Source organism: Phyllostomus hastatus, unplaced genomic scaffold (genome assembly GCF_019186645.2).
Source record: "Phyllostomus hastatus isolate PE091 unplaced genomic scaffold, TTU_PhHast_1.1 phas_contig_196, whole genome shotgun sequence".
In the NCBI taxonomy this organism is placed as follows: Eukaryota; Metazoa; Chordata; class Mammalia; order Chiroptera; family Phyllostomidae; genus Phyllostomus; species Phyllostomus hastatus.
Genome location: NW_025333709.1, coordinates 39,039,768 through 39,183,946, shown reverse-complemented (window position 1 = coordinate 39,183,946; position 144,179 = coordinate 39,039,768). Strand labels below are relative to the sequence as shown.

The window sequence follows — 144,179 nt, the reverse complement described above, 5'->3', positions numbered from 1 at the left end:
AAGCAGTCTCCTTACTGTCTGGTTTTCCAGTGAGTGCAAAAATTTTTGATGTCCTGCTTTCAAAATTGATTCGGTAACCTAGCCCACTTGCTCTGTTTCTCCACCGATCCTCGAGTTTCCCCCCTCTTCACAGAAGCCGAGAAAAACGCTGCCTAGAGTAAAGCTGCCATCTTCCGTCCACAAATTCTATTTTATAATAAACTATGTGTGTTACTACACAATATTTTAGGAGATTTATTGAGTTGGTACTATGTATTTCTTCCTGGGTATGAAAAAATTGAATTAAAATCAGTTGGGTTAACTAAAAATTAGGAATGGTGAATACTTACCATATACAATACATTATGATAATTATTTACATATATTTTCTTACTCAAATTCATAAAAATTCCATAAGACATATTTTCATCACATGGCATATCAGAAAATTTTAGTTCAGAGAGGTTTACTAATTTGCTCAAAATGACATAGCTAGCAACTGGCAGAGAGTCAATTTGAACACAGGTGTTTTTTCATTTTAATTTCAAAATCAATACCTTTTGCCACTCAATGACATAAAAATATGGCTTATGTTAAATTGAAATCAAATTATATTTTAACTCTCATTATGCTTTTATACATAATTACTATAATCATATATAGTCAAATATATTAAAATGTAGTTATGTTTAGCATTTATAATCAGCATATGTTAATGAGCATTTTTATAGACCTTAATTGAATGGAGTTTTGGTACGTTTTAGCTGAAAACAAACAAAAAATATTCTTTATGAACAGAAAGTGGAAAATGATACTAAACATTGAATTTCCTCTCTTTTTAAATATAAACAATATTAAAGTTTTGGAGTTCAGAATGAATTCTGCATTAAAATTTGAAAGTCATATATATTTCCAGTGCAACCGTCTGTAACTATTTTCTCTAGACTTCCTAGTCCATGTGGCTGCCATTCTACTATATGCTACAGTATCAAGGTGGATCTGTAAACTAAGTGCTACATGTGCATTTGTTACATTTGTTTAATGTTGATTTGATTTACAAGTCTGCTTTTACAGTTGTAGTTTTTTAGACAGTTCTTAAAAAGTTTACTTTTGTATAGAACCCTTTCAATGCATTATTTATGTGATTAACACATTCCCTTCCAAAGAGGTGTTGCAAAAAACCTAGAAAGAGGTTTTACTTTATGGGTAAAATCAATTGCTGGACACTCATACACTTTACAATTGCACTTTTTCTTTCACTTATTGCCTAAACTTTATTTATCGTATTAACATAGATTTATCGACATGGAATACAGTAAAGGTGTTTCTTTTACTTGATTCAGATATTTTAAAAACATGTCAAATGTAGGATTTAAAAACTACAGTCCAAAGGTAATTGGTCTCAGAGTCCAATCTGCTTCCAGGTAATTAAATGGGAAGAACCCGAGGGCATGGATCACCAGGTTTCCTGCTTAAGGAGTGGCAGCGGAATGGTTCAAGAGACAGGCTGAGTGTCCAGCCTCACTTTCAATGCTTGTGTTCATGCATGAGCAACTTATTTATCGATATTTTTTAAAAGTCACTTACAGCCTCTGCCTCTGGGGCATTCATATGTAAAAAAGAAATATAGTTATTATCTACTTTTCCAAAAAACTACTGTGGAGAGTATAATTAGTTTACACAAAGATTTAGAAGCTTCAAATGAAGCATAGGACAGCAAATATTTTGGCTTCTACATAAATTTTTTATATAGCTTTAACATAACAGGTGCAAAATATTTTGTTAAAGTATTTACTATCTAATAACATAAATGAGTAACACTTGTGAGGAAGAGTTCTCATTTAGGCCTTTTCTTCTCTTTCTTCCTTCCTTTGCACTATTTTCTTCACCATTCACACTCTCCCCTCACCAGCAGCCCCTTTTGCTCTATTTCCCAAAGAGCTTCCTGTTGGGAACCACCCAGCCTGGTATCAGAAGCTGTAACCCCCACCAAGGTTAAGGCTGAGGGAACGACCTTGGACCGTAAGATAGCAAGGAGACAAAAGCTTATCTCCCTGGCAAGAGCCCGCTTCTGCTCCTTTTATTTCACCCTGCCTGGCCCCCAGTGCTTGGTTGGTTAGCCAATGATGGGTAAGATTCCCCAAGGGGGGGATGACCTAAGATAGGCACCATCACGTGGGAGGCCCCCAAGGAAGGACTTTGGGACCTACAGCAAAAGGGGGTAATGGACCCCCACCCCTCGGCTTTGACAAAACCTGAATCCTCATCGTCTGTGAGAAAATCTCCTAATCTCTTGGCTGCCTTACTTCCCTTGCTCCACCTAAGCCTGAAACAATGATGGAGCATGGTATAGCCCTGTGCTGGAAAAGGTGGGTTCCCTGGGTGATCAGGCCTAAGAAAGAATATGTAAAATCCTGTGAAATCTGCTGTGTTTAGAATGCTCTCAATTAACTGATAAGGGTCCAAGGAAGAAGTAAGTTTGTTCCTTAAAGTTTTTTTACAGCTCTTTAGCTATCTGACCCTGACTCAAATAGGCCCTCAGACTTCCTTGTTATCTGTTGTTTGATCCTTACTTCCTGGCATAGATTAATGAGCTGTACCTGAATTCTTCTGTAAACTAACCCAATAAAAGCCTGCTTGGGTGGGACAATGAGGCACTCTCCCCTAGGGAGGGTGGCCGAGGCGTTCTGCACTAGAGAGGGTGGCCATTCCGTCCCTATTTCCCCACAGGACTCGGTTGTCCATGTGTATTTTTTTCTCGTGTTTCCACGAGCCAGCCGCAGTGCTCTGTGGTCACTGAAGGCTGGTGGTCGTGTCAACTTCTAAAGCTGTCCACACTGTCACATAGCTACCTTTACCATCAGAGTTCAAGGCCAGAATCTCCTTCATAACCTATATGCTTCTATTTTGTCTTCCCCTAGCCATTTACCAAATGCATGATAGTTTTAATAGTTTCACATGCCATTAGAAGAAATCTAAATTCCTATCCAAAGGACACAAGTAATATGTGATCTTCTACTTCCTTTTTCCCCCTTATTTTTCTTCCTAAACTTATCTATTATTTGTGGCCTTGGTGACTTTTTTTGCTATTGCCACTGCCTTCGATTTTCTCTGCTCTTTAAAGGCTGATGTCTTAAGGTCTCAGACCTTTGTGATCTCATCAGAGAACACTGCTCACTCAGATACCCCTTCCCATGACATCTATTTGTTTCTAGGTGCTTATCAGGAATAGATTATATACTGTTCCTGTTTTGCCTTCTTTGTCTACAACATCAACCTTGTAAGACAAATGTCCAGTGTCATCTCAGTACCTACAACAGCATCTTGGTAAATGAAGGTAGTCCTTAAATATAGAGTTGAATAAATTCATTAATGTGCACATTTATTTGCCACAATGTGTGTAGTTATCTTATTTTTTCATTATAGGTTGTTTCTTACTACAACTTTGATTATTACTATCAAACTTGCCCCCAACACACCAAAATACCAATTATAACTGTTATAAAAAGGATGCTACAAATCTACAATTAAAAAGACAAATGAACTAATTTAAAAATGGGCAAATTTTTGAACAGATATTTTCTCTAAAGAAGTTATACAAATGATCAATAAGCACATGAAAGGATGTTTAACTCAATTATTCATTAGAAGAATGAAAATTAGAACTCTAATGAAACATAATTTCACTCATACTAAAATGACTATAATAAAAAAGACATAATAACAAATGTTGGCAAGGATGTTGAGAAATCAGAACCTCCATAAATTGTTTTTAGCAAACTTAAATGTTGTAGCCACTATCAAAAATGATTTTTCCTCACAATATTAAATATAAACTTACCATATGACTCAGATATTCTTCTCTTAGTTATATATCAAAGACAAATAAAAACATATTTATATACAAAAATTTGTACATGAATATTCAGAGCAGTATTATTCATAGCAGCCAAAAATAAAACAAATAAAATTGCCATGAAATGATGAATCAATAAATTAAAATTGGCATATACATGCAATAGAATATTATTTATCAATAAAAAATGACGTGCTGATGCAGAAGTGAATTTTGAAACCATTATGCTAAATAAAGGAGCCAGTCACACACACAAAACATATTGTATAAGTCCACTTATTTGATATATCCACAATATATGATTTATAAAGCAAAGCAGATTAGTGGTATCGAGGGGCAATGGAGGAAATGGGTAGTAATTGTTAAAGCATATGGAGTTTCTTTTTGTGGTGATAAAAGTTTTCTAATAGTTTTCTACATTAACCCCATTGACAAGGGTTAATTTCCAAAATTTATAAATAACTCATATAACTCAATACCAAACAAACAATCCAATTAAAAAATGGACAGTAGAACTGAACAGACACTTCTCCCAAAAAGACATACAAATGACCAATAGATATATGAAAAGATGCTAACTGCACTAGCTATTAGGGAAATGTAAATCAAAATTACAATGAGATACCACCTCACACCTATTAGAATGGCTATTATCAATAAGCCAGGAAATAACAAGTGTTGGAGAGAATGTGAAGAAAAATGAACCCTCATTCACTGCTGGTGGGAATGTAAACTGGTACAGTCACTATGGAAAACACATAGTGGTCCCTTAAAAAATTAAGAACAGAGTTACCATATGACCCAGTAATCCAACTTCTGGATATCAACCTGAAAACCTAGAAAACATTTATTTGCAAAGATGTATGTACCCTTATGTTGTTTGCAGCATTATTCACTGTGGCCAAGACATGGAGACAACCATAGTGTCTTTCAACAGCTTATTAGATAAAGCAGATGTAGTACATGTATATAATTGAATATAAGATGAGATACTGCCATTCAAAACAACATGGTTACATCTTGAGAATATCATTTGAAGCTAAATAAGTCAGATGCAAAAAGTTAGGCACCATATGACTTCACTTTTATGTGGGATATAAAACCAAAAGTATCAACTGAACAAACAAGAAAAGCAAACAAAAACTCATAGACACAGGCAACAGTGTGGTTGTTACCAGAAGGAAGTAGCAGGGGGTAGTGAAATATAAAGGGAATCAACTATATGGTGATGGAAGATTTGATGTGGGTGGTGGGCACACAATACAATATACAGATGATGTATCATAGAAGTGTATACTTGAATCCTATATAATCTATTTAACTAACATTGCCACAATACATTACATTTAATTTAAAATTAGATAGTAATGATGTTTGCACAACTCTGTATATATTATTAAAACACTAAATTTTAGTTTAAAAGTGCAAATGTTATGGTATTGAATTATATATCAATAACACTATAAAATTAGCTTGAAAGATTAAAAAAAACTAGAAATGTGAATTGTATGAGATCCATTTTGTTGTTTCCTTTTGGCATGGCGAAGACAATCCCATAATTTAAGCAAAACAAAAATATAAACCAACTGACAAAATAAATTAAAATTCTCCCTAAATGACATAGGGAGAAAAAGATTCAGTAGAGAAACATTTACAAAGTTTGAGAACATTCCATTTACATAGTAAGATTTCGGTATTATCATTGCTAAGCAGAAACCAAGGTCTATGCTATTCCCTTTTTTATTTTATAAATTTGCTGCATGGTAGCTTCAAAAGCCTGGTACAACATCCTTTTTTTTATCTACATAAACTTTTTCTCTCTCCCCTTGAATATTTCCTGACTCATTGTTCCTTCTGGGCCAATCAAAATCAAAATGAAACCACACAAAACAATCCAAATTAATACCAAAATAATCAAAAACCAGTTCTAATTCTATCAAGAATCTTCCTGAAAATTATTTTTTCCTGTCTTAGGGAATTAAGTTAAATTTTTACTATTCAACCCAGTAGTGTTTGAACATGTGAAGAGCTCACCATTAAAGACAATTTCTTGTTCTATGCAATCATAATGATAAGCATTAAGTTATATAATTATGCTGTGTGTTTGAGTTGTGTAATATTCTAAATCATCTACTTGTATTATGTTAATTAATCTTCAAAACAAATAAATGAATTAGGTGCTATTATAATTTCTATTTTAAAAATTGAGCAGCAAGCAAAAAGAAGATAAATGATTTTCCAAGGCCATATAATTAACAAATGACAAGGGTGTGAACTCATGGCCTCCAGCTCATAGTTGTATAGCACTTTCTGCCACTTGCATGCAATCAATAATTTTCCATATAATAAATATAACATTTATTCAGTGAAGGTCACACACAGACATGACATTAGGCAGGGCATATGCCCTCCATTGTTCCATCTAGGCCTGAAAGTCTTACCTTTGTTGGAAAAATGCATCTTTTGTTTTACTGACTTCAGTGCCTTTACAAAATTAGAGAAGCTAATATGAGGCACTAAGTTTGAAGAAATTATTTAAAACTATCATGACTTTTTGTAAGTTATTCTCTACATATACTGAGCCAGACTCTTGCTACAAGGTTACCACAAGTAGGTCAGCATGAACCTAAAAGAGCATGGATTAGACCATGTTTAAAGATAAGGACAGAAGTGTTTCGCCATGTATAACTCTGGATAACTACAATAAATGATGGTGAGAAATGAAAACTCGGTTGTATCTCTTACGTTTTTCTGAGGAAGTGTTTGCAATTGGAAAAAGTATATTATTGTGCTTGACTGATACTTTTAAGTATGTTATTCAGTTTCTGTTTTTTGAAGGGCACTAATCAGGATGTGATTTGTATGTTTAAAAATAGTATTATTGTATCAGCACTGATAATTGTAGCTTCTTCATTCTGAGTGCCTTCGCTTTAAGGTATGTAGCAGAGAAAAAGTTTCTCTTTTGCCCTTTTCATAAAAATATACTTTTCCAGGTCAAAAATCTGAAAATATTTAAAAACTAGTCTATGTTTTTATGTGAACAACTTATAAAATTTTATATGGGGTATACAGTAACCTTTGTAGAGACCACTTGTTTTAGTGTTTGTTTTTTTCTTAGCGTGGATTAACACCCAGGGTACAGAATGTATATAAATTAACTTATAATTTATATTCTAGAATTGGGAGGACCATAGAAATCATATTGTCTGATAAACTAAAGCACAAATTTAAATTCTAGTCAACTACTTTTGAGTATATACTAAGTTGTATTTAGCATATTAAATCACAAAATGCATAGTTCCACTTGTCAAGTAAAAATTTAATGATTAATGTTATAAAATTAAAGTGAGCAAAAATAAACCGCTGTAAAAAGAAATGTTTTCTAGAAAGTTGATAACATATATGGAAGATTTACCTATAGAAATACAAAGCACAAACAAATCTAGTACTTTTTAAGATGAATATTTCAAGTATGAGATAGTTTATTTTCTAATGACTAAATTTTCTCATTTATTATACTACCTATAAAATTAAACTTGTTTTTTAATGGATTTGACCTTATGATATTTAATAATAAGTTAGACATCTTTATAGACATTCCCAAAATATTATTATAAATCAGGTTGGTTTATGATAGAAATCAGAATTAAAAGTAAAACAAAGTAGATGATATAATCTAGAGATATTTGAGTCATTTAATGGAATTCTGTTTGGTAGATTAATCACTTAACTGTAAAAAAATTGTCCTTTTTCAGAGAAATCCATTCTAAAGGCAGTAAGACTTACTGACATTCACTTTCTTATTCTCTTTCTGATCCTTGCAGAATATGCCCCATTATTTTACAGCATTTAATTCCTTGTAAATAACAAAGGGGAGTGATTTTTTTCCCTGAAACATTAACATGTTACTGTAAGAATACTTTCACTTTGGAATTTCTTGTGCATTGTTCTTTTGCTATCACTTTGTGATAGGTTCCTATCTGCTAAACCAACTCCTGGATTGGAAGAGCAACGTAAGGAATCTGTTGGGAGACACCTTGTCTCAATGTCAGTGCACTGCCCAACATTAGTTTGATAAGGAAAGTGTCTCATCCTTTTTCACTGTGATAAACTTCAGAGTGTCAGTGACATATATCAAAATTTCCCATTAGAGAAACTAAAGAAAGGAAAAGCTACAGCTTAGAAATTAAGATTTTTATCTCACAAATTGTTGAAAATGCTTGCATGTCTTTAAAATATTTAAATTATTTGTCTCGCCTTTAAAATGAAATATTTTTAGGTCTTTTGTAGTGTAATTAATAGTCAGAGTGTTACATAAAAATAAAAAAAATTCACTTGAATAAGTTTATAGATTTCCCAATTATGAATTTAGTTTGACCAAAGATGTTCATTTCATTTGAATTCCTTCGGAATGAACTCTAAGCATATACAGCTCTCTAACAAGAAGGTCTGCAATAAATGCTTTCATTTTGGAAAAGGTTAAGTAGAATTAATAAATGAATTTATAAAATTAATTTTAAAACCTGAGAAATTAGCAGAAGAATCAACAATCACAACAAGAAGGATGTAGGGTGGGAGGTGGGGGAGAGTGGTGGTGGGAAACCGAGACAACTGTATTTGAACAATAAATAAATGATTTAAAAATAAAATTTTTGTGATTATGTTTTGAAATATGTGTAATGGTTGGCTGAGGACAACTCTTTTTCTTTCACAGTGGCCCAGCAGTATCAAAAGTTGAACACTTCTGATTACATATTATACAACTAGTGATAGTATTTACAGACAGTAACCTGGAAAATACTGTCTAAACATCTGATCAAAATTTACATTACCAATATGGGACAAATGATATCGTATGTGTCTTGATTTGTTGCACTAAAGAAAGATTGCTTAAGAAGTATTATTGTTCAAAAGGCATGGCCCATCTACGTAATAAGGACCCACCAGACACACCCAGATTGATGGATATTAAACAAATATTCTATGGTCCTAAATATATCAAAGATGTGAGAGACAGAAATGACCAGTGAATCATCCAGAGTAAAGTAGACAAAAGAAATATGAAAGGTACATGCAGTGTATAATCTTGGACCAGAAGAATTCTAAGAGAAAAATTTCGGGCAAAGTTGGAGAATTCTAGTATAGTTGTACATTGGAAAATAATATTGCATTGTCAAATTTTCTGATTTTGATAGTTTTATTATAATTATATAAATATTTTATATTGGGGACTATTCTTTGATGTATTTAGTAGAAAGGTGTCATGAAATTTGAGTTATTCTCAAGTGGTTCTGAATATAATGGTAAAAATAGACACCTTACGTATATATGAGGGTGGGAGAGACAAAGAGACTGAGAATGATTCACATACAGTAAAACACTTCCAATAGGCAAATCTTGATGCCAGTATTTAGAAGTTCTTTGTATTTATTTATTTTTAATACTTTTATTGTATTTTTCCATTACTGTTTATCCACCTTACACTCCCAGCCTCCCCCGACAATCACCACACTGCTGTCCATGTCCATGATTCCTTTTCCCTTTTTGCTTGATCCCTGTACCCGCTAACCTGCCACCCTGAGCTATATGCCTGCTAGTATTATGCTTGCATATGTGCAATTTTTCTCTAAGTTTCAACTTATTTCAAAAGTTTAAAAAAGTTAAAATTTTTAAATATTATTTCCATTTTTAGTTTCTAAGTATCATAAATTTGAGACTCAATTAATGCAGCATAAAAATGAAAGAAGAAAACAGAATGTATGAATTCAAAAACAAAACTTTAACAACTGCAAAAGAGGAACAATACTTTAAGTAACAATTGGTAGCATAATTTTAAGATTAAGGCTATTCTATTGGTTGTTTATTACTGAAAATTTTCACTAATTTAGTTGTATATCAAGACCCTTCAAGTTAGTGAAGAGTACTTAAAGCAATTATAATAATGTTTTGTGTGGCAGCACAAATGAAATTCAATGAGATAGAAGGATGTGTCTCTCAGGATTTCCCAACTGTTTTTTCCATTATTTATTTATTTATTCAGACAGAGCGGAAGGTAGGTAGAGAGGGAGAGAAACATCAATGTGTGGTTGCCTCTCGCATGCCCTCTACTGGGGACCTAGCCTGCAACCCAGGCATGTGCCTAAACTGGGAATCAAATGGACAATCCTTTTGTTTGCAAGCTGGCACTCAATCCCCTGAGGCACACTAGCCTGGGCCCAAACCTTTTTTTTCAGTGTACATTTTGTGTTTAGAAAATTTCATGACACTAATTTTGCTAGAATGTCATGAATGAGAGTTGTGCCTGTTTCCGCCCAAATTAGCTTCAATGTTCAGTCTACACATCCCAATACTAGTTCTCTGGAACAGTCATTGGAAGGGAGCAGCCTCCACACACATGCTAGTGAGACAAGTTAATTGCAAATTTTGAGATTATAGGGGGGAAAAGAATTATAAAAACTGTTATAACTAAATAAACTTTTCTAAAAATTTCAAATTATCCTTGATGAATAATGCAAAAATTTATTTGATTTATTTCTTTAACAGACTCTCAAAGTAACTACGAATCCAACACACCTGTGTTTTAAATGTGTACTAGTAATTGCTTGGGATTGAAAACTGTTACCATATTTTCACTAATGACATTAATTCCTCCAGCATAGCTGCATACATTTTTCAATTAATCATTTTATCAATACTTTTAAGTGGATATGCCCTTCAGGTTTGTAAACAATAATATATCTACTTAGTAAAATAAAAGTGCATTGATGCAAATGCTTTTATATAATGAATACAATATAAAATTAATGTCAAATAGTTGAATTGAAAATTGATTGAAATGTTAGCAAAGATCAGCTACAAAATTAATATTTTATATTTCACTAAAATATTATACATAAATTTTGTACCATATATGATTAAAATCATGCATCTATATCTGGATAAAATTGGTTTTATTTTTCCTAAACTTTAACAATGTTGATAAATATGACAGCTTATTTATCTACCATCTATTAGAAAAGTCAAATTACAAAAATCAATTTTTTCTATCTTTGTTTATGCTTGACAAAGTAAGGATAATCTATCAAAGGAAATAATTCATAGCAAGTCATTGTGGTAGTTTTAAATCTATTTAATAAACAACATTTGGATCCTCTATAGACTATGATTTTATCCTTTCTAAGTGAAAGTATCAAACAGCTCTTAAAATATATATTTTCCTAAAATATTCTCTATATCATGGCTTACACTAGAAATAAAAAATAAACCAATCAATGAATATAAAATACTGAAACTCAAGCAAAATGAAAAGGACAAAAATAATTATCAGTTTTAGTAAAAATAATATCACATGCCAATCTCTCTTTTAATATATTTGTATTTGTCTTCATTATTCAGAAATTAGTGTTCACTGAGCTAAAATTGCCAAAACAAAGTAATAAACTGTGAGAGAAAATTGACAATCATCATGCTAATTAAATAAATTAAATTGGATACCTTGATGTGTTCTTCTTATTCATATTAAATAGTATCTGAATTATTTAACCGATTGTCAGCATTAGTCAATTCATTGAGGGAAACTTAATTTTGACAACCTATCCCAAACTAACCCATATGTGATGTTGACATACGCCATTTCATTCCCTGAAAACACCCTGTTCTATTTCCTGATCCAATGTTAGATACAGAACCAGATCAGTGTGTATTGGAGCACTGAAAAGTAAAGCTCACAATACTTTTGTCTTTTGATTGATGGGTAGTGCCTAACACCAGCTGTCTCTTTAGTGTGACCTGCCATCTAGCCTGTCAAATGGCTCAATCAAGACATCACTGCTATGTGCTGTTCACTAAGAAAAATGCCTCTAGTCACAAGATGTGTAATTCCCTCTGATGAGTTTCAGAAAGCTGTTTCCATGACATATTTTCTTCTTCTCTTATTCATCTTAAATAATAGCAGATTCCCATCAGGCTCGTTTTAATAGTCGTTAGGTACTTTTCACAATTTTCTTTTGCTTGTGTGTTAGTAGACCCATTTTATGACCTCATAGATGGCATTAAATTATCAAAGGGCCCTATTTCTTATAGAACCTCAATTATTTGGTAGGTATATTTAGTTTTAATACTCAGGTCTAAAAGAGCTGCAAACAAACAAACAATGAAACAAATAAAAAACCCACTTTGGTTTCTTAGTAACTAAAAGTCCTGAGACAACTCTGTAAACATAAAAATGTGAAAGTCTCAAAATGAGAATAGTGATACACTTCCAACTTACTGAGGTAGTTAAGATGACCATCCAAAAGACACTATACCATGTATATAATTTACTTTTTCAGGAATTTCATGAACAGGAATGAGCTTCCTCTGCTTGGACTTTTTCACTCCATCACTTTAGACAGTCCATTGCAGGGGTGAGAAATGCTATACTGATGTCAGATGCCAAGCATTACGAAGTAGGGAAGAGATCTATATTAGCTTCTTTCTTACTTATTGGGATAGAGACATAGAGAGCCAAGAGAACATTATATTCGTGTGATGAACTGAACATCTTGAATTAAATTACTAAATTAAATGAAGAGATACAGTTCAAGAGAAATTTCTCTAACACCTTTACAGTGAAAACTGATTCAGACCTGATAACTATGGTTATGAAATTTCCTTTTGCTTATGGAAATTGTTTTTAAAAAAGTAACAGAATATACTTTCTTTTACTTTCAATATAAGGACCAATGTATATTTTGGCCCACATAACCAGAGATTTGGATTCTGTAGTTGTGGCACTCATCTATGTGTTTGTTTTTTTCCCTATTCCAGGTGCATAAAAATTTGTACTTTTTACCCTTTTAAAGTTATGTGATACCATCACTGTTTCTCCTCAACCAGATGTAACAACAGTAAAACGCTGGGCTGTGGCACTTAATCCAAAGTGCTCTGTGCTATCACACAGTGAGTTGGACAGAGGCTTCCCCTGAAATGATGACCATATTAGATTTTTAAGGAAAATAAAATAATCTTTCTTCTCTTAAGCTACTGTGATTTTGGCTTTGTGTATACTATAGAATAACTTTGCAGCCTGGAGGTAAGGTGTACTTAAAGTCAGCATTTTAAGGTGTACAAAAAATCTCCTTGGTTATACATTATGCATATGGTCAACAGATCACATTTTAAGAAATGCTACTGATTTAGACCACTCCTTTGCTACTTGCAAATTTTTTCCACTGTGACACCTGGTCATAGCAGAAATGTGATAACTTGACATTCGATAGTCACTGCTCTTAATTGGATTCCGCTGGAAACGTATTAAAGAAATTTTACTGGAAACATAAGATCAGATTTCTTCATTCATTTAAATCAGAAAAATTCAAAGTGTTCAGTATTTGTTTCAGTTTTTCACATTAATACTAATGTTTCTTAACATTTTAAGACCATATTTTATTTTAAATAAACACTATTTTTTAGTTTTACAACAAAATTGAGAGGGAGGTACAGATACTTCCTATATATCACCTGTTCCCACATAGGAAGAGCCTCCTCCATGATCAAAAATCACTTACCAGAATGGGAACTCTTTTCTCAACGCTAAACCTACATTGACACAATGTAATCAACCAAACTCCTCAGTTTACAGTAGGCCCCCTTTTTGTTTTATACAGTCCATGGGTTTGGGTAAATATATGAGCATAATGACATACCCATCATTATAATATCAAAAAAGAATTTCAGTCTTAAAAATCCTGTGTTCTGCCTAAATTTCTTTCCCTCTCAAGCTATCCCTAGCAGCAAATGATCCTTTTACTATTTTCATAGGTTTGCCTCTTTCAGCTGTTGCATAGATGGAATCACACCATACTTAGCCTTTTTGGATTGCCTTCTTTCATTGAGTCATATGCATTAAAGTTTCCTCTATGTCTTTTCATGTTTTGATAGCTCATCACATTTTTTTTTAGTGCTGAGTAATATTCTGTTGTCTTGATTCACCACAATTTATTTATCCATTCACCTACAGAAAAACATCTTGGTTGCCTTATAGTTAGGGCATAGATGAAAAGAGCTGCTATAAACATCAAGGTTCAGGGTTCTGTGTGGACATACGTTTTCTCTCCTTTGGTAAAGTAACAGGGAATGTGATTGCTGGATTAGATAGTAAGAGTATATTTAGTTCTGTAAGAAACTGTCAAACTATGGCTTAAATACTTTGCATTTCCACTAGTAATGAATAAGAGTTCCTATTGCTCTACATCCTGGTCAGCATTTAATGTTGCTAAGTGTTCCATATTTATGCCATTCTAATAGGTGGGTAGTGATAGCTTGTTGTTGTTTTAATTTGCATTTCTCTGATAATATATGATGTGGAGTATTTTTTCATATGCTTATTTGTCTTTTACCTGTCTTCTTTGGTGAGGTGTCTGTTAAGGTCTCTGGCCCATTTTTAATTGGGTCGTTTTCTTATAGTTGACTTTTAAGAGTTCTTTGTATATTTTGCATAACAGTCCTCTCTCAACTGTGTCTTTTGAAAATATTTTCTCCTGGTCTGTGGCTTGTCTTTTCATTCTCTTGTTATTGCCTTTTGCAGAGCAGAAGCTTTGAATTTTAATGAAGTCCAACCTATCAGTCATTTCTTTCATGGGTTCTGTCTTTGATGTCGTATCTAAAAAGCATTCTAGTCTCTTAACTTTTGAATGTTCCCTGTCAATATAAATAGAACAGAAGTTAAAATACATGCCCTCCTAGTCATTAATTTAGACATTGACTTTGTTCATTCAGTCACCATTCGGCATGCTTCTGAAAGCACTGTGCGATAAGCCCTGTTATCATATTTGTGGAAAGAATAGGGAACAGAGATATTTACATGCCAAAGGTTTGCTTGGTTTAGGCTTCAGATTCAGAAATGAATTAAAGCTCTCTTTCAGATTTGTTCTAAAACACCTTACCTGTTAAGCCATCATGGTCTAGGACAATAAGATACTTCTGCCCTTTATTTGATACTTGAAACCAAAGATTAACTACATGCCTGGCATAAAGTGTCTCTTCCCTTCTTAGTGATTCTCATTTTTTTTTCTCATTGAATGGCATGTTAGTGGCCTGTAGGAGAAAAATCTAATTTCCTAAAAGTCATCTGTATTTCTAATAGCAAATTTGCCCTTCTACAATTAAAAAAAAATAAATAAGACTAGATTTTTATCATTATTCTGGAAAAATAATACTTTTAAGGGCTTTTGAGAAAATTACCAAAGGTAGCCTGGAATTTAATAATTATCTCTATTGAGCTGTAGGATTGTAAACTCCAATAAGCCAGATATGATTGCTTTTTGAAAAAAAATGTATAAAACAATTCTACATGTTTCAGCATTTTTAACCTCATGTCATTTGCTCTTTAACTACTAGGAAAAGTTCACCAGAGGAAAATTATATTAAAGTCAGATAAAACATACAAAAATAAAATTCACCAGGAAGAAAGGATACCTTTGATAAACAGTTTGTCTACTATGCCATCTGGCTCTCTTAGTTTCTATCTTTTGGTCACATTAAATCACTGTAAAGTCATGTATCTGAATCATACTTTTAGTATCCATTGAAAGGGGATAATTAAACTCCTTTGTAGGAAATAGCTGTTATTTTAATAAGTAATCAGTACACACAATTTCTCAGGTTCTTTTTTTCTGTACCTCACTGCCATGAAGACAAAAATAACTTCATGAGGTGCTCTCCTGCTCTCCCAGAGTGACTGACTACTTCAGTAATCATCGCAGAGGCAGCTATGAGCCGAGCCTACCTGCAGTCATCCCTGGGCTCTACAAAATGCCCCTTCATTCAATGCCCCAAGAACATCCAATTTTGTAATTCAAAAATGAAAGCTTATTGTTTACCAAGAAGCATGCAGGGAGGTAAGGAGATCCATTCCTTCATTCAACAAATGCATGTTGAATCTCCTTCAGGTACTAGGATGTGAGAGTAAACTAAACAGACTTTATGCTCTCATTGAGAATATAGAATTTGGGGGAGAATAAACATTAACAATAAATAAACAAATAAACAAATAAATATATAAGCAAATAAATAACAAAACATGGTAATAGCTGTGGAAAATGAAGGCAAAGTAAGAAAAATCACAAAGGGTTATGATACTTGATAGGGCTATCAAGGAAGGGCCTCTTGCTATTTGATCAGAGAGATGGAGGAAGTGACAGGCAAGTCATCTGAGGTATAGGATACTGATGCTGCAATGGGCTGGTGTTGTGAGTGTATTTGGTGTATTTACAGAATTGTAATGAGTATAGTGTGGCTAGAGCAGAATAAACTACTATAGGGTACTGGTAAGAAATGGGATCACAATGCTAATCAGGGCATTTGTTACTTCTAAGGGCCTAATGACTATCTTAAATTTTATTCAGAATAAGAGGAAAGATGTTCAAAATTTAAACATAGTTTGAGGATACAAAACAGAACAAAAATAAAGTTCTGTATAGAAAGGTGCAATTTTTTTTCATGAGATTAATCATTTTTAAAATTACATTTTATTGTTTATGCTATTACAGTTGTCCCAGTTTTTCCCCTTTATTTCTTTTCTGGATTTTATTCCATAAAGCCATTACAGATCCCCTCAAATGTTAAAAAATCCCATGCTCTTTTTAGCTCATACTTCCCACCAGAACTGTGGTCATAAAAATCATTTTGTTCTTCCAAGTTAACTTTTAATTGTTTCCCTAAACCTTCTTCCTCCTCCCAAGCAACTCATAACAACATTCACTGCTCAAAACAAAATTGGACAATAAAACAATCTGTTAAAATAGGTGTTTTTCTAGGAGAGGGTAATATTTTGTGGTCAAAATATAAGATTCCTTCTATAGTCCTCTCCTCCTCTCTGCCTTATTTTCTTAGGAAACTTTTCCTAACTTTTTAGTAATTTGATTGTCCTATGGGGCTTACATATGTCTATTTTTCACCATTAAGAACTTTGGAAAAGTAAATGAAATTGAATAAGTATATAAATGGTAGCAGTTCTTAGCTCAACACTTTAGTTTTGTGACTGACAAAAATATTAAATGGTTAAAGTTTTAATTAAGCTTTAGTGATTCCATTGATCTTCATCTATATCTGGCAGAACTGACCTGTGAATGCATTCTACTGTTTCTATGCCTTCTTTTCTAGATCAATATTACATAATGGAATTAAATAGATGTATATTTCTGTGTATCTTTTAAAATATCATCACCTGTCAAAATACTGGTTAAATGATAAAATGCTAGAATAACTTTCTCTGAAATTTTGAGAGACAGAGTTTCATGAATAAATAGCAGCGAGTGTATTTACCTTGTGTGCAAAAGAAGTAACAGAAGCACTTTGTGTCAATCAATATGAAAATGTAATTTAATCCAATGAGACAAAAATCAATGTTCTTTTCTCAGAGTTTCAAAGTAGTTAAATATCACCTGTTCTGCTTAATTAGTTTTTGATATTTGTACAAACTCACCTTTAAACTTCATAACAATACAACTCTTGTTTGAGCTTCAGATTTCTTTTCCCTGTCCCAGTTGTGTTCTCTTTCAGCTGGCTAGAGATAGGAAGAGAAAAAAAAAAAACTTTTACTGAACAGAAACCATGTTGTTTTAAAAGTGGTGCATAGTATTTTCAGGCTTTAATTATTAGAACAGCCTTCTGTTGCCCTGCTCTAAAGGATGCTTTGTCTACCAACCACAAGTTTACTGTAAACCCACCATGAATTTTATTATATTGCTTCTGGCGTTCATAAATACAAAAAGGAAACAGGAGCTTTTGCAATTTGTAACTGACATATTTGAATAATTTAAGAATGAAAAATTTAATTTGAACCATATATATGAATATAATGAATTGATGTTTAACAAGAAGACAAGTTGAATGGACATATCAAAAAGTGCAGACGTATCACATGACTTGGTACTTCCAAGGAAAAATCAACTCAAGTTTAGGAAGAATGAATACTAAGGCTCATAATTTTGTGAAAGCTAGTTTCTGTATCTCAGGAGATAAATACATGTGTGGATATGGAGAGGTACAACCCAGACTGCCCTTCAAGGATAACAGTATTGCCTGGCTGCTGACAGGCTTCAGCTATTAGAACTTCTGGGATAGTCTCAGCTGCAGAGAGCACCCGTGCTCAAGGTCATTCCCTTACTGGGTGATGGAAGTGGGAGAGCACAGGGGGGTTGGGTGTAGTATAGGGGCTTCCTCATCTCTGAACCCTTTCAACTCCAGAGCTCCTGAGGGGTTGGGCCTGCCCTATATTGCACCGCACCCTTTTTCCCCCCACAGGCGTTGGTAGCAAGGGTGTGTTCTTAATAGACATCCCAACACTAAAGTCTGATTCACATTTGTCTTCTCTCGGAATATGGTCTATGTCAGCACTTTTGCCCAGTTTACAAAAACAAACATATTTGTTAAGAAAATGAGGTTTTGTGTTAGTCTGATTTTGTTCAAGAAATAGTTTGTCCTCTTGACCATAATGGATCCTTGACCCATTTGTTGATCTGTGTTTCCTCTCCCATAAAGTGGGGACAAGAGGACACCAAAAATATCAATGTTTTGTGGAGACGATTACATTGAATAATATGCATACAGCTTTTATATACCTGGCTCATAATAAACCCTTGATACATATTAGTTATCTTTTTAATAAAAAAGGGAGAGAGTGAAATATAAGCCATATTAATTTTATTCCTACATACTTCCTACAGTTTGCGACATGTGAAAACCATGTCAATAAATTATTGAATAGTACTGCTAGCACTATTCTAAAAAAGAGGGAAAAAGTGATTAATAAGATTTCTGTCGAACAGAAATAGAATTATAAATAAGGTCTTTTTTTCATAATGAAAACTATGTGTGTTGGGGAGGGGAATTCATCTTATCCTACATACTGATTTAAGTCACTCTTTGTTACTATTGTCCCTTCTAAATTATCAAGTGACTAATCCAAAATTCCAATGTTGGGAAAGAAATCATTAGATGCAACAGAAACCAGCAAGGGTGCTCTGCCAGTCACCTCCCCCCCCTACATTTGACCCAAATGTCCGCTCTCTGAATTTTTTTGCCTTGTACTGTGCCTTAGAGGCTACATCGTAAGGACAGCATGATGAGGATTTCCTGACCAGGGGGCTTCCTGGGAGACCAAGCAGTGAGCAGTACCTATAGAATGTTGGAAGCACAGAGAGGGAAGTGAGATTCCTTTAAATATTTTTGGTTTCCTCCTGCTTCTGCCCAGCATCTCCAGCAACACCTTTGTCACTCCTAGACTGCAGCCTTGACTCCAGTGTTGAAGTTCTCATGGATCTCCAGGGAACCTGACTCTTCCCTGTGCCCCTTCAGCCCTAGGGGAGTTTTGGGCTTTCTGCTGTGGCCAATTACTGATTACCTCACAATCTCTTGCTTATTTTCTTAAGCTGCCCTTTGCCTGTGAAAATGGTAGCTTTATAGGAATCCATGTGTTTATTACTTAGCATGAATTCTAGTTTCTCCTGGGACTCAAACCAACAATGTACTGTCCTTTGTTTATATGTATACATGTATTTTCTGCTTTTTTAATGGCTTTACTGTAAGCAGTAATAATTAGGCTAATACTAGTTTTTCCTTCCGTTCTTTGAACCTACAATGACACTTTGTATACCACTCAGTAAATAATTATATATTAACAGATACACTCTTTCCTATTACATTTTTGTGTATATCCTTTTATATAGGAAGAATACAGGAGTGGGCAAAAATGATGGTGGTAATGATATTACCACCATCATTACCCAAAAGATAAATCATAAGTGAGCATACAAAATAATAACTATAATATTATGAAGACCAATAATACATATTAATAATGCAATAATAAATAAATAAATAAATAAATAATGCAAGATTAAACTGTGTTTGTGTACTTACAACTGGAAACCTACTTTTGTCCACCCCTATATTATTTGTTATTTTATGGGCATTTAGCTCTCTGCTATATGTCTATGGTGTTTGGTTCTCTCAAACTGATGCTCCTCTCTAAGGAAACAAATTTAGGTACCACTTAGGTTAAAAAAACTTTATATAGCAACAAAACTATTTCCAAATGTAATAATTGAATATGCCACCAACTCAAAAATAAATATAACATAAATTACACCAACTTTCATAAAGCTCTTGAGTCACCGTAGTTTTAATTTTCTTGATATGAACAGAATCAAGAAGTTATAACTATTTTTTTCTTAAAGAAATCTAATCTGCTTTGCATATTCAAATCTTAGATACACTGTAAAATTGGCTCTCTACATTTGCAAGGTGATGATAGAGTGATTGATTACCTGTTCATCATTATCTTGGAAAACTTTTGTTAACATTATAACTTAGTAACAATTCAAGAGAAAAATCACTATGGTGCCTCATGCTGGAAAAACACAGACACTAAATATTAAAAAAACAATAGAAGATTATTTCCAAATGAAGGCTGTTTAATAAACACAGTCCAGATTAGTTACATACTTTACCCTATTGTTCCTGTTATTTTATGTCCTTTAATATCATCTTTTGTAAATGACAGTCTAAACCTCTTCTGGATTAGTACACTTTCTAGCACATTGAGTGAACTGTATCAACTGTAATTATTATATCATCATTCAATCTTCTTCAATCTGTTTTTTTTAATTGGGGCTAGTTTTAAAAATTATATTTTCTTGTTTATGCTATTACAGTTGTCCCAATTTTCCTCCTTTGTCCCCCTGTATCCAGCCTGCTCCCCACTCTAACAGTCAATCTACATACTGTTGTCCATGCTCATGGGTCATGGTTCTTTGACTAATATATGTTCGTTTACTAATCCCTTCACCTTCTTTCAACCAATCCCCATGTCCCACCTCCCCTCTAACAGCTGTCAGTCTCTTAGATGTTTCTATGCCTCTGATTCTATTTTTGCTTATTAGATTCCACTTAAAAATGAGGTCATATGGCATTTTTCTTTCACTGGTAGACTTACTTTACTTTGCATAATAGTTTCCAGTTCCATCTATGCTGTCACAGAAGGTAAGAATTCTGTGTAGTATTCCATTATGTAAATGTACCACAGCTTTTTAATACACTCATATACTGATGGGCACTTAAGTTGTTTCCAAATCTTGGCTATTGTAAATAACACTGCTATGAATATAGAAGTGCATATATTCTTTTGAATTGGTGTTTTGGGATACATTCCCAGAAGTGGAATCACTGGATCAAGAGGCAGTTCCATTTTTAGCTTTTTGAAGAACATTCTGTTTTCCACTATGGCTGTACCAGTCTGCATTCCCACCAACTGTACACTAAAGTTCCCTTTTTTCCACATCCTCACCAGAACTTGTTATCTGTTGATTTATTAATGATAGCCATTTTGGCAAGTGTGAGGTTATATCTCCTTCTGGTTTTAATTTGCATCCCTCTGACGGTTGGTGGAGTTGAACATTTTTTCGTATGTCTATTGGCTATCTGTATGTTCTTCTTGGAGAAGTGTCTATTCAGGTCCTTTGCCCATTTTTAGATTGGATTATTTGTCTTCCTGGTATTGATTCATATAAGTTCTTTATATATATTTTAGTGATTAAACCCTTGACTGATGGATTTTTGGGAAATATGTTCTCTTATACAGTGGGTTCCCTTTTCATTTTTATGATGGTTTCTTTAGCTATGCAGGAACATTTTAATTTGATATAATCATTTTTCTTTATTTATTATTTTCTTTTCTTTCCTTGTCCTAGGAACTATATTAGCAAAGCTACTACTAAATGAGATATCCAAAATTTTACTGCTTATCTTTTCCTCTAGGATTTTTAGGGACTCAAGATTTATATTTGCCATTTTGAGTTTATTCTGGTGTATGTTGTGAATTGGTTTTCTAGTTTCATCTTTTTTCATATACCAGTTCAATTCTTCCAACACTATGTTTTGATGACTGTCTTTACTCCTGTGTATGCTCTTGTCTCCTTTGTGAATATTGAATATTAATTGACCAAAAAGATGTGGGTTTATATCTGGGCTCTTTATTCTGTTTCATTGATCAATAATTTTGTTCTTATGCCAGTACCAGACTGTTTTGGTTACAGTGGCCTTGTAGTATAGTTTGACATCAGGTATTGTGATACTTTGAACTTTCTTTTTCTTTTTCAAGATTGCTAAGATTATTCAGAATAATTTTTGGTTCCATATACATTTTTCATTATTTATTCCAGATCTATGAAATATGCCATTGGTACTTTAATAAAAATACCGATGCATTAAATCTATAGATTGCTTTGTATAGTATGGACAGTTTAATGATTTTAATTCTTTCAATCCATGAAAATGGTACCCTTCCACTTATTTATGTCTTCTTCAATTTCTTTTTTCAGAGTCCTATAGTTTTTTTAGTATAGTTCTTATACTTCCTTAGTTAAATGTATTCCTAGGTTTCTTCTTTTTTATTATAATTGTCACTTTAGAGAATACATATTTCAATAACAAAGTAGTATGTCACAAATTCATAATACTTTAAAAACAATGCCAAATTCTTTTGGCAAATAATCAATACTCATAAAAGTAATCAATTATATTTAATTAGGTACTCATACACTTAGAATGCATACCATTGTAAACTTTACTAAAACATAAAAATAATTGTATTGAATTATGAAGTAGTTTGGAAAATCTGATCATATTTCATCTGATTCATACAGAACTACAAATTTCATGTTGTGTAAACTTCTGCCTAGTGGAATAACTAACTTGGAATTATGGCATTTCTAATATAGTTAATTCCTTACTAATTTTCTATCAAATAGTAAAAATTTATTTAAAAAATCTCATATTAATGTGTACTTTCTGGGTAATTTACCTGTATAATTTCATAAAATCTATGAAAAATCTCATGGGGGTATCTGTACCTGATTGCAGTTCTTTATAAGAGATCCAGCTCTTTATAAGAGCTTTTTGGTTTCGTGAAGAACAGAGACAACAGTTTGAGTTTTTCTTTAGTTGAGGTCAGAAGAGGACATCTTTACCTTGGTGGAGCCAGAAATCAGAGCAGTTAGCTGAGGTTGAGTGCTGACAGAAAATCTTGGGATACCAGAGGCCAGAGAAGGGATGAAAGGCAAAAATAGAAGCATTTGAAGCCAGCAATTAATCCCTCCAGAAGCCCAGTTTGCTTTCTGAGATCATATCAGGGTCTCTTTGGGGATTCTTTTTGGTTTGAATCAGAACCAAACTAAGAAGCCAAATCAGAAATTATTTTGGCTGTGGTGGCTTTGTAATATGTCAGTTTGGCTGTGGGGATCTAATTGCCCAAATTTCCTCTCTCTGAATGTTCTAATTTGAGATGGGCCATAGACCGGTTTGTGTGCAAAGTCTGGAGGGCTGAGAGGAAGCAGCAGCCAAGATGCAGTTCACACACGTTGTTGCTTATCTGCCACCTCTTCTCACAGTTCTCAGTGGAGGATAACAATGGAACTTGATGTTATTGGGTCTTTATTTTATCCACATGCTGATGAGAACATTGAATAATTTAAACATTGATATGTGTAATTATTATTCTGACCTGGTTTTCCAAAATATAAGGATAAGACTATAAGTTTTGACATCTTTTTTATAAGCTCAAAATTTGTCTCCAAGTATGGATAAGTTATGAACATCAACCTTGATGAGACTTCTTAAATGGTGTAGAGGCACAAAAAATAAGCTCGTCTTTCAACAGTAACTTTCTATGATGTGTGTCAAATATTTCACATCAAGGCAATATTGAGAATATAATAGATATTCCCTTCAAAAACTATAAGCACTCCTTTAACTTTTAAACTGAGAAACCTATGGCACTTACTTCATCATCTGAAAATAAAAGTTATTACAAAATATACAGTAAATGTTCTAGTTTGAGAAAATGATAGGTGATGAATCATGGTGTATATGACTCAGATAGTATTATGAATTTAAGAAGTAGCATAATTTTAAAATTTATTTTACAGATCATTTAAGATATAAATAATAAAAAGTTTCTGCTACATTATTCTTATCTTTTCATATTCTTTTTATTTAAATGTGTTCCAGTGAAAACCATAATTACCTTTCCTCTCATGCCTACCCAAACATTGTATAAATCATTTTTACCTAGTAAATATTAGTGAAGATCTATTTGGTGGCAATTTCAGAGTTAAAAAAAAAAGATAATCTTTGCATGCAACATAAAATAACTGCAAGAAAATATGTTACTGCATACATTTTTATTGGAATGAAAATAGAAAATTATTAACACTAATGAAGTAGATGATTTAAAGATTAATATTCAGGGACTAAGAAACAGAATGAGAAGTTGAGTTGGCTTTGTAGTATGACAGTTTGGCTTTGCTGATTTATAGTTCTCAGACCTCCTCTTTTTGAATGTTGCAGTTGAAGATGAGCCACAGAACAGACTCTTGTGCAAGATCTGGAGAGCTGAGAGGAAGGAGCAGCCATCACGTAGCTCATACACACTGTCACTTGTCTGCCAGCTCATCTCCTTAGCATGAGGCTACAGCAAGACTGTAACTGTCCCATGGTTCCCTGGATCCTTCTCAGCTTTGTCGACTTTCAGCCCGGTGTTGAACTCTATGGGAAAGGGCAACAGATTCTTCAGGACATCCATACCATCAATATCAATGGCAGAAGAAGCTGACATGGGTTTTAGTCCATCTTTCTGGGGTCCTGCTTATCTTTGTTTTCTACCACTTTGTATACATCTTCTCTTCACCACCTGCGATTTAACTAGAATAACTTAACGAAGAGACCTTAAGTTACCTGCCCTGCAGACTTCAGGCTCTAGCATCAGACATGGGCCAACACCTCACAGAGAATACCTGAGCAGGTACCACAGTTGTGCAAGGTCAAATTCCTATAATAAATTCCTCTAAATAAGCTTTCCAAATGTTTACCCATTTTAAAGATTGAGTGATAAAACATTTGATACCTGTGAATAATTTACTGGAAAATATTCAATAACAATTAAATAGATTATATTACTTGATAATGGATTAGATTTATAGATGCATACATTATTAATCCTACTATAAGTGTGATGTCGCATGTAAAAATTCCTGGAAATAGGTTTTCTTTTTATTTGCTTCCATTTGCAATGTTTATCTAAGAATCCAATTTTCTCATGAAATGTGCAATTTATTTTTGCATTAGGTGAAGATAAACTCTAGCATTATATTTCCTTGATTATAAAGGGTCTTTAAAGCCCTTTGAATTACAGGTACACATGTCCTTCACTGACAGCTTTGAGTATATAATTAGTGGACTAAGCCAAAGCAAAAAAATAACATAATATTTGCTGTAAAGGAATATATATTGGATATATTAGGCTGAATTACTATCATATATAGAAATAACTTTGATTTAGTTTTATTTTTATTTCCTCTTTGAATATTAAATATGTAATTTAAGCTGTTGTTAAAGATACATGTAAGAAACCTAAAGAGATTCAGGTACCTCTTTTTGACCTGTTTTAAAGAATGTAGTTTACTTATAATCAGTGGATGGAGGTACATGAGTGAATTTGAAAATCTGTCAAACTAGCAGGAAAACTTTAGAGAATAACATAGTAATAGAAATAAGTTTCATGAGCCAAAAAGAATCACTTATGTATTTATTCTAGTTGAAACTTCAGGCTTTAAATGATAATTAAAGAATGTAGGAAAAATATTCTTGTTAGCTTGTGATAGTGGTAATTACTGAGAGAAGCAAAATCATTTTGCCTATATTCAATATTTGTATTAGAATTATGGACTAGCAATGTAATTATATTATATGATCAAAATAATAACTGGGACTAAGTTCAATAATATTAGTATAAATACATAATGTATTTCCAAATGTCTATCTTTGGTATGGGCCAACTTAACTTCTTTTAGTACATTCAGCTTCTACCTCTGCTCATTTATCTGGCCCTCAGACAAGTTGCTGTGCCACTCATCCATTTTCAAAAAATATAACAAATATTCTAATACTGGTCCCTTTCATTCATTAATTATTTCAACTCTCTTGTTTTCTTGCTGTGACTGAGCCCACAGAGCCAATCTTCCTGTGATGACTAAAGCAATATCAAGGTTCTCGAAACACACATTAGTAACCATGCTTTTTGTTAATAAACACTTGTTCTTATAATTGTCTGTGAGCAAAAGACTTTACATCTTGTGAAAGGATTTTCAGATGCTCAACACGTCCTTAAGGTCTCTGAAATCCTGAGTCACAGAGGAACTCTAAGCATAAAGCCACCACCGCCTACTGGAATTTGGTGGAAAGAATGTGCACACAACTGGTAATTAAAAAAAATCAATTAAAAATCAATGACAGTAATGTGATTATTGTGAAGAAAGCATTTTCATATACAATATAAACTTAAAAATATATTTTAAAATGCAATACACAAAGATAAGATCCTACTAAATGTTCTAGTCCTTAGAGAAGCAACCTATTTTAGATAACTTGTTCATCTTTGATTTTGCTCAGTTTCATTGCCTAAAAATTATAAGGAGTTCCAACACAATGCCAATGCTTGCTCTAATATCATATTATTCTATTTTGTTTTATTTTTTCCCACTAGATGACAATTTTTTCAGAGTAGGGCAGCTCAGAACATTCCCTCCAAGAACTTAGAATAAACTGTACTATTAGTGCTTAAACACTTTTATTATTTCCAGAACTTTGTTATGTTCTGGACTCTAACTCATTTCTGTCCCACTTTTATGTCTAGTGAGTGACAAAATTGCTCTGAGCTAATGTATATAACCTTAATACTTATTAAAATTTAATTATTATTGAATAAAAAGCAAAGGTCAATAATATTTAAAATGACAGAAAGATTTTGGCAGATTTGTTTTAGGATGTGCATGTAAGAATGAGAGTTACATTTTCATATGGATGTAAGAGTTGCTTCAGTGAATCATGACGATCACCTCTTTAGTCCTCATATGCTGTTTAAGATTAATTATAATAAATATTCACTACCATAGCAAAAATCTTATCCAGAGATTCACCCAAACCCATGTCTGCATTTACTGAATTGCTATTTATTTTTTAAAGGTTTTTATGTCTTCCTAAATAAAGTCTTTGAGAACACAGATATGAACCTCCAGGTGATTCCTATTTCTGTCTTAAGAGACAGGATATAATTGCCTTTCATGTTTCCCTTCTATCACCTCTTATTTTAGCATTTAATCTTTCAGTCATTAAAATAACTGCTTAAAGATGGCATTTATTATTGGAAAGATATAGATATGCTAAGTGGAGTGTGACAAATGAATTCTATAATTTGAAAACCTCATAGCTATCAGGTAGTAAGCAATGACTCTTGTCAGTTTTATTGACTATTAAAGAGACATTTTATGGCACATGCTGCTGCAGATACTCTGTTTCCAAGGGGAAGCTTGATATGCTAAATTCCACATTGGGTCTTTCATTCTAGAGCCAAGGCTTAAATCAATGAATAAAATAAAAATTTTTGTCTCCCTGGCAAGAACACATTTTCCATTGCTAAATTATATGCATCAGTAACAAATATGGGTATTTTAGAGATGCTAACCTTGTTGGATTTTTTAAATTGGAGAACATAAACATAAAGATGTGTTGAAGTTCATTTTTATTACTCAGCATTCTATAACCAATAATGCACTATATCTCTTAAAAGCAGTTATCATATTGCAATACAGTTCTTTGCATAGAGTTACGTGAACCTCCATAGCAAGTCTTAATAAATTTGATAATTTGAAGGTATGTGTTGTTACAAAGAGGTCTTGGAGTTGGGAATTTAAAAGACTTTGTTATTTACTAATTTGGTGTTCATTCCTCTCAAAATCTCAAGTTCCTACAAGTAAGTTGTGAGGTTGAAGCAAAAACTGAATAAAATATTGCATATATTTTGCATAGTGGCTGACACACATCAGCATTCAACAAATGGATAATACTCTCTGCAAGTGCTTATATGTCCAGAACTCCCAACCATGCTTGCAAATGTGTGACCAAAGAAACAAGTACTCATTTTTAGTTCAAATCCCCTCTTTTTATACTCTTTCCATGAAATGTGCTTGCTCACATTTTTAAATTGCAAGATGGGTAGTTTAAATGCAATAAACTCTAAAATTATTTTTAAAGTAAATATTTGATTCTTTTATGGAAGGTGACACCAGCATTAGTGAAAAATTCAATTATGTATCTCCTCACTCAAAATTGTAAAGACAAACTCTCTAGTTTTCTCTTCTTCAATTAAAGTATGAGACTTAATTTCAAAGTATCATCCTGTATTGCAATTCAGGTGAATTGCTGCTCTAATTACATGACATTATTTTAAAGACACAAGTTGCCAATATTTTAAAAATTATATTTGCAGTTTAGGGTAAAAATTATAGTTACTACAATAAAATCAAGATGAATGTGGTTTCATGTAGTTATATTGAAATGACAATGTACCAATAGCAACAATGCACATTAAATTTGTACAGCTTTTCCATAATTGTTTATTGGTAAAACAGTCATTGCATTAGAGGCTCTTGCCATATGGAACACAAACAAGTTTTATTGGCTGTAATTTTAAATAAAGTATTTCCTTTCTTCCTCCATTACATTTATTCATTAAACAAGATTTCTTTCTTGATTTTGTATGAAAATTCATAGCCTCGTGAAATTTGACTACCATTCAGTTAAAAATAGACTATTGCCAATAAATATGAATATAGTCTGAATTCCAGTATTCTGCCTTGTTAAATAATACTGCTAAAATCTTATATGCAGGTCAGTTTCTCTGTGTTCTCTGAGTGAGACTGTAAAGCAGACAAATGCAGAGCTCCTCTGACTGAAGCAGATGGCTGGGCTATCTAGAGTTCTGCTCAGTTGAGCCTGGCTTCACTCCCACAGGTGACATAGAGCCGCCATAGAGAAAGTCATGTGAGAAAGAATCTGCACACTCTTAGACAGAGGAAGGTATACAGGGAAATAATATAAGAGAGTGCAAATTATCTCATGGTGCACCTACATTATGAGTAATAAAATACAGGATGAGCAATGTTTGTTACTATAGCTAGTCATGGAAAATAAACTGGGAAGGACTATTCAACAAAAGAAATTTCATGTCAGCATCTTACACTGTCTTCTGAAATTCTGGATGAATCCATCTTTAGTATAATTTTTAAATGGTTTATCGTCACAGCAAAGTTTGATGGTTTGTTCCTTGTGTATCTAATTCTCATACCAACTACTTTTTATTTCATGACCATTGATTTTATTTTATTTTACCTTTCATTGCTTATTCTTATTGTAATAGTACCCACTTATAACCATTCCATCACTTATACATATCTATAATCATTATATCAAATATATATCTAGCTAGTAAGAAAAATCTGTTTTAATTATTATTCTGTCTAAAAACTCATTTCATTTTGATTACAAAATTTTTAATTTCAGAACTATTTATCTAAGAATATTTTGTTTTCATAGCAATATATAGATATAATATATTATATACATACATTATATATTTTATATATATACTTCACATAATATATAATATATATACTTTACATTATATATTATAACATGAAAGTGGTTGATCTAATTACAGTGATGTCAGTCCATGAAAAGTCTACATTTCATTTACTGTATTAAACTGACTCTAAGAAACTTTTTAAAGTAACATTTTGATATAAGGATGTATTTAAAATTTACAATGTCCCAGTTTTGGGGGATTTGGGGATCCATAATAGTAGTTTAAAGAATAATGGTGTAAAATCTTAGGTAAAATAAAATGACTTTTTAAATTTTTCTCTTAACTTTCAGAATGCTTTGAAATTTTATTCCTACTTTCTACATACTGTTTATTTTTCCCTCATGTATTTATAATATTATCATTACTATAAATATATCTGACAATGTTTCTTTGAGTGTGTGTATGTATGTGTTTCATGTATGTGTATATACCGATGGATTCTCTTTGTTTTGAATCCTTTTAACAATATCAATTAGACATTTTAAAATGTTTTACACATATTTTCTAAATTACTTTCAAAAGGTCACAATCTTCTCAATTCTTTATATAATTTTGATCCTAGTATTTTAAAATATCTGTCGATTATTTTTCTCTGCAGAAATTCCAGAGAAAGGAAAAGATAAGCTTCTGTTCAGATTGTTATTCTGACCAGAGCTTTCAACAAGAGAGAAAATATGTAAACTTTGCTGATTTATTTCCTTTTTTTTCCAACTCAGAGTGAAGGGTTATAATTGTCACTGTGTAATTGAATAAAACATACCTACCGTCTAATTAGAAGGTCTCACAAACAGAATCGCAGAACAAGGTATGGACTGACAGGCTGCTATTCTAGGATGGTGAGTGTCAACTGCACCCTTTTGGCGGTGCCTACTTACGTAAAAGTCTTGTCCGGGTCTTTTTTGAGCACGCCATGGCAGCTGTCTGTTACTACTTTTGTCGCCCAGTGCCCACGTTCTTCTCACAGTGCTATCATACAGAGATTAAGGCAAAAATGTAATCACTCCTTCCCATTATGCCAGGAGGTAATGAAAAGAAAAAACAACAGCGGCCCATGAAAACAAATTCCCATGTTCTTTCTGAGTAAGTTATGTAAATAAAGGCTCTAGAAACATTCTCCATTTGTGTTCCTATAAATTTGAAAGTGGCATAGTAAAAAAAATAAATAGTGCAGTTATGTGACAATTAAGAAAAAAACTAAGATATGCTTCTTTTTAGATGGAAAGTCACTTATTTAGAATGGATTTTCACATCACTTTGCTGATTCTGTTTTTGGTAATGTTATTGTTGATGCAGGAGTGTTGTTCCTTTATAAATCACAAATTTACAATGTTATATTAAAATTACTTCAAGATACAGTATTTCTAAATGAAGAAAAAGAGAAAAAAATAACTGAATTTCAAACTATAACAGATCCCGCAGGGACTAACTAGTAACTCCAGCTGCTGATTCATTCTGAAATAAATAAAGTGCATTTTATGGAATATCATTTTGATGTTTATAAACACACAAATAAATTCCACTTGTTTCTACCATTCCAAACTCCTTATACATTTCTAATCAGGCAAGAAGTACGTTGGGATCTTGTCTTTCTAGTTTTGTTGGGTGAGTTTTGATTTTCACGTGGCATTAGCGCCTCCTTGGCAGACGTGGTGTCCAGTGTGCCTGCGGAGATCACAGGGAGGTAACAGGCCTGAAGTCCGCTATTATGGTCCTAATCCATACTGTAAAAATCCATAAATGCCAAAATTAAAAACACCAGGTCAATTGAATAGGATTTAGTAAGTATTTACCATGCATATAAGAACATAACTTGAAGGAAGAGTTCTCTAGCCAGCCAGAGAATGGGGCTCACAGGTAAATTATTACAGGACAGTTTATACAGTGAAAATACAGATGTTGTTTATCCTTTACAGTGATGGCAATAGCATCAGACTGTTTCTAGGGATAAGGGACTGTTTAATAAAAAGTGGTTACCTCATGTCAGTTTGGAGAAACAGTTTGTTGTGTTGATGATTCTGAGTATTCATAAAAATAATCAATGTTTTACTCGTGTTTACAGAATAAGGTTATGTGGATGGAAGGGTTTGTCCGCTCAGAGAATTTTCAAGTCTTATTTTCATTTTGTATGTAATTTTTAAAAAGATCTTATTTATTTATTTTGGATAGAAAGGGAGGAAGGGAGAAAGAGAGGGAAAAAAATATCAGTGTGTGGTTGCCTCTCATGTGCCCCTTACTGGGAGCCTTGCCAGCAACTCAAGCATGCGCCCTGATTGGGAATCAAACCAGTGACCCTTTGGTTCATAGGCAGGCGGTCAATCTGCCACTGAGTCACACCAGCCAGGGCCCATTTTATGTATAATTTTAACAAGACACTGATGCTTGTCTCACTTTTCTGATTTACGTTTTGGCTTTCTTTGATAATAGAGCCTTGCCCTGAACCCAGGCCTTGATGGTTTGGAGGTCTGCTTGGCTCATGCTGTCTTCCTCCCCATGCCTCATGCCCTATGGTTGGACTCCTTTAATTTGAGGTTGAAGCTTTATCTCAGTTATTTTTTTATTACCATGATTTATTACACTGCCACCTATCTTACTGCGAGCCATAATGTCCGTTATTGTCTACCACATAAAACCTATTGGGTGTAAATAAAACATACACATGGAAAATCAATCAAAGATACAAACTCGAAAGGTGACAAAATAGAATTAAGATTTTGTACAGTTGAAAGGCCAGCCCAAGTGTTGCTTTGGTTCCTAAAACCTCAAAACTGTTTCTGAATTTTTCTTCTTATTTTCTTGTCTAAATGAGAAGTCTCTAACCACTACTTGACTAACCACTAAGTTAAGCAGTGGCTAGACCTCTTATTTATTATGTTTATATTAGAGAATATTAATCCAAGAGTCCCTATTCACAACTCTCTCAGAGATTGTCCAATATGCAGAGGTTATTTTATTTATTTTTTGTATTTTTACATAGCTCATCTGGAATACAGTACAATTATTTTGGTAAATCTGCTGCATATATCAACTTCAGCATGCTACATAACTTTTTCAACAAATAATAGAAACAGCTTGTGGATAAAATCTATTTTCCAAATTTACAAATGTATCATATATATATATTTATTTATTTATTTTATTTGGTCTTACATCTATTTACAGAAAAAATAATGGATATAAGATGTAATGATTTTGGAACTTTATGTTAATAGTTGAAAAATGGTAGGCAATCTTTCATCCACCCATTTATGCTTGCTTATACATTTATTTAGGGTCTATTATTTGCTAGACCCAAATAATCAAGGCTAAAAAATTCATAGCCCCGGTATTTCATTTTTAAAACTAGGGCTCTGATCACAGAACATCTGCTACTGTATTTGTAGCCATAATTGTTTCTGATCTTTTGGACAAAGGTCTTGTCCAAATCTCTTGTGATTAGTTTTGGTCAGAAATAAATGTTCATCTTTTGGCACCTACATTCTTATAATTATGGCCCAAAGTTGTTTTACAGTTTCTTAACATATTTATAACTTCTATGCATACATATAAATATTATGTGACCTAGAAAATATTAAAAATAGAAAAGTATGTCTTTTTCATTCTCAAGAACATCATTATTAACAGTTTTTGGTTTTGTCTATTGAGCATGAGTAATTAATGGAAATGTTTATTATAAGTACATTTTTGCTGTTAATAATTTAAAATGAGAAAAAAAACTTTTTATTTAAAGATTCACATTAATTTGTCAGGGATTTTCAACTGTGTCTATCCAAGTAACACTAGAATACTGATAATTATAACACAAAAAATATAGTCATGAACCCCATAATGATATTTAGGTCAATCACAGACCAGATGTGCAATAGCAGTCCCATAACATTATAATGGAGCGGAAAACTCATATTTCCTAGTGACATTATAGCCATTGTAATACAATGCAACTCATGCGTTTTTGGTGATGTTGGTATAAACAAACTTATTTTGTTAACAATCATATAAAATACTGTATACTATATTTTATTGTACCTTTTCTATGTCTAGCTATGCTTAGAAACACAAATACTTACCATTCTCTGACAATTATCTACAGTATTCAGTACAGAAACATTCTGTACATGTTTGTAGCCTAGGAACAATAGGCTATACCATATAGCCTAGGTGTGTAGTAGGGATACCGTCTATGTTTGTGTAAGTATATTCTGTGATGTTCACACAAGGGTAAAACCACATATTGATACATTTCTCAGAATATATTCCAGTCATTAGGTGATACATGCCTCTGTGTGTGTATACTTTAATAGAAAAAGATTATTAGATATGATCAGGTAGTAACTAATTAATTTTTTATGGACCCTCCTCAACAGGTATTTTTATGAATTGTCCTTTTTTATTTTTTATTTTTTTTGCCATTTTTAAAATTGTTGTTCAAGTACAGTGTTCTGCCTTTTACTCCCATCCCAGCCCACCCTCCAGCCCTCCCCACCTCCCTCCCATTTTCCAACCCCCTCCCCCCCATTTTTGTCCATGTGTCCTATACTTGTTCCTGCAAACCCTTCCCTATTTCTCCTGAAATTCCCTTCTCTCTCCCTTCTGGTCACTGTCAGACTGTTCTCTCCTTTTTAAAATAAATTTGGGTACTAGTTATTGTATATTTTAAAGCAATTTTCTAGCAATACCTTATCAATAAAGGTTTCATGAAAATATTTTAAATCAAAATGCTCTAGATCAGTCTATTAAATGAAAGATATTAGTCAAAATATGTCTGCATTTTAACATTTCAGAATGAATACAATGTAAGCCAATTTTATTGATCTATTCTTACATCTTTGTATTAAAATTGGAGAATATATAACCTCACCTTTATTTTCTCTAAGTTGTAACAATTACAATATTTCTTATGCACACTAGAAACATACTAAATCTCTTTTTCTTTTGTTGTAAAATGTGTTTTATAGCATTAGGGAGGCTATTCTCATTTACATGTTAATTGAAAAGAAAATAGTGGAAAAGTTTTAGTAAGTTGATAAAAAAGAAGCCTCTTTATCCCACCTAATTTCAAGTGTCGTTTGTTCATTCCTGTTAGATAGGAAAATGACAAGACCACCCAATTAATTACTCACATAGGCTACAATCTTGCAGTTATCTGCTGGAAAAACTGAGAAATCTATTAATCAATGAAAATGAAATGAATCGTAAGCTTCCCTGCTCCCTATACACAATTTTAAGTTTTGTCTGATATAGGCTAGTATTTTTATACAAATTTGATGATGTAGACTTTGTTCATTAAATTGTTTTCATCCATCTCTGTTGCTATAAAATCAAAGTGTGCTGGATAAGAGCTTGTTCTGTTTTTAACACAGCAGTCTGATTATCCCTAAAGCATGACTGGAGAGCTGAAAACCAATATGTGATATGTCCATAAATCCCTTGATTTAATATAATTGAGAAGATACTGTTTATAAAGTAGAGAGAGCAGTATTGCTTCATATATTTAATAATATTGAAAAATCCAGTGAAAATAATAGTATTTTCTAAGTAATAAACTTTGTGTAAGTGTGGGTGAAGTAGTCTAGCTAACAGTTTGCTAAAACACCTATCTGTTTTCTTTGGTGGAAAATATATTTGTAAGAATAGATTTATTTTAGGTTGATTGCCTCCTAAACTCCTACATATTCTTTATCTTTATTTTGAAATAGAATGACAAATATTTCCCATTTATATCTGTAGAGGGTTCTGTGCCTGACTGTAACAATAATTTCAATATTATTTGAAAATAATAGATATGCATAAATACTTCTATGTTTATTATAGAAATCATTTTAATTTAGAAATGAGACCAATAGGAAACTACCAGCTAATTCCATAGTATTAATGTAATATTATTAAGCAAACTATCAAAAAACAAGTGGTAAAGATGATGGATATTAGTGGTTATGGGATAAACTTAAAAATAATATCAAATTTCTATCTCTGGAATTTCATAAAATAAATTAATATTGAGTAAACCTATAAATAAGACCATGATTTTGGTGGTCTTCATCAAGCTAATTAGAAACTTCCCCGCAACCTAGGCCTCTGGACAGGATTTTGAAATTTAACAATAAGAAGAAAAATATAAAGTCAGTTGCCAATCATTCCTGTATCTTGGAAAAATTGTTCTTTCTATGATAAATCTTGAAGGAAAATAGGATTCCCCATATGCAATGCCCAGACCACTTCAGGTCCCCCAGCTTCCTTTGCTATTTCCATGCTATCCTTAGGCTTAAAATATGTTTTGTCCTGACCCAGTCCTGATAAGCCTGAGAGGCTGAAATCTGTCTTCATAAATTCACAAACTTTTACCTGGAATCTTGTTTTATTCTTGAAGATTTAACCTGTAATTGGGAAAACATCCTCTGTTTCAAATTGCACAAGAGATTCAAAAAGTTTTACTTACTCCTTGTTTTGGGCCTGTGGAGCAGTATAAAACTAACAGCTTCTAGCATTGCAACCTAACTTGCACCTACTCATCCATCCAGCTATCTATTCGTCCATCCATTATTCATCCATCTATCCATTATTTTAACAATATTTATTGACCATCTACTGCTGTGTGTTAGGTAATGTTCCTGTCATAGAGGCTACATCATTACACAACACAGTGAGAGTTCTTGGTCTCACATTCAGTAGGGATAAAGGATAGCAAATAAACCAGGTGTGATATGTAGTTATGTGAATCTTGGTGCCATGAATAGGGAAGCGTGAGTGTGTCTGACTATTTTGTAGAGGGTAGTTTGTCAGAATCTCTATGCGAAAGTCACATTGGAGCAGGTTAACAGAAAGAAGTGCAGGCATGAGCATCTGCAGTGGCATGGAGAGGGTTTAAGAGCAAGGTTGTCTGAGTTTTTCCACAATATACACTTATTTGTAGTTAGGTACAAAGTAATTCTCTGGAGTTAACCAGAGTATGAATTAATATAAGTAAAAGAATGGTTAAATTGATATTCATGACTTGTAATTGACTGCTTTTTAAGCTCAACTGAATGGATTTTAATATACTTCCTTCCTATATTGCAAATTAATGTGAGATTGTGTTTCTTAAAGAAAAGATATAATATCCACTTCCCTAAATTTGGATCCATAAAAGCTAAGAAACAGGAAGAGATTGAAAGGGAGAAAGATTACCTTCCTTCTGCTACCATTCTTAATATTGTGTTATTTACGGCTTTATTGACATAAAACTGTCTCCCCCACTGACTGTGTATATAAGACTTTTATAATTACACTGATAGAATTTATGAACAATCCCAAGACTTTTCTTTTCACCTTTATACAGTAAAATTCTCCAATCACTTCACTTTTAGTTAAAAATAAATTCATTATAATGTTTAAAATAGCTACCTATATGTAATAATTAATTATATGATTAACTTTGTTAGGCCATGATACTCATACTTGCTCAAACACCCATCTAGATGTTTCTGTGAAGTTATTTTTAAGATAAGATTAACATTTAAATCTGTAGACTTTGCATAAAGCAGGCTACCTTCTAGTATGCGGGTGGGCCTCATTCAATCAGTTGAAGTCCTGAACACAAAAATAACAGTTCTCTGAGGAAGAGAAACTGCAGCTCATCTTGGGGTCTCCGGCCTACTGGCTTAGCTTACATATTTTGGATTTGCCAGCTCCACAATTACATGAGGCAATTTTCTAACATTCTTTATTGTGGGGAACCAAGCCCCCAGGAAGGGGTCAAGAGTTAGGGTCCTGCATTGTGAGAATGATGCTTGGGCCTGTTCCTTGGCCTCGGGGGAGGTGACCTGACATTACCCCGGCCTTGTTTGTTATCGGATTGTTCCCAAGAGAAGGACAGGGAGGTGCCGGAGCCTTGGGGGCGATGCGTCGTGTCCTTGGAGTTAATCTAAACCAGGATGTTCTGTACGTGACCTGAAGGGGGTGTGTAAACTTTCTTGAACAAAGACTCTCATTGCGTAGCAAGCATTCTATTTTTAGAACATCTCACTATATAATGACAGGAGTTTTCAATAAACTTGCCTTTTGCCACCAGAGCAACTGGTCGCTCTCTCTTTTCAGTCCGTCACTGCGCGTCTCGAACCCACTGCCTCGCTGGCCGCGGCACTTTATCTCAATAGTTAGGTAGGTAGGTAGATAAATGCACATACATACATGCAGATCATGTGCTCTGTTTCTCTGAAGAAATCTAATCTACAAGGAGCACACTCTGAATTACATTTCAAGTGAAGTTTGTATAGTCTTTCTGCTTTTGCCTGCTCCATTCTGGATACCAGAAGTGGGTATAATTGGCTTTCTCTCTAATTTTCCCCACTATCATGCTTCTTTTCCTCACAAGTTCTCCAATTTGCTAAACATGGTCAATGATGCTTCCACTGCTGGAGCAGTGACCTGGTCAGGTCCTAGTTCACTAATCCTGTCAGGACCTATCACTGATAGAAGGTAATCAGACTACTACTTGCGGAAAGCTTTGTGAGGCTTCAGACATTGTCCTCCACTAGGGCTCCCTCATCTGTAATTTTTACCTGATGGCCACTTAAAATTCCTCCCCTAATTTTCTGATATCCCTCCTCAAGAGAGTTAATTGAGAAAGGTTTAAAAATAGCTGCCCTCCACACCCTCCTCTTTGAATCCTGAGAAACAGCCCTAAGCATTCTTTGTCCCAACAAACACTAGAAGCTGTCATCGTGAACATACCTTTTATGAAATCTCATGAAGTCCTCATGACCCTTCCTGGTGCAGTAAGAAGAATTCAGCAGACAGATGTTAAATTCTGTTTTGTCTTTTCATAAAACCCTTTTGACTAGACTTGATGTGACACAAAATATAATTCTCTTCTTTTTCCTATTGTGAGAGAAGAGACTATATCACAGTTTTGATATTTCTCAAAGAAATTCTAACATACAGCATTTATTAATATTTTAATTTAGATAATTTTATCTCTACAACATGAATGAGCCACTGTAAGCTAAAATATGCATTTCTCTTTTTGAAGGTTAGAATATACTTTTGACTTTCTGAGAAGATTCATAAATTTTTTTTTAAAAGGACTTTGTAAGAATGTATTTTTGGTACCAACATTCACTTAAACATCCTTATTTCTATGTTGAGATTTTGATGGAAACAATTCCAAGTTGGAAAAAATTCCCTAATATATGTATTGTGAACATGATCATATTTTTAAATATGCAGTTAGTTCCTCTCACAGTCTGTTTTGATGAGAACATAGCCAGATGCCTTTACTTCTAAATTTCCCCAGGAGATAAACAGTTTGTTAAGAAGTAGAAGGGGCCAAGAAATAAAAAAATTATTAGTGTAATTGTACAAGCTTATATTAAAACATAAATAATATCGATGTATTGATTTATTTTGCTTAAGTTTAAAGCAAAATGTATTTTGTTGTTTATGCTGTCATTGTTACCATTAAGATATCAACTAATAGTCTATTTCGATTTTTTTGAAGTGATCTATGTATTTCTCTACCCTCTCTTTTTCATTCAGAATGCTCTCAAGATCCTCTCCTTATCTTTGGTTCTGAAGTTTCACTAAAATATACCTGGATGTGGATTTATTATTTTTTTATCACTCTTGGGAGTCACTGGGTTAACACATTGTGAGACTTGGTGTCATTCAGAGCAGAAATAAATAAAATAGACAATAAAAAGTTTAACAAAACTAAGAAAGAATTTTTTTAAAGATAAACAAAAATGACAAGTCTTTAGCTAGGCTAAGGAAAAAAGAGAATTCTCAAATAAAATAAGAAATGATTTGAGACAGTACAATTGATAATACAGAAATTTAAATGATCACAAGAGACTACTATAGACAATTATATACCAGCAAAATGCATAACCTAAGAAATTTGGATAAATTCATAGACACATACAACCCACCAAGACTGAATTACAAAGAAATATAAAATTTAAATATAAAGCAGTACTGAAAAATCTCCCAACAAAAGTTTAGGGCCAGATGGATTTACTGGTGAATTCTATGAGCCTTTTCAAAATGATTTAATTCTAATACTTCTAAAACTCTTCCACAAAAATTGAATAGGAAAAAATGGTTTCAAACTCATTTTACAAGGCCAGCATTTCCTTGATACCAAAGACCAGATAAGGATACTCTAAGAAAAGGAAACTATAAGACAATATTCTTGATGAATGTAGACACAAAAATCTTCACGTTAGCCCAAGATTCTAGAGCCTTGTGCTTTTCCAAATCCCTGCCTTTGTTCTCTGTGGACCTGCAGAAGATTAGGGTGTGCCACGTCCAGTCAGTGCCCCAGAGGAGGGGGAAACCACAAACGTGTTCAGGCTCCCAGGGACTAATTGATTGCCCTGACAGCTCACAGATGCAGGCTAATTGGAAGCCACATTGTAAAGCAGTAGCGAAAGTCAGGATTTAGAATGCAGTCCAGCTTCTCTCAAGGAGGAACAGGGAGCTGGATGTTTTTACCTACTAGCTCTGTGCTAAACTTGGGGGAATAGCTGCTAGGAGAGCTTATGTGTTTGTATAAGGCTGCTTGTATATTCTCCACGCCCATTAGACTCAATTACAGAGCTCTATTAGCTCCGAGAGCTGAGTGATTTGGTAGCCAGTCCCGTGGGTGGCAGCCTTATAAGTTGGGGCTCTGTCTGTGTGAGCATGATACCAAACAAAAATAGGGGGTCTGGCAGCCCACCATCACAAAAGGCAAACTCTAGCGGCAGAGCCTTATGAGAAAGGAAAGGCTGTTATTCGGATTCTGAAAAATCTGGGAAAATGGTGGATTCCCTGTCTGAAATTTCATCTCCTCTGCAAAACCCAGACAAAACCATCCTGTGCTGAGTAAGAGCAAAACAAAAGACAGTGCCCAGAGGCCCTACTCCATTTAAAATACTTTCCTTAAGAGCCCAAGGTGGCTACTAAGTGGTCATCCAGGTAGATTAGCTTGTTCCCAGCTGCTTTCTGGCTTCAGGCTTCTCCTGGGAGCTGAGTGTGGTGCTGACACAGCCATTAGCCACACAGCTTCTACAGCTTCAAGGTCCTATGCTCCTCGGCCAGAGAACACAGGAACACACGGGTGGATGCAAGGGAGAGAGTGAGAGAGAGACAGAGACAGAGAGTGAGAGAGAGGGATTCCCTCCACCTGGCCCATGGAGAGAACCAGCCAGTGCATCATCTGAGTGCAGGTCCTGAGCAGCAAGAAATAAGCAAAAGAGAGTTTCTCTGTACCTGGGTTTATATTAATTTCAGGTGTAGGAAAGGAACTGGTACTTTCTCAGAATTACCAATTAACTCCCTAAACTATTGGGCTTTTGGGGGTGGGTCCACCTCCCAACCAATCCCTTCTTTTCCCTGGCTAGACTGGCAGACTTTTTTGGTCCAGCACCTCCCCATGCCACCATTTAAACTTATATTGCACATGGGCCTGCCTTCCTCTAGTCCGGCCCCCAGTCTGGTACTGAAGGGGGTATGAAGACTTTTTCCCTTTTTTCTTTTTATCTAATTGTCTTGCTAGCCTTGCACTGCCCAGTATAAGAACCTCCTCCTGCTTCCCTCATGGCCAATTGGGGAGACTCCTTTGGCACTTGTCAACTTATGGCCTCCCATGCTCTAGTCCCCATAGTAAGCGAGTTCCCACACTCAGGGCCTACCAGCAGAAAGCAATCAAACCAAAAGCCTGGGTAAAAGGATCTGCCTGCGTGGACTCTCAGGCAGCACCAAGGGTGGCTTCAGTGGGAGGAATGGCATCTGCAACCATAAGCAGGACCTCTATAATGGGGCAGAGCACCTGCAATGCATGTGCTCAGTTACAGACAACTGGATATTAAAAGTAATGTCTTCACCATGACCCCAGGTGGTTCCTGATCTCCCCGGGAGCCCTTCCTATTCCCTGGCCCTCAACCCACTTCCAGGTTGGACAGGCTATCGGCATTAGACATGCTCTTACCAGGGAGAATCTAAAGACTGTTTTATTACTGGAGAGACCTTAGAGGAGAAAGCAAGGAAATTGTCCACAGACCTTTTAGGTTCCCACAGGATCCAAGTCTGTTTTCAGATGCAGGCTGATTAGAAGTTTGACCCTGGCAGCAGCTGGGAATATCTCCTGCCAAATCTCACCCTGGGAGCCCTGACTGGTGTGACTCAGTGGATTGAGTGCCTGCCTGCAATCCAAAGGATCTTCAGTTTGGTTCCTGATAAGGGCACATGCCTGGGTTGTGGGCCAGGTCCCCAGTAGGGGGCACTCGAGAGGCAACCACACCTTGATGTTCCTGTCCCTTTTCCCCTCCCTTTCCCTCTGTCTAAAATAAATAAATAAAATCTTAAAAAAAAATTCACCCTGGGAGAACTGGGAGCCTTGCACTTTTGTTTGCTCTTTCTGCACTGGTAGTGGTGGTGAAAAAAAATTTTTTAAATGATCTCTTTGTTTAAGGTGGTGCCTGGGTGACTTGCAAATTCAAATCCATATCATGTGATTTGGGATCCAGTCTTGTGAGTGACAGTCATAAAAGCTGGAGTGCTAACTGCAGTCAAAATGCCTTAATCCTCCGGAGGAAGCTGGTAGGTGGGGGTTCCCTCTGCATGTGAGACTTTTCATGGCATTGGAGAGTATGCTACTAGCCTGTATCAGCTTTTTCTAAGTTTTTCAATGTGGATGTTTTCTTAGTCACTGTGTGTAGAAGCCACACAGCTAGTTTTGGTTTGCTCTCAGAGGAAACTGGTTCATGTGTGGATGTTTATTCACTGTGTCCATGAGAGAAAAGAAAGCCAGGAGCCTCCTAATCCACTTCATTGCGAACATTTCTCTCAGCATTTGCTTTTTAAAATGAGTTATGTCCCAGGTAGCAAATTAAGAAAAAAAGATAAATAATGCAAGAACTCAAAATATTATTTAAAAACAATTCTGGGAAAAATATGAATTTTAAGAAAATTATTCAAAGTAATAAAATGTTATTCTCTCCAATTTATAATCGCAATAAGAATTTACAGAATTGTTCAAAGAACTTGATAATATAATTTGAAAATTAATATTAGGGAAGGGAGACAAACATACACTTACAGAATAAACAAAGGGGAGGATTTGTCCTAGTTCATATTATGACTACTTATGTGGGATGGTAATAAAAATACTGTTTTAATGGTGCAGAAATGGGCAATTCTCCAACTTACAGAAGCAGGTCACCATTTATAAGAAAACTTCATAGATATGCTCTGGTACTGTAGTGCAATAGTGGAGTCTTAAATAAATGGTGCTGAGTCCATTTGCTATCTATGTGGAAAAATGTGAATTGTTCATTATAACATGAAATACCAATATCTAATGAATTATGAAGACATACTTCACAAGCAAAATTTGTAAACCTTTAAAAGAAAAGCTTATTAACTCAGCAAAGAGAAAGATTTATTAAAATTCCAAAAATAATTAGACAAAGAAAAATAACTGATAATTTAGATTACTTTGAAACTAAGAATGTGTGTCAAATAAACACACTATCAAGAGTGAAATATGACAGGTCAAAAGGCTGATGAAGACTTTATCAATACACATAATCAATAAATGATCTACATACAGAAACTATAAAGAACATCTACAAATTATTTGGAGAAAGCATTTGAATCAAAAAAAGTATAAGCAAAAATCTTGAGCTGACTTTGATAAAAATAATGAAAAAACATGATAAAAAATCTGTGAGAATATGCTCAACCACCTAAAATATCATGAAAATAAAACTTGAGATCACAGTAAAAATTTATTGTATCGAAAAAACAAAGCGTGTGATAATATCAAGTGAAAAAGTGGCCATGCAGGGATGGCAGCATTGGACACCATTGCTGGATGTTTAAGTTTATGCAACAGCTTTGGAAAACACTTTTCATTTGCAGTAAAATTAAACATGCTTGTATTTATTACACAACCATTATACATCTGGGTGTTCAACACAGGAAAATACTCTCACATGCACATCAAGAGTCATGCACATGCATTTTTATTGCTGAAATGTGTGTAAAAGAAAAATGAAAATAAACCCCAAACCCTGACAAACATAATAAAATATTGTATCATGTCGTATGCAATGAAATCAATTTCATTGCATATAATGACAATGTCAGGTCTAATAACTGATGAGCGTTTTCTTCTGTTGGAATTACTGCTGACAGCAGACATGAATATATCTTACTCTCAGAAGTGGAATGTTTGGAAGAACATGCGTATCACAGAAGAATAAATACTGTTTATGTAAGTATCAAAAAATGTCCCCAAAACTTCACACACTGTGTTGTTTCAGGATAAATACAAAAAATAAGAAGGAAAAATTAACTGAAGGAGAGAGCAAGATGCACAAAGAGATCTGAAAATATAGGGGTGGGCAAAAATTAACTATACAGTTGTGGGTAGGCAGAAGAGTTTATTCTTCTACTACTGTAAGCCTACTTTGCAAAACCCTGTTTTTTTAAGAAAAGCTGTCATGATGCTAGAGTTTTTGTTTTATTACTACACTTTAAACTTTAAAACTATGCTGTGTGTAGTGTTTTGTATTTATAAATATTTCAGAAATAAAAATGATTGAAAGCTACATGTTCAACAACATATTTCCTTTTATAGCTAGCTACACTACACCTATATAAACATGCACAAACACAAAGAACAGATCCTGTTAGGATTTGGCGGTGTCCAACCTTTTGGCATCTCTGGGCCACACTGGAAGAAGAAGTGTTGTCTTGGGTGACACATTAAATATACAAACACTAATGAAAACAAAAAAAAATCTCATAATGTTTTACGTAAATTTGTGATATTGTTTTGGGCCTCATTCATAGCCATTCCGGGCCATATGTGGCCCACGGGCGACTGGTCGGACACCCTGAAAATCCTTAACATACATCTTCTATCATATAGGGTAATCTTTACATTGTTTACAAACATTTTCACTTCCCCATGTTTCTGTTACTGAACTAAATTTTGGGTTGAAACACTTTTTATCAGGCAGTCATTCAATTTTTTCTCAGAATACTGGTTTGTGGGTGGGAGGTGGGTGGGTGGAGGTGGAAGAGGGTCTGAGAGGATAAATGGTAATGGAAAAAGACAATAAAAATGGACTATTAAAAAAAGAAGACAGGGTCAAGCCCAGGTGAGCCCTATTTACAAATTTGTCAAATTGTCTAACCATCTTGTTTTGCTGTATCTAATTCTATTTTAATGATAAAACCTATCGCACATGATTGTTTTGAGGAGCAATAAACATGCTTGTTTGAAATGTATATGAAATGACATTACAAAAAATGTGTTGATTTTATTTGCTGTTTGTTTGGCTGCAATTAGGACACCTCAGCTCACGTGTTCCTCTGGAACCTATGTACTTTCCTGAAGTACATTCTGGGATTGCATTAACAAAATCTGAAGCAAGAACATAGTTATTCTTCTTTCTATATTAAAAGCAAGCATTATCTCATAGCATATGACTCAGTCATTCGCTAAACTAATGACACAAACAAAATAATGCAATGTGCCGGGAGCATTTCCACACAATGGAGCTTTCAAAGAGCAACATGAGCTGCCACAGACAGTTAAAGATTCTGATTAATGATAAAGCCTGAGGACTTATTAACAATGTCACTTTATCCATTTCAAGTTGGCAGTGGATTTTCAATCAAAATATGAAGTCATGAAATATAAAGTCAGAAAAAATATGAATTTTATTTTTTCAAGAATATAATCTATGAAATGTAATATGCAATCAAATTAAACAGTATTTCTCTAAATGGTCCTAATGTTCCTTATTTAAATTTCAATCAAAAGAATATGATACTATGACATTGACAGGTCTTTCTTAGAATATCTTCAGACACAGAATTTATACATTTATGAAAATAATATAAATTATTAATTGTTGTAATAATCTAAAGAGTATATCTTTAAAAATTAGTCAGACTTCATAAAGTAGAAATAAAAATAGTGTAGAATAAATATATGATTTTGAACAACATACATGCATGATAAATATTGTATTACTGTTGTAGAAAACTTCAAGATAATATCATTCTATTCCAAAAAAGTCATCTCTACTGGTGAAGCAAAAAAGGGAAAACAATTTTAAAGAGAAAACTCTGAATCTCAGTCTTTTGAAGCAGCCATTGTTACTAGTTTTTACCCTAAAAATACATCGTCACTGTGAAAAATGTAAGTAATCTTTTTTAGGACAATTTTAAATTTTCCTGTCAATATTTTATTCAATATTATTTTTTATCAGAGTAACTGGATTAAGCAGATCATCTAGTTTTGCCAAACCAATAAGCACCAATATAACAAATATAAAATATTGAAAAATAACAGAGGTTGATTTTTATGACAAAAGTAATATTTAGAAATTTGGTGAAAGATTGTTATATAACTATGATGTAGAATAGGGGAAAATGAGAGGCTGGGAGCAGGCGCATTAAATGTAGTATAGATAATATAATTTAAAAACTACCTTATAGTTACAAAAAAACTTTTAAAAAATAAATTGTGACATATAAACATTTAAAAAAATTAAACGGTTGTTTAGTGCATTGGCTAGTCAGTGTTTATCTCTGTGCTCTAAACCAGGGTGGTCATTATCCATGTTTTTCTCATTTATTCTTATGCAACAAGCCATGTTTTAGATTGACAGCCAAGAAATAATTAGTTCTATACTATTCTCCTTCAAAATATAGTCCATCTGAAGAATCAAAGAAAAACCTCTAGAAACTCTTTTAAAAGCAGTCGGAGGTGTGAAAAGAATAGCTACTGGTCTACACGTTTGTCTTGATGTAGACAGACATGTCTGTGTCTTTCTGTCCATTCTGACAGCAGCAACACAACTAAATCTTAAGACTGTTTTTGGTCACGATTTATAGATCATTTAAACTGTCTGCTTTGCTTCATATTTAATTCACATATAATTTCAGTAATTATTCCTCATCTACTGCCTATATGCCTGGCAATTATTCTTGGTGTTGAACATAAAATAGTAAACAAAATAGACTAATACCTCTGTGGAGGTTACATTCAATAGAAGGAGGATACATTAATCCATACTTAACACTTCAAATGTTGATACGTGCTCAGAAGAAATAAAGGTGAATAAGGACCCATACTTATGGTCAGTAGAGATGGAATGGTTGGAAATGTTTTCTCTAAAATAGTGATATTTGAGTGAAAGCCTAAAAAAAATTAAGTAGCCTTACAATTACTTGAAAACTCTATACAAGAAAGGTGAAAAGAAATTACAAAACTGAAGGGAGATATGCTTGGTGTTTTCTAGAAAATGATAGGCCAGAGTGATGGAGTAGAATGGGCAAAGAATACAGTGGGGGAAGACAGGGGAGCTCCAGCCACACAAGACTCTATGAAGGATGATGTAATTTTTGTGTTTACTTTTTCAGGAAATTATAAAACCAATTTGATTTATGAAGGGATTGGCTTTGAAGAAACGAGATTAGAACAAGGAATAGTGGTTTGGTGACTACCGTCATATTCAGAATGAGAGATGATGATGTTTTCTTTGAAGGTCGTGAAAATGCTAAATCTCCAGGTATTTTTAAACAGTAAAACCAATACATTTGCATATGGAATGCCCAAGGGATGTGGGAAAGGAGAAAGTTAAGGATGATTTACACATTCTGGGCAGAGAAAAATGAGAGTAATTGCTATTTACCCTAATGTAAATAATTACAGGGAGAATATTTTTTGGAGAAAAGTATTTAAAAATTTTTTGTTTTGTTTTTAGACATTTTATATTTGACACATCTCTTTTTTAAAATTACTTTATTGTTGTTCAATTGCAGTTGTCTGCATTTTGCCCCCACCCCTCCCTCCACCACCACAGCCAAACTCACCTCCCTCCCTTGCTTCCACGTCCCCCTTGGTTTTGTCCATGTGTCCTTTGTAGTTGTTCCTGAAAACCCTTCTCCTCACTGTCCCCCTCTCCTCCCCTCTGATTATTGTAAGATTGTTCTTAATTTCAATGTCTCTGGTTATATTTTGCTTGCTTTTTTCTTTTGTTGATTAGGTTCCTGTTAAAAGTGGGAACATGTGGTATTTGTCCCTCACTGTCTGGCTTACTTCACTCAGCATAATGCTCCAGTTCCATCCATGCTGTATATTTGACACATCTCTTAAGTTCACTGACCCAAGAAAGCTCACTGGCAAAGGAAAACCAGGGGAGATGGAATCCTAGAAACCAACTGGTGAAAATGTTTTGGTGAGTGTGACTTAATAGGTTTAAAACTGCAGATTGATTTAAAAACTGAAGACTGAGGCTTGAAGATTTGATTTGCAGAAATGGGCATTGACGATGGTCTCGTTAAGAACAAGTGGGTATGAGTAAGAGATGTTAAAATGGGGCCAAAAAGGAATATGTGTAAAGGAAATGGGACAAGGGTCTCAGATACAATTTTCAAGAATTTATGTATTAAAAAAAGAAATAAGGAGTAGCTAGCTAAAAATAGATATGGGATGAAGATATGTTTTTAACATAAATGGTATTATGCCATCCATAATTTGATCTTAAAGACTGATTAAAATAAATTGAATTATAATACAGTAAAGAAGGGGTTAAATGCTCTAACAATGTTTTCAGCTGCTACAAGACATGAGATTCAGTGTACAACTGGTTTTTGGCCTTAGATGGAAGAATGGTCAGCCTTACAATATGAGTACAAAGAGGCAGGAATACATAGGCACAAAGCAGAGGAGTAGGGTAAAAGTGTTGGAAGAACAAAAAGTGAGAAAGTCTCAGATACTGACATATGTTCAGAGAAAAACAGATGAAATAGATGTGCAGGGAACCAAGTGTGAATTGTAAGGATTAGCGCTTCCAAACAAACAAATGTCTTACCTATGCATATTGGAGTGAAGAGAAGTTATTTTATAACATAAGAATTTTTGCTAACTTTTTATAAGAAATAATTTTTCTGTTTGATATATGTGAATATTTTACATATCCATATATATGCTTGTACATTTTTCTTTTTCATTAGCATTTATCCTTCAAAGTTTTAATTTAATTTTCAGTGACTTATTTCACTTCAGTGATTTTGAAGTCAAGAGGTATAACAATAAGATTTAATAATAAAAATCTTATAAGCATAATACGTTTTGGGGGAATAAACTTGAATAGAGTTAAATAATATTAATGGAAGCATAAATATTTATAGAAATATATTAAATTATATCAACCAAGAGTTAAATAATAATATTAATATACATCACTTATAAGATGACCCATGTGATAGTTATAACCAAATTTTAGGGTGATTACAAAGTCATTCTGCAGATTTACCAAAGTTTACAGACAAAAGATGAGTCATAAGAAATAACTATAAAATTAGAAGAAAATAATTTTTATTTTTATGGCATTTTTTATAATCCTTTGTATAAAGTAGTTGGTACAATGTGAATTTTATAGTAATTTTATCATAATTATTCATTTATCTAATTATTGAGTGCCCTTTCTGATTCCCATGAAAAAATCAGAATACCATATTGCATTTTCTTTGTGTCTCTATGAGCAATTTTCTGTCTGTCACATCCCCTGAATATTTCTTCTTTTTTATACTCTACTCTTTACAGTCTTGAAAAGTATTTTTTAGAATTACCCTCAGTTTGTGTTTGTCTGATGTTTTCTCATGGTTAGGCTGAGGTAATGAACTTTTAGATGAACACTGCAGAGGTGACATGTCCTCATCTGATGCTATCAGTGGATCCATGATATCAGCATGACTTTTCACGGTGATGTTGGAGTTGGCCTCTTGGTTAAAGTGTTGCATCCCTGCTGGTTTTCCCTACTGTAAAGTTTCTATTCTCTTTCCATTCACTACTTTTTATAAGTGTGTCATTCATTAAGTCAAACCTACACTCAAGAGGAGGGTATGTGTGTATGTGTGTATAAACGTGTGTGTGTGTGTGTGTGTGTAAATTTGAAAGTTTTGTTTAAAAAGATTTTATTCCTCAGCCTTATTTATTTATTAATTTATTAATAACAGTATGAACTGGAATTCTTTGAGTTTATATTTTTCTTTGAATTAGAATCCATTATCATTAGTATTTATTTTCTTTCTTGAATTATTCCCAGCTTTGATAATGAGAGATCTTTTTGTTTGGCTCCTGTGTCCTTTTGACAATCCCCTTTTTAAATAGAAACTATATGTGAAGATACATTATATTATACAGAGTTATGTCATGTTATTGTAATATAATAGTAATTTACCCTAGCCATTCAATTACTATCGCACCATTCTTTCTACACCCTCAGTGTACATTTACAAATTATTTATTTAGTACATATTTATTGTGCACCTACTGTGTGCTGGACACTATTGTAGGCACTACACATAGTTTAAGTGATGAAGCAGATCCTTGTGGACCTTTGAAAAGAAACTGGGCTTTTCCTTACACAAGATAGAAATCCCCCACAGTGTGTTGAGAAGATCATTAGATTATTGTTTTTTAAATTTTTATTGTATTTTTCTATTACCATTTAGTACCCTTATACCCTCCCTCTCCCACATAATCACCTCACTGTTGTCCATGTCCATTAGCCTTTTTCTTTTTTGCTCAATCCCTCCACTTTCTAACCTCCCTCTACTCAGAGCTGTCAGCCTGCTCTCCATCTGTGAGTCTGTCCCCATTTTCCTTATTAGTTCAGATTGTTCATTAGATTCCTCATGTGAGTAAACTCATATGGTATTTGTTTTTTCTCAGGCTTATTTCACTTGACATAATATTGTCCAGGTCCATCCATACTGTCCAAAGGGTAAACTTTTCATTTTTTCTTTTTAATGGCATAGTTGTATTCCATTATGTAAATGTCCCACAGTTTTTTTATCCACTCATCTACTGATGGACACTTGGACTGCTTCCATGTCTTGGCAATTGTAAATAATGTTGCAATGAACACAGGGTTGCTTATGTTCTTTTGAATTAGTGTTTTAGGTTCCCGTGGATGTATTCCCAGAAGTGGGATTGCTGGACCCAAAGGCAGATCCATTTTTACTTTCTGAGGTATCTCCCTAGTGCTTTCCACAGTGGCTGCACCAATCTGCATTCCCAACAATATCAAAAGGGTTTCCCTTTTCTCCACATCCTGACCAGCACTTGTTGCTTGTTGATTTATTGATGATAGCCATTCTGACAGCTGTGAAATGGTATATCATTGTGGTTTTAATTTGCATTTCTCTGGATTATTTTTTTTATGTAGGCACTGGTCACTTTAGATGCTGTGTTAAAATACACACTATAGGTGGGCCAATGCTGATGTAGGAAGACAAGTTTCAAAGAGCAATTACAAGTGAGAATGGTGCTTTGAAGGTAGCTGTGGGGATGGTGAGAAGATTGTGTTCTGGATTTCCCATAAATTAGATCTGAGGTGTGGGAGAAAGAGAGATGGTAAGAATGATACCAAGTTTGGAGTCTTGGACAATTGGGGTAATAAAATTGCACAAGGTATATCTATATTCATAAATACCTGAACACACATATACCTATATTATGTGTTTTAAAAAATATATTTAATATTGCCATGGCTGGTGAGGCTCAGTGGATTGAGTGCTGGCCTGAAAACCAAAGGGTCACTAGTTTGATTCCCTGTCAGGATACATGCCTAGGTTGTAGGCCAAGTCCCTGTTTGAGGGCATGCAAGAGGCAGCCACACATTGATGTTTCTCTCCATCTTTCTTTCCCTTCCCCTCTCTCTAAAAATAAAATCTTTTTTTTTAAGATTTTATTTTTATTTATTTTTAGAGAGGGAAGGGAGGGAGATAGAGAGAGTGAGAGAAACATCAATGTGCCGTTGCTGGGGGCCGTGGCCTACAACTCAGGCATGTACCCTGGCTGGAAATCGAACCTGCGACACTGGTTCGCAGCCCACACTCAATCCACTGAGCTATGCCAGCCAGGTCTAAATAAATAAAATCTTTAAAAAATATATTTAATATTGAGTGTAGTCCTGAATAGCATGGCTCAGAGCGTTGGGCATCATCCTGCAAAATGAAAGGTCACCGGTTTGATCCCAGTGAGGGCACATGCCTGGGTTGTGGGCCAGGTCTCTGGTTGGGGACCTAAGAGAGAGGCAGCTGATCAATGTTTCTTTTGCATATTAATGTTTCTCTACCCCTCTCCCTCCCCCTCTCTCTAAAAATAAATACATAATATCATTTTAAAAATTGAGTATAATGTTGAGCTAGGGTATGAAAAAGACAACTAAACAATGTGCAAGTGAATTTCCAGTGCATAATGTGTAGTAAAATCTAAAAATAAATAATACATATTTTATTTAATTATAAAAGTAAATATTATCCTCATCTGGATATACAGCTTTTGGCTTCTATAATTTTAGCCGTTTGTCTTTTGAGGTTTTCATTCAAAATAACATCTGGAATATTTTCTATAATATCCCTTGAATAGGTGACAATACATTTTGGATTTTTTTCAGTTGTCTGTTTGCCAGATTTTCAGGTCTCAGTGTACTAGAGTCTTTTTCACAATACTGTTGTACTGGGTTGTTCATTATTTTTTATTGTTTATTCTGAGACAATTTAAATTTTTTATAACTTAGTATTGTGGTACATATAATATTTAGTACTGACCTTACAGATAAGTTTAATGATTTTCCAGTAACACAAAATGTGTGCAAATATTAAAGTAAGGCTTGCTTCCTTTTCCTTAAGTTATAAAATTACTGTGTACATATTCCAGTCTTAGAGACAACTTGTCATCTTTCTCATCCCTGCATGGAGTGAAGAATTTATGCATTTTGTATCAAATAGATGTTAAAACCTTGCCAAAGTCTTTCTTAGACAACATCTATAAAAATTTGTTACATAATAATGTACTATGTGTGTGTAAATTTGACTACAAGATAACATGAAGCTAATTTTAAATAATTTTAAATATGAATGAGTGCATGATAATATGTGTTTGAACATTAGTGCATCCAGAATCCAAAGATAAGAGAAAAATCTGTCTATTCCTTTCTTGCTTTGGAATTTGAGATACCAGTTGGTCATATTAAGAAGCAGAGATGAAAGGAGAATGCAAGGAATAATTTGAATGCTGGTAAAGTGATCCTCTGCATTGCAGCAATTCACAATGGGGTGTTATATATAGCAATAAAATCAGTCATTGTTTTCAGTCTTGCTAAATAAAACTGAACTATTGGAATGGCATGCACTTGACCTTTTGTGTTTCACAGCAGTATTTAACTGGTGCAAAGGAAACACACTTGCAAAGTATCTTCTGTTGACATGACAGATTCTCCTGGTTGTTCATACCATGTTCAAAAAGCAAAAGTCTCTTGCTTCAGAACGCAAAAGAGAAGTTTTTTCTCAAGGAGGTACACGGTCTATACAGAAGAATGATATGAGAAATTTTCAGTCTTTTTCACAACTGGTACTTTCAGCAGGTCCTCTAAAATCAACTCCAGCAGTTAAAAAATCAAAAACAACTCACTTTGAGATTGAAATACTTGATGCTCAAACAAGAAAGCAGATATGTATTGTGGATAAGGTGAGTTTATTTATTTAAATTTCTTTTATCTGCCCCCATGATTTTGAATCTCTCGATTAAATGCTTACTTTTTAGTGTTACTTTTTTTATAAGCAGGATAGATACTTCATAAATTGTTTCAGTAGGAGATACTAACTGCAGCTTTCACAATCAATTTAATGGTAAGAAATAATTATTAGGTTCTGGTTTTCCTGCTAACATTAACTGTTATTGAAAGGCAAAATTTTCAGTGCTTACCTTCTCATGTACATGAAAAAAATGCTGCTAGTTTGTTGTTTTCATGCATGTAATATTTATTAAAGATTTTCCTAGGGTTATAATAGTATTTGTAGAAAATAACAAGCAAAAACCACTGAAGTCACTAAAATTATATTTAACATATATGATGCAATCTCATCATTAAAAGTTATTCAGAATTGTTTGAGTTATGTCTTACAAAATGAAAATCTCACTTTTTCTGAAAGGTTTACTTATTTTAAAACCACAAGTTTCAAGTGGTTAAAGAGAATGTATTGCTCAGTATCACCCACATATGCTCATATCACAGATGTTTCACTAAGATAAAAATACATACTTCCAAGCTCACATAATCAGTGTACATTGCAGATATACATAGTACAATATTTCAAAATACTTTTAACTTTTCAAAACTGAAAAGATGCTAATATTTAGTTTATTATGAGAAAGATTGATATTTTAAATAAAATATATCTTCATTTGTTTTTCTTTATTGTCATGTTAAGATTTTTGCTATTGTTCTAAAAATAGCATTGAATCCCTGATTCACTTTAACTGTTTTAGCCTTGTTTCTAGATAAGAAGGCAAGAGAAGGACCTGTTTTCTGTTGTAATTGTCAAGAAGATGTTACATACTTTCTTATTTAGTAACTATAACATTACTGCCAGTCTATTAGTTGGGTAATATTAACTTTTATTTAGAGATGGAAATGAAAAATAAAATTCTTTTATAATTTCCTACAGGATGTAAATAGAAAAAAGATTTAAAATTATTTCTGTGTAACTCTAAATCATATTTTTATAATACCACTGGGGTCACATTTAAATAATAAATATGTATGTACTTTGTATAAATAATTTTAAGTTATGAGTTTCATAAATGGTATAATGTATTTTTACATTTCAGTACAGTTTTTATATTTTGATATCATACATAAATAAGACAAATAAAATCATTCAGAAGTTGCTGATGTTTATAATATCTCACCATTGAAAATTCAAAAATTTTTAAACAATACAATTAAATTAAGGGAAACCAGGCAATCAATGGAATGGATATTCAATTAGTCAAGGATATATAAAGGCCAAGATCCTAAAGTGAGACTGGTTATTGTGTCCTTTCTGATATGTAGATAATCATTGACAATAATTCACCTTAAAATAAGGAGAAATGGATGAGCTGGGCTTCTAATTATTTTCCTCAAACATTTATATTTCATGTAATTGATGTTATTTGAAACTCTGACATGTCAGTGTACATTCTAGTAATAATTAAATTATGCAAAAGTTAATAAGCATACAAAAATCTTAGAAACAAGGATTTTTCCAAAAAAATCTCATATTTGAGAGTAAGAGTCCTGGTATTTGCATGTCCAGTAGCACTCCTCTAGGGAAACTATGTAGACTAGATCGAGGATTAATTTTGCATTCCTCAACAACTTTTTTTGGACAATCAACACCATATGATCTGCTACATTCTACATCCAAATCTTTGACTTGTCAATAGAACTGGATTTTGTTGCTTCTTGTTTTACTTTTGTGATTTGGTAAGTTGTATCATAATGATGGCAAAACATTTAAAAGAAAAAGAAAGAATTTACTCTTTTCTTGTTTCATGATTCCTAACAGTTCAAATTTATAAACATGAGAAAGGTTGATTTTGTTTGCCATTCATGATTATGTTTCTGTTAAACAAATTGATAACTATATTAACAGTAAGGCATGTTAAATGGCTTTCATTGCATTTAGCTCTACCTAGTACACAAAAGAAGTGCTGGTTATGACTTACTCCTTATCTTTCACTAAGTACTGCCCAATAAATTTGAAAAAGTTAAAGGTCATGTACTTTGGAATTAATCTTATCTGAACTGAATCTCTGTTACCAATCATATTAACAAGGCTCAGGAAATTCACTGAATTTCTGATCCCAATACCACTTATTTAGAATGTAGGTTAATATAATCTATTTTGTAAGCATAGAGTGAAGAGCAGGAGAAAGATATGTAACAGACTTAGCATAGTGCCTGTAACAGAATAAGAAATAAATATTTTTGTAGTTTTAAAGATCATTTAAACAGCTAAATTTAATGTGTATAAAAATCTAAGAAAAAACAAGTGATGAAACTTGTGATACTGGCACAGAATTTCAGTTTGACTTCTTAATAATTATTCATTGCCATGATTTGTTATAAATGCTTGGGTTAGATATAAATATTTAGATATGTTTAGCGGTACAATTCATATGTATGAATCTTAGTAATATATGATGAGTTCTAGTAGGAATTGTGTTTGCATCTAGGTATTATATTAACTTCCATTTATCCATTAACTTCAGCATGGATAAAGTTAAGTACTCAGGATATTCATGAGATAAAACCATTGAGATAATTCCTGAGATTGAAGAAAATATATTAAATCATGCTTGTCTTACACACACACACACACACACACACACACACACACACACACCAAACAAAAGAGTTTCTATTGCCTTAAATATCTTCTCCAGCATCTGTCCTGTTGTTCTCATTACTTGTGTCAAATTCATTTCATCTGCCCACAGTTGCTTCTTATTTCATTCTAAACACACTCCATTCAGATATTTGCTTCCATTACTTTCCAGAAGATGAACATACTGAGGTTATCAGACATGGTGGTAAATACCTTGCTAATTCCAAAGATCAATTCTCATACTTCATCTTAGTATATTAAAACATCCTCTACTATTAAGTACATTCTTCTGAAAACACTTTTGTTCTCTAAGTTCTGGGATGATACTACACACATTTTTCTTTAAGCCTACCTTATTGGTTTCTCACTTTTCTCTTGCTGCTGCTTCATTATCTAACTTAGTAGGTGTGGCATGTCACCAACTCAGTCATCAGAACTTCTCCCCATATTAGGTCATTTACTTTATTGAGTCCCATAGTTTTAAATATCATCTGCCTTTTGATGATTCACAAACATGTAACTTCAACTTGTACTCCCCCCAAATTGTAAAGCCATTCATCTATGAATCCATGCATGCATCTATTATCTATCTATCTATCATCTATCTATCTATCTATCATCTATCATCTATCTATCATCTACATCTTATCTATTTAAATGTTCACTAGGCATCTCAAGGTTAGTATATCTAAAACTGAACACTTGATCTTCCACAAAAAAAGAAAAAAATCTTTCCACAAGATTTTTCAGGTCAATAAGTGAAATCACATTCTTGAAATAGCTCAAATGAAATGTGTAGAGGCATCATAACCCTAGATCTAATCTCACAACACAAATGATGCCCTAACATACATATAGAGAATGACAAATTTTAACCACATCCCCTGCCAGAGCCCTAAGATTTTTCTCTGTTTCTGTGCTTAGTACCTTTGATGTATTCCTTATACGCAACAGAACTAGCCTGTTGTTAAGATAATATGATTCACTACTCAAAACTAGCCAATATCCTCCATTTGATCTTGACTTAATTGTCACTTTTTTCAAGGACTTTATTTACTACTTTTGAAAACTGAAAAATCTGACAATCTTTTCTATTACCTTTCCTTGTTCTATTTCTTTAGTAGCATTTATTTCCTTTTTCCTTTTGTGTATTATTTGTGTGTTATTTGGCCTATTCTTCCCATGCCTTCTTTACAAAACCAGGGATTTGGTTTTTATTATTCTTGTATCTCCAACATTTAGAACTAAGGCTTGGCACAAAGAAACCACGTGTGCTAAGTATGTACTAAATGTAATCAATGCCTGTTCAAGAGATATGTGGATTTCACAATATATTCATGTTTAGCACTGGTTCTAAGGTGGAGGAGTATGATATTAGAAAATACTTTATACTATTTTCTAAACCAAATTATCATCAGAATAAATGTAAATACATTCATAGAAAAAGACATTTAAATATTCCATTCTAGCCCTGGCTGGTGGCTCAGTAGGCTGAGTGTCAGCCCTTGAACCTAAGGGTCACCAGTTCAATTCCTAGTCAGGGCACGTGACTGAGTTGCAGGCCTGGTCCCCATTACGGGGCACAAGAGAGACAATTGATGTTTCTTTCCTTTTCTTTCTGGCTCCCCTCCTCTCTCTCTAAAAATAAATAAATGAAATTATTTAACTAACTAACTAAATACATAAGTAACTAACTAAATAAATAAAATTTCATTCTACTGAGTGCCCAAGTTGCTCCTGGCTTGCTCCCAACAATGATGTATAATATTAAAATTTGTAATTGTGCATAGTTTACTAACAGTCACATTATGGTTACAAAATCTAAGAAGCTTTTAATAAAAAAGAGAGTAGAGATGGGGATATATAACTATTTTAGTTATTTCCCATGAGTGATTAAAATCATATGGCTAAACAAGGATAATAAGATGGTGAATTTAAATTATGTTATTAAATATCATTCTTAAGTGTTTATTGGAACATCAATAATATATCAGAAATGTAAACTTTAAAAAATTAACAATAGCCCTGGCTGGAATGGCTCAGTGGATTGAGTGCCAGCCTGTGAATCAAAGGGCTGCTGGTTCAATTCCCAGTCTAGGGCACATGTCTGGGTTGCAGGCCAGGTCCCCAGTAGGGGGCGCTTGAGAGGCAACCACTTACAGGTATTTCTCTACCTCTCTCTCTCCTATCTCCTCTCTCTAAAGATACGTATATAAAATCTTTTAAAATTTAAAAAATAAATTAACAATAAATTATTTCTAGTTGTTAACTTCCCTTGTCTCACTTCTGTTTCATAAAATGTCAGACACTTATCTTGTGATAGGTTGATGATTCAAGAGCACGGCAAAACTCTAAAACTAATGTTGATAAACATTTCCAGTAACATCCCATTCTTTTTTTTTTCTTTTTCTCCAAGGAACTTGACCACAAGAGCCCTCTTTCTTCTGTTGTTTAAATGTCTCTGTCAAATATCTTTAAAGCTTTTAAAAGACTTCTTACAAATAAAATAAAGCACTCAATAATTCTCTAATTCTCCTAATGGTAGAAAATACCATTGCCAGAAAATAGTAGAGAAATTGTAGTATAGTAAGGCTGCATAAAATTTCAAGAACTTGTAATTTCTGACATTGTCACTTTTAATATTTTATCTTGGGCGGGCTACTTAGCACAATAATGCCTCCATTCATTCTTCTGCAAAGTGAGAGTGGCATCTGTTTTAAAATGGCCTCACGGCAGGGCCAGTGCACCTGCCTTTATTACAGTCCACGGATGGAATGCTTTTTAGTTCCTGGGCTAAAGCTGAACTGATCAATTCAAATCAAGAGAGCAGAATTTTAGCAAATCCCAATGGGTCTTATCTAAGGTGTACACAAGGAAAATGCCTGGGCTGGGGCAGAGGGCTGCTGATCACAAAGGCTACTTGGAAAATCATATCCGGAATGTACATTTGCTTGCTACCCTGAGGACCACTATCTAAGGCATGTGATTGAGTATCACAAGGAAAATGCCCCGGGGTTGAGGGGGCTGTTGATCACAAAAGCAACTGGGAAAATCACATCTGGAAAGCACACTTACTTGTGACTCTGAGGAACACTATCTAAGGCGTGTGATTGCATGAGGAGCTGATGTCAGTTTAAGGTCATTGCAGGCCATGAGTCAAACAAAACAGATGTCAAGGCAGTGATACCATGGAGGAGTTTCACTCAAGTCTTGAAAAAACATGAAGATATGGATGCTGTACTTGTTATAAAAAATTTCACAATGAAGGAATTTGTAGCTCCTTCTAACAGTTCAAATATAAGATAAAGATTGTGCTTATATGATATATTTCTGAGAAATTGAAGTCTAATTATATATTCGGCATGCACCTTGTCCAGATGTAACATTTTACTGGTATTTTTGGTGTAGCAAAATAAAATAACTATCAAAATAATCTCCTAACTTATTGCTGGGATTTTAGTATGTCCTTAACACAAAATTTTTTTCATTCTTCTCATGTACCTTAGTGCTCAGAGGTATTACTGACAATTTCACTGTGACTAGGATTTATCAAATGAGCAATAACTTAAAATAACATTAAGAAATAAAAATTCTGTTACTCTATATTTTAAATTATACAGTCTCCAGGGCAAGAGGTCTGAGGGGAAATACTGCAACAAGTGGATGCTGATATTTATGTCACATTAAAACTTTTAATACCCTCACATCACATGTTTCTGGTCACAAATGTATGTTCCCTGAACTCTTAAGTCTAGATTACTAAAAGCATAGACATAATCAAATTTATATTTTTGCTAGAATTTGTGTAATGACACTAATTTCAAAATAGTTTTAAATTATACATATATATGCATGATTTTAGATTAATATATATTTACATGACATCTCACTACTATGGAAATTATGGTATTTGCATGATTACATTACAGGAGCTCAAAGGTTTAGAGGACAATCATTGTTTGAAGTTTCTACCCCTAACCACTTTCAATTGATTATGATTAAGTACTACTTACAAAAATATCTTCAGGGACGTAATCATAGAATGCTGCCTAATCCTTCATCCTTCCCTCAGTCTCTCCTTTTCTTCTACTCTGTTGTTTTTTCTTCATATATGACTACATTGAAAAATACTAATCTTCCAGTCTGTAGGCACTGTAATAGACCCTGGGAACATAAGGATGAAAACCAGACCAAAACAAACCAAATACAGGGCAGGCAAAAGCAGGGTTACCATTGTGAATACACAAAACACAGTTTATTTTTTTATTATCCTTTATTAATTATTGTATAATTTTATAAAGACATGCATAAACCTACTTTTGCTGCACCCTGTATATTCATTTCTCTTCAGATATTCACAGTACTGTGATTCATAATGACATGTAACTAGTCCCACACAAAACAATATAATAAAAGATAAAACAGGTATGAAAAAAGTGGTACTGAATGGCTGTAGATATCTCTTCTAGTTATAAATAGCCCCAGCACACTGAAGGACCATCATGGGGATATTTCTTTTCTTTTGTTAGGATATTTCTAAGATTAAAGAGTAATCTCCTAAAGTAGAAATTATTTCCTCTAACTACCTTACATGCTCAGCCTTCTTTCAGGCTTTGACTGAAGGCACATTGCTAGAGAGACACCTCTGGAGAATTTACGGAAGAAGGTGAGGATGAATTTTCTTCACACTTAAGGCTTTCTAAGGTACAAACTTGTCAAGCTCAATACCAACAATATACTATATTTTATTAGTGGATTTTTAAACTGACAGTCATCAAATAATTTTCTATCCCTGTTGATCTACTGGGATTCAGCTGAGCAATCTGAGTTCACAAGTCTGTAGCTACATAAAACCCTTGAATATCACACTTGTTTATTCTCCTACAAGAAGTTAATTCTCTTTTAGGCAGATTTTGAACTGTCTACTACATCTAGATACTAGATATTTTATTTGAGAATTGATCTTACTCTTTAAGAATGCTGTGTCTCTACTTTCTCATAAACTCACGATTCTAGTATCATTTTATGAAAAGAGGGAATCAATTGTTACCTGTCTTGTTTCTTATTGCAGTTTGTGTTCTCATTCCACACTTTTACTGACTCCAAAATAAACATTTAATATTGCTTTATGTTTGGATGTTTCTAACTTTTCAATGATTGGTTATTTGATTTTTTTAAACCAAAGCGAATTATAATAAGTAATTTATTTTAGCAAAGCATTTGATGAGCTACTGCAGCCTAATGGTGTCTTTTATTTGTCAGCACTGGTCTCCATTCCACTAAATACAGACGTGTCATCTGCTTCTCATAAACTTCACTTAATAAAATTTTGTTGTAATCCAACCTTAATTAAATCAGGAATGTAATAGAGAATCCTGAGGCCTTTATTCAGATGATACCTTCCCCGTTTTTATAGAAAGGCAATTTCAGAAAGCTGTTACTCTAAAATTACTGAGAAATTACTTTTATCTTAAGAGCTATTTTATGTAAATTTTTTTAACTCTTGACATGGTAAGAACATAATCAACAGAGCAGCCAAAACAACCAGTGAGCTGTTGATTGTTAAAATAAAATCTGCTTCTTTTTAAAATGGGAAGAAAAATTAATTATTTTTATAATTAAAAATAGATTAATAAACTTACCTATTTGCTTTCAGTTTTCAATCAACATTTTTGGAATTGTATAGACATAATGTCTTCGTAGGCTTTTGTCATTAACAAAAAATGTATAGGTTCATGTATGCCATAGTTTAAGTATGTAGGTACAATTTGCCTGAAGGACCTAATTTTCAAGCCAACTATTCTTGGGGCTATCCAGTGCTATCATAAAAAATAATCTGTACACAGATTTATCTTTGCTTCTGAATACAAAGATATCCATCTCCCCTTTCCTGATGGTATCTCTTCTATTTACTCATACAATCAAATCAACCCTAATAGGAAGAAATGATGTGTGCATCTCTATAACAGACAGTGTATACATGATAAATAAGCATTTTTTTTTTTAGATTTGACCATTCTGTAGCTTCAAGGTCTTTTATCTGTGAAGTTAAAGAGGCAAAGATACAGACAGTGATTGTGATATGATCAAAGTGTCCCCTACAAGAGAGAATTCACCCACAGAAGTAATTCTTTAATGAGCTATGGAAAAAGTCTTACTTTAGTTTATCAAGCTGCTGACTCTCTAGAATCTCTTCCTGTTTATATAGTATCCAACCAATCAGTCATTTTATTCTATACACAGTATATCTTGTCACTGAACTGTTACCATCCTAGTTTAAGTCACCATCACCTCTAACAAATGGACCGGTACAGATGGGTCTTCACTGAACACACACGATCTATGTAGGAACACAGAATACATCCACCATAGTTCTTGCAGATGTAGTTATGGCATAAAGCTTCCTCAATATCACCAGGTAATATAAAATTTGGAATTTATTCTTGCAGGTGTAATGCTTTTGTTGTTGAAAGGTCATTTTAAATGTCATCTAGAATCTGTTTAATTTACAGAAGCCAAATTGATCCTTCTAAAACCTAAAATATGATACCTTTCCTCAGATGAAAACACTCCAAGTACACATCTCACTCAGAAAATCCAATCTGCTCTCCCATATTTTGAAAAGCTTTACGTTATCTCTGCATCTCATCCCTCCAGTCATATCTTTAACCATCTGTACTCTACTGCAAACTCACTGGCCTGCTTGCCATTTCTCGATCACTCTTAGTGTGGTGATCCCTGGTAGCCTATGACCTTGACAATTCCTCTGTCTAAAAGGATATTCTTCAGAATATTTGCATAATTTGATGACTAGCTTAGGCGTTTGCTTATATATCCTTATCTATCTTTCTGTCAGAATCATGCTTCTTTGCATCAGGTCTTTCTTATCTCTTACGTCATTTATATGTTTTAGAACTTATTACCATTAGATATATTATGTAGATATTTAATTATTTTCTTATTTCTTCTAGAGTATTGTTTCAATGTGTCTCACTGTGCCATGGTGTTGTAGAAAGTGAATTCAAGTACAACATTGCTTAAACTTAACCCAGCTCTGCTGCTTGTTAGCTCCGTGACAGGCTGCAGACCTCACGACATCAAAGTACATCAGTTTTTGCTTGGCAACCGGGGAAGAAAATAATAGTACCTAATCCTTTGGGTCATTAGAAGTATTAAATGAGTTAACTGCTTAAATGAGTGCATAGTGTACATAGAAAACACTATATGTGTGCTGGTTATTACATTAAAACAGAGTAGGGGACTGTGTGTGTGTGTGTGTGTGTTCCTACCACAATATGCATGACATGTAGAAAAGTTACTGGTCCCTCTTTGGTACTCAACTTTATTTTTGAATGAAACAACAAACTCTCATACATATTTACCATATCATATCAGGTAAGCTTGGATCTTTTTAATAATGAATGATTTTTATATTATTAACAGTGATTCAATTTATGTAAAGATCAAAGAGACAATACTTAGAACAGATATTATGAACAGCAAGGCTTATCTGGAGAGTGAACACTTTCTAAAATTTGCATCCATATTAGTTAACTAATCAATTGTGTAATTTTAGGAAGATACTTATATTTTATGACCACAAGTTCTTAATCTTTCAAAGACTATCAGCATCACATACTTCATCAGGTTGTTTATAATGGTCAAGTGATCATCTTAATAGATCTCTATATATAGTATATGAGGTCCTTTAACATTAATAAATTTAATCAAGTTATTTCAAAAAGTCCTGCTACATTCTAAATATAGACAGTATTTAATAAAAGTATCCTTGAAGCTAGACTAAATAATGATCCCAAATAATCAATGATTTACAATACCAAAGGTTTAATTATCATTCATATAACATGCCCAGAGAATGAGCTGTGGCTTTACTCTGAACTCTGTTGTAGAACCAGGTAGATCAAACACTGCTTGGTATTGTCATAATCAGTTTCCAAGTATAGTGAACAAACAGGTGGTTTCTAACTTTGGGCTACTGTAATATATTTTCATAGGATGGTAGTTTATAAAAAACAGAAATTTATTTACCCAAGTTCTGGAGGCTGGAAGTATAAGATCCAAGAGCCACGATGGTGGAATTCTGGCAAGTATCCTTTACAAGTTTGCAGACTGGCATTTCTCATTTATTGAGAGGGCTAAATAGTTCTCTAGAGTCTTTTTTTATAAGGACACTAATTTCATCATGAGGGCTCCACTTTCAGGACTTAATTACTTCCCAGCGACCCCTCCTCCTAAACTATCACATTGTGGATTAGGGTTTAAATATGTAAATTTTGAAAGGGCATAACACTCAGTTCATAATGGTTGGCTAACAACACACTGGCACAAACCTAGATGGTATAGTGTACTACCCACCTGGGCTATACGGTATTGCTACTACAGTACCAGCCTACACAGCACATTACTGTACATGATAACATAAGATTACATTAAGCACAGAATTAAATGGTGCAGTCAGGAGACTGCGTAAACACGAAATGTGAGGCTGCTGTTGGTGTAACAAGGCATACTGTTTTACAGCAAACATTTGAATATGTAGAAAATGTGTACTTTAAAATAATGATAAAAAGTGTAGTATAGTAAATATACATACCAATAACATAGCCACATATTATCCTCAAGTATTACGTGCTGTACATAATGATGTGTTATACTTTTGTATACCTATCTGTACAGTAGGTTTGTTTACACCAGCACTATCACAAATCCATAAGTAATGTGTGGACCTGTGATGTTAGGCTACTACATCACTGGGTGACAAGAATTTTCAGCTCCCTTTTTATCTTCTGGGACCATTATTCAATGAGCAGTTCATCATTTACTGAAATTAGAGGTTTTCTTTTTTTCTTTTTTCCCGTAAATCAGCAATTTTTAATTGGTGTGCCACATACACTGGTGTACCACAAGAATTTTTAAAGCATGCAATACTTGACTCTTTGTTCAGAGGCATGACCTGTTTTCCCTTAGATTGTCCAATAAAATAATAACAGCAGCCAACATAACAGTAGCTATCTGGTTTGAATAAATCAAAATTATTCTATATCTTTGTCAGATCAGCAAAAATGTATTTTTGATATGCCACACAAATTATTCATTAGTTTATGAATGACATGAGATGACAAAGGCTAAAATCACTGCTCTAAATGATTAATATTCTTAATAGTTCTTTACAGTTTGAGGACAAACTACTCAAAAACTTAATAGCTTAAAACAAAGACAATTTATTCATCTCATTTTTCTGATTGTGTGTGTGTGTGATTTAGTTCTCTGCTGGACTCAATTAAGTACTCGCAGCTGGTTGTTGAGTAGCTGGGGGAACAGCAGCAACAGGGCATGCATCTGTCGTCACACGGGAAGAAGCTCAGGCTTCTCTACATGGTGCTCATCAAGAGGGTTATCAGAAAGAGTAGAAGAAATACATGGTCTCTTGTGTGTTAGAATTGTCACTTGCACAGCCACACTTTTAAATTATGTTTTTTATTAAAGCACATCAGATGCCAGGATAAACTTAAGGTGTGGGAAAAAAATCTACCTCTTGATGGGAGAATCTGCAAACTACTATGGCTATTTTTGCAATCATCAAAGTAATATACTTAAAAGAATAGAATAGAATAGAACAGTGTATAAATACACTTTTATTTCTAATAAATAGTATATATACATACACACAAGCAGATTGATAGATAATAACAATTATTTTAATATTCCTCCCAAGTCCTGCAAATACCAAGCCCACTATTATCACTACCATTCATTGTTAATTTCACTGTTTGTGCCTTTACTCAAAACATAGTTTATAGCCATAATAATTGCAAGTATGTATAAATGTTATCTCTCCCATTTACAATTAAAGACAAAGTGACTTTGACAAATGTCTCTGTCATTTTCACTGTAAATCAGCAAGTAGAAATCAATTATATTTTAATCAATGTCTTTTCAACGAACTTATAAATCCTTTTGATTCTAAGAAGCCTTTTATTCTGGTCATCACTAGGCAATTATATCAGTTAATATGTACCTGAAATATTTTACAGATTATAATTAAGAAAATTTAAGCCCTGGCTGGCGTAGCTCAGTGGATTGAGCGCGGGCTGGGAACCAAAGTGTCCCAGGTTCGATTCCCAGCCAGGGTACATTCCTGGGTTGCAGGCCATAACCCCCAGCAACCGCACATTGATGTGTGTGTGTGTCTCTCTCTATCTCCCTCCCTTCCCTCTCTAAAAAATAAATAAATAAAATATTTAAAAAAAAAGAATAAGCACTTTCCAGTGCTCTCAAAACTTGACCAAGAAATATATTAAATGGCTTTTCTTTAAAAAAAAAAAAAAGAAAATTTAAACTAGATTGCCATATATTTTCTCCCTCTAGTTTCATCTGCATTTACATTTTAATGATCTATATTATTGATGTAGAATTTCTGTATTTAAGAAAATATCATTTTTATATAAAAATAACTATAAATTAATTTGGAGCATGCACACATAAATTTAGTTCCTTTTTTTATCATGAAGCCTAATAATTAATCAATGGTAGTAGACTAATAGACCCAGTCATTTGTTAATTATTTTCTTTACACTGCAGTCAATTTTCACTTAATAATATCTGTGACTATTTAGGAAAAATTACTGTCATTTGATTACTAATGTTTTTAACATATTTTTGTGATTATCTTTTAGATTCCATAGAGCGAATATTATTTTATTTAAAATGGCCCTTTACTGTTTATACAGAAGCTATTTCATTTGGCTTAGGCTGCCTTACTTATTTCAGTAATACCATGGAACATGTAAATTTTTCTGAGTAAAAGCATTATTTTCCTGGTTTCATGAACTTGCAATAGGAAAGCATAATAAAAGTAATATGAGAAGTGCTTATAAATGTTAACTCCACTTGGATTTATTTTATTCTTAAAAATACACTTTTAATTCTATGGTCTTTATGATATCATCCAGCCCTACACTATTCTAATTTAGGTTGTCGATCATGTATTCTAAAAATATTCCAAAAGAGAACTTATGATGACATATTTCTGAATTAGTTTCTAATTTATAAAACAGATATCTTCTTTGTATTGTGTTAGAATTTCAAACGTTAATATCTATTATAAATTTTTAACTATTTAAAATAGGTCATTATTTCATACATATGTATATTTATTATAAAATCACTAATGTCTGAACTATAACCTTAAATAAAGTTTACAAATAATTTATTGGGGAAAAAGTATTTATATAAAAGTAAATTGTTTAGATTAATATATTTTTAATATGCATGACAAATATTTTCTAAAAACAAATTTATATACTAATGCTATTTTCTTTTTGAACTGAAAGGACAATAACCAAATGTTATTGCTGTATGTATTAAAAAGTTATACAGAAATTTAAAATAAATGTGTGTTTATATGTATGTATAATTATGAATAAAACAATTGATTTTAAATAATACATTGTGGTATATACATAAACACAATTGAGATGATATAATTTTCTAATTTCTTAAAGAGTAAACAAAGTCTAGTTAAACTAAAAATATTTACATCTTATTAATACTGACCTTTCCCCAAATCTATACCGTGTGTTCATTTTATTCATAGCAGAAACTTTTTTAAAATTTAAATTATTTATTGTTGTTTAATTACAGTTGTCTGTATTTTCTCCCTCCCCCTCTTCCTCCACCCACTCCAAACCCCCTCCCTCCCTTACTTCCACCCTTCCCCTTGGTTTTGTCCATGTGTCCTTCATTAGTTCCTGAAAGCCTTTCTTCCCCATGTCTGCTCCCCCCTGCCCTCTGGCTATTGTTAGATTGTTCTTAATTTCAATGTGTCTGGTTATATTTTGTTTGCTTTTCTCTTTCATTGAGTATGTTCCAGTTAAAGGTCAGATCATATGGTATTTGTCCCTCACCACCTGGCTTATTTCACTTAGCATAATGCTCTCCAGTTCCATCCATGCTGCCACAAAGGGTAGGAGCCCTTCTTTCTTTCTGCTGTGTAGAAACTCTTGATACTCTGTAAAATACCATACATATTCTGAAATTATAAAATTATTCATACAGATGGCTTATTTTATACTTTAGTTATAATCTGAAGATAGTAAGCTAGTAAAATAATATTTGATTACTTGGAAAACTCCCTTTTATTTTGAGTAAAATATGGGCAAGTACATATTCTATTTACTAATGTAAAACATTGTAATGGAAATTCTCAGAAATACTTTTCCCACTTTCCTGAATTATTCCATATTAAAATATTATTCTTTTGGCTAGTTTAGTTATCTTTCTTGTGACTGCAAAGCAACAAAGAGGTCTTGCCAGTTAGAAGCTCTGCATTGACTATTTTGTGGTTTTGGTGTATTTTCACAGCTCTAGAGCTAATTATTTCTATTCAATTTATCTTGTATTTCATTCCTGTCTGTGTCTTCATTGGTCGACACAGTTCTTCACAAAGTTTACTAACAAATTTTTGTAATGAATATTTCAATGTCTTAGTCAAATGAACTTCAAGTCCTTCTTGTTTTTCCTTACTAATTAATTTTCATTTATCTAAGTAGGATAAACAGTATTCTGAAAGTATTCTATTCATTTAAAGGTGTTTCTGAAGTGACTAAGTTTTAAAAGTAACAATAATGCAACATTTTATTTTTGTATACGTGAAACATTGCAAGAGCTTTGTATGGGGCAAATTCACTCAGAATCTAGATTGTGAAAATATTTTTCCTTAATCCAGCAATTTAAATGTTAGATAAAGTAATGATGACACTTCAACCATTATCACATAAAATTTAGAAGTAAGTTTTTGTTTCAACTAAAAAACATAATTTACTTCTCTATTTAACATTTTAAGATTAATTTTGTCTGACAAGAAGAATGTTAATGAGAATTTCAGGATTTCAAATGTAAGGATATGTATTTCTCCCATCTGCACAATTAATTGAGATATTCCTCATAAAACTACTGAGGAATCAAGTTATTAATCACAAATCTTGCATATCTTATCATCTTCCTCATGTTGAGCTCTGAATACAGCTAAAGACCTGAAAAAGTTGATTAAGCACATCCAAGTGTCTAATTGAGCAATGTTATCTAATAGGGGTGTCCAAGCTTTTGGTGTCTCTGGATCACACTGGAAGAAGAATTGTCTTGGGCCACACGTTAAATACATTGCAAAATGTATATGGGAAACATCATGAAATAATCTCATCAGGATTTAAGTAAATTTATGATTTTGTGTTGGGCCTCATTCACAACCATCATGGTCTGCATGCAGCCCATGGGCCACAGGTTAGAACCACCAGGAAACATTAACTTTTTTTTCTATATTTGGCTAAAATTGCTCCAGACAGGGTAGTCTTCATAGATTTATTCAATTCCCAGTCAGGGCACCTACAAAAAGCAACTAATCGATGTTTCTCACATCTGTTTCTCTGCTCTTTCTCCATCCCTTCTCCTATCTCTAAAAATAAATAAGTGAAATCTTTAAACTATAGTATTGTAATAGCACTTGAGGTGCTTTGATAGAACATTTATCCTCATTGATTTTCCAGTTTAAGTGAAAAAAAACTTTTCCATTCAATTTATTTTAATATTTCAAGTAGTCAAACACTATGCACTTGAAGAACCCAAATAATATATCTAACATGGATTTTGGTGAACTAATAGTAATTTTAGATAGAAGCTTTAGTAACTAACTAGGGGTCTTAGATAGTTTTTTCCTGATGATATTTTAAATAAGTATTTCCCTTTTTGTCCATATAAAATACTTTTGTATCCCAAGGCTCCCTTGCTATATAAATGGTTGGGGAAAAGTAAGTTTATAGTTGTGAGTGCACAAAACACAACATTTATTCTTATTATTTATTAATAAATATGGACAACTGTAAATCTATTTTTGCCTTATCTTCTATACACTTTATCTTCTATTTGTCTTGTGCACTTACTCATCATTTAATTGATAATTTCACTTATGTGAAAACCAGAAATTGAATATTAGTAGTAAAGAAAACACAAAGTTTTAATTTAGAGATATAGATTAGGATGAACTCATATAATAACACCATTACTGTTATATTTAAATTAAAACATTGGAAAAAACATATAGATGTATTTTGTCAAGTTTTTAAAGCAAAAATGACTAAAAAGCTAAACAAAATAAGCACATTATTTTGAAATAAATTTATTTCAAAAATGTTATATATTTCTTATTAAAAATGTACAGTCAATGGATAAACACTTTTTCCTTATAACTCTATTTTCTTTTTTTACAGGTGACACAAACATCTACTATTCATGATGTTAAACAAAAATTTCACAAAGCATGTAAGTTTTGTGTCTATTTTAGAATTTATATTACAGTCTTATTTTTATTGAATCATAATTATCTATAAAAATAAGTACAATGTTATGAGAGAAAGAGTGTGTGGACAGAGTATTTAACATGTGGCTCAGAAATAATATGGTAAATACCTCTGGGCCATGAACATTCTTGTGTCTTATTCTCTAACTGATGCTTTAATCCTCATTATCCCTTTGTTTTTTCATAAAACTCATTTTTAGTTCATATCAGAGCAATTTTCATTCTAACAGAAAACTTCCTATATATACAAACATTAATAAATACAAGGTATTTTTTTTTACATTTAAGCAAAATATTAAGCAAAAATTTTACTCCATGTATTTATACCTGTCAAATTGCTTCCACATATTATTTAACTATATTAATAGCTAAATATAATCTATTAATGGATCTCCTATAATTATTTATTTATTGATATGACATTAGTATGCTAGATTTTTATTTTTACAACATTTTAACAAGGTTTACTCATAAACACTAAAAATGTCTATAACTGCTAGGGTACATTTTTTAAATGATTTTTGACACCCATCATTAACACCCCACATCAGAGTAGTGCATTTTTTACAACCCGGTAATCTGCATTGACACCACATTATTACCCAAAGTTCACAGTTTACTTCGAATTTTGTTCTTGGTGCTCTATAGTCTAGAGGTTTTGCTATGGAGAATTTTCAGTCCTTTAGTTGAATCATGTTTCTTTTCTTAAAATATGCCTAAAGTTTACAAATTAGAACATTAACCTGTTCAATCATAACAGTAAAATAGGTAGAATTGTTTTTATTATTTTCATTATTTTTTCAGGAAAACATAGAATATTTACTGAATACTTTCTGTACATATGACATTATGCTAGACATACTGACTAAATGGAAGTAGAAGACATCCCTGTTTGACTTCAAAAATTACCCTCATGAGGAAGGTAAATAAAATAGTCAATGTATCTAAAATTTATAAACATAAGGGGAAATATTTTAGAATTTTTAATAGGAATAGAAAGCATACACTTGTTGGAAAAACATTATTTGAAATATGATTTAGATTATTTTTATGGACTTTTTAAAATGTTCAATTACAATTGTCCCCATTCTCCCCCATTACTGTACCCCTGACCTACTCACCCCTACCTCACACATTCAATCCTCCTGTCCCCTAGCATGGGTCTTTATACATGTTTCTTGACTTGCCCTTTCCCCTTCTTTCCTCCTTTATCCCCATCTCCCATAGCATCTAGTCACTGTCAGTTTGTTCTTTATTTCTGTGTTTCTGGTTCTACTTTGCTTGCTTGTTTGTTTTGTTGATTATGTTCCACTTATAGGTGAGATCATATGGTATTTATTTGTCACTGCCTAGCTTACTTCACTTAGCATAAAGCTCTCCAGTTCCATCCATGCTGTTAAGAAGGGTAGGAGCTCTTTCTTTCTTTCCACTGTGTAGTATTCCATCATGTAAATGTACCACACTTTTTTGATCCACTCATTTACTGATGGGCACTTAGGCTGTTTCCAGTACTTGGCTATTGTAAATCATGCTGCTATAAACACTGGGGTGAACAGGTTCTTTCGAATTAGTGTTTCAGGGTTCTTAAAGTATAATCCCAGCAGTAGAATTGCTGGGTCAGAAGGCAGTCCTATTTTAAGTGTTTTGAGGAAATTCTATACTGTTTTCCACAGTGGCTGCACCAGTGTGCATTTCTACCAACTGTGGACTAGGGTTCCCTTTTCTCCACAATTTCCTCAGAACTTTTTGTTTGTTGATTTGGTTATGATGGCCATTCTGATTGACGCGAAGTGTTTGTCTCATTGTGATTTTAATTTGCATCAGATCTCTGATGGCTAGTGATGCTGAAGATTTTTTCATCTGTCTGGGCCCTCTGCATGTCCTCCTTGAAGAAGTGTCTGCTCGGGTACTTTGCCCACTTTTCAATTAGGTTGTTTGCTTTCCTGGTGTGGGGTTGTGTGAGTTCTTTATATATTTTGGAAATCAAACACTTGTTTGAGATATCATTGATTTAAATTTTTATAGAGGGTGAGTTCTGCTATTTTACGATAAGGACAGGTAGGTTTTGAATATGCAGAAGAGAACCAGGAAGAAATTATATTAAGAAAAAAAGAACAAAAGAAAATGAGCTCGAAAAGAAAGATCTGCCATAGATCAATTCTCTATTTTTAGCCATCAAATTCTGCATGCATTTATGCCAATATATTATAATTTATTGAAAAAATTTTAAATCTCATATCCATGCCTTATCTCATAATGTATGTAAACCATGTTACCATAATTATTTCCACAAGTATTTCCTATTTACATTCTAAATGTTTTTGATTTATTCCTTTCTTTGCATAAATATGATTCTCATTAAAGTAGTAATGAATGCCATCTTTGGAAAGAGTTAAATCAATTTTATCTAATAAAGTGGTTTCAGAAAATTTTGAGTATTTAGTGAGAGGATATTTAAAAATAAGTTTTTTTACTATAAAGTAAAAAAGGGCAGACATGTTTTTATTTAAATCGATATGACAATGTAAGAAATACATTGTTTCTGTATTTGTCCTGAAATGAGGAAATGAATAACAGACTAATGAATTTTTAGAAACAATATGCAATCACTGCCTTGTGTGATTCCATGAGCACTTTCTGATAGCTTGATTGTGTATATAGATATGCATAACAACTACATGGACTCTTAAAATTGTAGAGCCAGAATTTTTATATTTATGTGATCCCAAGCTTATTTCTAGATAGGTGAATGAAGTTAGCTAGTTTGTAGAAAATCCTAGAAATGTCCAGTTTCAGAATTGGAAAATTGAATATGACAATAGTACAGTGAGTATTAATAGCTGATTATATAAATTCTTACGGGTATCTTGACCACTATTAATTTGCTTTTCTAAGCAGTTTTAATCTTTAACAATTGCATAAATTTAAACTTTTCTTTTTTACTTTTCCAAAAGTATCTTCACTTTGAAAGTATATCCATCACTTGTAGAACAATAATAGTCATGAAATTTTGCATTTGTTGTACTAAATTTTAAAAAGTTATCTATCTTCAGATTTTAGGAAATGAAGACGCAAAAACGTATTTTGCTTGTATTGCATTACAGAGAAGTATCTCAAACATAATTAAATTGGGTGTTATGTTTAATATATTTGCCAAATCATAAAAAGAAAGCAAGAAACTTTAACACTAACAATATGTGATGGTATGTACAATGATTAAAAGAAAGTTATGTGTTAATTTTCCTCATATTTTATCTCTTTAGCATATTTAAGAGTACATAACATTGCATTCGTTTTTCAAATCTATATTCAACCAAGAATAATCACATATGTGTATGTATACATGCATATATAGTATATGTACAACAGTTATAACTACGTAACTACAATTGCTAGCTTTCTACAGACTATTTTCTGATGCCAATTTATTATTTTTATTATGACATTTCAGATGCTATTTTTTTTCAGGCCCTGGAGTTATGATACAAATTGTTAATCTTGGAAGTAAAAAAGTAACTTATTGGAAGACTGGTTTCCTGAGGGAAGAATACTCCTTGTGTGTCTTTTATCTCTAGCCTTTGTTCTTCAGGTTTTCTCACTGATCTTGATTTCTTGTCTGCATACTATTTCTCTGACTTCTGTCAGCTTTACATTTTTCTTAGTTTTATTTTGGAACTTTTTTACCATGATTTTCCTTGTCTTATAAAATGACTATCTTATGCTCTTTTAAGGTTCATAATTTTTCATTTCTGCTTTGTTATGAGTTTTTTTTTTTTTTAGATTGCCCTGGTGACACTAGCAATCAGACTGGTAAGAAAATAGATAGGGGAGGGAAATGTGATTACAGTGTTAGCTGTTAAAGCAAAAGGGAAAGAACAATGATTTTCATCAAAAGAGATACCTATTACACTATAAATTTTATATATACACACATACAAAAATGCACACAAAAACATTACATTCAACTATTTCTCCTCTTCTCATTTTAGCTACCAGAAAATTGATGAATTGCCCTCAACTGCAAATTCTCCACCAGTCTTTCTTTACCTCCATCCATTTATTTGTAACACTTAAAATTATTATTCTTGCTTATACCTTGAAGTCTTTCCTGAATAGTTTCAGTGATTTTCACACTCAATTCTGCATATGTTATCCCTCTAGTCACTCCCATCTTTTCACACAGCTTGCATATAGAAATTACTGCTTGTCAAAACCAAGCTGAAAAATAGGGATTTATATAAGTGCAGGGGACACTTGGACTAAAGGAATGTAAAAAATAAATTCTAAGATTTCAATAGAGCTTTAAAAAAAATCCCCATGCAAGTATACAATTACCTGTCTAGGCTGAGTAGCATTATCCCATTTCATGTTATTCAACTAAAAATATTTTCATGTATTCTTTAGTTTAAAAGCAATTACTTCTCTTTTAGAATACAACATGACTTGTTAGAATAATTATCAAAATTTTTAGAAAGCAGCAGAACTTACCAAGAATCACAGCCAAATATATACATACTAATTTAAATTTTTAATGATATACAAGGTCTGTCCAGCCATGGAATATGAAAGAAAAAATACATTTATTGAAGAAGCTACAAGATGCAAGAAACATTGTACATAGGACAATGATGGCCCAGTCCCCATCCAAAGCAGGCACCTTGGGATCTCACAAAATTTTCCCAGTTGTCATCATCTACCCCATTGTGTTTTCTTGAATCTCATCAATGGTCTGCAAACATTTCCCTTTCAAAGGTGATTTTGTTTTGGGAAAAGTGAAAAGTCTCAGGGCACCAAATTTAGGCTGTAGTGGGCTAAATCATCTGGATGATTTGATATTTTGCCAAAACACTCTTCATGAGACACAATACATCATGGTCACATTGTCATATTACCCATAGCTGCAGCCTTCTGAATTATCTGAACATTTTCCTCAGAGGAATGTTCAAGCTTAGCACGAAATTTGATGCAGATTAATTGCTCTACTTGCTCATTCATTTTGAATGTGATGGCCCCAAAGTACACATGCTCACTCAACAGCATCTACCACCCCACTGACCAGAACAGTGAAGTCATCATTGTTCACCCATGTGCATTCTAGTCCACCAGTGCACTTTCCTTGGATGCCAGGTGATATTGATGTCACTCAAATAATTCTTGTTGTATTAACAATGGCTAGACATTTTCTGGACAAACCTTGTATTCTATTTTGTAGATTTAATTAATAAAAAAACAAAAGTTTGCCAAAATAACAAATGAATCCCAGTGAAAAAAAATTGGCTGAGAGTTAAGTTGTTCTGCTGTGATTTATTTTACTCAAAATTGTGTAAATTTGTATAGTCTAGACTTCTAAAGAGAGGGACAAGGGATGAATATGATACTTGGCAATGATAAAAAAGAGCATATATTAATGAAAATAAAGTATTTTCAAAGCAAAGGTGGAATGAATATGCTGTTTAGGAACTGAGTCTTTACTCTTGTAAGCCAAGAAATCTCTAACAGAAATTCAAAAATGCTATTGTTGTACAAAGTTGTATAAAAGAAGTGTTTCATCCAAATAGTTTTTTTTATTGTTGTTCTGTTACAGTTGTCCCACTGTTACACCATTGCTCTCCCCTAACCCATCATTCCAACTCCCATAGTCAATCCCCCCTACTGTCCATGCCCATGAGTCCTCTATTCATATTCCTTGGTTTGCCCCTTCCCTTTCTTTCCCCTGTTATCACCCTTCCACCTCCCCTCTGGTCATTCCCAGTTTGTTCTTAGTTCCAAGTCTCTGTTTTTATTTTGTTCATTTGTTTGTTTTGTTGATTAGATTTCACTTATAGGTGAGATCATATGGTTTTTGTCTTTCACCACCTGGCTAATTTCACTTAGCATAATGCTCTCCAGTTCCATTTATACTGTTAAGAAGGGTAGGGTTTCCTTCTTTCTTTCTTCTACATAGTATTTCATTGTATAAATGTACCACAGTTTTTTGATCCATACATTTACTGATGGCATTTAGGCCTGTTTCCAGCACTTGGTTATTGTAAATCGTGCTGCTATGAACATTGGGGTACATAGGTTCTTTTGAATTGTTGTTTCAGGATTCTTAAGGTGTACTCCCAGCAGTGGAATTGCTGGGTTAAAAGACAGTTCCATTTTTAGTGTTTTGAGGAAATTCCATACTCTTTTTCACCAGTGGCTACACCAATCTGCATTCCCACTAACAGTGCACTTTTCTCCATAATCTCTCAAGCACTTGTTTGTTGATTTGGTTATGATGGCCATTCTGACCCATGTGAAGTAGTGTCTCATTGTGTTTTAATTTGCATCAGATCTCTGATGGCTAATGATGCTGTGCATCTTTTTCATGTGTCTGTGGGGCTCTCTGGACGTCCTCCATGGAGAAGTGTCTGTTCAGGTCTTTTTTTCAGTTTTCAATTGGATTGTTTGTCTTCCTGGTGTGGGGTTTTGTGCGTTCTTTATGTATTTTGGGATTTTATATATCAAACCCTTGTCTGAGGTATTGTTGGTGAATAATTTTCACATATAGTTGGTTCCCTTTCCATTTTGTTGATGTTGTCCTTAGCCATTCAGACGCTTTCTAGTTTGATATAGTCCCATTTGTTTATTCTTTCCTTTATATCCCTTGCCCTAAGGGATATATTGGTGAAAACATTGCATCGTTGGATATCTGATATTTTCCTGCTTATGCTTCCTCTAGGACTTTAATGGTGTCATAACTTATATTTGTCTTTTCATCCAAATAGTTTTTTAATCAACTTGTTTTTAATTTTTAAAATGCATTTATTTTATAGTTACAGGTAGCTTTCTATGAGAACAAGTTGTCCTCAAAGTTATTACAATATCATGCATAATGTCTAAAAAAGAAACTAGCCATTGGATTAGACAACTTACTCAAGGCCACATAGATAATAAGTTGCTGAGCTGGAATTTAAACTCAGGGAATATGACTCTTGTGTCCTGCACTCGAAACATACCCAAATTTCCTCTATTTTACTGAGTCATGTTTTTCATTCAGGCAGAAGTTCAAATAGTACTTGTTTATTTTACTTTGGAAAGGCTATTATCATTCCCCATTTTCAAATAGAGAAAAAACTGGAAACTTAATTTTTTAAATTATGTAATGAGTACTAGTGCTATTAATGAATTAATTGATTTATTTTTAAAGATTTTATTGATTTTTTAGACAACCAGAAGGGAGGGAGGAAGAGAAGGAGACCCATAACCCAGGCATGTGGCCTGACTGAGAATCCAACCAGTGACTCTTTGGTTCACAGGCCAGCACTCAATCTGCTGAGTCACACCAGCCAGGGCCTAGTGCTATTAATTTAAACATAGTTCACATTTTGTTACAATGACTGAAATTTCTGTCTAATGTCTCATGGCACCATAAGATCAAACATTGAATAAGTAACAGTTAATGTGACTAAAAGGAAAAATGCAAATATGGCTTGAACATGCTAATAGAATTTCTCCTGTGAGTCTAATCTAAGAATAAGTAGTATATGAACAGAAGTAAACAATTAATGACAATCATCTGAAGTGTAATTTGTGAAATAACTAGTATAAAAGAAGTTTCTGAAAGAAAAGCAAAATCATTTTGCCTGTGTCTTATGTGTTATCTATTAGTTGACCATATCATAAAATGTTTCAGTGTTTATAATTTATTGGAGTACTTGTCTCTGAAGTTCCCAGAAAAAGCCCTGGGTATAGAACAAGAGAAAGAACAATGAAATTAGCAGAATGATTGTATTTTTAGCTGCATGAATATAGATATAATTTATTATGACAGATGAAATGCATGTACATTTTTTCCAGAAAGCTAGGAGAATATAAAAAATGCTAAACTTTGAAAAGTGCAGGGAGAGTAACTCAAAACAAAGGTAACAGACTAGAAGTACCTTTCATATACAGTACAGAATAATGAGTACTCTCTGGGCAATTTGAAAGGAGCCTCCTCGACCAAGCTGTGTAGAGCTTCCTGGTCTCTCAACAAATGAAGCTAGGAAAATGATAAATACAAACAAGCAAAGAAGTGGCAGAATACTTTTGTTAGAAAAAGGCGTCTGTCATTAAGTCAAGAAGTAGCTAATATTCTTTAATAGTTTCTTTACTGAAAGGAATTGTGAGTTTGTCAATAATTTATAGAAAATGTCCTAATTTTGCAGGTTATTTATTCTTTGATAATATTCAAGGTTATATTTTATAAAAACTATGGAAACCTTCTTTGAATTTAAACACTGAGGTATACATATGACCCTTTACTACAGGACAGCAATATTGTATTTAATTTTACATGTGGATTTTAAGAATGAGGTAAGTTAATGAAACCTGTATATATTGACGTTCTGGTCATTAAAGGAGTTTTAACAATTGTGCCAACTGAATACAAAGAAACTTGATTGTATACCGTCCACCACCAGTTGACAATAATTATAATTGCCTCCTTGATAAACTTCAGACCAAAAATTTTAGGAAGGAGTGAAATTTCATAAATTCTATTTCATCCATTTAAATGTTCTCAGGATTTTCAAAATATCACATTCAAATAGCATACTGTATACAAAACTCAACAATTTTATGCCACATATTGCTAATTATTCTTCAGTTTTAGAGATGGTTGAAATTTTGAAGAACAATATTTGTTGATATGCAAATTTTATTTCACTGAAAATGCTTTATGTTTCCAAATGATTCTTACAACATAATAGCTTAAATTATTTGTATTTTCAATTTAATATTTAAAACAACTTTTTTATGCTATTTGAGTGGGAAAATAATTATTTAAGTCAACTTATTTCAACAAATACTCATTAATCAGGTCAAATGACTAAGTACCATGCTATAGTACTAAAAGAAAAGTATTCATACATAGCCATCAGAAATTGCTAGCATGCAGAAACACACGCTTATGCACACACACACAAATTGAATAGCATTCTAGAATTGATTAATGTTGAAAGCATTAATTAAGAATTAAAGTTAATCAATTTACTCTGTGTGGTCACAGATTCTCTAGAATCTAAAAGTAATTGACAAGATATTTTCAGCTCTTTTTCTTTTTTTCCTAAGATTTTTTAAATTTTGCCTTCAATTTTGAAGAATATATTCACTGATAATAGATGCTAGACTGGAGAGATTTTTTTTTCCTTTTTGATTTTTTTCTGTGTATTTTCCATTACCTTTATTCCCTTTATGCCCCCTTTCAACTCCACCTACCCCACACACCCTGTTGTCACCACACTGTTGTCCATGCCAGTGAGTCCTTTTTCATGTTTGCTCAACTCTCCATCCTGCAACCTCTCTCACTCAGAGCTGTTGGCTTGCTCTCTACCAGTCTGTCTCCGTTTTGCTTTTTTAGTTCAGTTTGTTCATTAGATTCCACATATGATTAAAATTATATGGTACTTTTCATTCCCTGACTGGCTTATTTTACTTAACATGTTCTTCAGGTCCATCTATGCTATTGGAAAAGGTGAAATTTTCTTCTTTTTTATGTCCAAGTAGTATTCAATTGTGTAAACCTACCATCATTGTTTTATGTACTCATGTACTGATGGACACTTGGCTGCTTCCGAACTTTGCCTCCTGTAAATAATGTTGAAATGAACACAAGGCTACACATATTCTTTCCAATTAGTGATTCAGGTTTCTTCAGATAAATTTCTAGAAGTTGCATTACTTGGTCATAGGTATTTCCATTTTTAATTTTTTGAGTTATCTCTATACTGCTTTCCACAGTGGCTCTACCAATCTGCATTCCTACCAATAAAGCAAAAGGGTTCTGCTTACTCCACATCTTTGCCCACACTTGTTTGTTGATTTATTGATGATAGCCATTCTGGTAAGTGTGAGGTGATATCTCATTGTGAGTTTAATTTGCATTTCTCTGATGATTAGTGATGTTGAGTATCTTTTCATATGTTTGTATGACCTCCTTTGAGAATTGTCTACTCAAGTCCTTTGCCCACACTTAGTTGGATTGCTTTTTGTGCATGTGTGTGTTAAGTTTTATAAATTCTTTATTATATTTGGATATTGTATCAGAAAATATGTTCTCCCATTTTGTGGGCTATTTTTCTTTTTTATTTATTGTTTCCTTTTTAGTTTGATGTAGTCCCACTTGTTTATTTCTCCTTTTGCATTCATTGCCTGAAGAGATATGTCACAAAATACATAGCTATGAGCAATATCTGAGACTTTACTGCCTTTGTTTTCTTCTGTGATTTTTAGGGTTTGGGGTCTAACATTTAAATTTTTAACCCATTTAAAATTTATTTTTATGTGTCATGTAAGATGGTAGTCTAATTTCATTCTTCTGCAAGTATCTGTCCAATTTTCCCAACACCATTTATTGAATAAACTGCCCTTAGCCCATTGTATATACTTTCTTCCTCTGTCAAATATTAATTAACATTAATTTGGGTTTCTCTGATGACTAGTTGACACAGACACTGGCCCACAGTGTCTGCATCATTAGGGATGAAATGAGACATTCACTTGGACTACCGAATCTGGTGGAGGAAGAGGGACAGCATGGATTTTCTCTCAAGGGGAGTACCCTTCATTGGGTTTCTCAGCACATTACATGATGGTCCTCATTTACTATGCACAGGTTCGCTTTAGGTGATTACCTTTTACAGGAAACAAAGGAGCCAATGCCGCTAATTACATAACAGAAGAAGAATATTTGCAAATGAAAAGGCAAAAGTGGTTGAACCTGTTACACTCATCCTTGGAAGGTTTAGCGTGGATTTTAGGAAACTACTTTGCAGTAAATGTCCTCAATTCAGGGTGAGGGAGTTTTTAGCAAGAGCAAGACTCAAAGTGGCCTAGGCATTCTGTAGGCCTGATTCTCCATGGAAGAACCTATCCATGGGCACAGGTTCTATGCTTCTCCGAGTGGGAGCTGGGCCCATGCCACACAGAATGGTCTCCTACAACTAGTGATGTTGAGCATCTTTTCAAATGTCTTTGGCCATCTGTATGTCTCATTTGGAGAAGTTCCTATTCAGATCCTTTTCGTATAGCAATACTTTCTTCCAAAATATCTCCAAGAAAAAGGGAAACACAAGAAAAAAATAAAATGGGACTATGTATCTTTATTTGTATACTAAACCATTTTTGCAGAGTAAAGAAAGTCATCAATAAAATAAAAAGACAACCCATTGAATGGAAGAACATAATCACTGATATATATGAGAAGGGGTTAATATCCAAAATTTATATAGAACTTTTAAAGCAAAAATACAATTCTTTATAAAGAATTCAACACCAAAACAACAAATAATCCAATTAAAACATAAACATTTTTTTAAAATATCTGGTATTTATGCTGGTGTAAGAAATAGAGTACTGGATTCTCCCTATTTAGAGTATCATTTTTATTTCTTTAACATTAGTTTCTTATAAAATGTTATTCTTACTGAGTTTATTTAGCTATTTTCTGTCCTTTAGATACATTTACATTACTTGTTTTTAAAAACTATTTAAATCTTAGAAACCTTATCCTACTTAAAATATATATCTTTGGTCATTTATTTTGTATCATGATTTCTCCATTATTTTGCTGATAATTTAAAAAACATATTTTCTTGACAGCTTTTTAGTTTATTTTTTAGAGTCCCATAAATTTGAATCCCAAATAGTTTCAGGGACATGATGTTTTGCAAATATTATTATCCAAAGACTTCTATAATACCATTATATATCATTGTTAAATAGTTGAAAATATGAATCTGTATAGCCTCCTTGTTTTTCCACCATTTATTTTAGTAAGCACTAATTCTTTCCTGACATGAGTTAGAGTAAAATATTCATAAAATAAATCCACATCAACAAAGCTTTTAGTTACAGTATTATCTAAAAAATGTATAAGGTAGTATTATGTAGTATTATATACATAGCACGTGTATTTTAAAATATAGATCTTAGATATGTGTGTGTATGTGTGTGTAGAGGATTACATGGTGTGCAATGTCATAAAACAAATATATAGTTAAATATTTTCCTTTTCTACTACAGAGTTAGGGAAGTATAGAGATGATCTAAAGTCTGTTTTCAGAAAATTATTACATTTTTCTATTTGAAATATGCAAGCATTCCTGGCTAACTTTCTTTAGTGCAGACAAAAATATTTTAGAAACCCCAAACAATGTTTACATGTTCTTAAAAATAAAATACCTTAATTTCCTGTTTCAGTACCTTTTGTGTTTCAAAGCCTATGTCAGTCATCCCCAAGCTGTACTTAAATAATGTAAAAAAGTCAAAAGCAAAATATATAATCTAAAATGAATGTTTTATATAGAAATTCTACAGGATCATATTGAGGTTCACTAAATGTTTATCAAATGAAATCTAAATATATATTTTTATTAAATTTACTGAGGTAGCATTGGTTAATAAGACTAGGTAGGTTTCGCCCTGGCTGGTGTAGCTCAGTGGATTGAGCACAGGACTGCAAACCAAAAGGTTGCATCTTCAATTCCTAGTCAGGACACATGCCTGGGTTGTGGGCCAGGTCCCCGGTGAGGGACAGAAGCAACCACACATTGATGTTTCTCTTCTTCTCTTTCTCCTTCCCTTCCCCCTCTCTAAAAAAATTAAAAAATAAGATATTTTAAAAAAGACTATATAGATTTCAAGTGTACAGTTCTATGATGCATCTACTGTATATTGCATCATGTGAATACCTCTTAAAATCTAATTGTCCTCCATCACCATATATTTGGCCACCTTCACCCTTTACCCTCCACTCTCTTTTCCCTCTGGTAGCCAACTCTCATACTGTTGTGTATGAGTTTTTGTTTGTTCATTTTTCTTGTTTGCTCATTTGTTGCTTCCAGTTTTATATCACACAAATGGGTAAAACCATATGGTCCTAGACTTTTTTGTCTGAAATATTTTGCTTAGCATGGTATTTTCAGGATTCATGCATTTTGTTGCAAATGGCAATATTTTATCTTTCCTTATAGCTGAGTAGTATTCCATTGAATATGTGTACCACTTTTTCTCTAGCCAATCATCTTTGTCATTTTGCACATCTTGGTCACCATGAGTAGTACTGCAATGAACATAAGGGTGAATATATTTTTACAAGTAAATTCTATCAACTTTATTCGGTAGATGCCCAGAAAAAGGTTGCTGGGTTACATGGTAAATTGTATTTTAAATATTTTGAGGAGCCTACAAACTGTTTACATAGTAACTCTACCAGTTTACATTACCACCAGCAGCAAATGAGGGTTTGTTTTTCTCTACAACTCCTTCAACAGTTGTCATTTGTCTTGCTGATAATAGTCATCCTAACAGTTGTGAGGTTGTATCTCATTGTAGTTTTGATTTGTATATTCCTAATAGCTACTGGAGGGTAGCTTCTTTTCACATACCTGTTGGCCATGTGTATATCTTTTTGGGAGAAGTGTCATTTCAGGTCTTCTGCCTTTTTATTTGGGCTGTTTGTGTTTTGGTGTTGAGTTCCTTATATAATGTTTTATAACAATCCACAGCACACCATTCATCTAGTTCACTTTTGAAATTTAAATCAACTTCTTTACATAAAATTTCTACCTACTATAAGTTTCATGTTATTCTAGTATATTACCTCTCAATTTTCTTTTTATTTTTCTACTTACCTACTTAACTTTTTCCTATTTTCTTTGACAGCTTTCATACCAGGTTTTCAGATATTTCCTTCATTCTAAGACTTGGCATTACATTAAAAATTACATCTAAAATGGCAACTAAATGGTAATACAAATACAATGACATTTGTATTGACATGCAAGTGTCAATAAGACTTGTTTCTCTTGTACTTTTACTTCCTCTCCATTTTACTTCTTTATCCTATTATTCAAACCAGGAGATTTGCCTTAGTTATTATTTACTTTTAATGTTGAAACTGACTAAACCACATGGCCATCTACTATTCTAAATATCTCATTCTTAATTCAGAATTCCCATTTTGTGAAACTTGTTGAGATTATGCACAACCTCTAGAATCCGACCATTCTTCTGAAGTGTCACCTAGCTTAAAAATGTCATTTGTACTTTATCTAAGACTGCTCACTTACTGACTAGTTAATATCAAATGCTTTACTATGAAAACCTCTTTTTCTGTTCTGGTAACATTTATTGCTCACTTTATTGTATATTTTCAAACACACCTATATTTTTTTTACCAAACAAAATCTCCAACATACAAACCACTTATAAAAATGTCACCATTCCCTCACCTATTCATAGCTTAGTACTCACCTCAAAACACATTTGTCACCAAGCCAAGATCTTTCAAAGGTCACTGGTATTTCTTTGGTGGTGGGTGGCTAAGGCAGTGGATCATTTTTGATCATTTGTAACTTAAACTGTCAATTGCGTTTGACATGTACACTACTTTTCTCTGTGTTTGGCGGCTTTTTGTTTGATTGTACCTCTCTGCCTACTCGATTCTAAGGTATTATACTTCTTTTGTCTAATCTGAACCTTCATTCTCAGACTCCTTTGAGGATTTCTCATGACTCTTTGCCTGTTAAATACGATTCCTTCTCAGACTCTATCTTAAGCATGCTTCCTTTGTAATTCTACATTTTTTTCTTTTTGTGTGTGTTCTCAATAATTTCAGTTGTTTCAAGAATATCAGCAAGAGAAAAACAAATACCATAAAAATTCACTCATATGTGGAACTTAATAGACAAACTGGACGAACAAGCAAAACTGAGACAGACTCATAGATAGAGAGCAGGCTAGCTGACATAGGACAGAGGTAGGAGGTGGAGGGTGGACCAAAAAGGAAAAAGTCCTTGTGGACATGAGCAACAGTGTGGTGATTGCAGTGAGGCATGGAGTATCAAGGGGCTAAATAATAATAGGAAAATATGATAAAAATTTTAAAAAGATAAAATATCATTAACAAATGAATGAAGTCAAAACTGTCTTACTAGAACTTTCAATTGTATATTCAACAGCCAACATGGCATCTTGGCATCTCAATATTGCATCTTTCAGACACCTCTGAAGAAATGCGTTAGATTTGACACACAAACCTACAGTAACAGAATCATTCTGAAACATTCAAGTTTTTTTCCAAATTCTAAGAATTGGGGATAACTGAAATGAAGTAATTCTTGGGACAATAAATAGGGATATGTACTGCACACTGAATTGTCTTACGGTGTAAAGGTTCTATTTAAAGTACTGTGATAATGAGAATCCATTTTTAACCAAGGCATTTTATTTATATTTGAAGCTATTGGGTTTGAGGGATGACAAATTGATATAAACTTACCTTATCCCAGAACAAATAAAATATATTGATCATAAGAACATGGATTTATGTATGTGTATATATACATGTGGCTGTGTAGCTCTGTGATTAGATCGCCACTTTATAATTATATTTATTAAAATTCTTAGATTGTGCATTGCAATAAAATTATTTGAAAGAGGTCACTGACTATTAAGCAAATGACTACTACCAACATATTCAGATACACCATTGATATATCTGCAATCTCACAATTACAGTTCAAATGTTGGAACTTTAAATCTGAATACCTATATTAGTCTCCAGTTTAATACCTTTTCTTATACATTGACGTGGTCTGCATCCTATTCCTACTTCCCTCCTACCTCTGGCATCAAGTTAAAGCTCCTTATGTCATACAAAGGGGGACCCCCCAAAACAGGAATTTATTTATACAAATTTGTGTATTTATTCTTTTTATTGTTTTTCAGTTACAGTTGTCCCACTTTTCCCCCCGTTACTCTACCCTATTTATTCTTACATGATCAAACTTCAGTCACCTTCAAAGTACTCTCCATTTAAAGCAATACACCAATTGAGATTTCTTTCACTGCTCGATGACTTTCTGAACTCGTTGATTTTAGTGGCTTTTAGTGCTTATGCTGTTTTGTGTTTTACCTCTTCTATCTCAGTAAAATATTTCCCTTTGAGAACTTTTTACATGTGGGGATACAAAAAAAAGTCCCTTGGGGAGAAAACAGGGTGAATAGTGAGGGTGGGGCACAGGGGTCATGCCGTTTTGGTCAAAAACTGCTGAACACTCAATGCAGTGGGCAGGTGCATGCATAAATCACCAATCATGAAATGGGCAAAGGTGTTGAAAGAGTCTCCAAAAAATTTCCCTGAAGCTGAACACAGCCTTTCACAGCAATGACAGCTGGTACAATGATACAGATGGGTTCCTAGAACACTCACCTAGTGGGGAAAGCCCACCCTCCAGAAAATAATTCCAGTTTTGTGAGGTTCCCCCTCATAAGGTCCTCATAATGTCCTCAAACTATATGTGTATATGTGTGTTTATCCTGGTGGAGAAAACAGCAGCAACAACAACAAAAATACTCAGATAATTGATTAAGAATGTCCTGTTGATGACAGACTGTGAGTGTTGTAAAGTACATTGGGGAGTCTTTGAAGACATGAAGAGAGGGACAATCAGGTCTAATTAGTAACTACACAAAGCTAAACTGGTGAAGTGCCATGGTAATGATGGATACTCTGGGAATCCTGGACAACTAACAGTGTCTAATGTGGATGGGAATGTAAGCATAATGATCAATCCTAGGGTGGTGGGTAATTAACTGAACAAACTGATTAAAGACTTAAACCAGTGAAGATAAAGAAATAATTTCACTGTGCTCTGTATGCTCTTCTTCTTCTCCCACATTATTCTTGTTTGTTTCTTGTATTTTACTGAATCTATTTGTAAAATTGTCTTGTTACTTTGTGCCTCCTTCCTTTATAGTTTTTATTTTGTAGTTTTGAATATCTGTGCGTACCGCTTTAAAATTTTCCACTTTTAGCATCATGTCTTTTTACAGAAGCCTTGCTTTGCAGTTGTTGATTATACAGTGTTATAGCACTTTGTCTTTTTTGGTTGAGTACTTCATAACAGTAAACTTTCTAGCAGATGCTTTCTCTTTCCAAGGTTAGCAAAATTATACATGTTGGTTGGTGCTGGTTTGAGTGTTAATGCTTTTTGTTGTTGTTGTCGGGTATGACTTTGGAAACAGTTCTCTTATTTTTCAGATACATAAACACTATCATATATACCATATCTTACAGGCATACTTGATTCATTTTTAGCTTGATCACTTAATTATCTAGGCAATGTTTATAAGACTGCAAAGAAACAGTTTACAGATAATAAAATGGTTGATTTAGTTCCAGTGAAGTAAAGTAATAAAGGAATAATTTCTAACAAATAATGCAACTGATTTAACAATACTAAATCAGCACTGAGTATTTTGGAACATTAAAACAAAGTTTTGCGTAATAATACTTGATGTTTATTTCTTATGAAAAAGGAAACTGAATTCATGTGCCTGCTTTTTTGTCAGACTTTTAGGCTTTTAATGCTTGGAAACAAGGTAACGGTACTGCACTAATTTATAAAGCAATATAACTAAAATGATGATGCAATGCAGGGACATTCTGTCACACCATCCTGTTCCATATTCACCATTCCATTCCCTGGTAAACACTTCCTGATCCTTGATTTTGTTTTATATGCATGAGAACTTCCTGTTGGAGCAAGTTTTTACTTGACAGGAAAGGAGGAAGTTTGTACACATCTTTAGTTGCCAAAATTAGAGAAATAACTGAAAGTTATTAAGAAAAGTTTGGCTTCATAGAATTATGGAATGTTATTAATAAAACTGTTCATTAAAACTATTTTATCAAAGTCTAAGATTAACCATTAAATAAGTAAGGTATTCAAAATGCTTTAAATCTGAACACCTTTCTTATTGTACACTACTGTTGTCCAGTATCTTATTTATTTTTCCATATGAAAATAAATTATCATTATCATCTTATTATTATTTTATATAAGCAAGCATATGTATATTCTGTTACTTTATATAGAATTATTCACATATACACAGGGTTCTTTGCAAACCATTGTTTAGTGCATCTCATTGCTTCGCCCTGTCACCAGCTCGTGTTTCTCAGAGTTGATAGGTTAGGTGTCCATCTAATGATAGAAAGAAAGGGTCTACTGGGTATGCGGTTCCTTAGTCTAGTTGATAGTGTCCTCGTTTTACAGTTCCATGAAAAGACACTCCGTTTTGCTTATTTTTCCTACATGAATTTCAGGAACCTTGAGGAATTGAACTCAGCCATGTAGAAACTTGTGTAATATCGTTTTTCTTTCTCTGGCTGAACTCTTGAGCAGAGCAACTCTGCAGATCACACTTCTCAGAGCCATTTGTTTATCTTTACATTTCATCCCAACACCACACCAGCCACGGACAGCACAGAATATAAACAATAAATGTTTGTCACCATTTTCTCTCTCCACGGTTCACTATAATTATACCATCACATAAATTAAGTAGTGTCTTTTGTTTATTTTTTCAATTACAGATAACATACAATATTGTTTACTTTCAAGTGTAAAACATAGGATTAGAAATTTATATAAGCTATGAATTGATCACCCCATTAAATCTGGTACCCAACTGATACCATACATTGTTATTACAATATCACTGACTATATTTGTTTTGCTGTACTTTATATCCTCATGACTATATTTTTAAGCGACATTTCACTGCTCTTAGAACTTCTTCTTAGTAGGACTGGTGGTATCAAGAAAGGGTAGGAGTTGGGGGTGTAATAGGAGTTGAAGTAATATTTACTGTAAGTAAATATTAGGGGATATTTACTTAGAGTCTTAAGTGAGGAATTCAGGTTCTAGGTCACCAAGGATACCAATTATTTCTGAAAATTTCTCCAGTATTTTTTTTTCTATATGTCCCTTCTCTCAGTAATAATATGACACATTGGTTTCAGTTAAGTATTTAATACCACCAATAATCAAGAACTATCAATAGTAATTATTATCTTGCAAACTATATACCACCCCAAAGGATTTAATTTTTCTATGCCTTAGTCTATGTTTTGATTATTTATCAGCTCTGTATTTCTATATATACAAAGATAGACTGTCGCTACCATTAAGAATAAAATAGTTTACTTGTCCATTGCCAACTTTTATCATTTGTAAAATTAGATATCTGAAAACACAAGTAGTGAATTTAAATTAAAATTTATACTATCAACCAATATCATGTAGAAAAAATCCAATTATAACACAAATAATAATAATTAACATGCTCCTAGGTTAAAACAAAACAAGGGCAGGCTTCTGGCATATGTACTTGAATGAATGTGGCTTATAACATAATTTAGATTGTTTAAATCTAATATGACTTATATTGTTACCATTTCCTTTAATCATTGCAAATTTTAAAAAGGTTATTTTGAAAAAGTAAAATATTTAAATGCTTCAAGTTTGTTTTACCTTACAGGATTTAATTCAATCACCGATGCTAATTTTTATGTAAGAGATCTATAATAAATAGTTTTGGGAAATTAAAAAAATGTATTTTTTAAGATTTTATTTATTGATTTTTAGAGAGAGGGGAAGGGAAGGAGAAAGAGAGGTAGAGAAACATCAATGTGTGGTTGCCTCTTGTGCTCCTCCTACTGGGGCCCTGGCCTGCAACCCAGGCATGCATCTTGACTGGGAATTGAACCAGAGATCCTTTAGTTCACAGGCTGGCACTCAATTCACTGAGCCACACCAGCCAGGGTAAAAAATAAAGTTTTTAAACCCATGGAGTTCACACTTTTTAGATTATGATACAGAATGAGAAATTCATATTATTGATATAAAAACAGAATATTGAAACTGTTGAAACAAAAATTTGAAAAACAAACTTATTCCAATATGTTGCATCCAGTGATATGACAATCCATTTGTACTACACTCTTTCCTTTCCTTTCCTTTTTTTCCTTTTTCCATTCCATTCCATTCTATTCCATTCCATTCCATTCCATTCCATTCTTTTCCATTCCATTCCACTCCTTTCTTTTCCTCCATTTTATTTTATAAAACGCTGAAAATAACACATTGATTCCACTTTTAACTTACTAATGGCTCACAACAGTTTGATAAACATCACCTTATTGAAACAAATACATTTGAATTATATTAAGACTTTACTTATTTAGAATGTTATTACACAGTGATATAAACCTTTTCACTTATCAAAGAAAAAACTGTAAAGCATGGCTAAACTACACTAAAAGTTATACAAATCAAGATCAGCATCTTAGATAATTTAAGATACTGCCTAAAGCATTAGATCTATTACATAATAATAATTCAGCTGTGAGTCAGTTAAGTTCAATATGCTCAGAACTATAAATAACCCTCTAGACTATTCCTGCATGCCAAAAATTCTTTTTTAACCTAAGTGCTTTATCCTTTGTAAATTGTCTCTTTTTTCTGCCATTTTTAGCCTACTCTACCTCACTTCAACAAGTAAAGAACATTTCAGAAAATGTATACTTTATTCTTTTAAACGATAATTGACTAATAAAAGATAACTGAAACTGATCTAAAGGCTTACATAGGCAGATAACTCTCTCACCAGCATAGTTTTCAAACATCACAACCTGTACATGTCAAGTCGATTTTTTAAGTAGTTTTGCAGTTGATCCATGTTGAAGGAGTTGGAAAGACATGGATTTTCCTGAAGGTGTTTAGAGTTTCTAAGTTCTCTGACCCTTGATTTTCATGAATGCTGCCAGTACTCACTTATGTAGTTCACAGACATAAATATTTGCTTAGAATGATAAAGTTCATTTTGCATTGACTTTCCCACCATTAAAGGCATCCTCAAGCACTATTGAAAGTGATGTCTTGTATGAATATCATTAGGATGGTTAGAATATGACAACTTATGTACATTAATCATAGGTACTCATTGAACATTTGTCAAATATAAAAGGATCTTATATTGTTTATATATTTTTCTAATATCCATGGTTGGAAACATTTAAAACTATGGAAGTCTCTTTTATAGTCCTTTGCATTGTATCTTCTATGGAAGCAGATTCTCACTATGAGTAATAAGGTAGCTATTTTAAAATATTTTTCAACAAATAATGTCAACATACATTCCAGAGCAACAAATGACTATATAAAAAATAATAATTGCATTAGCAAATAAAAAACCAAAAGAAAAATAATGTGCCTTTATCTACATATTTTCTAATTAGAAAAATCAGATGTCAAAGTTAAATATGTCTGCCTTCTTCATTTGCCATGCTATTACTAACTTTTTTTTAAAATTTCAAATAGCTTTTAACCAGTGATTAGGACTTTTGACTTATGAGTTATTTTTTATTAGAACTTGCATGCATAAGTTGTCTTTTTTAAAGCAACTTTAGAGATAACTGATTGCAACAGTCTGGTGATGTTCCATTATCATTATTCTTACTGACACTTTAAAAAGCAATGCTTTCAAAACATAATAATTGCAGAATGTTCCTATGAAAATACTCTTTTTAAAGAATTATTTATCATTTATTTGCTTAAAAGTGGACTTCATAGTCAATAATTAAATTTTCAATAGAGATTTTAAAATAACATAGGGTTTATTGTAAGAGAAAAGAATTACAGTTTGTTAATTGTGAACCAACATTTTTATTATGGCAGTATATAATGAAGATGTCTTGATTTTCCTATCCACATAGAATTCTTCAGTCATCCTTTTATTCCTAATGGTAGTATAAGTAGAAGATACTGAAGTGATGTTTATACTATGATAATTATGGCCATAATATTGATGTCAATAATACATATTATACTGATAGAGTGTCTTAGTCTTAATACAGAAAATAACCAACTTTCACAAGCCAATAATAAATGCATTATACATGAGATCAAAGTACTTCAATTTTAATGAAGTTGTTAACTTGCATGAAGTGTACAAGTCATACATAGGTCACATACGTTAGTATATGTCCACAGATTGAATGCTTTTACATAACCAGTCTCCAATTAAAAAGCAGAAAGTTTACCACCCCTAACGCTTCTACCATGCTTTCTTTCAGAATTATCTAGCACTACTTCTCAGTGCCCTGCCAAGGGTAACCACTATCTCCATTTCTGACACTGGATATTATTTTCTTCACTTCCTAAGATCTAATATGTCATTCAGTGAAAACTTCTAGATTTTAAAATCTGTTTAGTTTTATCTGGGTAGTTAGAACTACTGTTGGTTAGTTGGTTTTAATTGTTGGTTAGTTGGTTCATATTGATGCATTAAGATTGCATATTCACTCCCCGGTTTGGCACTTACAAGAAAAAGCAATGAATGGATAAATAAGTGGAACAATAAATTCTCTCTCAAAATCATTAAATATAAAAAAGTACTTACATTTGTGTTGACAATTAAATGTTATTTTTTGTCATTGAATAGGCCCTCAGTGGTACCCTTCCCGAGTTGGCCTGCAGCTAGAACGTGGTAAGAACCAACTTTCACTTATATATCTACTTAATTTGGAATCCCTTTTCTGCCATCAATAGATAATATTTATCACTTATTAAAGGGAAAGTACTTCAGTAAATGCTACAAATTTGTTATTGCATGTGATCTGTCCAACAAGCCAGTGCTCTACTTTTATGGATGAAGAATTTTAGTCTCAAAGAGATAATTTTTGCCATGCGCTGTCAGTCATATTGGGGGTAAGATGTAACTAATATATTTTTGTCTCTAAAACTTTTATTGATTTACTCCCTCATTCTTTTGTCCCTTAATAGATTCTCAAAACCAGAAGTTAGCTCTTTCTTTTCCCTTTTCTGTTTTTGCTATATGAATGCAGAATAAGTGATGTAAGGAGGAATAGAGATAAAAGAAGTACAAAGAAAATTATATTCATTATTAAGCCTCAAATTTTAAACCCTACAGTCCATTCAGATAATTTATAAATAGATACACTTAAAATGAGCCCTGCTAAGAATCATTGTTATTGACATTGGATCAACTTGATTCTGAAATTTGAATTGTTAAATAAAAGGTGTGGGTGGAGTGTAAATTTTGGAGGGATACTTATTCAAAGTCTGCAATAGTAACAAGACACCATCTATTAAAAAATTTTAGTCTATAGATTTCTCCATTCAATGGTGAAGTGCATCTTTTTCTGGTGCTTTTAAAATATTTTAAATATATTTTATTGGTTATGCTATTACAGTTGTCACATTTTCTACCCTTTATTCCCCTCTGCCCTTTAAACCCCTCCCATCAACATTCCACCACCCTCAGTTGATGCCCATGGGTCATATATATAAGACTGTGGATCTCTCCAAAGATCTCTCCTGTTAGGCTGTGAGTTTCTCCTGCTTCTGCAATTCCCAGATTTTTACAGCCAGAGGTTTTAAAGCTTTATATCCCTGCACTGGAACCCTGGGTTGCATGGTCTGTCTCACTCCCCAGTTGTTCCTCCCAATTTATCCTCATGGGAGTGTGGGACCACCCAGTCCTCCTGGCCCTCCAGGTCTTCCAGCTGCTACCTAGCTGTGTGTCCTCTCTGCCATGGCTACCCATCTCTGCCCCTCCTACCAATCTGGATTAATGTTTCTTCTTTAACTCCTTGATTTTCACACTTCCATATAGTTTGATTTTTTTGATATTTCTGTTATTTTTTAGTTTTTAAGTTTGTTGTTGTCCTTCTTTTGGTCATGTGGGAAGGCAAAGAGTATATACCTATACCTCCGTCTTTGCTGGAAGTCTGGTGCTTTTTAAATATTCAGGCTACCATTTTTCAGATAACATATTCAAGTATAAACAAATGCTGGATTCCTTGTATCTAAGATGTTGTAGTTGCTCTCATTGTTATCTTAGACATTCCATTGTGTCTGAGACCTCTGTGCTGAAAACAAAGGAATCCATGGCATTCTTAGAGTCACATATTCTTGATAGTCTCAAATTCTTCCAAGTTCATGTTTGAATGAACTTCCATGTTCGAGATGAATTCCCATCTGGCTAGAGTTTAAAAGTGACAAATCATCATCTTGTTTATATTTGTCTCTGCAGGGCCTAGTATGTGCCAGACACATAAATGCTTTTTGACACATGGATTATGAAATAACATAAAATAGTGGTATTATTCTATGAACTTGACTTATATAAAGAAGACTCAAAAAATACCAAAGGCATCAATGTCAAATGTAATTTTAAATTGAAGGACACAATAAGTGACAGGGATTTCTGTTAGTTCCACCTTTCTAGTGAATGTGAAGTTTTACTTTCCTCTCACATATATTTATCTTGTTGAGACTACCAGTGTGTGATCTGAATAAAATATAGCCAAATGTAGTCCTTGAATAGGAATGTGATGACATATTGAAAAGACAGAGAACGAGAGAGAGAGAATATTAACTAAGTGAAATAAGTTGCTATTGTGCAAAAAATAGTTTATTTGGAGTAATTCAGATTTTTAAATCTGACTTTTTACTTACCTATCTATCGAGTCTTCTTTTATGACATGGAGCTAAACAGAAATTTAACTTATTTTTTGTAAGATTGCATTTATAAAACTCTATAATGATGTGCATAATAGATGTTTTAACAATAATAGTTACTACTATAAACATAGTTATGATATTTTAAAAAGACTTAACAGTGAAATAATGTAAGGCCTGAATATTTATACATATTCACTGCCGGAATGTATTTGCCAGAATTATTATTGCACTACAAAAAAATGACATCATGTGAATTTAGTCTTTTACAGTTTCCACACGCATAAGACAGCATAAGACATTGCTAAAACATAAATATAATCTAAAGCATTGACTTTTATGGGAAAACAACAAACAGTTTTTCAGCTCAATGGTTCTGATGAACTGGGCTAGATGCAGTTGGCCTTACTTGGCTAGGGTTACTCATGTAGCTGTAATCAATTGGTGAATTGTTGGGGACTGAGTGTTCTAGGATGGTCAGAACTGCAACCACTCATCTCTGTTCTGTGTGGTCTCCTGCTTCAGAAGAGTATTATAAGCTTGTTCTCATGGTGGAATTAAGGATATAAACAAATGAGTATAAGCATTCAAGAATTCCTGTGGCCCAGGTTTGAAACTGGAAGCTGATCCCTTGCCCCTCATTCTGTTCACTAAAGCAAGTCTCTAGGCTAACCCATATTGAAGAGGTGAGGAAATAAACACCAATTCATGTTAGAAGAAACTGAAATTCATATTTTAAGTGGTGTGGATGTGGGAATTGTGAAGAATTAAAGCCTTGTTAAAGCTTTGTTCTTATGATTGCAATAAGTCTCTCATACAAACTGGCAACTAAAATGTGTTCTTTCTTCCAATCTGATTGATTATCAGGACTTAATGATGTTCTGAAAGTAGAGGGTTGAATTTCTGATTCTTAGAATTACTGATTTTCTACAATATAAAAGTGAAGCATGGGTTGAGTTGGTCCTTTTCCTACTATTACTCCTCCCTCTATCCATGCCCATTATATAACAGCCATGACCAATCCCAAGATATACCCCTTAGTATCTGGTCCATTCTTGAGAGGAAATCCCCAAGGAAGGTATATGGCTTGAGTTAATTTATGTAGAAAACTCAAGCCTTAAATGGCTGAGGTATGACATAGGGAATAATGGCATAAACTCATTTTAGACATGTTCCCCTGGCCCTACACAATCCTCTCCCTTTAGAAAGATATAGTCATGGAGCCAAAGACAGGGGGTTCCTGATAACTAAGAGTGGTATAAATGATAGTATAAGCCTAAGAGTGGTATAATTAATGTTATATCTGTTTTCTGTCAGGTTGTTTTATATAAATATTATATTGACGAGACTACATTTTAAAGTATAAAGCCAGTGGTCTGTTCCTTGAAGTTAACAAGGGTGATAAAAGAGTAATAACTAATCCCCTCCCCAAAGGTGTCAATGGGTGCATGTTGGAAATATGTTTTTAACACACTTTCAAGTTGTACAAAGCCATCAGAATGTTTGTCCTTATTAGCATTTCATGTTGTTATACATGATTGTCACAATGACATCAATGACTGTTTGAATATCAGTCCTTACCTCAATCCATGTTGCATTAGCCTCCTATTTTCATTCAACCAATTACCACAAGCTTAGCAGTTTAAAATAATACTTATTTATTAGCTTAAGTACACAGAGTGGCTGGATTCTTTGTTCCTACATAGTCTTTGCTATATTCTTCTCTCACTACTTCAAAATTCTGGAGTGCGAAAAAGCTCTGTCTCTGTTTTCATTGTCTTCATTTTAAAGTGCATACAAAATAAATAATCTCATCAAGCCCTGTGCATTTAAATTTTAAGATTATATTCCTAGACATTTCTATCCAACTTCCTACATCACAGCTCCCACTTAAATGTCTGATATTTATCACATACTTCACATATCCTAACTGAAATCTTATATTTCAACAAGTCCTGCTCTTTTCTCAGTCTTCTTCATGCCAGTTAATGAGGTTGCAAAAAACCTAACTGCTGAGCCCAAAAATCTAAGACCAATTTTTATCACTGAATTCTGTCCTCTTAAGTTGAACCTACTGTATGTTCAAAATATATGTGTATCTAACAATTGTTTTTTCATTTCCTCCACCGCCACCTTAATCCAAATATGTACCATCTCTTGATAAATTATAAAGTACTCCTAAATAATCTCTTTGCTTCCTTTCTTCCAATTTTCCACACAGTACCCACAGGGCTTTTCTTTTGCTTTTTTTTTTTTATAAGGTAAACCTTGCCTCTCCCCTGGTGCTTAGCAATAAGCATTGAAGTCATTTTATGCCACCTAATGTATCCTGTTAGTATAATTATTTAGGGAACAGTTGAGATGTACTGATGTATCTACTGACGTCTGAAATTATACTTTTAAAAATACCTTGTGTCATATTTGATTATGATGTTATCTAATATTACATTTTCTGAGAACATAACAGGATTGTAGCTATTGGTAATCTGTTTAGATAGCATTGGGTAAACACTGGCATTTGAATATTTACTAGATATATTTTATAAAATGGGTATAAACACATTTAACTTTATATCAAAAATTTTATTATACATCATAATTTCTATGTTAATTTCATCTTAGCTTTTATTGGTTTCTAATTAAAATTTTCATTATGATTTGAAATTATATTAAAATAGTACTTCCTTATTATTTAAGGTGGGCCTTTTTTGAAGGACTACATAACCATTCAAAGTGTTGCAGCTTCCTCCATTGTCACACTCTACTTTACAGACCTAGGTCAGCAGGTCAGTTGGACCACAGTAAGTATTAATTTGAAATGCAATAGTTTGATGTGTAATACTGATGTGAAATATTTCTGTCAAATAGTGCATAGCAAAACATATTGTCTTGAATGGCATTTTAAATTGTCCATTTTTACTGTGATCAGTAGCTAAACTTCCATTTCAGAACTGGAGCAACAAGAGAAGGTACAGTTGAGAAAGGGAAGTTAAGTTTTGTTTTATAAGTCAGTCTATTCAATGTTTGATGGCCTCATTTCTTCTCTCCCTACACTTTGTCAATGACATTTCTTCAGCTTTCATTTTAGGAGTCTGATGATAATGAAGATCCTTTTGACATTGGAAAGAAAGAAGATAAAATTTTAAATAAAAATGTTCTAAGCAAGTGGAGGGCATTTTGAGACTAAGATTTCTTTCTGTTGGGAGGAGGGTGCTCTTTTGTCTTTCCTTGGAGAAAGAGCTTAAAGGTGATAGTGACTGAATCCAATGTCATTAAAATAGGGAAAGGGTTCTCAGGAACAACTACAAAGGACACATTGACAAAACCAAGGCGGGTAGCATCAGGAGAGGGAGGTGGGGATGTCTAGGGTGGGGTAGCTGTGGGTAAATGCAGACAACTGTACTTGAACAACAATAAAATATTTTTTAAAAAGTAAAAAAAAAAATGGAGGACTAAGAAACAGAAAATATTTGACACCAGTTCACAAGTATTGAACTCTTCATGAGTGATAGAATACATTCAGTAGTAAGAAGAAATATTATGTGATATTTAGCTACAGAGAAAATGAAATTTTTAATCTAATAAATAATTTGACTCTGATACACAAAGAATAATGCAATCATTCTATTTTTAAATAAAACTTATTTATATCATTTAGACTTTTAAAGATTTTTTTCTGATTGAATTTTATGAGATAATGATGATGTGATTACCTTTTAAATAATTTCTATTCAAATGTCTTTCCCTTTTGCCAGCATTAGCAATCAACATTATTATCTATTATGCTTTGAGTTTTTCCTTTATAGTTAAGCTACCCATTTTTAATATTCTTACAAACACAAGATATTTTATGCATTATTATTTCTCAAAAGGAGAATTTCAAGTTTTTATCCATTAAAAGTGTCACATTCTTTATATTTTTTAAAATTTCTTCTTTAACATATACAATCTTCATATATGATAGCTAGATGATAGATTTATATATAGATGATAGATAGATGATAAATAGATGATAGATAGGTAGATGGTAGATAGATGACAGATAGATAGCTAGATCTTATAAGCTTTTTGGTTAAATAGTTGCTTTAGTTTCCAAAGTTTGTTGAACTTTGCATACTAATTTGTTGCACTAAAAACTGAGTTTAAAATATTCTGAGTCCTTGTGAGATGTATTACAATGTTTACAAAGCAACCTGTTGATGCAGGCATTGTATAAGTAAAGGGTTCAGTACATACGATATCTACAGACCTCGCTGAAAGAGATTTTAGGCCAGCAGATTTTGGTCTTCGAAAGTTAAACTATCAGTCTCTGTCTGCATGTATAAGGGGAAAGGAATTCTGTCTACAGAAACTGTGTCAGAATAAGCAGCATTAACTGTGAGTCCATTGGAAGTTCCTGTTCCGTCATTTGGATAAACACTGAGGACAAAAAGTGCTAAAGTGGAATTATATGATAATTGTACTAGAAAATTATAGCTTATTTAAGAGAAAAGTCATTTAGGTAACAAAGAGAACTCTGGAAATAGGCTGGATATTTTAAAATCAACCCTATGGTTCACACACCCTTTTGCCGCAAATGAGTCAGTCTTATTAAATGCTACAATATACACATTACATCACAATCACACCTACTTTACATAAACTAAATTGTAAATTAATAAAAACAATATTTTACCACACATAAAGTTCTTATATTTTTGTAAATTATCATCATGCACTCCCAGAATAAAAGCAATATCATAATGTATTTTTAAAGTTAATCTCTTTAGCAAAGTCAAACTTAACATTTAACAATATTTTTCTTCAAGTAAGAGTGTTTTGTCACAGATATATTGAGAAAATAGACTGTTCTTTCCTTTTAAAAAATTTTATTTCAGTCATTGGTCAAGTACAGTTTTCTGTCCTTTATTCCCATTCCAGCCCACCCATCCATCCCTCCCCACCTCCCTCCCATTTCCATGCCCCCTAGTTTTTGTCTATGTGCCCTTTATATTTGTTTCTGTAAACTCTTCCCATTCTCCCCTGAAATTCTCTCCCCTCTCCCCTCTGGTCACTGTCAGCCTGTCCTCTATTTCAGTGTCTTTGACTATATTTTGCTTGTTTGTTTGTTTTGTTGTTTAGGTTCCTGTTAAAGGTGAGATCATATGGTATTTGTCTTTCACTGCCTGGCTTATTTCACTTAGCATAATGCTTTCCAGCTCCATCCATGCTGTTGCAAAGGGTAGGAGCTCCTTCTTTCTTTCTGCTGCATAAAATTCCATTGTGTAAATGTACCACAGTTTTTTGATCCATTCATTTACTGATGGGCACCTAAGTTGCTTCCAACACTTGGCTGTTGTAAATTGTGCTGCTGTGAACATTGGGGTGCATAGGTTCTTTTGGATTAGTGTTTCAGAGTTCTTAGGATATAGTCCCAGCAGGGGAATTGCAGGGTCAAAAGACAGATCCATTTTTAGTTTTCTGAGAAGGTTCCATACTGTTTTCCATAGTGGTTGTACCAGTCTGCAGTCCCACCAACAGTGCAGTAGGGTCCCCTTTTCTCCACAACCTCTCCAACACTTGTTGTTTGTTGCTTTATGATGGCCATTCTGACCGGTGTGAAGTGGTATCTCACCATTTTAGTGATGAGTTTTAATTTGCATCTCCCTGATAGCTAGCGATATTGAACATCTTTTCATGTGTCTCTGGATTCTCTGTATGTCCTCTTCAGAGAAGTGTCTGTTCAAGGCCTTTGCCCATTTTTTTAATTGGGTTGCTTGTCTTCTTAGAGTGGAGTCGTGTAAGTTCTTTATATATTTTGGAGATTAAACCCTTGTCTGAGGTATCATTGGCAAATATTTTTTCCCATACAGCTGGTTCTCTTTTTTATTTTAATACTGTTTCACTGTGCAGAAGCTTTTTATTATGATGAGGTCCCATTTATTTATTCTTTCCTTTATGTCCCTTGCTCTAGGGGACAAGTCAGTAAAAATGTTTCTGCATGAAATATCTGAGATTTTCCTGCCTATTTTCTCCTCTATGATTTTAATGGTGTCATGGTTTATATTTAAGTCTTTTATTCACCCTGAATTTATTTTTGTATAAGGCGTAAGTTGATACTCGAGCTTCATTTTTTTTGCACATGGCTGTCCAGTTCTCCCAACACCATTTGTTGAAGAGGCTATTTTTACTCCATTTTATGTTGCTGCCCCTTTTGTCAAATGTTGATTGACCATAGAGCCTTGGGTAATTTCTGGGTTCTCTTTTCTGCTCCACTGGTACATGTGCCTGTCTTTATGCCAGTACCAGGCTGTTCTCATTATAGTGGCCTTGTAATATAGTTTAGTATCAGGTATTGTGATCCCTCCTACTTTTCTCTTTCTTAAAATTGCAGCAGTTATTCAGGGTCATTTATGGTTCCATATAAATTTTTGAAGTGTTTGTTCTATATCTGTGAAATATGCCATTGGTACTTTAATAGGTATTGCATTGAATCTGTAAATTGCTTTGGGTAGTATGGACCTTTTGATGATGTTAATTCTTCCAGTCCATGAACACGGTATATGTTTCCATTTGTTTGTGTCTTCCTTGATTTCTTTCTTCAATGTTATGTAGTTTTCTGAATACAGGTCTTTTACCTCTTTGGTTAGGTTTATTCCTAGGTATTTTATTTTTCTTTTTGCTATATCAAATGGGATTTTTTTCTTGATTTCTGCTTCTGCTGTTTCATTGTTAGTGTACAGAACTGCCTTTGATTTCTGGATATTGACTTTGTATCCTGCTGTTTTGCCGAATTCATTTATTAGATCAAGCAGTTTTTGGGCAGAGTCTATAGGATTTTCTATGTATACTATCATGGCATCTGCAAACAGTGACAGTTTTGTTTCCTCCTTTCTGATTTGGATGCCTTTTATTTCTTTTTCTTGTCTGATCGCTGTGGCTAAAACTTCCAGTATTATATTGAATAGAAGTGGTGAAAGTGGACAGCCTTGTTTTGTTCCTGATCTTAGTGGAAAAGATTTTAGTTTTTGCCCATTGAGTATAATGTTGGCTGTAGGTCTCTCCTATATGGCCTTTATTATGTTGAGGAATGCTCCCTCTATTCCCACTTTGCTGAGTGTTTTTATCATAAATGGATGCTGTACCTTATCAAATGCTTTTTCTGCATCTATTGATGTGATCATGTGGTTTTTGTCTTTGCTTTTGTTTATATGATATATTACATTTACTGATTTGCAAATATTGTATCATCCTTGCGTCCCTGGGATGAAGCCAAGCTGGTCATGGTGTGTGATCTTTTTAATGTATTGTTGGATGCAGTTTGCCAGTATTTTGTTGAGGATTTTAGCATCAATGTTCATCAGCGATATTGGCCTGAAGTTTTCTTTCTTTGCTGTGTCTGTATTTGGTTTTGGAATTAGGATAATGTTGGCCTCATAAAAAGAGTTTGGGAGTCTCCCATCTTTTTGGAATTTTTGGAATAGTCTGAAGGATAGGGGTTAGCTCTTCCTTAAATGCTTTGTAGAATTCTCCTGTGAAACCATCTGGTCCCGGGTTTTTGTGTGTTGGGAGTTTTTTGATTACTGCTTCAATTTCTTTTGTTGTTATTGGTCTGTTCAGGCTTTCTGCTTCTTTTTCATTGAGTTTTGGAAGATTATATTTTTCTAGAAATTTGTCCATTCCACCTAGGTTTTCAAATTTCTTGGCATAGACTTCTTGGTAGTAATTTCTTACAATCCTTTGTATTTCTGTGGTATCTGTTGTAATCTCTCCTCTTTCATTTCTGATTGTGTTTATTTGGGTCTTCTCTCTTTTTTTCTTGATGAGTCTGCTAAAAGGCTTGTTAATTTTGTTTATCTTTTCAAAGAACCAGCTCCTGGATTCATTGATTCTTAGAATTGTGCTTTTAGTCTCTATGTCATTTAATTCTGCTCTGATCTTGGCTATTTCCTTCTACTTGCTCTGGGCTGTCTTTGTTGTTATTTCTCGAGTTCTTGTAGACTTAGAGTTAGGTTGTCTGTTTGAAATGTGTCTATCTTTTTTAGGTAGGCCTGTATCGCTATGCACTTCCCTCTCAGAACTGCTTTTGCTGTGTTCCCAAAGTTTTGGGGTATTGTGAGTTCATTTTCATTTGTTTCCAGAAACTTTTTGATTTCTTCCCTAATTTCATTCTTGATCCATTCATTGTTTAATAGCATGCTATTTAATCTCCATGAATTTGAGTGTTTTAGGCTTCTCCCCTTGGGGTTGGTTTCTAGCTTCAGTCCCTTGTGGTCTGAGAAAATGCTTGGTATAATTTCAATTTTCTTGAAATTCTTGAGGCTTGTTTTGTGTCCTATCATGAGGTCTGTCTTTGAAAATTTTCCATGTGCGTTTGAAAAGAATGTGTATTTACCTTCTTTGGGATGGAGGGCTTTATATATATCAGTTAAGTCCATTTCTTCTAGGGGATTGTTCAATGCCATATCTTTGTTGACATTTTGTTTGGAATATCTGTCCATTTTTGACAGTGGGGTGTTAAAATCCCCCACTATAATTGTGTTGCTGTCAATATCTTTCTCAAAGTCCTCTAAGATTTTCTTTGTGTATTTGGGTGCTCCTATGTTGGGTGCATATATATTTATAATGTTTATGTCTTGCTGGATTCTTCTGTTGAGTATTATGGAGTGACCTTCTGGGTCTCTCTTTATGGCCCTTTTTTGGAAGTCTATTTTGTCTGATATGAATATTGTTACCCTGGCTTTCTTTTTCCTGTCAGTTTGCTTGGAAAATTTGTTTAAAAAAGAAGAAATAGAAGTTACTGAAAGGCTTAGGAGAAGAGATTAATATAATAATATAATAATTTTCACCATATAAATTCTAATAACTAGATTAAGCTACACTGAAGATCTTAGAGTTTTCATCATTGTGCATTCATTCATGTGTGTACATATAACTTTGGCAATTTATCTGTTTCATAGATTAACATGTCTACTACCAAAATCAGGTACAGAGTTGTTCTACTCTCTCTGCAACCCCCGCCCCCAAAAAAAATGTCATCCCTGGGGTAATTGCCAATCTCCATCTCTCTTTATTTTTGTTATGTGATAAAAGCTAAGCAAACAGAATCAAACAGTTTTTGAGGTTGATGTTTATTTTTCTATAGGTGTAATACTTTTGGGATCCATCCTGGTTGTTTTAAGTATCAACACTCAGCTTTTTTTCACTGACTAGCATTGAAGTTTTATTGGATGTAGCAGAGTTTGTTTAACCATTCACACATTGTCAGACATTTGGGTTGTTTATGGTATTTTTGTGATTACAAATAGAGCTATTAACTCTTGGCATGTAAATATTTGAGTGAACATAATTTTATTTATCTGGGAGAGTTGAGTTTTAAGTGTACCTTTTGTATTCTAGATACAAATCCTTTATCTGATATATAGTTTATAAATATTTCCTTTAGTTCTTAACTTTTCTTTTCATCTCAACAAAATTTTATTTTTGTTGTTGGGTAACATGTTTTCAGCTTTAATGCAGTCTAATTTATTAATGTTTTCTCTTAAGAATCTTGCCTTCTTAGTCATATATAAGATGTTGCCTAGCAACATCTGAGTCTTGCTCCTTTGTTTCCTTCCAATAGTTTTACATTTTACATTTAATTGTAATTTATTTTTATTGTAAAGTATTACCTACTATTTTATTGCCACAGTTAATACATTGTTTCAATTTACCTCTTGTGTTTTATAATTGTTTCTTTTTTCTTTTGTCCTGTTTTGGATTAACTAGAATACTTTCATTTCTATTAGCTTTCCTATTGTTTTGTTAGTTATGTCTTCTTTTTTGGGAACTTTAATGGTTATCTAAAACATTACAAAGTTCATCTTAGAATACGAAATACTAATATAATTTGCTTAAATTAAATTTACTAATGTGAAGATACTTCATTTATAGTTCAATGACTTTTAACATATCTGAGCTCCTGCTGGCTTATTTGTTGTAATTTTTAACTGTCTATATTACTTAAGCAATATTACATGGCCAACATTTATTTAGATTCATCCTTTGATGGCAATTTAGTTTTTCATTGTAATGGTGAGTTTACATTTAGTAAAATCATTCATCTTCCTGAATAACACTTTATTTAGTGTGTGTGTGTTTGTTTGTTTGTTTTGGTAGTTCTGCCATTAACTAATTCTCTCAATTCTTATTCAAGGTAAAATATATTTATTTACCTTTTATTCTTGGAAAACATTTTTGCAGAAAAATAATCTCACATTGGCAGTTATTTTTGCTTTTGCAGAAGTTTATTATTTTAATTTTGACTCCTACTGTTTCCTTTGAAAAGTATACTCTATGCCTTCAAAATTAATGTGACTGACTTACTTTATAATCTTCTTTTGCTTGACTATCAACAGTTTGACTGTGGTACATACAGTTATGTTTCTGTTTCTGTCTATACTAATTCGGGTTTATGGTATAATCCTGAGTCTACTTGAATCTATGGTTGTGTGTGTGTGTGTGTGTTTATCTATGTATACCCATACATATGTATGTATATTTTTTCAGATAATATATAGTCTGATTATATATATATATATATATATATATATATATATATATATATATATAATCTGAATAAAATAGTTAAAATATACTCTTTACCTTTTGATTCTTCATTTGTATTGCCTTCTGGGGTTCATATTAAACATCCAAATGTTTGTTTCAGAGTTTTCTAATATCTGCTGAAATTCTCAACCTTACATTTTATTTCTTGACAATATAAAAGATAGGTTTTTAAAGTCTGTGTCTGACAATCCTGTTAGGTAAATCTTCAATTTATCTATTTTGAATGTCTGTTGTTTCTTTTGGTTTTGGTCATGATATCTACTCTCCTTGTATTTCTGCATATTTCAGATCTACTACAGAAAAAATTGTGAAAATCTTAATGATAACATGATTCTTAGAATAATGTTTTCTTTTTTCAAAGATAATTTATCATCATGTTGAAATAATTCAAGTTGAGATTCAGTACCTATAAGGATATATTTATTTTTGCATAATATTCACTTCTAGTGTGTAACTCTTTTATACCCTAACCCAAATTCTGCAGATGATGTAAGGCCACCTCTACCTTCTAAAGGGAACAAGAAACATTGTTTATTTCTTGCATTGTCAGGCATCTCAAAAAGATTCTGTGTTCTTTCTTTTTAAAGATTTAATTATTTATTTTTAGAGAGAAGGGAAAGGAAGGAGGAAGAGAGGTAGTAAAACATCAATGTGTTGTTGCCTCTTGTGTGCCCCTTACTGGGGACCTGGCCTGCAACCCAGGCAGGTGCCTTGACTTGGAATTAAACCTGCTATTCTTTGGTTCACAGGTTGGCACTCAATCCACTGAGCTACAGCAGCCAGGGCTGATTTTGTGTTCTTATCAGGCTCTTATTGAGCTTCATATTCCAAATCAATCACTACTCTAAAGCTCTGCTTGAAAAGTTTTAACTTTCTAAGTTTTCAATGACATAGTAACCCCTTGAAGCCTAACAAAAATATTTTGCTATTTTTTTCTCATTGATCTCATTACTATGATTTGGTTTGAATAACTTGGAATAAAATTCTCCATTTTATCTTATCTATATAATAGTTAATTCAAACAAAAAATCACCTTCTTCTTCTACTCTCACAGTAGCTTTGGGGGTAGTACTCATTGAGAACAAAGTGATATGAAAAATGCTCTCATAATTTTACTTAGAAGCTCTCCTTCCTTTAGAAGATTAGAGTTAGTACCAGTTTATTTTTGTAGGTAAATTTCAACTGTGAAATGTGCATTTCATTATGTTCTCCACTATCAATTGCAATTTTAGGAAATAAGTAAAGTCAGCAGCACATTAATAATTAAAGATTTTTTGGTTTTTTCAAGACAGAATGAAATATTTTTAGCACAGTCTAAATACAAGGTTTCTATTCATTCACAATTGTAGTTGCATGTTTTATTTTATTTTATTTTTAGAGAGGGGGAGAGGAGGGAGAAACAAAAGGAGAGAAATATCAATTTGAGAGAGAAACATTGATCTGTTCCCTCTCATACCCACCCTGAGCAGGGAATAAACCCACAACATGGTAATTTTCCCTGATGGGGAATCAAATCTGCAACCTTTTGGTTTGTGAGATGACACCCAACCAGCTGAACCACACCATGAGGGCTGCATGTTTTTTATTTTTTGTTTTTTTTTTTTAATTTTCTAAGACAGCTATTGCCTACTTTATTTATTTGGTTTAGACATAGATTAACTTTAGTATTCCGCAGAAGTACCAATTAGTTATAGAAGTAAAGTATTTTTAGGTGTTTAAAGGAAGACAGTTTACTACAGAGAACTTTTGATACAAAGGAAACATGAAAGTGATTTGGTATTGGAAATCAATTGTAATTTACAAATAGCATAGATCTTCAAAGTAAAAAGGAAATGCATCTGCTTATTTTAAGTACAGAAACTCTACTAAATTTTTGGACTATAAAGGGGTTCCTAGTCCTTGTGAATTTATTTGACTTGCTTAGGGTTATAGATGGCATATTTGCTTGTTATTTTGGTTTTGGCTTGGGTTTTTCTCTTTCTTTGTTACCAAAGAGCAACTCTTATTTTCAGAAGGCTGTCATTAATATTTGGATATCTGGACCTTTACAATTTCAAGTGCTTTAATGAGGTTAGAATTTATTTTACATTATTGAGTACTGTTTTAACACCCATGTTTCAGCATGCACCATATTTTTGATAAAATATCGGGCCTCTTAGAACATATTATAATAAGCTAGCAGCCTCAATTTTTTGGAGATGATGGAAATAAGATTGTGATTTAATTTTATCTGATTTAAATAAACTTCACATTTGTTTCAGGTTAACTGTTATTTGAAACATTTCTCATACCTGACATAGTAATAGAGAATTTACTCAAATTTGCCTTGAGTAGAGTAGGTGGAGTTGAAATAAATATTTTAAACTTTTTGTTGTAATATACAATCACTTTCCTCATTAAAGTATTGACTAGATTCTATTAGTAGACATTTAAAAGTGGTAAAGATTTTTCTTTATATCTGAATAATCAGGCATGTTGTACACAATAAATGAATACTGCCTTTCAGTAAAAAGTTACTTTTATACTGAATTTATCAGATATTGTATTGCTTTGACCCTCAGGTACCTTTTGCTCATGAGATGGTAAATAGGTTAAAAGGCAGAATTATAACTAAAAAAATTAACATATAAATAGCTATGTGTATGTGTGTGCATAGGTACATGAATAAAAATTTGCATTTTTGAGATTAACAGGTGCAAGGTAGCAATGGCAGTCAGATTTATCATTGTCATGTGTATATCCATTCTCTTCTCCTCGAATTTGCAGAGGTAAATGGCTACTTCTCATCTGGAAATCCCAGAGAATAACTTTAACCTGACTTTGGCATCATAACAAAGCCAAATAATGGACAGTTATCGGATTCAAAAACTATCAGAAACCTATCAGTTAAATCTGTGCAGTCACCTGGTGTTTTTTCAGTGACATTTCCAAATCTTCTAATTGTCTCTCTAGAGGTGAGATAGTTCTGTCCACATATATGGTTCTTTCTGAGCTCCAGAAATGAAAGGGTGACTCTTTTAATTACTCGCTCAGACTCATTGAAATTAAAGTCTAAAATTTTCAAACGAGAGAACTGAATTATTTCAACTTAAATCACAGTCAAATCAATTGAGTTTAACTTTACACTGCCCTGAAAGGACAAGGAAAGACAGACAATGTAGGTCACAGGTGGCAAACACAAGGTCCACAGTCAGAATCCGACCTTCCACCTTGTTTTATCTGCCCCGCACCTTGTTTCTACTTCGTGCCAGCACCGAGCTCTCACTTAACTGTTAAGGAGTAGTGACATTTGTACAGTCTTAAAATCACATTCAGCCCTTTGATGGCAACCTCAAGGCTGATGTGGCCCCGGTGAAAATAAGTTTGACACCCCTGATGTAGGCCATACCACTCAGTGACAGGGGCAGTTTCCATAGAAGATGGGGTATGTCTGTGGCTGGGGAGACATGGAGAAATGCATTTATAAGAGTTTGGTTATTCAAATATAAGTTCCCTGTACTATTTATGAAGACATTATTATATTAAGTTTAACTTTTATTTTTATTTTAAATTATTTATAATTGTCTACCTATCTTGTGGTTAGTATTTCCAAGGAAGACATCCTGTTATTTGTATAAGCCCCTAGTCTAATGCTTTTTTAAAAACATGCTCACCTGTCCATTTCTCCAATTCATAGAATAGGCTAAGTCTGTAGACATACCTATGGTCATACATAAACCTTAATAACATCTATAAAAATTAATGTTTAAATTATCTTTATATTTTCAGGTATAATAGGTAAACCTTATTCATAAATAAACCTTAAGAACATCTATACAAATTCATCATTCAATCTAAAGCTTTATTTTCAGGTATAATAAGTAAAAGTTAATAACACCTAAAATACATATACTTTAAATCACCTTCTCATTTTCAGGTATTTTTGGCTGAATACACAGGACCTCTGTTTATATATTTCCTCTTTTATTTGAGGATCCCATACATATACGACATGAAAGAGAGTTCTAGAAGATCACGCCACCCGGTGGTACAGTAAGTAAAACATAAAGTACATTTAAATTAAGGGGTTAAAATAACATGGAGATATTATGTTGATAAAGTTATTTGTGTAATCAATTAAAGTGTATTCAAATTTAGGGAAATAAATTTTAGGTAATCACGAATAATATATCACACCAACTTGCAAATTTATAAACAAGGAACTATTAAGTATACTTTAAAATAGAGGCAACTGGACTTATTAACAACTATAATTATCAAGAGAAATCTGAAAATTTAGAAATATTTAAAAAGTTCAAAATTATAAAGCTGAGAGGCCTGTATAGAGCTTAAAATATACATATTTCTCTAAGAATATTGGCAATATTGCATAGGAAAGAAATAATTGCCTAAATAATAAATGGGTAAATAAAAATTTTACAAGTTTCCTTTAGTAAGTAAAAATCCAAAATAAAAATGTACTTTGAAGTAAGAAAAAAAAAGACTAGGGCAGTTATAAAAGCAGAATAAGCAGAATATATAACTGGTAGTTAGCATATTGTGGAAATAATCAGTTAATCTCTTTCTCTCTCTGTCTCCCTTCTCCCTCCCTCTCCTTCTCTTTCTGTCTCCACACCAAATTAAAGAGAGAGAGAATAATTGTTCAAGGTACCATACTGAGATGTACGTATATAGGATTAGCAATTAAAAAAAAGATCCTGATTAAATGAAAACATAATAAGTGAGAAGCAGAATTTATATCTTAAGGATATTAGAAGACAGAGAATGATTTGTCTGCTGAATTTGTTATCCCAAATCAAACTTTTCTTGCCGTTAATGTCTGTACTAAAGCCACACTGACCTCCTCTCTTGCCCTTGTATGTCCCATGCTCCCTTTCAGACAGGCTTTACACGTACTCTCCCTCCTCCTCCTCCATCCTTGTTACCTCCCTCTCCCTTATCTCTATTCAAACTTCACATAAAATCCCGATATTTCTTACTCAGAGTAGCACTTGTTATTCCTTCCATGACAAATATACTACCAAAATGTTTTTTATACAATTTCACTGTAAAATTATATATTCACAACCAATTTTCTTTCTATCTATAGAGTTAAATTTTACAATGGTTGTGCTTTGATGTTTTGTCTACTTTCACTGCTTAACACATTACTTGATTTACAAGGACTATGCAATAAAATGTTTTTAATGGTAAGGTAGATTAACAAATTACATACACTTTATTTAACATTGTTCACTTTTAGAGTATGAAAGGGGAAAATGTGACCTTGATGGGAGTTCTGAGGTAGCTTTTCTAAGAAAGTTGCATTTGAACTTTTTCCTTTGTTCTCTGGAGGGATGAGTCAGATTTTAAGTAGCAAGGTAGTGGACTCTTCCTCTGGAAATTATCTATAGGGACACAAAGAATGCTGGTAGGGCAGACCCACAGTGGTGACAGGGAGGCACAGGGAGACGGCTCTCAGGCATGACGGTTTGGTAAGTATTGAAGAGGTTGTTGAAGGCCCTTTGAGACATTAACGTGTCTTTCTTTTTCTTAAGTGCAAAAAAAATGCCTTATTCATTTAGAAAGATTATGGGTAAAGAGTTCATAAGGGGAAGACAACTGCATTCAGTTTTTAGACCAAACATATAACATGTACCAGATTTACAGCACAGCATGAAAAAAGAACACTTTTCTTCCCATGGCATTCTCAAAGGAATTGGTTCACAGGCGGTTACTATTCTTAAACACAAACACAGCATGTCTTCTAACTTCTCACTGATAAATGTATTTGTGCAACATGGTTCCAAAATAACAAACATGTTAATTTTATATGAAATCATTCCAGACCAGATATACACAAAGTACTTCTGAAATGCAAATGTCTAATAGAGCTCTATGAAACAATCACAAGTCTTCTAAGACAACCTAATTTCAGGTTGGATGTCACTTCTCATGGTTAATAAGATCAAATTTCAAATGTTACATCCATTTACCACATACTCCAATGTTAATTCTCCAAAAGTGCTTTGAATTAAATTACAGAGTTATAAGTATTTTTCAGGTCAGTTCAGATTGGTATGTGACTCAACCACAACAAAATTCTAGAAGCCTTTAAACACTAGGGCTAAGGCAGGATCTGCCTCCTCATCTGCAGGGAAAAGTAGTCCATAGCTATTTTTCATCCAATCAGTGTTTTGTTTTATTTTTTAAGATAGAGGCTACATATTCAAAATTATCATGGTCCCTCTCACCAGAGGAATTGTGTGAACTAGCTGCACTGTGGCTAAGACCACACCTCTTACAGCTTCTAACTGCATCATTAATGATGGAAAAGTAGCCAGAGAAACATTTCCTGCACACAACACTCATAGTTTGATTATCTGCCTTAAGGACAAGATGATATTTACATGTGTACATGCACTATCCTTGTGTAGGTCACCCACTTCATTAACCCTACATTTTTAGGTCATCTCTCATCTCTCACATTCCATCTCAATAAACTCTACTGTCCTCCATTAGTTGCCTTCCCCAAGTCCTCCCCAACACCTGGAATCCTTTCACTATGCCCCTGCAATTCAAAGTCCATTATTTGCAAAATCTCTTATATCTTCAACTTTTCAAACTATGATTATTGCCTTCATAGTCTTCCTCAACAGAAACCTGACTGATGCACTGCCACTCTTGTAGCTCTATAAAGTTGAGACAGTGTCTTCTTTCACAGCCCCAGTATCTTGAATTTTACTTAATAAAGAATAATATATATATATATATATACACACACATATATATATATTCAAATATGATGTTCTATAAGGAGAGTTGAACCCAAGCTTGTTTAAGGATGATCCGTTAGTTAGGCATAGGACAGAGAGAGTTGATGTTTGAAGGGAAGTCAATGAAAATTAAATAAAATGGTAATATTTCACATGAAATCAAACTTAGTGAGTTACTAATAATACACAAAATTGCATATATTTAAATATAAAGGCAGAACAATATGTGCTATTTTGATTTTTATGCTCTCATAGTATAGTATAAAGTAAATAAGTGAATTCATTTATATGTATCATAGCTTGAACCAAAATTTCTCATTTAGAGCTCTGCTACATTGCTGGGCCTAACTTAATATTTTTTACTTTCTTACAAAATGAAAAATTGTATTATTTAAGTATTTATTATATATAAATACTTACACAAAAGAACTAACAAGTTAGGAGAGACACCCATTTCCTCATCAGTCTTTTGAACGCTTAAGGCAACCTCTTATGTCAGGGCCTTTGTTTCTGTTTATCATACTGTGTACCAAGGGTGCCCAACATTTTGGTATATCTGAGTCACACTGGAAGAAAAGTTGTCATAGGCCACACATTAAATACACAAGCACTAACAAAAACCATAAAAATCACATAATGTTTTGAGTAACTACAATTTTGTGTTGGACCACATTCATAGCCATCCTAGGCTGCCTATGGCCCATGGGCCGTGGGTTGGACAGCCTGGAGAAAACTTTGTTCCCAGAAATTCATACTGCTTGTTCTCTCCCATAATTCAGAAATCATCTATTGTTCATAGATACACACAAAACATATAAAATGTCTCTTCCCTCATAGGTGCACAATTATATATTCATAAACTAATGAATAATAATACATTTCCAGATGGCTAGGCCTGGTATGTTTGTGCTTATTTGTGTTTTTTTCCCCAAAAGTCATTATTATCAAACCAGAAATAATTAATTCATATATGTGATAATAATACCCCAGTAGAATCTCAATGTTTCATTTTACATAAAGTGATTGGCATGCTGATTTTTGTTAGTACTTACTGAGGATATGCTCATCAATTTTAGACAGAAAGGGGGAGAGCGAGACAGAGAGACAGAGAGAGACAGAGACATGGGAGAGAGAAATGTAGATCAGTTTTCTCCAGTATGTCCCCCCATGGACTCAAACCTGAAACAGGTGTGTACCCTGACTGGGGATCAAACCTACAACCTTTTGGTGTATGGGATGTTGCTCCACTCATACACCAGGGTGGCATCCTGATTTTTATGCTCAACTTGTAGTAGTTCAAGTGTGCAATCTTTCACCCATATTGTTTTTCTTCAATAATTGCCAAAGTTTTGAAATTTTATATTTTATTCATAAAATAGATACCTATGTTAATAGAACTACTTTTAAGTATAAAAGTACAACATATTTCTCTAAATTATATTGGCATTTACTTTTAAAATAGTAATTATATAAATGATAAGAAGTGGTGATACTCAGAACAACAGCAAGAAAAACCAACACACAAAGCCACAAACAAGATAATACAATGTGTTAGATTGTCAAAACCAAACATAAAACTAAAGCTAAACAAAACACAAGTGGCACTGGCTGCATAGAAAATGAGATTCGAACTTCTAATTTATGGTACTTGCTAAAGGACAACCAGACAATGAAAAAGTTATTCTGAATATTATAAAATGTCACAGGCATTCCAGTAAGTTTTGGATATTTTTTTAAGCTAGTAAATTATCTGCTTCATTCTGATATGAGCACATTTGCAATTATTATATTCATATGTATTACTGGAGCAGGTGTGAGCATATAGTATATGGCAGGTATTATATTACTAGTGTCATCAGTAGAGTGTTGTAACTGCTTTTATTATAAAATACTTAAAATTTTTCTAAAATAAGAGTATTAAAAACTTGTCTTTTAGTTACTGGAAATATTATTTTCTAATATTGAATATCATAGTGAACTAAAAAAGAAATGCATAAGGCAAGCCAGATTTTTGGAAGGGATTTAATATTTCTGTTTTATTTTCTTTCCAGCTTGGCCTGCTTCTGTCATTGTATACACTATACCCGATACCTTTTGGAAACTTTATTTGTCCACAAAATTTCTGCAGGGCATACACCTTTGAAAAATTTGATAAAGGTGGGGATTAATATGCTGTGTAATTTTAATTATTATTGAGCTATTTTGTGTATCAAATCATATGTAAATTAACTCTTATGTTTATTTCCCTCAAGACTTTTTCTATTCAGTTTATCAGTGTATCTTAAACATTCTGTTCTGAAATGCCATATCCTGGAATTGTCTTGAACTACTAGTACAGAGAAGCTTTTAGTTATAGTACAGTATAGTACAGTACAGAGAAAACTTTTTTGGGGGAAACTACACTGAATTCAGATTTTGGAGAAGGAAGAATCTCACATATGAACCATTCTGTAAATAGAAATTTGTGTGATAAAAATGATGATAATCCAAGTTTGTGATGTCTTTGCTCTTCAAATAAATGTTAAATGAAATAGCTATTAACCAGTACATAACTATCATGAAAATAGAAAATTTTCAAAAACATTGAGGTGAAAATATATATTAGTTATCATGCCACAATTCAAATATTCAATTAAAACTTATTTTAATTTATTTTCTAATTCAAAATTTATTTAAATATCAATTATGCATTTACTAAAATCTTCCTTTTTTGCAAGTATCTACTTTCTAAAAATTTGAACAAGGTAACCATTTCATTTCTGTCCTTGTAAAGAAACACTAAATTCGAGAACTTTTTGAAACCTCAGATATCATTTGGAGTTACTTATCTTTTGACAGAAGGTATTACAGCTTAGGACTTCTAAAATCAGCCTATTGTCCTTGCTGATAGGTGAATATGCACTACTGCTAATGGTTAAAAAATTAATTCTTATGTTATTTTCTGTTAAGAAATTATTATAAATAATTTACTATTTTATTACTTTATTCATATTTATTGTTGGATAGAATAAACCATTCTTTGCAAAATACATGGTTATAATAACCATGTATATGAATACCCATTTATATTAATAAGGACTAAACAAGAAATGCATTTCTTTTCTTTTTTAATTTCTTAAGTGATATTAAATAAGTACTTTTAAAATGATAAAATGCTAATTTACTTGGTGAATAAACATTCAATTATTTAACTTAGAAAATTTATAACATTTTCATATAAAATTATTGAAGTGCGGTGCATATATATATATATTTATATATATATATATATATATATATATATATACACACACACACATATAAATTCTCCTAACTTTTATTTTGTTATTTGCAGGGCTGTGCCTTTTATTGGGGCTTCACTTCTTGGATTGCCTACTACATTAATCACCCACGGTACACACCACCATGTATGTAGAATTTCTTCTTTACTAAACTAAGTTGCATGTATACATACTCATGTGAAGCTAGAAGAAATAAATGGAACTGTTAATACAGATGGTGAGCTTGTTAGATAATTTCATCTTTTATTATTTTTGTATATTTCAACATTCTCATCATGAGCAAAATAACATCAGGACACTGTATTAAATTTGAGGGGAAGAATCTCTTATATGGACGCTTCTATAATCATACATTTGTGTGACTAAAATAATTATACTACATCAATTTTTATTCTGCCTTTGCTCTTCAAATAATGTTAATTTAACATTTCACAAAAATTCTTTCCTGAATTAGATGTATAATATGGCAATTCAAAATATGAGTGTTTGCATATCTTTTTCTCCTTTCTAGCATTTGGAAATAGGCAAGTCACAGTATCTGCTATCAATTTTCTGGTATGTATTATTTATATTACTTGCTAGTCATGCTCTAATTATGATATTATTAAAATGCAAAATGGATTATATTTAAGTACTTGTTATGTAGATAATATCTATTTTATTGGCATAATGGTATTAAATGAAGTAAATTAACTTCCCATAATCAAGTCATTAGGTCTTTTAATCAAAATGTTCTACTCATCTATGAAGGATGAATAATTTTTTTAAATATAGTGCAATTTGAAAAAATTATACTCAGTAATTCTTCCTATTGTCTTCAAATATACAACTTATAAAACTCTAAGAGCAAAAAGTTTTACAAATCTAACATATGAACATCCAAAAAAACACTTTGGCATAATTGTTAACTAATTATAGATGCTATTTGAATCTCATCTAAAACTATGTTTTCATGGGCTTTTTTGAATGAAACAAGGATCTAACTTAATTGTTCTCAGTTTAGTTCTTTATATCATTTTATTTAACATTTGTTTGCTTTGACTTTTTTTTCCGATCCTCTGACTATAACAGATAAACATCAATGAAAGTTACATTTATTTTCTCATTACTGCCCTTTTAGTTTCCTCTCAAATTTGCTGAAGGAGCTATACAAATAATAAATACAAAGGATTTACGTTTTATACCCAAATTAAGTTGGAATCACTGTTTCTTATATAATGTATTTATAAAGCAGATTTTAAAAAGTAACAATATATAACTAATGCATATATTTTTATTTTATTGCATTAGTTATATAATTATAAAATAATAATATATTTTATTATTTTATTGTAATTGGTTATATTATTGTTTTTTTCAGCTAAACTGAGTTACTCCTAAAATATACTCATTATCTAAATTAGAATCAGCAGCTACTATACCCATAGAAATGATTGTTGTTAGAATAGATGTCAAAGCCAATGTAAAAATAATTTATGGATATATTATTATCACAAATATGTCTTAGCAATAATTAACTATAGAGTTAGTATACATAAAGTATCACTTTTAATTTTTTAAAAAAATCATGTGGTATGATTCTTATACTATATTATTATACCATATATGAACATTCTTGTGTTATACAATAGTTCATGAAAGCTCTATAGATTAAAAATAAAATTCAGGTAATCCCAGAATTGTGGTAATGAGGTAGAAAGAAATAAAATAAAAATAAAATACCTTAAACATTAAATAGATTCTATAAACTTAGACTTTATAGAGCAGAAATATTATCCCCTAGGACAAAGTTTATACAATAAAGTATTAGTTTCATGCAACAAATAAACTAATAAAATAACATTTGGTTTTCACTTTATGCAATGATATAAATACATTATTTGAATTTTTAACTGAAATCCTACAATTATTCATTTTCAGAAGTAAAATATATTGTTTAAAGCAAAGTAAATAAAATGGAGCACAGAAAGTCATAATAAATGGTGCTGGAACAACCTACATGCACATTTAAAAGAAGAATCTAGACACAGACCTTCCACCCTTCACAAAAAGTGACAAAATAGATCTCAGATCTAAATGTAAAATGTAGAACTATAAAGCTCTTAGAACAACGGTCTCCAACCTTTCTCTCATGGTTTTACCGCCGATGAGTCGGGGGAGCTGAGGGGGAAGGGGCATGAGGCAGAGCTCAGGCGAGCTAATCTCGCCACACAGTTCCTAATAGGACGCTGACCCGGTACCTGTACGCGCCCGTTCAACAGTTGGGGACCTCTGTCTTAGAAGGTAATATAGGTGAAAACCTAGATGTAGGTATGACAGTGGCTTTTTATATGCAAAATTAAAGACACAATCCATGAAAAAAATTACTGATTAGCTACTTCATTAACAAGCAAAAGAGAGACAGACTCATAATAGAGAAAGGCTGACAGTTCTTGGGGTGGGGCTGGGTGGAAAGATGATGTAAACAAGAAAAGGACTCACGGACAGGAAAAACAGTGTGGTGATTGTGGGGGGAGGGGGAGCAGAGGTGGGTACAAGAGAGATAAATTTTAATTAAAAATACAATAAAATATATCTGAACAACTATACAAAATTAATAGTTGTAGTGTAGAAGATAAGGTCAAGAGAAGGACAAAATAAGCATAAACAGGACAAATGAATTGCAGAAGACACATTTGATAAAGAACTGTTATACAAAGTATATAAAGTACTCAACAATAAAATGACAAACAACTGAATTAAAAAATGAGCCAAGACTTTATCACACAGATACACATAGGACAAAAGAATGTATCAAAATATATTCTGCATTTTCTGCCATCAGATTTATGCAAACTAAAACAATGAGATACCACCATATATCTATTAGAACGGCAAAATCCAGAGCATTGACACCAAATGCTAGAGAAAATGTGGAGGATTAAGAACTCTCACTCATTGCTAGTGCAATTGCAACCAAGATGGTACAGCCAGTAAATGGAAGAAGTGGTATAGTTTTTTGCAAAACTAAACATATTCTTACCATATGATTCAGTAATCATGTTCCTTGGTATTTAGTCAAATTAGTAAAAAACATGTCTATACAAAATCCTGCATAAAGATATTTATAGAAACTTTATTCATGCAATTGCCAAACCTTGGAAATAGCTAGGGTGTCCTCAGTAGGTAGAAGAATAAATAAGTTGTAGTATGTCAGACAATTAGATAATATTTAGTGTTAAAGAATAATGAGCTATTGAGCCTTGACAAGATGAGGATGAAAAGTGCAGCATAGGGAAGACAGTCAATAATCTTGTAACAACTATGTATGGTGACAGGTGGGTACTGGAAATACTGAGGGGATAAAAGTATATGATTGTCTAAGCACTGTGCTGCACACCTGAAACTAATACAAATATTGAGTATACACTGTAATTTAAAAATAAAATTAAAAAGACTTGGAAAAGCCTAAAATGTATTAATAAGCAAAACATGCCATTGTGAAAAATGCTACATACTGTATGAATCCAAGTAAATCACATTATGGAAAACTCAGAAAAATGACCAGTGATTGCCAGAGGAGAGAGGACTAGTAGGGATTAGGGATGAAAAGAGCAAAGGGAATTTTTAGAGCACTAAAATTACTATACAACCATAATGGTGGATACTCGTAATGCATCTATCCAAACCCTTGGAATCGCAACACCAAGTGTGAACCGTAATGCATATTATGGACTTTGGATGACAGTGGTGTGTCCATGTAGGTACATCAATTAGAACACATGTGTCACTCTTGTGGGCAATGTTGATAATGAGAGGCTATGTGTGTGTGGTAGCAGGGGGTGCATTGGGAATCTCTGTACCTTCCCCTAATTTTACTATAAGCTTTAAACTAATATAAAAAATAAAGTCTTAATGAAAATAATGTATTGGTTAGTATGTATATTTTCTGTTAAACCTTAGGTAACATTTGAAGACATTTCTTCTGAAACATAATGCATATTATTTTTTATTTTAATATAATTATATATAAATGGGTAGATATATAAATGTATATAAATTGGTAGATGTGAGGAATTAGAATAAAGCTTTGTAATTTTATTAACATAGTTATATAAATTATCATAAGTTTTAAGACTTATGAATGCTAAGATAGTATAATATTGCCCTATATTATTAAATAGTTTCAGTCTATGGGAATATAACTTACCCTTTGAAATAGAAACCAACTTCCAAAGATCAGAAGTTGACATATTTTATAGGTGAAACCTTATGTAATCATATATTTAGCCACTATTTTCATTATTATTGAAAACTTGATTCAGGTAAAATAAATAAAATAAGTTATAATTATCATTAAAATTGTTATAAATACAGAAAATAAAAAATAACTGAATTCAAAACAAACCAGATTATGAGAGTTAGAAACAGTTCAGCAGATTCAACATTTTGTTTTTATTATTGTTAAATATTTTATTTTATGCTATTACAGTTTTCCCAATTTTCCTCCCTTGCTCCCCTCCACCCATACCACACCACACTTCTTTACTGATTCTATATTTTAAATACATTAATAAAAAGACTATCACATTGCTCAAATGATAAAATAAGATATTAGCTTTGCCAATAACTAATGATAATACCAATAGTAATACATATAAAACTATAATGGGAACAGGTATATACAGAATTAAAGCAGATTATTTTCATTTCTGTAAATACAGAAGTGAGCAAAAGTAGGTTAATAATATATATTACCATAAATAATAAATAATAATACAAGAACAAACTGTGTCACATACAACTGTAAACCTACTTTTACCCACCTCTGTATATTATAAGATCATAAAGGTTGTGAGTTTTTGCTCTGAAAACTGAAATGATTTTACTAAGACGGAATGACAGAGCCACTACTTGATGTCTACAGGTTCTGTATTAGGCTGTTTGGATTTTGCTCTATGAAAACATCAGTTTCACCTATTTAAAGTAGAGAAGGTTTAACTTGATGAAGTTTAAGAGGAAGAATAATATATAAATTATATAAAAGTGGATCTCTGCAGTAACCCTCCCTCTACTCCCTTGTTTTGATCAGATTTGATCATTGGCATTTGCTCTTTCTGCCCCCAAAACAGCATGCAACTGACCAGGTAGTAAACAAAAAGCCTCTTTCATGATGAAATTCCATACATTCTGATCCAATCATATTTCCAGTCTAGGGACATTGAGATTCAATGGTGGATATTTTCAGAAGAAAAGTGTAGAGCATAATGTGAGAAGTGATACATCACTTCTAATATTTTAATCACATCCTTTGTGGACTATTAAATTGACACCCTGCACTGTATTTTGTTAAATACTTGGTAGTACTGATTAAAAATGAAACTGAAATGTCAGAGACAGAAGTGGGTGAAAAAAATAAAAGTATTTTTGTTTACTTTCTAAATGAAACCATTTAAGAAAAAGGTGATATTCATGTGCAAACATTGTGATTTTTTCAATTATGTTAGCTGACAATTTCATATTTATCCATATAATGATTCTTTTGAAGAATACAGAACGGACTGCTGAATCCTTAACACCCTGTAATCATTCAAACAAATACTAGTATGAAGTGACAAGTAGTCAAATTACTCAATAAAGATTAAGTAAAATAAGCACAAATGAATATTATTTTATTTTCCTTAAGCCCTCATATGCATCCAAACATAGAGACTATTTAAATTTTCATTAATTATTATATTAAAGTTTATTATCATTAAAAACACATCCTTAGCAGCTTCATTATTTTTCAATTGTGGTTAAAACAGCCCCAAACACCATAAACTTGCCTCCATTCAGTGCACAGTTCAGCAGGGCTGTGCGCCAGACAGACACTTAGTGACTTTAAAGTCTAAACCATCTTGTTCTTTACAGCTAAGGCAGTTCTGACAATGTCCCCAGGTTGTTTTTCTGACCTTGATATATTTATAAAATATAAACTCTTTTTTACTACATTATATTTTTGGAAAAAATGAAATAGTCAGAAATTGCTTATTTGTATATGAACAAAACAAATTAAATTCAAATTAATTTGTTCTACTACTATAATGCTGAAAATGGCTTGTATATATAATATTTTAATATTATTTGTCATAATAAATGTAGACATGCTTCCTTAGTATTTTTCTTACATTTTTGTATACTTAATAGCTACAATCCACCATTTTTGTTACACGGGGTTATACATATTTTATAGTAGATAGCACCCATATATCTTACTTAAAATAATTTAAAATTTAAATAATGTAAAATCAAATTTTATGGTAGGAAATGCCCCCAAACTTAATTTATTAAATTGTTTTATAACATATAATATGCCAAGTGAATACATCTAATTTTAGTAAGAATGAACTCAGGAGAAATGTGTAAATCATTTCAAGAAATACTGTTTCACCTTTAATGTGCCCCTGGAATTTTAATCAGAGTTAGAACCATATACTGAGTTTGTAGCAGTAACTGAATTTTCTAATCTTACTGAGCCCTACACCAAAAGGAAATTATATCAACCACTTCTAGTCTAAGTAAATTATTATTGCAGACCGTGTTGAACTCACTTATTCCCCAGAATTTTAAAGGTAATTCTTAAGGTAAAAATTACAAATAGTCACAATTGCTCTTAAAAAAATCAATGAGGAAGTTAAGTTGCTAATAAATTAAATATCTCTAAGCATATAACTACAGTTGGTAGTTTTCTTTCCATACCAAGAAAAGATATATATGTATATAAAGGATTTTATCACTATAACTACTGATTGGGCTGGGGAAACAGCACCTAACGTAAATTATGAAATTAGTATAAGGTTACACTGCTGGGCTAACTGAAACAAAAATGCTATATTATTCAAGGCTCATACTTTAAGTAGAAGATTCATGTTTTATTAGTTCTGTTATGATAAGTAGAAAGAAGAAAATGCTTTGATGGTTGAACGAATATATAACATTGATAATCATAAAGCAAATGTGTTTTACCAGAAGATAAACATTTTCTAATATATAATTTGTTCTGAAATATTTGACATGTTAATTTCTTTTTTTAAGATTTTTTAAAAGATTTTATTTATTTATTTTTAGAGAGGGAAGGGGGGGAGAAAGAGAGAGAGAGAGAAACATCAATGTGCGGTTGCTGAGGTCCGTGGCCTGCAACCCAGGCATGTACCCTGACTGGGAATCGAACCTGTGATGCTTTGGTTCACAGCCCACGCTCAATCCACTGAGCTATACCATCCAGGGCTGATATGTTAATTTCTTATTGATAAATATTTTTAACCACATATCACATTTTCTGACTGGTTCTGTGAGTGATGAAAATAAGTATGATAGGGTGTCTGGACTGAGAGATGAGCAACAGATATGAGAAACAAACACACAATAATTAATTTGGCAATTAAGTGTTTGTAGTGTTGACAATGTGTGAGACAGAAATTTAGAGAAGTGAGATGAATGTAGACTCATTTCCTGAAGAAGTTTCTATTGATGATATTGGTAACTAAAATTATCATAACAATTTTATTGAATAGTTTATGAGAGTATTTGATTTTATTTAGTCATCATTTAATACCTATAAGACATTTATATTAGCATTTAGATGAAGAAATGAAATTTCAAATATCTAAATCACTTAAAGTATAAGTGAAAGATGCTACATACTGACACATCCATCCAACCAAAGTCCACGGTCTTAACTGAACTAACACATAAATAATTTCAACTATAATATCACTGTCTAAAAATTCAAAATTGAGCTTTTCATTTTAATAAGGAGAAAATAGGATTATCTTCTACAGTTATAGAAATAATGTTATATGTGGATAAATGCATACCAAAATGCTGAAACAAAAAAGGAACAAAATCAGTTATATGCTAAAAGATTAATAACATTAAAGGAACTGAATTAAAAAGAATATAGTGAAAACTGAATGACTCTGCACAATAAAAATTTTGGATAACACAACCCATTTTTAAAAACACAGTATTTCACTGATATGTCCCCTAGAGCAAGGGACATAAAGGAAAGGAAAGAATAAACAAGTGGGACTTCATCAAAATAAAAAGCTTCTGCACAGCTAAAGAAAACAATATTAAAATAAAAAGAGAACCAACTGTATAGGAAAATATGTTTGCCAATGATACCTCAGACAAGGGTTTAAACTCCAAAATATATAAAGAAATCACACAACTCCACTCTAAGAAGACAAGCAACCCAATTAAAAAATGAGCAAAGGACTTGAATAGACACTTCTCCGAGGAGGACATACAGAGAATCCAGAGACACATGAAATGATGCTCAGTATCACTAGCCATCAGGGAGATGCAAATTAAAACTACAGTGAGATACCACTTCACAACAGTCAGAATGGCCATCATAAACAAAGCAACAAACAACAAGTGTTGGAGAGGTTGTAGAGAAAAGGGAATTCTAGTGCACTGTTGGTGGGATTGCAGACTGGTATAACCACTATGGAAAGCAGTATGGAATTTTCTCAGAAAACTAAAAATGGATCTGTCTTTTGACTCAGAAATTTCACTGCTAGGATTATATCCTAAGAACCCTGAAACACCAATCCAAATGAACCTATGCACCCCAATGCTCATAGCAGCAGAGTTTACAATAGCCAAGTGTTGGGAGCAACCTAGGTGCCCATCATTAAATGAATGGATCAAAAAACTATGGTACATTTACACAATGGAATTCTATGCAGCAGAAAGAAAGAAGGAGCTCTTACCCTCTGCAACAGCATGGATGGAACTAGAAAGCATTATGCTAAGTGAAATAAGCCAGGCAGTGAAAGACAAATACCATATGATCTCATCTTTAACAGGATCAACAGAACAAATGGACAAGCAAAATATAACCAAAGACACTGAAATAGAGAGCAGACTGACAGTGACCAGAAGGGAGAGGGGAGGGAATTTCAGGGGGAAAGGGGGAGGGTTAAGGAACAAGTATGAAAGACACATAGACAAAAATAAGGGGGGGGTGGAAATGGGAGGGAGGTGGGGAGGGCTGGGGTTTGGGCTGGGATGGGAGTAAAAGGCAGAAAACTTTATTTGAACAACAATTAAAAAACACAGTATTTATATGTTGAGTATATGCTTTGTGTTAAATAGGATAAGATGTATATGACAGCCAAAGAAAAGAGTCTTACCTTCCAAGGATGTATGTTTGTGTTTTGGAACATTAGTCCTGGGAGATCTTGGTGAGGCCTGAGGGTCATAATCGCCTGCTAACAAGGACGACTAGAAGATGTACCTGAGCAAAGGGCCTGAAAACAGACACACAGCCAGTGTCTGTGCAGGACAGTGCTGCTTATGAAGAGTTGTGTAAGCTGAGCTGAAACCAGCTGAGAACCAAATTACCAACCTTACTGTGGTAATTTGGAGAAGAAAGGTTCTTACTGTGTTAATAAGTGAAGAATATGCACAATTGTATCAAGTTTATGATCAGCATCATGACTTGTCTTTTCATGGCATAAAAATATCCCCCCATAAAAATACAAAGCAGATAATCAGCATGGCTTGATTCATCAACCACTTTGAGCCTGGTTATCAAACAGGGTAAATAATATCTTCAGAATTTCTAAGTCAATGTGACATTATTTTGGCTCTGTATAAGCCCACAAAAAACTTCTTTTATTGTTAGACTGCAACATTTTCTTTCCTTTAATTAGAGCAATAACATATCTATTGAATCTTTGGGATTAGTATATTACATGGATAGTAATGAATCTACCAGAAACATTTTTTTAGTAGGCACAGGCATATCATCCTAAAAAATAAAATGCTTTGCAGATTTGTGAAGCTGGAAATCATTTCATCAATGTAGTATTGGCTCATCCCAATCACACAGGTAAGTCCTTTTTATTTTAATCTACTCTAGGGTGAATTATAATAATAATTATTTTTAAAAATCTTAAATAAAAATACAAAATACTATATAGTTTTACTTTTATGTGGAATCTAAAATACAACTAAACATAACAAAAACAGACTCACAGAAATAGCAATCAAGGGATGGTAACGAGAAGGAAGGGGTAGGGTATGAGAGAAAAGAGGAATATATTCAGTAATGATGGGATAAGTTTACATGATAACAGTTAATTATTAAAATGAGCAGGGTGATGACATTGTAAGGTACCAGGCCTCTTCAGAAAGTATTCAGCCATGCAATATGAAAAATAGAGACATTTACTGAAAAAGATACAAAACACAGGAAATATTGTACACTGACACCTCAGTCTCCTTCACAGTAGGCACTTGTGACCTAACACAGTTCTCCCAGTGCCTCTTCCACTGTTCAGAAACACTGCAAATTCCTTTGTTGGAATCGCTATCAGCTGCCCCATTGTATTTTCCTGAATTGCGGAATGAATTTTCCCACAACGTGTTTCAGCCCAAGCTTCTGCATCAAAATCTTGGACACATTAATTTTTGGAATCCCCAGATCAGCTTCTAGTTCTAACACTGTGAGTCACTGATCTTCATTGATTGGCAGTCCCCACACATTCAACATTATCAGGTGTTCTACTTGTTGCAGGCCTTCCCGAACATGGATCACTTTCAACAAATTCTTAATCGTCTTTGAAGTGTTTGTGCCATGTTTTTATTTATGTTGTCCTCATTGCATAATCTGAAAAGTTTCTGAGAAGGAATGTTCAAGCTTAACACAAAATATGATGCAGGTTCATTATTTTACTCTCTCAGTCATTTTGAATGCGACCGCCACACAGTACACAAACTCACTCAACAGCATCTACTGCCCCCACTGACTAGTACGGTGAAGTCATTATTGTTCACACATGCACATTCCAGTCTGCTTGCTCTCCTTGGTTGCCAGGTTACATTGATACCACACAAACCATTCTCATTATATTAACAGTAGCTGGACTTTTTCTGTACAGATCTTGGTATAAAAATTTTGAATCACTATATTGTACACATGAAATGAATATAACCAATATTAAATTGCACAAAAACTATACTTAATTAAGGAAATAAGTTTTGAGTGATAAGTAGCAATAGTTGGAACCATTTATAATATGCTCCAATACTTTCAATGCCTAAGTTTTCCAAATATTCGAACTAAATACATGCTTTAAACAGGTATCAATGATCCATGGACAAGGACAATGGTGTGGGGGATTGACTGTGGGAATGGGGGGTGAACTGACAGAAAAGAACAAAGGTAAAATTTGGGCAGCTGTAATAGAAAAATGATAATAAAAAGTAGTGGTTTCTCTAAAGAAATGGGTGAGTGCACACACCCTTGCTCTCCCCCTACACATACCCTGAACAAAAACTCACTTTAAAATGTGAAAAAAAAAACCCCACATGATTGAAAAGTGAGGCAGTATGAAATCCGTTGATGGATATCTGATTCCTTAGGTTAGTGCCCAATCTTGATCTAATTTGCACAATGATTGATACAAACACTGCTTAGAACATGTGGAATTTGGTAGTTAAAGATATTTGAACAAAATTAGTGTATATTATTTAAAGATATTTTGGGTAAATCAATCTTCCCATTCAGGTTCAATTACACACAGGGATTCACAAAATCCTTGTTTACACTATACATAAATTAATTGTACATTTCAAATAGCAGTGGTAAAACCTGTTTTTCTTGTTGTGTTCAAACCAACTAAAAATATAAAGATGCATTTGTCTCTACAAGTATGTTTTAATGTTTACCTGAATTTCTTAACATTTTCTTGCTATAAACATTTCTGGTGGGCTGATAAAGCATATGACCCACATTCCAGGAAAAATTTATAATAAAATACCTAGAATTGCAAATAAATTTTATTATATTAGAATATTTGCAAATACATAAAAGATATTATAATATAATAACATGGTTCATATTATATTAAATAACACTCAAGTACTTAATTTTGTTGAGTATCAATAAAATAAGTTATATTATTATGTGCAAGAATATTTAAAGCAACTATCATATGATTTGAAATTATCTCTACTTTCATTGCGGAAAAAATTTCACAGATAAATCAAATTTGGTTTATTGTTTGCATTTGTATAAAATGCTATTGTGGCTTGTTTGCATTTGTATAAAAGTAAAGCCTACATTTTATGAGATTGAATGTCATTTTTATCTGATTCAAATTAATAGATCTACTGAATTCTCTTTGGATATGTATGATGAAACCCACATGAAAAACTAATGGTCTATTTTTTTTATGTTGGAGCAAAACACAGTAAAATCCCATAAAATTGCTAACATTGACAAATTTATAAATGTCACACATTTTAGTCCTGACTGTGACCCTCTAACAATATGCCCTTGCTCAAATTTCTCCATCTACCTGGAATATGGCATCATTATTTAAATAGAAAAATGTAAGTCATTATGTTTTAAAAATCAAACATGACTTTGAAATTATTCATGAGAAAATACTTTGCATATGTGTGTTTACCATATACAGTATCCACGTTGCTCTTGAGAAATCAGATGCCAATCTAATCTCTGCTTTCTTAACTGACTTTTTTTCTTGAAGAATCCAGAAGACTTTTTCTTTACTACTAAAGTTTACTAATTGTGTAAGGTGTGTATTAGAATAGATAATTCCACCACAATTTTTCCAGGGACATGCTGTAATTATCTAGTAGATTGTTTTATGGATTTTTAGAAATATAATTTTAGAAGGTTTTCTTATAGATTTAAAATTCATTTCATTACATTGTGGACTGTGGAGGTATAGAGTTAAATGTATGTTATATTATATTTTCCTCATTATCTTATAGATTTATCACTTTCTATTTTTAGCTTCAGTTTATTGTTATTTTGGTTGATTTTGTTCATTTACTTGATAGTCCATATTCTATTGAACATTCCAAATCCTTTGAAAAAATTAAATATATTCAACATTACTGAGATAGCTTTTTTCTTTTTCTACTTTTTTTTTTGCATCCAGTCCTTTTTTCCTTTGCTCTTTTGTCCATATGAATTTTTAGTTTTGGGATTTCTTAGTGGTTATATTCTTTGGCATCTGCAAATGCTTCTGGTTATAAGTATTCTGTTAAAAATTTTATCTATTTTCTCTTTGTGAGGTAACTTTTTAAGAGGAAGAAAAGGAAGTTTCTCATATTCTATTTTATTCACATAGGAGCTTTAAATAATACTGATTAAGTTATGTTCATTTTTAAGTCCATAGATTGTCCTTGAGAAGAAACAGCAATTGTTTTTATAGACAGGATGATTGGAATGAAGTGTCTAAAGAATAAGGTGTGCTCTGGAAGGAATGGAGGTTTCATTGTATCTTTTGATTCTCTACATATTATTTTGTTTTTTAAAATTCCTTAATTCCTAGAATTGTGTCCTTTCTTCCTTACCCTGCAAGCCTCAAGACAATGCCTTCCCCTTCTGAGCTGCATTCCTAGACTCCAGTTTCCTTCCCTCAAAGCAGTGCCTTCTAAGCAAAGCATCTGTCCTCACTATTTCAGATCATTGCGTTTGAATTTCCATACCCAGCATTTGCATGAATCAGGTCTCAGATATTTTCTAAAAATAGACCCTCACCTTCTGCTGATGAATTCTAGATATCTGCACATTCAATACATTATTTTCCCTTACATAAAGTCCTTATACAAGTATTAGTACCTTGTCAGCTCCGCATTAGTCTCCGCTGCTGTTGGATTGTTATTTCCCCACTTCCATATTAATTGAAGTTTGTAGTAACATCTGTCTCAGATTTGCTTTAGGCATAAATTATGGTAGAGGAACCATTTCATATTGCATGTTTAATTAAACAAGGTGTCAAAATGTGTTTTTAGGACACACAAATTGATGCAGGATAAGATTTAAAAAGCATTTTAAAAAGTATGAAAAAATACATCTTTTTTCTAGTGGTAGATGTTGTTGTGATGCTGTCTCAAACGGGGCTTTAGTTACTTTGTAGAGACATTGTAACCAAACAAATAATTGGGTTTTTAACTTCTTGTTGCCACAGAAGTCAAACTTGTGAGATGCTTGTGCAAAAAAAGAGAGATTTTTTTCAGGTGCTGTGTGATCTGGGAAAACAGTGAACTCCCATCTCAAAGCCCATCTACTCTGCAAACCAAGATAAAAGCCAGTGTGCAGAGTTACTGCTACAGTTTGAAGTATAGTCCTTTGGAGTCCACAGGCAGCTGCAAAGCCATCATAGTCCCCATCCAGGTAGCTTAGCTTGTTTCTGGCTGCTCTTCATTTCAGATTCTCTCCTGGAGCTTGAGTGAAGAGCCTGCATGACCATGGTCCATGTGGCTGCTAGGGCTGCAAGTTCTCATACACCTAGTAAAACCCGGAAAAGACACTGATGTTCAGGCTGCCTGTCACACACCAAACCCAATAAGCAGAGACTGGCATTGAATCTTTATGGGTGCTTTATTCAGATGGCTGACAACCTGAGAAGACAGTGGGTTCATGCCCTAATGGACTGTCTTACATTTCCTTCCAAGACAACACTTGTATAACAGAGAACAGTGTGGTGAGTGGTTTTGAAATTCAGGGAAAATTACATTAAAAAAACTGCAGCATTGTCACCCTGGGCTGTTAGCTCTTCCCAGGGGTGGGTGGTTGTCTGTCTCTTCCTGGAACACAATGGCCCAGATGCCTCCACTTATCTCCAGCCAGTGGTCTTCAGCAGTGCTCCAGGAGGTTGGCTGTCTCTCCCAGGAGCCAGGATGGGCCTTATGTGTAGTTTCTGGAACAAAAGCTTTAACATATGCATTATTTATTAGCCTTATAACTGTTTATCCTAAACTAAAATTTTCTAACTCTTGAGTCCCTGTTACTAGGAAAGAGCCTGAATATACCAGTAAGTTCATCCCCAGGTGGACAAGAGAGACAGAAAGACAACTCACTAGAAGCCATGGGCCACATAGCTGCTAAGGCCATGTGGCCCATGGAGAGTGCACCATGTGTGTTCAGGTCACAAGTATGACTGAGATACAATCCAACGTGTGTTTTCCCCCCTGGGTATATATTGACTTGGGAATGGGAAAGACGGGTGCTTTCTCAATATGACCAATCAACTTTCCAAATTTTCATGCAGTGTGGGGTGGGTCCACCTACACCAATCCCTCTCTTCCCCAGGCTAAACTGATAGGCCTTTTTGGTCTAGCATCTCCCCATGTGCCATTTTGACTTCTTTGGTGTGTCTGACTTTTCTATTCTCAATCTGGCACTGAAGGTGGGATGGGATGGCTTTTCTCTCTATCCAATTTTCCTGCTAGAGTTTTGTACTCAGGCCCTATCTATTGATATGTCTAGCTTTCTGTGTGTTCAGCATAAGAACCTCCCTGCACCGCCATCTTGGCCAGTGGGGGAGACTCCCCAGCATTCCAGATATACTAGCTACCAGTAACAATATCTGATGCTAGGAAAAGCCATTAGAGTTTTCTGAAGTTGGAATGGCTATAGGAAAGGTAAAATGAATTTGGGTCTCTTTCAGAAGGGTGAATGGTGTTGGATAAGGCAGCTCTCTTTAATTAAGACCATCCTCTCAGAGGCTCAGGCAGTTGAAGGTTTTCTTACAACAGCACCCTCAGCAATTTTGGAATAAATTCATCATTTCTGATGGGTATCTTGGCAGCAAATTGCAGCATCCTTCACAATGCCATCTTCTACTTCACAGATTCACTTCTCTGAATATTTTCTGGGAGCAGCCAGTGGACTTTTCTATGTGTGGGAAATTAAAAGAGACATTTTAGTGGGAAATTAAACAGCCTTCACCACTCCACATGCTCTTGGTATAACAGCTAATTTGCACCATTTTCCTTCTCCATATTTTCCTAGGGATCCTTCCATTTTACTTAGCATATTTAACCTCTCAGGAATTATCTGTTACCATGATGTAGATGTTCATCTTGTATCTGAAATCCTGTCTCCATGTTCTTATCAGGGTATAGATGTGGTCCTTGTTCATGGGCCAAGGGAGTACCATGAATGTCCAGGTGCTAGCAGCAAAATATATGCTCTTTACCTTATTGTATAACAGCAGGTGTACCTCCTCTTCACAGTCAGGATCTATTGCCTTTTCAACAATAGTGCTTTTAACCTCACAACTCCAGGGTCTTCAGATTTGAACCCTTCTTCACAAATGGATAATGTTTTGTCATGGGTCACAGGAAGATCCACATTCAACTCAAAGCTATGGTTTATTATTGATTTAAAGGTGTACCTTGCCTCTAAGTCAGCATTTCAGCAGTGGCTTTAACAGAACATTCCCTCAAATCCAGCAGGTTACTTAAACATCAGGTTAGCAATTTCTTAATGATATTGGACTTCACATTAGAAGTTTTCATGGTCATGGACCTATTTTTATACCTCCTTTTTGAAAGTGGACCTCTTAAACTAACAGTGTGCTGTGAAGGCTATATGTTAATTGTTCAAATAGTGTGTAAGTTCTCAGATAGTAGGACTGACTCAGAACCACCCCCTTCCCCAAAATCACAAAGTCCGTGTCTTTTCCTGCAGTATGAATTGCTGCTCCCTTTTACAATAGATGAGGTTCAGTAAATAATCTACTTATATTCTCCATGAGAAATGGTGGCTTAATATGGTGTTACTGTTGTTTTTGTTGCTAGCAGTTTGAACATTTGGAAGTAGTAGTAGCTAAATCTGCCCTGGTAAGAGGGTGCTCATGCTATGGAGCCCAAGCACAGCTTTTATCCTTGCTGCCACACTCCACTCAGGCATCCATGTACCAGCACAAGAGTAATCCATGACAGAGGCTGGATGGCATTGCTGGACTGACTTGTCTTTCCTACCTGCTGTATATTGTCTCTTTTATTATAAATGCTTGTTGTCGGGCATTAACTTGTGATACAAAAATCTTCACACTACATAATCACACTCATATTCATGAACATCCCTGATTTGTTTGTTCATTTGACACAACACATGATTCTGTGTATGTTGTAGGCCGTGAATACATCTCTTTCAACTCCAGAAACTCTGCCCATTGGGAAAATCTCACCCTCCTAAGTATTGCCTTTTAAGGTGACAGTTGAATATAACTATATGTAGCTGCCATGAATTTGTTTTTGTTTATACCACATATCAGTCAACATATTCTTGCACTAAGCTCAGGCTCTTCCTCTTTTTTCACTGGGTTTAAGGTATACCTACAGTAGCCACATGTGTGAGTTAAAAGGGACACATTGGTTCAACATTGGTAGTTAATATGGTTGTCTAGAATTCATGCCAATGCAACTTGCTTGTACCCTGTTGTCCTATTTATATTCCACTCTTAATATTCCATTTCTACCTTACAATGCATTATTGCTGGTCTCAGCCAACCTATGACTTGGCACGTTCAGCAGAACTTGGCTTATGATTCAGGCAGAACCACGTGGCCACTGGGGTTCCCAGAGTAGTATCTGAATCTTTACCAGGACTCAGCAGCATGCCAGGACTATTTTTTCAAATAATTACAATTCTCCACTAAAAATGGTATGGCCTTCCTCCAGAATACCAGGGCTATACACATTATCTTTTCCCACCATTGATGTTTAATATAGAGAGTATACTCAAGTACAGGAGTCCTTGCACTAAAACTTGAGCCTGCTGCAACTTTCTGCCTTAAATACTGCTAAACTATTGTAGTTTTTGTGCTACGTGGTATATGGTTCAGGACAGAGTTTCCTGGAATTTAATAAAATACCTCCCTAATGGAAGAGGCCAAAAATCATTTTGCTTCCTTCCTGGTGGGAAGTACAAATTGCAGTATATTTCCTCTGATTTTTTTAAGTGATGTTCCATAATAATCTGGTCTTAAAACATTTTACTGATGACCCTTAGAACTTTATAAGATTTATTAGCTTCCCCCCACCTCCTATAAATCACACATCCTAGTAAGGCCTCCCACATGATAGCCACCTTTTATTCATGCAATATGAATAGTATAGCATAATGTTGCTAGTATAGTGCAAGAATGTGATTTTCAGTGAAATGTTCAATGAATCTGGATCCCCTTGAGCTATGACAAAAGATAGGAGTATTATTATGGTCCTAGAAAAAAATAAAAGTCTATAATTTAGTATAAGAAGTAAACTATTCTGACCCCCTTTTAATAAAAATAAAAAAAAATTGTCAACTCTGGGGCTATATCCATCTCCCCAAACTTAGGTCAATCTCTTCTAGTAAAGATGCTGCATCTGGTGATCAATTGCAATGGTGGATAATGTTTGACCAAATTCACAATACTTCACCATTATCTCCAAAATTCATTTTGCTTTCGTTGGGGCCTATAAAAGTTAATTAAATGGTGATAAAAGGGAAAACATTGCTCAAGCATACCTCATATCATAAGGGTAGCACTAATATGCCCTGGGACACAATATTTTTTATGTTTACAGAAGAATGGGTGCAATTTCAGAGGTTTCCACTTGGCTTTTCCAACTACAACAGCCTTTAGCCCAAAGTTCAAGAAAGCAATGTAGAAGTTGTCCAAACTACAAAGTGTGTATAGTCCAAATAATTCCTTTTGTATCTAAGGAAATGACCACTTCGGACCTAGAAGGCACATTATGTTTAATAGTCCTTGAAATGTAGTGATATCCCACTTTCACTAGTGTATAGTTCCCCAAACAAATGACCATAGATATTTAGTGAAGTTATTTTAGTGATAATCATCATCTATAGATGACTCCTTTTCATGTTGTAGAGTGTTTCTTCCTGGGGTCCCACACTGATTGTCCATCAATGATTTTAGTGTCTTACAACTGGTTCAAGTCTAAAAGCTGGGAAAGTAATTGTTATTTTTATTTTATATTGAGCCAGCTGCCCCAAGTTTCTTGACTAATAACCTCTAATTAACTTTCTTTGTCTAAATTCAGACATAGTACTGTCACAAATTCATCAATCTATCCTCCAGGTACTTTGTGTTCTTTTAACCAGCGCAAATTTCTGTTGACCAAGCTTCTTCTGAACTTACCGATCATTCTAGTTTATGACAATGAGGTGTTGAAACTAGAATATCTTTTATTTGGGAGAGGTGTAAAAGTCCTTTAACCCAAGCACTACTGCTCCTCCCAGTTCTAAGATGACATCACTTCCTGTCAAGAGTGGATCTACAGTAAGCTAACTCTCATCTTAGTGATTGTGGTGTCCTTACATTAACATGTGTTTTATAGTTTTAGAAAATGATATATGTATTTCAGGTTCTTTCATGGGATGGGAAAACACGGAAATATAGAGCATGGGAAAAAATAAGTCCTTCCAATGGAAAGGGTCCTTCTGATTTCAGCTTTATATAAACTATCTACTTAATATCCTTACATTTCTCTACCATTTAACACCTTCTTTCTCTGCCTACCATAGGCATTATAACACATCTTCCTCCCATAGTGGAGATTATTGCTTTTTTTTTTTTGTGGTTCCAGGTGCATGTTAGTGTGTTTGTACTATCTTAGCAGGATCCTACATTCCATGGAGGTACTCTAACAAAATAAACCTAGCCTCATCCAATTTTATATTTTGTCTTATTAAGTACCCTCAAAATCCAATCACATATATATTCTCCTGTAATTTGCTTGTTCATTCTCACTGGGACCTGCAAATCCATTGGGAAATAATCCCCCCCCTTTTTTTTTAATAAGACCCAGTACAATCTCAGGTAGGTTATATTGAGACTCAGTCCTAGCTACAGCATGGGTTTAATGGGAGCATGGAAAAAATCATAAGGAAATTTTCTTGCAACATGGTAGCTTCTCTATTACCTTTAGGCAAGAAGTGTGCTAACTTTTAATAGGGAGGAATGGATCACTTCCTAGTTTTAAGGAGTTAATAAAAATCTATGTATTGTATTTTTTTGTGAAAATAACCTTGACTTAGCAGACCTGCTTTAGATGGTGTTGTATATTATTGGATCTTGACTATTCTTGCAAGTACCCAGTCTTCAGCTTTCTCAACCTTTCCCTCACTTCAGAAAATTAGAGCTTCTGTATATGGTGCTGAGGAGATCCTCTAGTTTTCACTGTTGGCTTTTAATTGTCAATTATCAGTTTCAGTTTTATGTACCTTTGTCACGAACAATGAGAGTAACCCCCACTTAATTCTATTGGACCAAATAAAGCATTCCCTTCCAACAGTATAACACACCAGGATATCACTGGTAAATGAGTTTATATTTGTACAGCTATCTTGAACCAGCAGTTATCTGTACTGAACCAATGATCTGTAATGGGGTGGGTACCAGTTGTAGGCTCCTAAATCATTCAACTCTAGAATCATTCCAGCATTACCTTTTTGGGCCATTCCTGGTGTCAACTACTATATGTTTAGTTTCTTAGGATGCAGACAATGAGATAGAGATTAGCAGTGAGGAGGTGTGTTAGGGAGTGATTTTTTTTTTGTATGGAAAAAAAATAAATCATGTTCAGGTAGGAAATTAAGAGAAATACAGTATCAATGAGCATCTCAGTTTCACCTATGGAAAATTATAAAGTTGGGATGAAATAACAATGTTGTACTGAATTGAGACATTGATTTTCCATATTGATCAAATATTGGATTAAGACTAAATGAAACAGTGAGTGAAACCTTGAGTGAGGTGGTCCCTTCAACCACATCACCTTCATAGGAGGTGCCATGGGTTGAATGGTCCCTGTCAGCAGCATTCCTTGAAATGGTGGAATAAACCATTTAAGATGGAAAATTTTAGGTGGTGAAGCATTGTAATGTTAAAAATATCTGCATTTAATAGAAGTTCCATTATAAGTAGTAAGTAAATGTTGAGAGAACATATAATGGGAATGAATTGAAATAGTAATACCTAATCTTATCTCTAATTACAATTAACAGCAACTATGTACATTTAAGACAATATCTGTATACATATGCATTTGTGCATCACAACACATATTTTTTTTAACCTATAAACTACATCAGAAAGAAGTTTGTATTTGTGGACCCCTGATCATGTCCAGCTCCAGAAGCTGATTAGTCATACTGTAGAGGCTTTCAGCCAGATTAGCTTGTATGCATTTTCTATCTCTGAAATTCAGTTGCTATAACATAAATATTTGTCTCTATTTTATTTTATTGATGGTTATATGGGCACTGCACAAACCTGTTTATAGAAATGTTACCAAGAGAATTTGTAATACTAAATGGCATACATATTTATCCTTATCTTGAAATGAGCAGTGCATGAAATCTGCATAGAACCTAATATACTTTTACCTTGATATTCAACAATAGTTATAATTTTGAAAACATACTGACATTTCATTATGACTTTAGAATTATAATAAAAGAGATTAGTTTATGTGTGTTCATCTGATTAAATCTTTATAGAGAATAAACAGTAATGTTAAAATTCACATTTACTTTTACAAATGTCACAGCTCAAAGTTCAACTTGAAATCATTATGAATTTGTTATCTAAAATGTTTCCTGAAAAAATTGAAAGGTGAATAATAACTAATAAAAATCAAGTGAAAATATGCTAAGGATAATGAAAGTTGTGAATAACAATTCTGATTGCTGAACAGAAATAATTTATATGGCATTTCTGAATATCAAATATAATGATATTCACTATAATTCTCTTATGAAAGATACTTATAATTTTTATCATATAAATGAGATCCTTATAAAATTCCCATTGGATTTTGCTAATTTAATAGAAAGGTAGGTTTGAGGTATTTAATAATCTCAATCAAAATTATCTTCTTTGACACTAAATAAGAATAGGAAGATGCATGAGAATGTTAAAATGCATTTATTAATCTCAGTATGCAATACCACTGAAACTATTATGATGTTCAAAGTAACTTTTATACATCACTTTATTTAGACTGTTAAAAATTATCATGATATTTTCTGTAATTTTACAGCAACATAGCTATAGATGGTCAGAAAATTACAGTTACTCTACTTGAGTCAAAAGGTCATAACATTTAAAAATGCTTCTCTTCTGAGTAATTTGTGAAATAGGTTTCTATAAATATATGATGGCATTTCATGTGGTGGACAGCTGTTCTTAGGAATGTAGAATCATATAACAAATATATGTTCAAATTTGCAATATGTAGCATCATTGACATTTTATACTCTTTTCTAAAAGGAACTAATGCCTGTTTTCCAAGTCCAAATTATAACCCCTTCACATGGATGTTTTTCCTGGTTTCATGTCCTAACTATACCTATGAGGTATGCCATTATGTATGTAAATATTTAAACTTTATTTGGTATAATATATGCATTCATTTATGTATTTACTATCTGTAGATACAGCATAGACAGATATAAATTGATATTGATTTTATCATATGAATAGGAAATTAGAAATTTCAGCTGCAATTTTCCCTAGAAAAAAGAATAATTATAACATATATTTATCTATATTTAAATAAAATTTTATAATCTTCACATAAAATGTTTTAAGATGTTTTGGGATTTTGTAAAAAGTCTTTGAACAATATCAATTTTCTTATGATTATTTTATAGGGTTGTTTATAATTTAATCATATTGAATACTTAAATAATTTAAGGAAGATTTATTTTTACTTATCATTTTTCTACTGTGTTTTAAGCTTTGAATTACCTACTTAAAGTTACACATGAACAAATTACTAGCTTACACATACATGCTAACTTATATGTTAATCTGACAGATTGGATCATGGATCAGTTTCACAGTCATGACACAAACACTGCCAGGTAAGACCTGGGTTTATGTACAATGGAAGTCAGTACATCTTTAGCAGTGATTTCTGCATGTGCTGGTAGAGCTCTGAAATTTGTCATGTTTGCAAAAGGATTTTGTGCTTTCATTATATTTTTATTTTGGATTTCTGTGTAGTTTTAAAATATAATGGAACATTATTTACTATGTATCTCTATGTATCATGGCCTAATCTGAGCCAGAGAATTTAGTTATATAGAGGCAGTGGTAATAATGTATTAAAGCTGAAAGTCTCTTTTATGTGTGTGAGCTCCACAAGGTCCATGAGTGTCTGTGAAGCATGATTGTATAACCTTGGGTGCTGGCATTTTAACACATGCAAGGAAGCTAGATTTCAATACTGCATGTATTAGAAGAGACATCAGTTTTACCAATTATACCCATTCTTGTTTCATTGTACAAAATTTGGAATCACAATAAATGTGGTTGATCATAAGCAATTGTGTATATGTGTGAAGAGGTATTTTGCATGCATATGGCAACTGTTATTGAAAAATTAATAGATAAATATTCCTCATTTGGAAGTACTTTGGGGCAACAGGATGAAAAATATGTAGATATATTTTGATCTCTGCTATATACTCTCTATGTTTATCAGGCCATGAAATAAATATTGATTGAATATATATAAGCTAGGCAATGAATATGAGTAAATAAAATAGATGGAAAACTATGAAACATTTGAGAAATGTTTTAAGAGTACTATATGATCATTTTTTTCTAATATAACTTGCTATATCCATCACATAAAAAAGAAAAAAATAACTATTTATTTTTTCTTCTAGTTGGAATTTTTACACTTATGATGAGTATCCAGATGTCTTTGTGGGCCCAAAAGAAACATAAGATTTATCTGAAGAGATTCAATTCTTGTATGCATAGGAAATCAGCAATGATTCCATTCATATTGTAAGAAAAATAAATGACCTTACCTCATATATAAAAAATAAACATAATATCACTAATCAGACTTGGTCAAGTATGATTGACTATTATGTTCCAGAAATCCACCAACAACAGTATTTTGCTAAGTAAAACTATCAAATAGTAGTAATCTAACTAAATTTAGAGTAATTAACTTGAGGCACATGAAAAACAGAAGTTATAGATATAAGTAATGAAAAATGACATCCAATATGTTATTTGGATGGTCCTTGAAAAATATGTTTATTTCATTAACTATTTCATTATACTATTTACTTAAGACAATTAAAATATCTGAAGTCTAAAGTAAATAGTTTTAAATGTTATGAGACTTATATCACTTGAATTTTACACATTACTTTGATAGTAATTTAATTTTTTCCTCATTGTTCAAGACGTTATTGAGAAGAATTTAATGTCTTATGTTTAGAGGTCTGTTGTGAAAATTTTTACCTATATTAAAAGTCAAACACTGATACATAGCTATGTATCTTATTTATTCATAGTATAGACAAATGTGTGCTATAATTCTAATATTATAACAATATTTTCTAGACATTTACTAAATCACTTCCATATGTAATATATTTATATGTATATGTACATCATATTTATATGAGTATATATATTGAAATATATACAATTCAAATTAGTTGTATATGATGATGAAGAGAGAGCACATTGGAGATTTCTGAGAAATAGAGTGAAAAAATTCTGTATCATGTTTACAGTTTTAAATTCCAACATTATCTCAAGCCTTGTGTGTATGTGAACATGCACATGTATTTTGAGAAGGAAATGGTTGATACTGCAAAAATCAAGAACATACTAGTTAAATGTTTAAAAGAAATTCTTAGTTTCATCATTTTAATATTGGAATTCTTCAGACTGGTTCATTTGTAGAGCTTTTCCTATTCTCAAATATATACTATATATATATAAAATCACAAATACCTTCATTAAAGCTTTTATTATGTAGGCATTTGACAAGATGTCCTTGGTAAAGATAAATCTATATGCGTTCTGTGGGTGTTTATTATTAAAATATGAAGTTAATTATTCAAGAAATAACAAAAATAACCCTCTAACAACATTAGTATTATTCCCAATATATAGTATTAAATTATTAAAGGGAAAGACAAGAACAGTCTCCCTAACAACCATTAAGCAAAATAACATGGGAGCATGCAAAAGTCTAAAGTTCTAATGTATTAAACTATGTACCTCTAACAGATCTATGTAATTAACGACCTTGATAAATATGCCTTAGTGAAAAATGATGATAAAAAATAAACAAAGAGTACTTTCTGTTTTCTTAACTGGATCCTGACTGATGACAAACTAGGAAGCGTCCGCATCTCTGCAGCACTAGAAGGTCTCCGATGCAGGAAGGGTGAACGGGGGCCCAGCACTGTTACCAACAAAGGCTGGAAGTAATTTAAAGCAGGAGTGTGAAAGTGTAATCACTGACCTCCGCTTCTACTTTAAATTCCTTAATGGAGTAATTATCATGACCCCTGACAAGCCATAGTTTTGCACCTTCCATTTGGAGTTTGTCAATGCTCTAGTTACTTACATTTTGTGAACATAATTATGCATACACGATTCAATAAATTAACATCAGAATTTTATGACTGTTACTAGATTTGTGATTACATATAATATTAAAGCAAAGCCTTATAGTTTATTTAATCTACTTATTACTCTAATAGCTGCTTTTTGAATAATTGCCTAGGCTAATACTTTTCTATCCCCAACTGAAAATTCTCAAACGGTGTTTGTAAAGCACAACATCTTTATTGCTCACACATTTCTTCACATGTGTCTTATTAACTAGCTGGAGAAGGGGAAAAAAACAAAAGAAAAAAATATAAAGTTGAATCAGCTGCCATGCAACCCTATATTATCACAGCATACTGCCTCTCTTCCCCACCCCTTTCATCCTTCCTACCTCAAACTGTTATTTTAAAGGTGTTTTTGGTTTCTTTGCAAGTATTTTCTAAAAATCATTTGGCTAAGTTTGAATAAAAATAAACCTGTTGTGCTTTTTGTCTTTCAGCAAAAGTTCTGTGAAAACAAAAGTTATTCTCTGACTCATTTACAGACACACAGTAATTTTAAGCAATGATACATCTTTAAGGAAACAATGAAAATGTGGTACCATCAAATAATATTTAAACAAATAAAATATTCTTATTTTAAAAATGTGCATATTTAATCTTCTCTAATCAAATAATAAAATTTAATATTATAGCTGGGTGTTTTGTATGTTTATCTTTAATCTCCCAGTAATTACATGATTGCAAGATTTTTAAATTTAGTTTTAAGTAACTACTATTGAATACCTGTTAGATTTTAGCAGTTTACGTATTTCAATTATAATAATAATTGTGCTCATAAAGTAAAATAAAATGACCTATGAATCAATAATGAGGGTTTTTCCTATTTTTATTTTAATAATAAAGAAAATCTTTTTGGTCGTTCATTGGCCCAATCAAGATAGCATAAAATATATAAAACAAAGTGGAGTCACTCATGTCAACCAGCATGGCTGTCAGTCATCCGTGACACTTTGATTCAAAAAGGAAACCACTTAAGTCAGAGCAGACATATCTGGCAAGGAGACACAGTTAACATATCTGCACACAGAACTGGTGAGTATTATGCTAATTGAAATAAGCCAGGCAGTAAAGGACAAATATCATATGATCTCACTGATAAGTGAAACATAATCAACAAAACAAACAACCAAGCAAAATAGAACCAGAGACACTGACATAAAGAACAAACTGACAGTGACCAGAAGGGAAGGGCAGATAACAGGGGAAAGAAGGGAAAGGGTTAAGTCAAGGAGCATGTATAAAAGACCTATGGAAAAATCCAATGGGGGTTGGGGGAGGATTGAATGTGGGATGTGGGAGGTGGGAAGTGGGAGGTGGGAGGGCACAGGAGAGTAATGGAGGAGAAATGGGAACAATTATAATTGAGCAATAGTTTAAAAAATGATAACTGCACACATGGTCAGAATAGCCATGTCTGTAGGGTGGGACCACACATAGACAGGCGCCTGGAGAAATTCTGCTCTTGCAAATAGGGGTGTCAAGAAGAACAGTTATATATCACCCATAGGCTCTTGAGCAAATTCCCCAGTTGGCATCAGGGGTGTAAAAATGTTTATCAAAAAACCCCAGAAGGGTAGAGTACAGCACCTTCAAGGTATAACTGAGGCAGGCTCCAGCCAGCTGCTGAGACAGCCCAGCTCCACACACCAGGGCACTGCTCCACGCCATGCTGATCTCCCCTGGCATCAGCCACCAGAGGCTCTGCCCTGCTGGACTGAGGACTTTGTCTGCCTTTCTGCCCACCGTGCTCCGGAGATCCTTCCTCACAAGATGCTGACAACTCCCTTGCCCACCATGCTGTCTCTCAGACCTGAAGGCTGGGACTCTGAGACTCGGGGTCATTATCCCCATTGATTTCTGTGTGTGTGTGTTATATTTTTCTTACATTGTTAGAGTGTGAGGAGGATATTAATGTATGTTGATGTTCTACGTTGAGTGAACCTGCATTCAATAAAAGCTGAGTGAAGAGCATAACTACTGTGTGTGACTCTTGTCTACTCCTTGGTGCCAGACTGCTCAGTAGCTAGCGGAGCATTTACCCAGCTTGACTTATAGGAGAGATTATATCACAAACCTATGCTTGGTGACAATTATAGCAAATGTTAGTTTATAAGTACAATTAAAGGCATTTATACAGTTTTTACATAATGATAATAATTAAAAAATGTTTATTTTAAAGGCTGCTTAAAAGTTAATTTTCACTCAGGTGCATACTGCAGCCTATAATTAGCCTTCTTCCATGGGATGTTTGGTCATGGAAATGCAGAAAGAATTTCCAGAGGCAGAAGTTCCATGCTAAAATGGGATTTTGTTTTTCAACTGTAGTTTGATAATGCTGATTAAAGCATGTGAGAAACAAGTGCTCAGAAATATTCAAAAATAAAACTCTAGGGTATTATGCTACATCAAACAAGTCAGACAGAGAGACAAAAATACTGTATGATTTCACTTACATGTGGAAAGTTAAAAAAAAAAAACAATTGAAACAAAGCAGAAACAGACCCGTAGATGCAGACAACACACTAATTATTGCAGAGGGGGAAATCAGGTATGATACAAGTGAGGAGGAATAAAAAGTATTGATACAAATATTCAGTTATAAAATAAATAAACCATGGGAACATAACATACAGTGCAGGAAATATAGTCAATAATACTGTAATAAGTTGACAGTGATAGATTGCTACAAGACTTATGGTGGTGATCACATTGTAAGGTATATAAATGCCAAATCATTATATTGTATACCTGAAACAAATATTGTGTAGTATGCCAACTAAACTTTAATAAAAATAATAGTAAAATCTATAATCATCCCAGAGTTACTATCATGAGAATATAAAAGACATACTTTCATACTATTTGTCTGAAAAATTAAATACTATAGGAATGGTGCCTGGCAAATTTTATTAGCTACATTAAATATAAGAAATATCACAACAATCACAAAGCATAAAGTTCTGTCTATACCATTGGTTTACTGGCCTGGGGTTCAATCCTATTTCTTTGATAAATTCTTACTTACAATTCATTATTTCTCTGTTAATGATTTTCTATTTTCCATCCATTCACAGGATTGTTTTTTCCAAAAAGGTGTCTCACACTTCCTGGCATTATCTCCAAGTATAGGGAATTGTTATACTTTAATTACAATTGGCTAATTCAACAGAGGATGCAATATAATATATAATTCTAATAAGGATTTTTTTTAAATCTAAATAAAGTAACTTTAAAAAGTGTATAGAACTTAGCCCTGGCTGGTGTAGCTCAGTGATTGAGCGTGAGCTGCAAACCAAAGGGTCTCGGGTTTGATTCCCAGACAGGGCACATGCCTGAGTTGTGGGCCAGGTCCCCAGTGGGGCCCAAATAAGAAGCAACCACACATTGATGTTTCTCTCGCTCTCTTTCTCCCTCCCTTCCCCTCTCTCTAAAAATAAGTAAATAAAATCTTTAAAAATATATAAAATTAAAAAATGTTATTTAGGAATTATTATTTTAAAGGACCTAACACTGGATAAATTTATTTAACCTTTTAAGATATGAATTTTCTTAGCTTTAAAATAAGGTTTGAGGAAAGTAACCTATAATGATAATATTTGCATGCATAATCTTAAAGAATGCTATTATAGATCCAGATAATTGCCAATTATCACTGCTTCAAAACTAATATGTAACAACATCAGTGTTGGAATCATATGATGAATATTTGATGTTATATAACATAATTTCTAGTCATTTATTGAAAGTATTTATTAGTGGTTAGTATCTGAAAATTAATATTTGGGTCTGAGCTCTCCTGCACAAAGATAAGCAGGGTTTCTTCTTTCAAGAAACTTTCCATTTGAGGTTGAAAAGAGAACATAACTACTAAATAAATGATGGGCAAAGTAATTTTAGACTCTGATTAATGCTAAAAGGGAATGAACTCTGAGCTATGACAGAGTAAATAGCAGTAGAGGGACTAGGATGAGGCAATTGGTATGATGGATTTCCTCTCTAAGCTGATAATTGTGGAGTATTAAGC

At 33.2% G+C, this 144,179-nt stretch overlaps 1 protein-coding gene across 2 annotated transcripts; it reads left to right on the top strand.

Moving 5' to 3' along the window:
- The first annotated feature begins 52,563 nt into the window (after positions 1 to 52,563).
- On the top strand, positions 52,564 to 140,693 carry TECRL (trans-2,3-enoyl-CoA reductase like). 2 transcript variants are annotated; one of them, XM_045834372.1, is made up of 13 exons: positions 52,564 to 52,875; positions 69,848 to 69,899; positions 92,239 to 92,283; positions 96,978 to 97,066; positions 108,784 to 108,899; positions 113,674 to 113,779; positions 114,957 to 115,029; positions 115,415 to 115,458; positions 124,711 to 124,768; positions 136,989 to 137,074; positions 137,539 to 137,584; positions 138,395 to 138,518; positions 140,593 to 140,693. In XM_045834372.1, the coding sequence occupies exons 1-13, from the start codon at positions 52,642 to 52,644 to the stop codon at positions 140,624 to 140,626; spliced, it is 1,107 nt and encodes a 368-aa protein (XP_045690328.1). In that variant the 5' UTR covers positions 52,564 to 52,641; the 3' UTR covers positions 140,627 to 140,693. The 2 variants fall into 2 exon arrangements, with proteins under 2 accessions (XP_045690328.1, XP_045690326.1); XM_045834370.1 differs by having other exon boundaries at positions 52,565 to 52,875; positions 96,978 to 97,081.
- Positions 140,694 to 144,179: the final 3,486 nt, after the last annotated feature.

Coding starts and splice junctions, on each gene's coding strand:
- TECRL (XM_045834370.1), top strand. CDS start 52,642: ATGTTCAAAAAGCAAAAGTCTCTTGCTTCAGAACGCAAAAGAGAAGTT. Junction 124,769..136,988: donor GGCTCATCCCAATCACACAG/GTAAGTCCTTTT, acceptor CTTTTCTAAAAG/GAACTAATGCCTGTTTTCCA. Junction 137,075..137,538: donor GTCCTAACTATACCTATGAG/GTATGCCATTAT, acceptor TTAATCTGACAG/ATTGGATCATGGATCAGTTT.